We start from the raw sequence: 144,179 nt of genomic DNA, 5'->3' as shown, positions 1-144,179 counted from the left end.
AGACAACTTATGAGGGGGAAGAAGTATTCCACACACACTGTCTACAGCTGCGGTGGAACGCTGCTGACCTTGACTGAGGATACAGTAAGGCGGTGGAACACTTTGAGGATCTCCTCAGTCCCATACTGAAACCTTCTATCATGGAAGCAAAGCAGAGCATGAGAAGGAAGGGGGATTACTCTCCCATCACTGGTTGCAAAGTCACTAATGTGGTTAAACAACTACACAGTGGCAGGGCCCCTAGGATGGATCAGATTTGCCTTGAGTTCCTGAAAGTTCTTAATCTTGTAGGGCTGTCCTGACTGACATGTCTCTGCAAAGTTGCATTGAGGTCTGGAGCACTGGCAGACTGGGGTGGTGGGGTGGTGGTGGTTTCCTTGTTTAAAAAGATTTAGGAGGAACAAAGCAGTTTTTAAGAGGAACAATGAAGTTTTTAAGAGGAGCAATGGAACACTGGACCAGCTCTTTATCCTCTCAAGGATATTCAAGGGTGAATGGGAGTTTGCCCAGCCAGTCTACATGTGTTTTGTGGACTTGGAGAAGGCATTCGACTCTGTCCCTCGGGGTGTCCTGTGGGAGGTGCTACTGGAGTATGGGGTGTCTGGCCCATTGCTACGGGCCATTCGATCCCTATACAACCGTTGCAAGAGCTTGGTTCGCATTGCCGGCAATAAGTCGGATTCGTTCCCGGTGGGTGATGGGCTCCGCCAGGGCTGCCCTTTGTCACCGATTCTGTTCATAATTTTTATGGACAGGATTTCTAGGCCGGAGGCAGCTGACGGGTATCGGCAGGCCAAGCGGAATGCGGCTCGGGCAGTGGCTGAAGCAAAAACTCGGGTGTGGGATGAGTTCGGAGAGGCCATGGAAAAAGACTTTCGGACTGCCTCGAAGAGATTCTGGCAAACCGTCAGGCGTCTCAGGAGGGGAAAGCGGTGCTCTACCTGCACTGTGTATAGTGCTGGCGGAGCGCTGCTGACGTCGACTGAGAAAATTGTCAGGCGGTGGAAGGAATACTTCGAGGACCTCGTTATTCCCACTGACACGTCTTCCGAGGAGGAAGCAGAGTCTGGGGATGAGGGGAACGACCCGCCAATTTCTGGGGGTGAGGTCACTGAGGCAGTTAAACAACTCCTTGGTGGCAGAGCCCCTGGTGTTGATGAGGTCCGCCCCGAGTTCCTGAAGGCTCTGGACGTTGTAGGGTTGTCCTGGTTGACACGCCTCTGCAATGTTGCATGGAGATCAGGGGCAGTACCTGTGGACTGGCAGACCGGGGTGGTGGTCCCCATCTTTAAGAAGGGGGACCGGAGGGTGTGTTCCAACTACAGGGGGATCACATTCCTCAGCCTCCCTGGGAAAGTCTATGCCAGGGTGCTGGAAAGGAGAGTTCGTCCGCTAGTCGAACCTCGGATACAGGAGGAACAATGCGGTTTTCGTCCTGGTCGCGGAACACTGGACCAGCTCTTTATCCTCTCGAGGATACTTGAGGGTGCATGGGAGTTTGCCCAACCAGTCTACATGTGTTTTGTGGACTTGCAGAAGGCATTCGACCGTGTCCCTCGGAGTGTCCTGTGGGAGGTGTTGCGGGAGTATGGGGTGTCTGGCCCATTGCTACGGGCCATTCGATCCCTATACAACCGTTGCAAGAGCTTGGTTCGCATTGCCGGCAATAAGTCGGACTCGTTCCCGGTGGGTGATTGGCTCTGCCAGGGCTGCCCTTTGTCTCTGGTTCTGTTCATAATTTTTATGGACAGGATTTCTAGGCGCAGCCAACTGGCGGAGGGCTTTCGCTTTGGTGGCCTCAGAATCTCATCTCTGATTTTTGCAGATGATGTGGTTCTGTTGGCTTCATCGGGTGAAGGCCTCCAGCTCGCACTGGAACGGTTCGCAGCCGAGTGTGAAGCAGCGGGAATGAGGATCAGCACCTCCAAATCTGAGGCCATGGTTTCTCAGCTGGAAAAGGGTGGAGTGCCCACTCCAGGTCGGGGATGAGTTCCTGCCCCAAGTGGAGGAGTTCAAGTATCTCGGGGTCTTGTTCACGAGTGATGGGAGAAGGGAGCCGGAGATCGACAGATGGATTGGGGCTGCAGCTGCAGTAATGCAGACGCTGCACCGGTCCGTCGTGGTGAAGAGGGAGCTGAGTGTAAAAGCGAAGCTCTCAATTTACCGATCTATGTCCCTACCCTCACCTATGGCCACGAGCTGTGGATAGTGACCGAAAGAACGAGATCGCGGATACAAGCGGCGGAAATGAGCTTCCTCCGAAGGTTGGCTGGCCTCTCCCTTAGAGATAGGGTGAGAAGTTCAGCCATCCGGGAGGGGCTCAGAGTAGAGCTGCTGTTCCTCCACATTGAAAGGAGCCAGCTGAGGTGGTTCGAGTATCTGACAAGGATGCCTCCTGGGCGCCTCCTGGGTTGGTGTTCCGGGCATGTCCCACCGGGAGGAGGCCCCGGGGCAGACCCAGGACACTCTGGAGAGATTATATCTCTCGGCTGGCCTGGGAATGCCTTGGTGTTCCCCCGGATAAGCTGGAGGAGGTGGCTGGGGAGAGGGAGGTCTGGGCTTCTCTGCTTTGGCTGCTGCCCCCGCGACCCGGCCCCGGATAAAGCGGATGAAGATGGATGGATGGATGGATGGATGGGTGGCATCATAATGCCATAGTTGATGCCAATAAGATGGTTCCCATAATGAAACTAGCCTAGACTTTAAATTAAAGTCATCTGATCTTATCTTAAACTTATCTACAACAAGGTATAAGACCTGTTGTTGCAAATTCAATGCCAGGCCTGGAATGGGCCTAAAAAAAGTGGCCCTGGTATTGTTGATCCAGGTGACAAACCATGATTGTTGATCCAGGTGACAAACCGTGATTATTTAAAAACCAAACAAACAAACGGACAAAAAAAAGACAAAAATTATATTGACCCATCAGCCCAGATTACCAGTCCAACACTGGTTCATGCATTATCACCGTGGTATTTAAATCAGTTTTCTACTTAGAAAATAGGATGTTCTTATCACCTTATCTAAATAATTAGAACAATCTGACACTTAATTTAGGCACACCAGTAGAAACAACACATACTTGGTGAAAGACATTTTCTCATTGTTCCACTTTCTGAAGACAGTTCCCAGTTTGGGAACTATTCATTCTGATGATATTTCTACATCATTCGGAATGAAGCTGCTGAAAGAGAAGAGATCGTGTCTGAGACTGATTGATGTATCCCCTTTTTCAGGGTTTAACATTGTCTATGCTATTGTACTCAATGGATATAACCCCCCCCCCCCCCCCCCAATAATTATGAAATGTGAGTGAAGTACTGCAGCTCATCCCACCCACAAGGGAAAGGAAAAATAAAAATGTATCATTACTTTATCTTAGGACCACCATTATCATGAGATGTATTTATTTAAAACATTGTGACTAAATATTATGAGTGGGTAATGACTATTTATTACAAAAGAACATATTCTGTGTGTAGAGTACATTACACTTTAAGTTGCAAGTATTCAGATGACGTGTGAAGTGTATTTACATGTCAATCTATTATGTAAATATAAACAAAATATTATGTCAAAAATGACAAAGAACATTTTCAGTTTTTAAAATAAGCTTTATTTGAATTTTAAAGATTCATTTGAAGTCATATTTCCGGGATTTACAGCTTAGAGTTTGCATGGATAGCGATGAAGGGGTCCTCATCTTTGCCACTGATCGAGAAGGTGGCACGGCCATCACTACCAACACTGACCTGCTTCCCAGTGCATCTGCTTCCTTCCTTCTGACCAGAAATGACATCACAGTAGGTGCCACCAGGCAAGCCTGTGTTCAGGGTGACATTCAGGTCCCTGAAAGCGAAAATAAAGTCGTAAGAGTGCCATAATTAAACTTCATTGCCTTCTTGTATTTATTCTGCTTTCAAGACAAAAAAATAAAATAAAGCAATATAATACCACCTGGGCAAAGGAAGGCATTACATATCTGGTAAAAAAAAAAAAAGAAAGAAAGAAAAGAAAACATAAATAAAAAGGGATGCAGTTCATTTTTCTCATTCTCTGTTGAGAGAGTTTTACTGACTCAGCAGTCCAATCTGCTACCAAAATAATACAGTGCTGGTGTGGAGTAACAGCAAAAGTGTATGTTAGATTTGTATTGTTGATTGTCATTTATGCTTAGAAATATTTACTTATATATGCTTAGAGTTTTGTAATTAGTTGTAGATTGGTAGAGGTTTTGATCCTTGATAGTCTGCAAACTTTGTGTGTATTAGACAGCACTTTGGGAGCATGAGAGGTCATACCGTGTCTTATTGTTTTATGGTAGGATTAACGTAGTTGCGTCTGTTCTAGTCTAAGTGCTCTTTGTTTAGATGAACTGCAGGACTTCCTCACCGTGTTATCTAGGATGAACCATCTAGGGTGAGGGGGAGGCTACCCTCTTCCTGACCAAGGATGTTTGACCCTTTGATCAGCAGTCCACACACACACACACACACACACACACACACACACACACACACACACACACACACACACACACACACACAGGCAAGGTACTCTTTGTGTGTATGTAGACGTCATATGTTAATGAACTTATGCATATTCATGTAACCTCAATAAAAGAACAGTGGTACGGGAGAACGGACGAGAGCAACTGGGGTCAAGCGAAGGGACGGCGCTCTGTCCGGTCTCTCCCGTGCACGAGTAACATGAAGAACTTTGCCTATTTGTGTCTTGCTTAGCAGTGTAATTATATTGTCTTCAACGTTCCAGCGGATGGGTTCAAGCTACAAACCTATCAGTGTACTTTAAAGACATTTCATTTCCAGATGTCTTTTGTGGATAATATGATAATTCTATAGATCCTATAATAATAATTATATAATAACTAAAAATTATATAATAATACTTATTATTAATATTATTATTATTATTATTATTATTGTAGTAGTAGTGTAGTAGTTGTTGTAGTAGTTTTTATTTATTTTTATATATAATTAATAGTGCTCTTTATGAAACAGAGTTCCATTTCTAATAAAATAAATAAAGGCTTGAAAAACTACAGACATTTTTTAACTAAGCTTTTTTAAATTACACACACACAAACAAAGAGAACATAATCCTTACCAGTCCTCATTGTTAAAAACGATGAAACCACGGTTACCACGCCCAAAGGCAACCTGGTTGCCCTGGTTGTCCCACCAGTTGGAGTGAGGCTGTCCATTGACCACATTACGGAAAGTGACCATGTTACTAAATAGGAGAAAGGACAAATTACAATCATAATACATGATATCTACAGTTTTGATGGTCTAGCTGACAAAGCAGAACAATGTGAATTTGCATAAGGTCAGTGTGCTTTCTCCTGAGTTCTGTGGACTTACGTGATCTGACGCCATCTATGCTCACAAACCCATCCATTCCCACAGGTCTGGTCAGAGTTGATAGTAACAGGCTTGGTTGACCCATCACCATTGCTGGGGGGTCCAATCCAGTCATTCTTATCCTATTATACAAGCATTAATGAACGCATTCAACAAAAAAGCATCTAATACACACTAGATATTGCATTATACTTGTGAACATACTTGTCCGTTTACAATGTTGCGGTCCCACCGATAGCTAGACATGACCCTGGTTACACCGTAAGGGTGGGCAAGCATGTAAGCAACAGCCATCTTGTAGAGCCTGGGGTCCCAGAATGTAAGGATGGATGCACCGCCAGCACCATGGCCTCTTTGGTTATCATGGTTGTCAGTGAAGACAAGAGCATTCCCGTTAGCCATGAAACCCCATCCTTCTCCCCAGTTCCTAAACACAGCAAAGAAAAAAAGAAATGTATTTTATTATATATATATTTTTAAATTATAGCTGATCATTACAAAGTCTTTGTTCAGACCAGTACTTAAGATAGAGTTTGCACTGGTTACTCTAACTACACTCCTGTAAAATTCTCATTCTCAAAAAGTCAACATATGATGGATGTGAAATTGACTTTGACAACCAATTTGTCGGACCCTGCACCTTTATAGTAGTTTTTATCTGTTTGTTTTTCCTTTACAAAGAGTATTGTTAACAATGACATATCTCTGTTATATCTTTAAAGAAATCTTTTATATTAAATTGTGTAATATTTTCCTTAGATATACCAGTAGAAACAACACATACTTAGTGTAGGAAAGCTTCTGGTTGTTCCACTTTCTGAAGACCTCTCCCATTTTGGCACCATATTTAAACTCAGTCACTCTTCCAAGGCCGACGTACTCATTAGCTGTAATGGGCTCACCTCCCAGATCAATAACCTAGAGTGAAAAGCGCGAAATTCATACCCCAGGAAGCTGATTCAGTTCAAAATGTATATCATCCATAATCTGTAAATTAGAAAGGGTTTAAATAAATAAAATCGCTTTGCTTCTCTTTCTTTCTGTCATTACCCTAATCTTCATTTTGTATACCATTATGTGCTTTTGTTTTCTTGCCAAATAGTAGTTACTTTAATGTTCTCCTTGAATGTTTGTATTTGTAAATGCTTCTCTTCCATCCTGTTTGATGGCTGCTCTAGATACAGTTTGTCCAGAAAAACTGACCTCCTGATAGATGAAAGGTCTGGCGCCACCGGGGAACCACTGGGTGTTAAGGTTGTTCAGACGACCATAGACAGCACTCAGATCACCAGGCCACATGTGCTTGCAGGCATCCACTCTGAATCCAGCCACACCCATGTTAATCAGCTTGTTCATGAACTCGGCCACTTTGCCCCTAACATAGTCTTTCTCCAGGGCAAGATCCAGCAGACCCACCAGACGGCAGTCACGTACCTACAGCAGTTCATATTTATTCAGATTGTGGAGCTAAGAAGCAAGACATTGTACACTGTGCTGGAATTGATATGTTTCTACTATAGTATTCTCAATTAGAACGTTTAGCGAAATCAATGTAGTCATTCTAAAAGAAAGATGAGAAGGTAGAGACAAATGTCTCTTCTCTAACTAAAGATGACTTTTTTTTCCAACTTTGCCTGTTTTGAAAATTTAGTTCAAATTAGGAAATTCAATGAACAACAAGGAATATGCTCTGGTTGTGTTTAGCATCTGAAAGTATAGACTATATTATTAGAATATTTGGTAATAGAAAAATCAAGTATAAAATATATGCTTTAAAATTTCGCAATTTATTTGATCTTAATAAGATTTGCTATTTCAAAACAGCATGTTTAATAAACTAAAGCTTCAGTCTTCCTGGTGTTGTTTACTCCCTTTTTCTAAAAAAAAAACCAAAAAGTCAGTAATGACTAAAATTAAAATGCTATCATAACCGTATGTGTATTTTAAGGCTTATCTTACAAATACATTTTTAAAAATGTATCATTTTTTTCATGCTATTGTTTTCCTTGGTCTTGTCATGTGAAAAGTCAGACAACAGGGATATTATTTGCTGTTTATATAATTACATAGACAACAAAAAATTTGGATCCCCTACAATGGTCAGGTCCTACTCGTTTATATAATTATTATTATTTTTGTAAGGTGATTGCCAAGCAATGTGATGGCATCATAATAATCATAAATTATTATATTCATGTTTTTATTGACACAATTAAGATGCTAAATTGTTCATTTTAGCCTGTTAAAGGTAACTGCTAGACAACATAATTACGTCTAAAAAATTGTCTAAAAAATTAAATTAAAGAAATTAAAGAAAATTTCAAGAGTTTAAGATGTATCAGTGTATATAATTTACTTCCTCCTCTCCTGATTCTGTAGGTAGACTTTGCCAACAGTCAAAAAAGGAATTTGGTGTAAAACAGCCAGAAAGGTCAAAATAATAGAAATCAGTATGAAGAGCTTAAGTCAATGTTTAAATGAGTAAACTTTTAAAATAAAGTTTGACTTGTCTGTGTGACATTTCTTACCTGATATATATCACCATAGTTCTCAATTTCACCACTCCCAGTCTTGCATTTATTGTCATTGAAGTCCAAGTTAGAATACGGGACACTGGGGAAGTCTTCTTTGCCAGCATCAAACCAGCTTCCACATGAAGAGTGGGTTCCTGCTCCGCCACCAGATCCACACATGTGGTTGATAACAGCATCCACATAGATGTTAACCTGTTAGTTAACATAACTAGGTCAGTTTTATTCATTTTCTTTGCATGGTCATTTCAAATCATGCTAATTCGTTAAATTGTTGATCTTCATGAATTTATTCTAGCCCACCAGGTACTGTGTCTATAATGTTGTTCTAAAATTCTCATAGAAGGAATCTGGTATTAACTTGTTGTCAAATGACGTCTGTCAAATGAAGAAGTCTGAAATACCTAACATTAAATGTCAACTGTAATTTAGTTTACCCCAACATTGTTGCAGCGGGAGATCATGTCTTTCAGTTCTGCCTCACTGCCAGATCTTGAGCAGAGTTTGTAGCTGATTGGCTGGTATCTCTGCCACCAGGGCCTGAAGGGATTGTTCACCAGAATGTGTTCATTTGGAGGAGAGATCTGAGGAGCGCAAAGGAGAAAAAAAAACAACAAGTGTTGTTGTTATTTGGCGCTACAGTCAGGACTTCCTTGCAAAAAAAAAAAATTCTCAGTGCTAGTGAGTCAAAACATTAGTAAAAGATAGTTTAGACGTCATTCTAATGAGAAAGTAAAAAGCATAGTTTGATAATATTGATAATAGTTTTGATAATAATAGCAAAAATAAACACACACAGACACATAACACACACGTGTCTGTGTATGAAACAGGAAAAGAAAGGATTGTCCAATGTGTCCCTTAATGCTCAGCTATACAGACCTGAACTCCGCCAAAGCCTTTGGGACCCAAGAAGCGTTCACACTCTTGAGCAATGTCAGCCCAACGCCATTCAAACAGGTGGACGATGGCAGTCCTTCCATTCTTAAATTGGGGGTTGTGCTGGGCAAGGCCAAGCCCGAACAGAGCCACCAAGACGAACAACTTCATGCTTTTGATCGATGAGAAAACCAAAAGCAGTCACACTCTGCCGCAGTGTTTTCAAAGTATCTATACTCACTTTTTCCTCTGCTGAACCAATGAGAGAATGGCATATATCATTGGGTGTGGAAACCAAACAGGTGCATTTTTATCACACTTTCTTGCTTTTGTAAAACAAGCAAAAAGGGGGAAAATCCTTGAGGCAAGATTAGAAAGGCAAACATAAGGTACATAATATCCAACCATCCACCCATTTTTTTCCACTTATCTAAGTCAGGGTCAGAGGAGGTGCTGGAGCCTGTAGAGTGGGGGGCAGAGTATGTCATGAACATGTCACAAGTCTGTCACAGACAGACAAACATTAATGATCACATTCACATATGGTCATTTTAGAACTGCCAGTTAACCTACCCCCATCGTCATATTATGACATTGCTCAGCACGAACTTAATCATGCCTCAAAAGAAACACTTTTTTCTTTGCTTTATCTTGTGTTGTTATTGTTTTTATTTTGGTTTTCTTGTTCATGTATGTGTGTGTGTGTATGTGTGTGTCTTGTGATAGCAGTCATTTGTGGGAAAGTGAATCACTCTGAGCACTATTTACTCTGGGGTTTAAAAGTGGAAAAGTAAACAGGGATAATAGCGCCACTGTCCTTGAAAATTCGATAGATATGTTTAGCTGTGTTCAGCAGGAAAAATAGCAGACTGTGTTTTGCTCACATCCCCTTTTAAAAGGAATGAAAATGTATGAATTTTACTATGAAAATTAGAAGAGTACTTTGCTTTTCTCAAAAAATTAAGAAAAATATAATATTTAAAGATGAATATTACTCAGTAGTTGTGATGTTTTATCAAAAAATACTTTGATGCCATCTGTAAAACAGTCAGATTAAATGTAGATGAGGTAAGGTAGCAGTACCATTTTTAAGTAGATACTTCAAACATTTATGCATATATACGCTATTGTAAAACTTAGTGCAAAAATAGTTTTTGGTTATTTTTTTTTAGTATTTGTTCACCCAGTTCAGTAACCATGCTGCATACGGAAATCGAATTTTACTTACAAATCTGGAATCTTGGGATGAAGCAAAAAAAAAGCACAGAAAGGGTTTTTTGGTAATAAAACACTATGACTGTCCTTGACAGTTTGATATTATTAGTATTTAGCAGGAAAATTAATGTGGAGTCACGTTTGAGATCAAGCAAATAAAAAGCAGTGTGTGTGTGTGTGTGTGTGTGTGTGTGTGTGTGTGTGTGTGCGTGCGTGTGCGTGTGTGTGTGTGTGTGTTGATTTCCAAATGTGACTAACGTGCACTTCAAATATAGCCACAGCATTATAGCCCATTAAAGATTTTTTTTAACCACTTATTCTAGCTCAAGTGATTTTGTGAGATTTATCTTGCATTTGCTAAAATATGGTGACAAAGAAATTGTATTTTTAAAACTTCGATTTTTCTTCACTCAGGTCAATAACCAGATGTCATATCCACAAATTTAATTTTGGTTTTCAATCTGGAATCTCTTTCGGGATCAAGCAAATAAAAAGCGCAGAAAGGTGTGTGGAAAGGTGAATGGAAAATGCAGATTGGTAGAATTGCCTAGATATACAGTAAGATTTCCACAGTAACAAAGTGTTTTACAAACTCAACAGTCTTATCTGAAGGAGTTACCAATAGAGTGTGGTTTCTTTGGGAGTAACAGCAAAACTGCAGTTTGTGGCATTTGCAGATGTCTTTTTTGCATTATATAGTAGCAATAATAATAAAATACAGTTAATAGTGCTCTTTGTGAAACAGTTTTCACTTTCTGAGTAATGAAAAACTAAATGCTTAAAAATATAGATGTTTTTCTTTTTACACTTTTTCATAATTGTAGAATAAGTTTGATTTGGAAATTGTTTGTCTTTTTGGTAGATTATCTGCATATCAACTATATTTTGATATATTCTCAAACAGTCTTCTTCTAAGACATTTAAGCAATTGCTTTATTTAGATGGGTGAAATTATTTTTATTGTAAAGCAGTAAAATATTCGGAAGCAGTCAGACACAAAGTCCTTAGAGAAGAAAATCCTTATCAGTCATCAATGTTAAAAATTATAAAACCACCTTTTCCTCATCCAAAGGTTGCTCTGGTTGTTCCATCAGTTGGAATGAGGCTGTCCATTAACTACATTACATAAAATGTTAGACAGGGGGATAGGACAAATTGCAAACATAACACATGATATCTGTAGCTTTAATAATTCAGCTGACACATGAAGAACTCTGATTTTAATTTGGATAAAATCAGCATGTTTTCTCTTGATTTCTGAGGACAGCATCTATGCTCATGAAAATCATTTTAAAAAATCGTTAATATCATTAAATGGCAGCTGTAATTTAGTTTACCCCAACGTTTTTACATCAGGTGATCACGTCTTTCAGTTCTGTCTCACTGCCAGAGCCTGAGCAGAGCTTGTAGCTGATTGGCTGGTATCTCTGCCACCAGGGCCTGGAGGGATTGTTCACCAGAATGTGTTCATTTGGAGGAGAGATCTGAGGAGCACACAGGGAAAAATAAATACTGATTCTACTATTAGGGGGAAATCAAGTTAGTTTACAGAATTTACTATAAAAAGTGCTTTGGGCTTTTCGTTTTAAAAGTTTGGAAATGGTAACCTTGGCTATGTGACTTAATATTGTCCTTAAGGTATAAGTTTTTACTTAAAGACAAAGAATGTTTTTAAAGACTTTTAAATACTTTTTCTCTTGTGACAGTCAGCATTTTTTTAAATAGAAGTCAGTATTAGTGAGTCAAAACATTAGTAAAAGTGAAAAGAGTTAGTATACTTATAGTTAAACATAATTTCTTAGAATACTGAATGAGCAGTGTGATTAGATTTACATATTAAGTAAGTCCTGTAAATGTCATGCCAGAGGCAACACTGCCAGCATCTCCAATGGTAGGTTGCATTTTATTTTCTTATTTATATATACTTAGACACTGACGATGCAAATATTATTTAAATCTGCGAACAACAAATTAAAAATTACTATAAAATCACTTGACTCACCTTTTTCTACCCATCCTTGAGTCATCACACTGGGCTTCTCTGAGAAGTCAGAAATTTAGCAAGCATAACCTTTATCCATTAAAATGTATTTTATGTATAAACAATAAATATATTTTAGCATTAACAATAGCCAGCATACTGATGGATTAACTATTAGAGAAACAATTAACAGACACAAACACATAACATACACATTTATGTGTGTGACAAAGGAAATGAATTTTTAAAAGCTTCTTTTTCAGTCGCTTCAATATGCCATATACACAAATTAAATTTTGATTACCAATCTGGAATCTCTTTCTGGATCAAGAAAGTAAAAAGCCCAGATAGGTATAGGTTGTATTTGTGTGTGTGTGTGTGTGTGTGTGTGTTGTGGCAGATATTTGTGGGAAACAAATCACACTGTGCACTATTTACTTTGAGTTTAAAACGTGGAAAAGTAAACATCTGAGTAATAGCTTCACTGTCCTTGACAATTTAGTAAACTTATTTAGCTGTGTTCAAATAGCAGGTTGCATTATGTTCACATCTTCTTTTTATATAAAATCTAACTGTATGGATTAAAATAGAAGAGTGTCTTATATTTCTCACACACAAAAAATATATAATATTAAAGAGGAATTTTGTGACCGTACTTTAAAGGTGCAGCTTGGAACTTAAGTCTCTGTATCCACAATATAAATTATTATTTTCAATAGTTTTCATGTTTTATCAGAAAACACTTTCATGCCATCTGTAAAATAGTCACATTAGACAAAGATGAGGCATGTCAGCCCTGACATGAAGATGGAGGCTTGAATGGAGCATGAGTGATGTGTGGGGGAGAGGTGGTTTGCAGGAAGGCAACTGCATGGAAGAATGACAGATGTGCAGTGAGATTTAAAGTATGCCAGGTGAAGGCTGATTGGCCTGAAGAAGGCCAATGATTGGACTAGACCCATGATGTCACAATCAGCTTGACAGCATGGGAAAGTGGAAGTGATGCCAACACTTGGGAAGTAGACAGATGAGTGACTACAGATCTCCCTTATTAACCTTACACATAAGCTTATGCACAGGAAGTTACATGGTGTGTAATAGTGTCACTTTCGCTAAAATGTGATAGAGTTATTTAGTTGTGTCTAGCAGGAAAATAGCAGGTTGTAATTTTCTCACAACCCAGTGTCTGAATTTATGTCTGATAATTAGTACAGTGGCCGTGTTTCCAGCTTCCTAACTATAAATTTAAAATATTGTTGTATGTAAACTTTTTCGTTTCTCGCAAAGAAAAAATGAAAAAATTTAAATGTAAACCGCGAATAAATGGTGATCACACTTTAAGGGTTCAGACTAATAGCACTGTCAATAGTACTAACAATACTTTCATCCCTGAGGCAATATAGGCTACTAAAAATCTCAGATGAGTTTGGACTCGTGGACTCGACTTTGTCGGGCCACAGTAAAGTTATGGATAGAGTGCTGAATCTCCTTGATCAAATAATATGAGCAGGTCAAAAATTATGAAAAAAAAAAAATATATATATATATATAAAAATAATCTTCATTTGAATTTTAAAGATTTATTTGAAGAAATAATGGATTTACAGCTTAGAATCAGCATGAATAGCGATGAGGGGGTCCTCATCTTTGCTGCTTATCCAGAAGTGGGCACGGCCATCACTGCCTTCAGTGACCTGCTTCCCAGTGCATCTGCTTCCTTCCTTCTGACCAGAAATGATGTCACAGTAGGTGCCACCAGGCATGCCTGTGTTCAGGATGACATCCAGATCCCTGAGATGAAAAATAAAGATCAACCACATGTTAAAGCCACAACACTGCCACAATTAAACTGCAATCCCATCTTATTTTTAATTCTGTTTGCTACAAACGTAAAGCATTAAAATAACATGTTGGCAAACAAAGGCAATACTTATTTGGCAAGAAAAATAAAAAGAGAGAGAGATACAGTTATTAGCTCTATTTTGATATGTGCCTGCTTCTAAGATATTTAAGCAACTGCTTTATTTAGATTGGTGAAGTTATTTTTATTGTAAAACAATATTGTATTCGGCAGCAAACACACACAAACAAGGAGAACATAACCCTTACCAGTCCTCATTGTTAAAAACGATGAAACCACGATTACCACATTACGGAAAATGACCATGTTATTAAATAGAAGATAGGACAAATTACAGTCATAAAACTTGCTGTTCACAGTTTGTATGATCCAGATGACAAAGCAGAACTTTATGATTTTAATTTGGATAAGGTCAGTGTGCTTTACAAAACATGGGTTTGTATTTATGGAAGGGGGTGTTACGGCCCTAGCAGGACCTACTCCTGAAGTTGCATGTGTGGGCGTGTCCTATCGTCTCTCCTGCTACCTTTTTCTTTTGAACAGCTGACTCCCATCAGCATTTAAAGGTATTTACGGCCAGAGAAGGATGAGCTCTGGTGCCACAGAGCCATGTTGGAGGTTGCAGCTAGTGAGCTGTGTGTGTGTGTGTGTGTTTGGTGGTTTCAGGTAGTGAGCTGTATTTTGTGATTGTTTGCTCCTCGGTAGAGAGGAATTTGTTTGGTTACTAATCTCTTTTTGACGTACTTTTCAGTTTACTGACCAATGCTTGAGTTTTGTTTTGTTTCTTTAAATGATGATGGTAGCTTGTCCGTCTCTTTATTTGAGTTATTAATAGAAGCTTTAATAAAACTCTGTAATTTAACCATTTTGCCTCTCTGTCTCTTTTATCTGACCCAGACACTTTTTGTTATTTTCCCTAATCGCCTGGACCGTTTTGAGGGGAACGTAACAATGACATATTGTACACATCATATACAATACTTGATTTACGCACACTAGTAGAAATAACACATACTTAGTGTAGGAAATCTTCTCGTTGTTCCACTTTCTGAAGACAGTTCCCAGTTTGGCAACATATTTACACTCAGTCACTCTTCCAAGGCCGACGTACTCATTAGCTGTAATGGGCTCACCTATCAATAACCTAGAATGAAAAGATCAAAATTCCTACCATAAAAAGCTGATTCACTACTACATTCGTACCATCCAGTGGCTGTAAACTAGGAAGGTTTTAAATAAATCAAATCACTTTCCTGTTTGATGCTGTAGTGTATATATGCTGTTGAATTTCATGTGTTTCAGAAAGAAATAACATGATGCTAAAGTATGTCTAGGTGACATCTGTTACTGAAACTTTCTTTACTGTTTTGTTTGTTGCATACCTTAATCTTCAATATGGTAAATGCAAAATGGCCTGTATTTGTATAGCGCTTTACTAGTCCCTAAGGACCCCAAAGCGCTTTACACATCCAGTCATCCACCCATTCACACACTGGTGATGGCAGCTACATTGTAGCCACAGCCACCCTGGGGCGCACTGACAGAGGCGAGGTTGCCGGACACTGGCGCCACCGGGCCCTCTGACCACCGCCAGTAGGCAACGGGTGAAGTGTCTTGCCTAAGGACACAAAGACCGAGACTGTTCAAGTCGGGGCTCGAACCGGCAACCTTCCGATTACAAGGTGAACTCCCAACTCTTGAGCCACGATCGCCCCAATATTTTATACTATTATGTACTTTTGTTTGGCTTTGTTGCTTTAATGTTCACATATTCTCCCTGAATGTTTGAAAGCCTACCTCCTGATAGATGAAAGGTCTGGCGCCACCGGGAACCACTGGGTGTTAAGGTTGTTCAGACGACCATAGACAGCACTCAGATCACCAGGCCACATGTGTTTGCAGGCATCCACTCTGAATCCAGCCACACCCATGTTAATCAGCTTATTCATGTTCTTGGCCACTTTGCCCCTAACATAGTCTTTCTCCAGGGCAAGATCCAGCAGACGGCAGCAGACCCACGTACCTGCACATATAATACAGGTTGAGATATTATCCATAGAATTTTTACTTTGTTTTTGTTAAAGTTTCAAAAAAAAAAAAAAATTAGACATTGCTGAAAAGTTTAACCACCAGAGACACATATCTGGAGTCACTCTAAATGGATATATTTCCAAGAAAAATGAAAACAATAAATGTTGAAGGAAATATCTGTTATCCAGCTAAAAATACATTCCTTTACTTCCCCATGTTTAGAAAGATTGTAGAAACTATAGACTATGCAATACCGTAGTATTAGAGGGATAGAACAGTTATGGTAAAACATTTTACATAAATGTAAAATATTTTAGTACCTACAAAAAATGAAGATTTCTCATATTTAAAGAGGAATTCCTCAGGTACCACAAGGTTAAGTCCTGGACCCTAAACTGTTACTTTGTCATTTTTATTTATTTATCTATTTGATTACACAAATTCATGGTTCATTGGTCATGAATTCATTGGTGATGAATTTTGACAAAATGATAGTCAAGGATTTGTAATATTTGGTAACAGAGAAAAGATAAAGTCAAAAATCTTGATTAGTGATGTACTAGAGTATATTAAAGTTTATGGGCTATTGCAGTGTTGCATGAAACTAAAGATATCTCACTGCCTACTTTGTGGTAGTATAATGAAACGCATACACAACGCACAATAATCCAGTTTATGTGATTCCAAAGTGTGGGCTAAGGCCCCCTGGTGGGCCATTAAGATACTACAGGAACAGTAATAGAAATTCAGTTTGAAATTACTCACTCCCAGTCAAACGTTTGGACACACCTTCTCATTTAATGGATTTTCTTTATTTTTACTACTTTCTACATTGTAGATACTGAGGAAAACAAATTTATGAAGCAATGTATATGGAATTATGTAGCAAAGAAAAAAACTGATAAATAACTCCAAATATGTCTTATATTTTAGATTCCTGCAAGTAGACACCCTTTGCTTTGTTGATAGCACTGCAAACCCATCTCTCAATGAGCTTCATGATGTAGTCACCTGAAATGGTTTTCACTTCACATGTGTGCCTTGTCAGGGTTCATTTGTGCAATTTCTTGTCTTTTTAATGGAGTTGGGACCAGTTGTGTTGTGCAGAAATCAGGTTGATACACAGCTGACAACCCTATTTGACAATTGTTAGAATTCATACTATGGCAAGATGCCAATCAGCAAAGTAAAGAGAAATGACAGTCCACCATTACTTTAAGAACTGCCAGAACATCCTGCAGTGGCATGCCATCCCATCCGGTTTGCATTTAGTTGGACCATCATTTATTTTTCAACAGGACAATGACCCCAAACACGCCTCCAGGTTGTGTAAGGGCTATCTGACTCAGAAGGAATTTGATGGAGGCTGGGTTACTCCGGGTAGAGTGCCCACTCCGGGTCAGGAATGAGACCCTGCCCCAAGTGGAGGAGTTTAAGTATCTCGGGGTCTTGTTCACTCAATATAAAGATTGATGGCTCCGGCTATGAATTTCAGACAGATCAGGCCTTAACTTAACAAAAAAGTTATTAATAGTTCTTGTCATCTTTTCTCATTACCCACAGCTACATCCACTTCTGTTGGGCCTAGGCTACTCACTAGGGCTGGGTATCATCGCTGATTTCTATAATCCATTCGATTCGGATTCACAAGGTCCTGATTCGATTCGATTCAGTTTTGCCTCAGACAGTCAGAAATGTTATAATTCTGATCATTTATCATGTACTGATACATGTGAGACTTCATTTTCATTTTCATTTTCCTGGCCTGGCTTTTTATAGCAGATAACCTTAAAAATATTCTCCAATATAAAGTTTAAATTTCTTCAGTATTGAATAGCAGAAATTAGGCCTGTCCGAGGTCATTTAACCTCCTAAGACCCGAACTCTTCCACGGCATGCATTTTTAATTTCTCTTTGATATTTGGTCACATTGGGACCCGATGAATGTAAAAACAAAGAATTACCAGATTTTTTTTAACCTTATTTTTGTTTCTAAGAAAAATGAGAGCCACATATGAGGATATTTGTTTACAATTTTGATAGAACAGTAGCAGTATAATGTCCTCGTAAGTGGATATCAGGCCCTTCTACAGCAAAATTGAGTATTTTAGTCTAAATAACCCAAAATGTGATGTCCATATATGTGGACGCCAGGTCCTAGGAGGTTAAGTAAAAAAAAAAAGAAAAAGAAAAAAGACAACGGGCGATAGCGCTGCAAACAACGGTAGACTGGTGGGTAATAAGCAAATGATTAATGCAGAAACAGAGATGTCAGACAGGAAACTGTTCTTGAAGTACACACACACACACACACACAGAGCAGTGCATGAAGTGTGATTTTTATCGTGGTGGAAGCAAAACAGCAAAAGTAAGGGAATTCCTGAGGACATTTATCAAATGTGAAGCGTAGTTTGCTCCTTCTTTTGCTGCTGGTTCAGTGAATTTTGGTTGGAGAGAGACAAGAGCTGCTCAGAATCTAGGGCAAAAAAGACGTTAACACAGCGTGGAATTTATGTACATGGGAGATTGTTGGTCATATCAACAGGTTATATTGATTATACTGTTGAGGGACTTAACACGAAACTTTGTAAAGTTTGAAGTGATAACCCTGGGCATGTCACTTAATCTGAGGTCCATGTGCGAGCTACAAAGTTGTGTTTAAAGATACAAATTGTTATTATTATTTTATTTTTTCATGTGATAATGCATATGTTTTAAGACAAAATATGTCAATAGCAACAAGCAAGCCAAACATTAAAAAAGTGACTGAAAGCAAACTAAGAAAATGAAATTGTTTGTAGTGTGATGTGGGATTTGAAACTGTAGCCTTTCAAGTTATTCCCATGAATCATGTCACATTGCCAACATTATATACTTGTTATATATATGTTTTATTGTTTTATCTTAAAGCATTGTCAGCATATATTGCCTGCATTATTCTCCTTAGCAGAAGCTACATAAGACATTCAGCTAAACATACCTGAACACCACCAAAGCCTTTAGGACCCAAGAAACGATGCAAGCAATGTCAACCCAACGCTATTCAAACAGGTGGACAATGGATGTCCTTCCATACTTAAAGAGAGGGTTGTGTTGGGCAAGGAGAAGCCCAAACAGAGCCACTAGCATGAACAACTTCATGCTCTCAATCAATGAGAAAACAAAAGACAGGCACACTCTGCCAGTTTGGTGTACAATATTTATATGTAGTTTTTCTTCTGACAGGTCAATGAGAGACTGACATGTATCAGTGTGGAAACCAAACAGGTGCACTTTAATCACAGTTTTGTGCTTTTTCTTTTTATCAAACAAGCAAAACGGAGGAAAAGAATTCTTGAGACATGGTAGAAACACAGAAACATAAGGTTCACATCATTTCTTAATCATAAAAACACACTCAAATGTGCCATAATGATTGCAATGTGTTGCAATAAATTCAAATTTATTTGCAATACAGTAAAAACATAAGACTTGTGTGGTGTTCAAGCCTGTTGCAGCCATTTTCAGTGTTTATCAAAAGAATAATTGTAATGTTTGTCATTGTTTCAACCTCAGATTCCTTGCTTTTGAGTCATTTTCTAGGAGCAACATATGAATTTATATAACACTTTTACTGTTTGGGTCCACTCATGGTTAACAAAAGTACTGACCTTCTGTGTCACTTTACTCTGTCTTTGACCAGATTTAACTCTGTGTGTGTCTGAGAGGTAGTGAGGGGGAATGAAGTTCAGTTTAGAGTCTTTAGCAGCAAGCAGGGGAGAACTATGGATGTCAAAACAATGTGAAATTGATTGGCCTTCTTGCCCAAGGAATGAGGCGCTCTGCATGGCTGTTTTATGGCACAGTTATTCCCGTGCAGGACTTCACCATCAATCTCCAGAACCACAAACTTTGCTTGGTTCTTTTTAGGAACACCGTCTGCAGGTTTCCCAGTATAAACCTGAATGTTCCAGGCAGAACTTGTCCTGGGATCACATGTTGCCCATATCTTTATGCTATATTTAGACTGCTTGCTTGGGATATACTATCTGAACGGACAGAATCTCTTAAGGCAACTAGGTGCTCATCCATTGATCACTGCCAATTTGGCTTGTTGGCAATGGCATTGTCTTGTATTACAGTTGTTAAAGCGAATCACCTGTAACAACATTAACATTTCTGGAGTGAAACGATGGCCCACAAAATCAGCTGACCAGACTGCATCCCATGAACTGATTTGGTAAATCCATTTCTGGAACTGTACACACCACTTAAATCAAAAGACTCATATATGCTTTGATGTCTTTCTCAGTTAGCTCCTTCCAATTGTCTTTGTAAGTCTCCCCTCCAAGTGGGTCAAGTTTACCACTATGGTTTTGATTGACTCAGTCAACAACAGTTCAAAGCAGGATTTGATGTCATCAGTCCAGGACAGGGAACATTTTGTAGGCCCCATGATCATCCTGATAATAGTTTCAGCTGAAAGCCTACCTAGATTCTCAGGTGGGTATAGGTTTCCATGCTTTGACTAGAATTCAAGAGCAGCCTCAGATTGGCTCTTCATCACTGGATTCCTCTTCATCAGTCATATCTTGGTCTGGATTATTTTCTATGCCATCTTGAGCTTCTGACACTTCCTCATCTCGTCCAGTTTCCTGGCCTCTCTCCTCTTCATCAGAGTGGTGATCAAATACATAATCAAGAGGCACACTTAGGGTATATTGACCTGCTATTATGCTGCCACACAGTGGCCTGTGAGCAAGGCCTCAAAAAAGCATAATACACAAAAGCTACAAGAAAAGTTTAAATTCACTGAAACAATGTTGCAGCTGTCTGTGAGAACTGCCAACACATACATATATACTAACATCAACTGATTTAAGGTTAAAGTATCATAGAAGGAAGAGAATCATCATCAAAAACACACGTTTTGTACACATTTGCACATCTAGTGACTGTATTAGATTCAGCTGCAGAAGAGAGCAGTGAGTGTGTATCCATAAAGTTTAGCCCCTAAATCCAAATAAAATGTGTGTACCTATTACACAGCAGGTGCTTTTCATTAAAAAAAAAAGGAAGTTAGGCATTATTGTGTGTTAAAGCTTTTGTAAATAAGGCATGCTTCTCTTTTCCTCATCGCACCTGCTTACTGTCTGACCCAGCTCCTGGCCTTTCTGCCCCCACCTGCAGAGAGTGTGTCAAACAGACATCTGAGTTTCGTTCTGGGTCACTCCTCCCGATGAGACTGTGGGTCACAGGCATGTAAAAATGAAAAGGCCCTGGCATGTGTGTGGTGTAAACGCACCCTAATAACTCATTTTGCTGACACATAAGGACTTGAGTATGAAGATCAAATTTTTCAGTGCATATTTTAGTTCTCATACTGTGATGACCTTTGTTTGTGTTTTTCTGGTATTAGCCAAAACTGCAGTAATTGCAGAGAAATTGAATGGATTTGTTATACTATTAATCTTATTGAGCTGCACCTCTGTGAATCATTAAATATAAAATATAGGAATGTCTTTATATGTGTGGTGAGGTAAAGCTGTTTGTTTCTAGCCAAAGTAAGAGCTCTTTGTTTCTCTTAATTAATTAATTTAATACCTTTCAAATTAGTTTGTTTATTGATTTATTTATTTTCAGCTGTTGGGGTCAAAATTAAAACCAGCCACTTGAGGGCAGTAAAAAGAAAAATGTCACACAACAGTTTGAAAACAGATGTATGACCAGATGAAACACCAGTCTTAACCAGCTCCTGGGTTTGACTGTTTAGTTTCTAATTTTTAAAATATTTTCACAGGCTTGACTGTCCCCTTGTATGTCTCTTGTTTAGTATTGTAGCTCTTTAGCTTCAGCTTTAGTCTTCAGGTTCGATAAAAACATGGGTTTACTGTGCCAGTAATCTTCATCCTTTTGTTGTTGGATATGTTATCATAAAAATAACAATTAAAGCCACATTTTCTTTGAATTACTACCATGTGGTTGTACCTTATACTCAGAGGGAGGAGATTTCAGAGGGCCGGTTAAGGCCCAAAGTCACTCACATTTTCCCATGAGCCCCCAAAATTCCATCAAGACCAAAATACTTTTCCTGTATAGACAACACAGGACATACCTCTGGAGAGGATGAAGGGTTTGGTGGACAAAGCTTTCTTTCAGTGCTCAAGCTGAGAAACCAGGTGAAGGGAGAGAAGTTGGTCATTTGATTCCCACCCTTGGTTTTGTCATGGGAAAGTGGAAGAAATGAACGGTGTTGCCAAGACTTAGACAAAGAAAGAGGGAGGGAATGGTGTCAACAGGTTACGTGAGAAAGGGAAAAAGAGAGCGATAAGTGAAAGGTAGTTGCGTGGTCTTGAAATCAACGATAAATGAACAAAGAAAGAGGAGTGAGAGTGTATGAGACAGTGAAGGGGCTGCCGCTGCGGTTCGGGGCAAATGAGGAAAAATGCAGAGGGGGTGAGTGGAAAAAGAGAAGGGAAGCTTAAAGCACAAAAAAGTTGAGGAAAGGGTAAGATGTATTTGCCTCATCTTCTTACACTTCAAGTTTCTCTTTTAGCTAGACAGCTCAGTTTAACAGCCATGGCGTTGGTAAATGCATACCACATAGCTTATTGGTTGAAATAGTCCACTCCACTGATTCAAATAATTCTGCGAAATTACATTTAAAACAAAACTTGTGGGCAGCATTCGATGATGTTAGAAGCATAAAAAACTCCACCATGCTGGATGAAGAGGTGTCAGATGACATTTTAACCACATTTATGGCACAGTAATCTGATTCAAGATTCAAGATTCAAAGCGTTTATTGCCATGTGTACAAGTATTTCTCTGTACAATGAAATTCTTTCTCTGATGTCCACACGCAGATGCTGGTTAATATGTTGTTACATCCCCACGAGGAGTGTGTGTGGGGACTGGTAACAAATAGGTCCAGAACGGAATGAAAGGAAAACAGAGACAGAGATATTTAGTAAATAAAATAGTTTTTATTATAGATAATCTTAACATAAAGAGCCAGCAACGGCGTTTTTCCAATAACACTAGAAAAAGAAAAAACAACAAAGAACACAACAACCAAACAAAAAACTCCACACCACGAGGAGGCACTTCCAGGGGCCCACAGGTCCACCCTGTCACTAGCAGCAGCTAGCTTTACTGCTGCTGAGTCCCACAAGCCCACACTACTCACATGAAGCAGCTCCCCACTGCTTCCACAACTCCACACCATAGGACCTCTTCCGACATCTAGGACATAATATGTAGACACCAGAGAAAACCACCCTCTCTCATCCAGTTCATCCTTAGCTTATATGACCTCAGAGAAGTTATTGCTGACTGGGCCCAGGTGGTAAATGAGGCCAATGAACAGCATTGTGTTCCCTGTGTCCTGGGGAGAGAGAAGAGTGAGAGAGAGACACAGGGGTGGAGCAAGGGAGGAGGAGGTGGAGAGAGACCACACCCCCACAAGGGAATTTCAAGAAGAGGCCCTAGCCTCTTCAAGAAGAGGCCCTAACATATGTACCAATAGATAAGTATTCTGATGGAAAGCATCTACGGGCCATGCCTTACTGTACATGGTTTCTTAATTATCCACCAATGCCTTCATGTGTTACAACAAGCGTTTCTGCTCTGACAAGATATATGTCACCGCATTGTCCCGCATTATCGCTTAAATTTTTTCAGTAAATGAAATGTAGGTGTCCTCAACTAGAAGTGCACATTCCATTAAGGAAAAAGCCCTATAAATTAAAAAATCCCCATGTTCTTCCAATGGAAACTTTCAGTCTAGTATCCTTTTTTCCCCATGATGATATGTTGTGCAGATGTTGAGAAAATCTCTTTCCATCAAAGAATAACAGCAGCGACGGAAGTCCCCCAGGAGAGATTCACGTACTAAAACTTGCTAAAATGCACAGACACCCAAACACGTCAGCACCTTAATGTGAGTGTGCATACAAGCACAAAACGTATTTCTTTATGTTTCAGAACATTGTGCCAACATAACATAAGATTTCAAGGTTGAACTAATGATTCTTTTAAAGCATTCTTTCGCCATTGTTGTGGAAAAAAACAACGGGGACAATGCTTCAGACCAAGTTTTACAAATTTACCAGAGAGTTCATCAAATTGAAACAGTGAGGAGTGACTGACTTTTTAGCAATTTCAGCCACATGTTGGGTCTTACATTTCCCATAACAACCACCAGCATCCTGTCTTCAGATCCTCCCTGCCCCCTGCCTGTATGTTCATGTCCTTTAAACACAACACCTCCAATGTGTCTCCATGCTGCCAGTTAACTCTTACATAACTGTATTAGGGTTTCAGTTAATATATAATATACATTTTATATTAGAGAGGAAATGTTATTTTACTCTAGATGCACAAAGGACAAACTGTTTTCACACAGTGAGTAGTGCTCTTCTTCATATATAATTAATTAACACTTATTTGTTTTATGCATAGATTAGGAAGATTGGTTAAACACAGCAATCATGGTGAAGTGAGTTCAGATCTCACGTATGCCATGGTTTTGCATTTATCCCTCCACCTTTGTCCAATGTGGCCAAACTGACTCCTTTAAAACTTCAAAAAAATCGCATATATGAGACAGCTATTCATGAAAAGCTTCTCAGTGGTATGCTATGCAATGCATGCCTTTAAGTGAATTTTAATAGAACTTAATCTTCTCGAGCTGCCGGTGACTGGAAAGTTCACCATAAAAATTACAGATGGAGTCAATTTTAGGATCCTCTTTTCCAGTAGTCAGCGGGAAATCAGAGCTTTGCTTTCATGCTCATAAGCTGAGCAACAGTTTTACTGAGAAGAAAATTCCTGAGCTTCCCTTTAGTCACTTTGTTGAAATGTTTGTAGTTTACCCTCAATAGACATTTGTTACCTTTTATACTACAATAACAGGGAATTTAGGTGTGCAAACTTTCAGTTCCATGGTTTTTGGGAAACACTTGAATGCTCGTTTGCCTTCATTTCTGTGATTTTTATTTTTTTCGTCTGGTATTTAATGACATCTTAAGAAATGCAATACAACACTGTGATGAAACAAGGTTTTTGATTTTATGAACAATTTATCAGGGAAAGATACAGAGAGTATTTTATATGAATTTACCCTTAAGATACATCAGTATTGGTAAAACTCCAGGAATTCTAAGAGCTGCAGGAATCCCTTTGAGTGTTTTCCACTCTTGGCTAACATTCAAGCTTTTCCATGATGTCACTGCAGGCTTCAAGACATAGAGAGGATCCTTTGTTTTCTAAAGATCTGCTCTCCTAAAGCAAGAAGAGAAAAATATGTGAGGAGGCTTAGTGGGGGAGTAGAAAAGGCAAGCATCTATCAAAGAACATAGTATCACACTTTCATTTTTTTTTCTTTTTTTATCTGACCTGTGCTGAATAAATCCTCAAATATCTCTTCGTTCTTTCACTGTTGGTTATCTGTTTATTTGTTTTTTGCCAGTTTAATTTTATCAGACAGCCGAATTGATTTAAATTAGGTTGAGAGCAAAGTGGCACTGCTGTGATATTTGCAAACATTTAGGTGAATGGAAATAAAAGGTGCTGGCAACTAGGAAGCACCTCTAAATGCTCACCACGTGATGAACACCTTTGCAACAATGTGTGGGACAGATGTCCGTCTGTGGCACGGGACGTGGATTAGAGCACTGCAATGATCTTTTTTAAACACTTCAATCCTTTCCCTCAAGAAAAAATAGTAACAAGTCTTAAAAGGAAAAGATGCTGTGCTGTAGGTCTCAGGCACATATTTACAGAGGAATAATCACAGGCTGTGTTGCTGGCATGAAGCTGGCTGTAAATCTCAACCCGATCTAATGCTAATGAGGTTTTGTATAAAGACACTGAGCACCGGTTATTTGTTATGTACAGCCTTTAATTGTTTTCAGTTGTAAACTTTGGATCCGGGTTTACAAGATCTGTCCAAGTTCCTGTCTTCACCTGGCTGCTTTTGTACACACTGCCATAACAGTAGCAAAGTATTACCTCTGTGCAAGCACTGGCATAGATAGACTGACTGTGGAGTGGGAGATTGCAGGTAGATGGTGTGGGTCTGATGTTTCACAAAGGTATCGCTTTCAAACATCACACAGGAACAGAGAGATAGATAGCTAGCATTTTCATTATTTCCCCTCTTAGATCCAGATTAACCCATGTGTTAACTGAGTATTCTTCAAAAGTGACTATATAACCCTTTACTTCACACAGAACACCCCCGGATATTTTCAAAGTGTAAATACTTGTAACTCATAATTAATGGCCTATGTGGGGAATATCTTCAGATATTAATCTTCCCTACACTGCACCGCCTTTAGTCGTCTGTGCTCTGAACACATGGTGTATTAATCAAATAATGCCCTCCTTTTCAGAGAGAGGAGGTTGATAGAAAGAGGGTGGAGTATTAAAGTGATAAAGCACATCGTTGCTTCATATTGTAATGTCGTCAAACACTGTTTGAATGAGTATGGTACACTTAAAACTGCAAGTGAATAAATGTATGTGCTTCCGCAAAGAACAAAGTTTAATCAGTATGAAAATTCAATGAACATCTTTTCATGGCCTTGGCAATCACTGACTCTCAACTCAACTGAACACCAGCGGGAAGTTTTGGAAGGATGTCAGCTCTCTCCACCACCATAATCAAAACCTTAAAAATATGGGAATGTACCTTAGAAGAATGGTGAAGAACTGCATAGCAATGGGAATTTATGACAAGAAAAATTGAAGCTGTTCTGTTTTTTAAGACACTAAATTTAGCTTTTTTTATTTTCGTATGTTATATCTTTAATTGATCATCCTGCTTGTATTTTAAAGTGAAAACCCAATGACTTTCTCTTGGGTGTTTAAGTGGAGTTTGTTAAGTTAAAGAAAGGTAATTATAAGGCAACTACTTGTTTAAAACTGCTTGTGGACCAGTTTTCAATCATTTAAATGTATTAAGGTATGCATTTAAATACGCTCTATCCTGAATTTCCTATCATTCAGTGTTAGCCACATATACAGCTTTTCAAATTTGAGGATCATTTGATGCTTCTGGTAAATTCATTATAAACTGAGGAAATACTATAGTTTTTTTCTTCTGCCACACAAAGTATTATAAAACCCGTTGGACTTCGTAAAAACAAAACAAAACATAATTACAAGGCTGAAAACAAGGCTATTTTTCTCAAACAAGTTTGAAGAAAGTTAACAATTTAGGCACTAACAGTGTGTGCATGTACTGGTTCACAAGAGTTTGGGTACTAAGTTTGTACTTAGGACCACTTGTCATTGTTTGCTTATACTGATTTGCTTTTCTTGCTTTTCTCTTCATACATGTTTGGAGTCATAGAGAAGTACTTTACAAGATAAACTACAGTTCAGAGAAATCCCCCAAAAACACAAGTTTAACTTTGAGTCTCAGAAACATCACAATCTTGCAACTCCCACAATTTTTGTTACTTCTAACATGTTACCTGGTTGCTACCTTATTGTTAATACATGCTTTCTAATCCCCTTTTTCTGTTTTCAACATGGATTTCTCTTTCTCTTTTTTCTAAAAACTGGGACAAATATCTTTCCACACAGAGCCATCATAAAGTTGGCCCAGGTACTATTCTGGTATGAGAATAGCTATAGACACAGAGGTTGTGTAGATCATTCAGGAAGTTAATTTTGGAGAACTTCCATGAGGCGTTCTGGAAAGATTCACCACCAGTCAAATCAAATTAGAAGCTCCAGATTTGTGAGTGTTTGCAGCTGAATGAGATTCACCCCGTATGACTTGTCTCTTGGTGTGCATTTACAGTCTTTTCTCAGCTTAGAACAGTTTCAGTAAAAGGAGATCATCATGTCTGAGTGTACTTAGAAGTTTCTAACACTAGGGGTCTGTCTTAGGATTTGCTGAATGAGAGCGAAATTGCTCAGTAAACAAACCCACAATTAGAACACCCCTTGGTTCCAAATTAAGCTCACCTCATCAAGCACTGGCAGGGCAAGTAGCTAATCTAGCACCCATGACTCCATCAGTGCAGCTTGGAAGTGGGAAGCAGATTTAATGACTCTTTAAACTTACAATGGAGACTTACATTGAGATTATCCCTTTTCTCTCTTCTCTCTCCTTGCTCTGTTTCTGTTGTTTGTTTGTTTTTTGCCAGCTTATATTTTGAAAAACGGTGCAAACATGTATTAAGGAAATATAGAGGCTACTAAAAAAAGAAAATAAATAACAAGAAAAATTCTAAAGATTAGTGGGAATGTATTTGATCAGGACTGACACCTGATCTATATACACTTTTCAGCTACACTTCACTTTGTTTCAAAATGAAATACTGAACTATATTTACTTTGTAATTTACAATTCACTTTAATATTTCCCATACAAAAGATAAAATATGTACTATAAATTATGTGAGCAAAGGCTTTGGAATTCTGCAGGTCAAATTTTCATTATTTTCACTGATTTGGTTTATGACCCAAGCAGATAAATCAATTCCATCATCATCAGCTGTACATTGTTGCTTGGAGCTAAAAGCAAATGATATCAGGCTAAACTAGGCCTTAACACCAGCAGCCTCATTTGACGTTGGTAAATATGGAGCTGCTCAAAGCTAACCGCTGTAGACTTTTAGTCTTATTAGAGCATCCAGGATATAGAGAGTATAAGTGACATTTGACCTGCTGACACTATTATGGAAACTGAATTTGAAGACTGCACATTTATAGCTGCACCTAATTTCATGACTACGAACCAATATTTAACAAAACATTTCACCCAAAAAATTTAAATCCAACCTTTTGATACTGTAGAGAAGATAAATGGAGTTATAACTAAGTTTTGTGTGGTGGTAAATTGCGAACACTGCTGGCCCAAAATGCTGAATTTCACAATGCTTTTCTTTAAACCTACAAAGCATACTTCTTCCACCACAGCAATTCTCATGTCAAAGATTAAAAGCACCAGAATTAATGCTGGCACAATCAAAGCCTCGTGAATACGTCAATAGGTCAAGCCAAAACACAAAACTTTACAGAACCTTTTTATGAGAGAGCTCATTTCGCGCTGAGGTTGTTGTGCAAAACTTCACAGTCACTTATCAATTTTCAACTCATCATAACTTCCGTGTTGTTAGAAGCGCAATAAAACATTGCAATAAAAGTGGTCTGTCAGTTAGTTGTATTTGCTGCTTTATTGAGTGTGATCAAGCTTCAGCCAAATGTCTGGAGCCAAACTTAAGCCCGGACGATTATTAAGTGTATGTGTAGCACACATCTAGAGCTTGTCAAACAAAACCACCCAATATAAGGAAATGTGGGTGACAGCAACTTCTGTTAAACAGCTGCAGCTATAAGACACTGATGTGACATCAAGTTTTCAATTTTACTGACAATATGAGGGGCTGAAGAGTCCACTTGTCACATTTTTCAAAGCAGTAAGAGCTTTCTATGAAACCATTTTTTCCTTGCTGACAAACAGAACATTACTTCTTCAATATGTCCTATATATAAAAGCAGAAGATTCTTTGTATGTACATCACTTTTTTGTGTGTGCAAGTGCTCTTTTCCGTCATTTCAATCTCTTAGAAAGCCCTCAATCTTCGAATCTTATTTTAGCTTTTTCTCCTCGCAAACTTTTCTTAGAGACTGAACAAAGTGCCCACATTTCTCACCCACTTACACCTAAACAGGAACTTTGAAAGTATAGCCTGTAACTTTGTGTGTATATGTATGTGTGTCACGTGTGCATCTCCCTCCGCAAATGTAGTAGCACATGGGTGTGCGTTTGCTTCATAGTTTACGCGTATATGTGATTTTCTATGTTATATTTGTTCCAAAGTATCAATTTGGTGAGCAGGGCTTGACTTGGTGGCCAGTAATAAGCTTCTATTCCCGTTCTGCCTGTGCAGTGGTGTTCACCACAGGCAACTATGTGGCTAGCCGCCCATGGCACCACAAGGGGAGCCATGGATTTGACTGGTATGAGTCAACTGCAACTCTCAGACACAGGGCCACAAAGGGGTGCATCAGGTTGTCAAGCTTCAAAGCAAATTTTGGTTTTAAGTGGAGGTGGTTTTAAGTTAAAGACATATCTTTCACAAACTTTAATGTCATAATATGACGTTACTGAACAGAGATCCATGGGGTTCATAGAGGGCAAGTCTAGTGTAATATCATCCTTGATTAGATCAGACACTGAATAAGCTGGGAATTTAGATTTTGTTTTTCAAAGCTTCTTTAGAGTAAGTAATATATTTAAGTGGTGAGGGAAACATAGCCAGAAAGATAAGTAATGTAGATAGGAGTATTGGGAGGCTATGCATATGGCAAAGAGAGAGGTGTCAGAGACAAAGGCTTATAGTGAGTCGTATGTGAGGCTGGACGTTAAAAACTTGTATCTATTGGCTAGGGAGAGAGATTGAGCTTGAACTTTTGTGCAGCAAGTTAGAGTGATTAAGAATTGAGATGGAAATGTGCTAATGTGTGAAGAAAGTGCGTTGAGAAGGTGGAAAGAGTACATTGAGGAGCTAATAAATAAAGAAAATGAGAGAGATGACAGTTAGTGAGTCAGGAAGCACAGAGAACTAATAAGAGGAAGAAGGGAACTGTCCAGATGACCTGTGGAGGTATGGAAATGTCTATAAGAGGGCAGTGAATGTTTTAAAGGTATTGTTTAATACAGTCTTGGAGAGTGAGAGGAGGCCTGAAGAATGAAGAAGTGTAGTGGTACCGATTTTTAAGAACACCCTTGTTCTTAAAAATCGGTACCACTACACTTCTTCATTGTGCAGAGTTGAAGTAACTACTGGGAGATGAAGTTGATGAGCCATACCACAAAGATATGGAAAATAGCTGTTGAAACTATATTAGGAAAAGAGGTGATAATCAATGAGCAGCAGTATGATTTCATGGAGAGAAAGAGCACTACAGGTGCACAAAAGAGATGAAAAAGAGAGTGTAGTCAGGGTAGAGTGGGTGGAGATGAGTGTCAGGGGTGATTTGTGACAGAAGGATAGGAACAAGAGTCAAAATAGAAGCTTTATAAGATTGTAGTAATATCGAATATGATGTGTGGTTTGGAGATGGTGATGCTGAAAAAATATCAGAGGCAGAAGTGGAGGTGGCAGAGCTGAAGATGTTAAGGTTTTTTTTTACTTGGAGTAGCCAGAATGGACAGGATTAGAAATGAGTACAACAGAGGGACAGCTCAGGTTGGCGTTTTGGAGACAATGTTGAAGAGCCAAGGCTGAGATAGTTTGAACATGTGCAGAGTAGGGATAGTGGATACACTGGACAAAAGATGTTGAATATGCAGCTGCCAGGCAGGAGGAAATGTATACGATCACAGAGATGATTCATAGATGTAGTGAAAGGGAACGTTGCAGGGGGCTGGTGTGACAGGGGAAGATGCTGGGTGTAGGGTGAGATAGAGGCTGATGATTTGTTGTGGCAACCCATTAAAGGGACCAGCCAAAAGAATAAGATGAACCAAGTATGTTTTCCTTGCTGAAAAACAGAACATTATTTCTTCGATATGTCCTATATATGAAAGCAGAGGATTCCTTTGTATGCACATGCATGTTACTGAGCTTTGACTGTCTGAAGATAGATTGAAAGTAGTCCTGATATTGGAATATTGAACATGGTATTAGTCTTTTTATGAATAAGAGAAATATACTAACTATGACATGATCCTACCAACATGGATCATTTCTGCTGATAGTTATTGGAAGTTCCCAGTTAACCAGAGTGAGAGGAAACCTGAGGAATGAAGAAGTGTACTGATCCCAATTTTTAGGAGAGAGTATGCTGAACTGAATGACAGATTTGTTACAATAAACACATGCGGTTTACGTCAAGTCAGATACACATACATATCCTGGAGTTGTAAATGCTCACTAGAACATCAAATCCATGACCAAAAGTACTGTTAGACAAATTCACACATTATTGCAAAACTTTTTAGGATTAAAATATTGAACTAAAAAAAAAGATCCTCAAAGGAAATCTAGCATTGGTTGATAAGGTGTTCAGAGGTTCTGTCATGGGATGTTTTTTATGAGTAACAAAATGAAAAGTGATCTAATAATTCAGAAAATATCAGCATTCGTTGTTGTATTGATCAGTTGCAGAGCTGTTGCTTAAATTTTATCTGCTAATTAAACTGTGTCATGTCATCAAAATTTCTCATAACCTACAAAACTTTGGATTATGTTTTTCTTTCTCAGTTTCACCAAACTGGGTCATCACAATAGTTACAGTATATCTTCAACGTGGATCCCATCCTTGCATTTTTGTGGCCTGCATAACTGATAGGAAGTATGAAAACAGTGGAAAAATGCTACCTGAATCATAGTGGAAGAAGGCTTTGGAAACAATGACAGTCCTGTTGGGAGGAGTGATTCCACATGTGGGAGTGAGTTCTCGCTCTGGTTAAATAATTCCAGACATGTTGCTTTTCTTATCAGATTGACTTGGATTCACAGGGAGCAAGCCAGCACGTGCAGGAGTATATCAAAAAATATACAGAAGCATGAATGCTCCCATCTCACCCACCCTCTACACAGAAAGATACATCAGATATAGCATAAGAATAATCAAACAAACACCCAGCTGTTCTGTCCCTTCTGCTCAAAGTATAAGTACCTCCTCTGGAAAAGCGCTGGATCAGCATCACTCAAATATCTTCATACTGGTCTTTTATGTCATTGTATGTCCACCCAGCAGCCTTCTGCTCTTAAACCAATGAGTTGGCATTCTTAGACAGCCAGATGTTGTTGATGTGTTGAATAAAATCTTATTTGAAGTGGCTTAAAGTCAAACAGAGTTTTTGCATATAACTGAGTACATGACAGCGGTTAGTGGTAGCAACAAATCCAGTGAGAATTATGTCTAAAACCTGCAGTTTGCCTTAGCTCTGGGACAGTTTAGCATTTTTGTGCTCGTTCTGGTATTTCCACTAGCTAATTTCCAAGCACTAAACAGGAGGTAGACAAAGTTACTAAAGTATTTAGTAGTTAAATTAGAACTGGTTTAGGGCGTACGTATACAGAACCATGTGGTTTTAAGAGTTTCTGTATTAGAGTAGCTATCTGTACTGTACATCCACTATCATGGTTTGAGATTGCTCTGTACTCTTTACTCATTTTCATAAACTTATAAAATACTTATATTCAAGTTTTGCATTAATTAGTTTCAGGTTTTGTATTCTCTAGCGCATCTGAGTTTGTTATTTCTGGTTCTTATGTTAGTTCCCTTTCATGTCCAGTATGTTCCTAGTCTCATCTCTATGTCTTGTCATCAGAGATCATCCCTGTGTTTTTCGAGCTCTTCTGTCTAAGTCGCTCAGTGTGTGTGTGTGTTACTTCCTGTTTTATTTTGATAGTCTCCTGTCTCAAGCCAAGTCGAGGTAAGTCAAGTGGCTTTATTGTCATTTCAACCATGTGCAGTGGTACACTACACAGTGAAGCAAGACAGCGTTCCTCCAAGACCATGATGCTACATATAACAGACAATCAACACAGGACTACATAAAGTGCAAGAACAACAACAGCAACAGAACAATGCAGACACAAGGCAGTGCAGACACAGTGCAATAAAAAAGTATCTGTGTTATTATGCAGTTATTCAGTTTGTATTATGTCCTGTTATTGTTTAGTTTTGTATTTACCTTCTAGTTTTTATGCCTTCCTTCAGTTGTGAATTTGAGTTTAGTTCCATTTTGGTAAATCCTGCAGTCCACACCCTTTTTACCAAACACCTGCTTACATGACAATACCAAACTGTAGTACAGTATAGTTTTATTTGAGCTGCTTTGAAATAACAGTTGTTCAATTTCTGAATTATGAGAAATGAAGCTAATGCACAAGTTCAAGAAGCAAGATGTATAAATACTCACCTGCCTGCTTTCCTGGGTGTTAGGGTGCATGAAACCATCTTCCCATGCTGTCAGTCTTCATGCTGACATCATTACTCTAGTCCAATCGTCTTCTTGCCTGTATTCTTTGAGCCAATCACACTTTCTGTGTTTGAAAGAAACTTAGAACATAAATAGCCAACATTACAACAAAGAAAAACTACATTTAAATACTAACAGAGGTTAAGGCTTAGACATTATGTCCAAAACATAATCCAAATGAATGCTGGGTCTATGTGTGTAAGGAGACTGCTTTTTGTTAACTAGTTCACTGCTTTACTTGTAAAAGTGATGCCAGCATTTACTCATATATTGGCAACATCCCCATTATTGGAAACATTTAGCAATAAACGTGTAAATGTTAATTACTTAAGTTCAGTTATTTTTTTGACTGCAATTTTTTTTAAATAATATGTATAAAATAAATACTGTATCAGCAATATAGAGTTATGCTCAAGTGAAATAAAAACGAAACTTTTAATAAACTGATGGAAAACTCGTATGGTTCCTCTGCTCCCCACTCTTCCACTCCAGTTTTTAAGAATACAGAATTTTGATTGGCTTGTTAAAGAAGCTTGTGGATGGACGCACAATATTCAGCAGATTACAGGCACTGTGGAAACAGAGCTACATCCAGCTGGCAAGTTCTTTAACCCAAAACCACTATGATGGAAATCACTCAATGAATACACTGTGGGAGGTGACCGTGGAAAGTAGAAAGCTACTGCCGCTACTGCTTTTACCTTTTCCACTATAACTGTCTCTCTAAATATAATTAACAATCAGGATGGAGGAAATATATTAATAAAAAAAATATTGCTGTAAAGATGGATGACTTTGATGAAGGCTATCTTCCAAAATTACTCATCGACCAAATTTTATGGTATTTTCCTCCAGCCATGTATTGTTATAGTGCCATCAGTGGAAGATGTAGTCAGTGGAAACAAATGGCCCATTCATATTTTCAGCATTGTGGATGATATGAGTGATCTACTCTATAATCTGCTTCATTTGTTTTTCCATAATTGTAACCACAGTTGTCTCTTCGGCCCTCAGTGGAAGTATACACTGGTGAAGGCAAGGGCTTAGGCCAGTGTGGTTTGCGCTTTAGCCACTTCTTACTTTGAGGTACAGTGACATTGTATCTTGGCCACAAATTCATTCAGTGCTTCACATTTGAATCTTTTTGGTTTGATGGTGCAGCATTTAGCTATCTATGTGTATGACAAGGTTTTTTCATCAAAAAGGCCAAGAATAAAAGAACACCACTGAACTGATTCCAGAAACAGTAAGATTAGTAAAAGAAACCCGCAAAAAAAATGGGAGCATTATTTCAGCAATTTAATCCTTAATTTGCAACATTTTCCTAACACAATTATAGTTGGACAACCCTTCAAAATGTGACTAAGCAGAAAGAAATGCGGTCCAGTGTGTGCAACTTGGAAGCCAAAATCCCGATTTAAATTCTTGATACTTAAATTGCTCGTTTAGAGGTCAGATTCAAGTCTTGACTTCTGCTGTAATCCACATTTTTTGTACTTTTTTATTCATATTCAACTTCTTTTTCACATGTACTTGTGTTTTGGGTGCTCAAATGTGTACTGGCAAAGATATCAACATGACTTACATGTAAAAATAAATAAAACAGCATGTGACAATTACATTTATTAGTCATGACAATAATAATTAGGCAGTGTTTAAAGTTGCATAAAAGATAATTAAAGAGACTAGTGAGAATGCCAGCCGGAGCTGCAAATACGTAATTACAACACAAAGCTCCTTAAGAGTTACTCAATTACAAGTTTATTGTATTTCCTTTTATGTTACTCTCCATTCAGTGAATAATCTAAGCACCTGGAACCTTGATCAAATCCTGAAGTTGTTTGATAAATAAACCACATTTTGAGACAGTTTAAATGCTGTTAATTTAGCAGACAAAGCTCTATAAACTATTTCTGTGCTTTCTTCTTGTTTATTTAGACAATAAAAATTATTCAGTCATAAGAAAAAACATACGAAGCTAGGGAAAGTGTTCAGCTTTATTTGAGAACACAGCTGGAACCCCAGTTGTTACTGGTTTCATTCCCAGGATTGAGTCCTGCAATGTCAAATTCTTTTCTAAGAACTTATGAGCATGCATCCAGAAACCTGCGACTGCTAAAAACCAAGTTAAAATGAATCATCAGGATGCAGTTCAGCACACAGCTGGGTTCAGTAAATGCCTATATGTATTTGAGTGCAAGTTTTATCTTAAAAAGTTGATGGCTGGTTGGAAAAGGAGTTTCCCTAGCGTCTGATTTTATGACTGGAAACCTACGTATGTACTCACTCATTAAGATGTCAGAGGGGATATACCTGCTGCAATAAAAAGCCAGCAGGCAAGCTTAGTCACTAATCTGTGAGAAACAAACTCTAACTCCAGCATTAAGTAGTATAAGAGCAGCCTTCAGCCAAACAATAGATAGAGTAGACCTCTAACACTTGCTTTGGGCTATCATGCTGTTTTTTTTGTTGTTGTTGTTTTTGAAGGGGAGGGTCAAGTGCATAACAGAAAAGAATTGATATTTCTGGGCACTTTTGCATTTTCTTTTGGTGCTGTTTGGAATTGGCCACTTATATTTTCAGGGCTGGACCAATCTTTATCTTTCTAGGTGTAGGAATAACTGTGATGTTTAATATTAGCAATTATGCTACAGTAAACACCTTAATGCAAATATACAGAATTGGTAAATATATATACACATGTGATATGTACAACAGATTTGTAATGAATTCTAAAGAGAGCACAAATAAACTGAAAACTGTAAACAAAAACGTTACAGTGCATTGATGCTGTTTTTTTATAAATGTACCAAATACTTACTAGTATAACTTTAAAGAATGCTGAATGTTGCTGATCTGCTGTTATATGCTTTGAAAGATTTATAGTGTATTCCCAGACCCCATCCCTCTCTAAAGACTGATCTACAATTGCAGACTGTTTATGAGAATAGTCTCAATCAAAACAGCTGCTATTGTAGAAATGTCAGAGTGAAACTGAATTCTGTAAATAAAAGTTTTAAGCAAAGGATCAAAGATGACTCGGAGATTTATGTTTGATCACAACAAACAAAAGTAATGAGAAACATTCATGGCCTATGAAAACAGCGACTCTAAGTGCTCTAAATCCAAAGAGATTTATGATTTCAAGCGTCTTCGTTGCACAAGCCATGTATGCACATGTGCCAAGTTCCCAGCAATGTCATTATTTTTGGCTCTTATTTCTTTTACTTTATTTCTCTTGTCTTTTCTCATCTTTTGCAGCATCGTTTCAGTTATTTTTGAGTGTGTCATTGGTTGTAGAAGTTTAAAAAGCCAAAAGTCAGTTGTTGCTAAATGAGCTAAGCGTTCATATTTTTATTTTCTTTCCTTTGAAGTATAATAAAAAGACATGACTTAGCAGTACAGTAGGGTTTTTTCCCATTGCCAAGCTACGATTATCAGCCTCTACATTCAGTGTCAGCCAGTTCCTCTCCTCTATCACTTTTTACTGCTGTCAGCCAGAGAAAGGCCTCCAGGAGACTTTTACTCATGAAATGTGAGCCACTTCAGGCATGTTTAGATTATTGCAGACCTCTCCACTTAACTAGCCATAACACTCTGTTGACTGCTGAAAGCAGCAAAAGCATTCATCACATTTAGTTGACAAGAAACATGAAAATAGGATGGCCTCTGTAAATATCGAGTAAACTTGTAGGTTGACTTCTGCAATAACTGGATAAGTCTAGAGTGCAACCCTTTTATCATGGTTTTTCCCTTTATACAGTAGATTATGATGCACATTTAATATGAGCTGCAAAAGGGTCAGTTTTACCGTCTCAGCAACTATGACTGATATTTTGCACAGTCTGTTTGTGGTTCCCGGTGGGTGATTACATTTTTTGCATAACACAACCAGCATTGTCTTATGTAGTAAAATTTCCTACATTCACTAGATTGGTACAAAAATGCACTTACACACACATGAAAGCCAATATGTAAATGACACTGGTGTCCCACAGAGAATTCCTCTTTGCTATCAGAGAAACTGTTATTTTAGCCGTTCTTCTGTGTGGTAATCACCCAGAAATCTGAAGATTTATTTTTAAGCATCATGTTTCTTCTCACAGTACTCCTGTACATTATCACCATGCAACTACAGCATAAAATTGCAACCTCAGCGTTTCTGCAGTAGACTTTTAAAATATTATTTTCGATTTGTACAGATGTTATGATCAGTATTGCTGATCTCCTTTTTAAAAGGTTTGCAGTAAGAGACACTATTAGCCTGTAATGACTTTGCAGTTTAAAATAGGTAACTTTACAACATTGGAAACTGAAAGTACACCTTCCCACAACTTGACAATCTCCCACTAGGTGAAGCCATCTGAATGCCACATGAAATTATAACAAACATGCTCAGACAAACATACATTCCACTGAGTGGTTATGTGGTTTTCAGCGTCTAGCATGCGTCCCTCACCACCCCCATCCAGCCAAAGAGGGCTTTCTAGCTGGATAATTTGTAGCAATGAGAGGCTTGACGTTACATCGACTTAGTCTGGTAGAGAAAATCTAAGATTGCTTCGTTCTTATTGCAGGTCATGGCTTACTTATGAAGGGAACTGTGATTCAAAGCCTCCTTGTCGCTCCAGGTGAAGTAACTCTGGGTACTCACTGAAGTTCTCCATGACATTTCCAGGACAGCACAAGATGTTTCATGCCTCCAAAGTGAAATTTGACTGTATGAAAGTATGTTAGGCCCTATTTAAATTGCTTTGTCATTAGATATCTGTATGTTTATAATCAAATGAACAGTAAGAAAAAAGTAGGTCATGGGGGGTTATTAGTGAGAAGGATTCCTTGGCCACTTTGGCTAGAAGTTACAGACTAGACCACAGAGAGCTTTCATAAGAAAATAGTTCCAGAGAAAACTATAAACACTGCAATGTGTGAATTTGCTGTGCTACAAACTAAATTCCTTTCACAGCCATCGTTTGGTAGAATTTCAGTTATATATCTTCTATTAAATCTACCTGTAGCTTCACAATGGTTCCAGTAACTTATAGGCTCTACATGATGTCTTACATCTTATCTAATTTTTTTATTGACCCAAATTACCTTGTAAGTTCCATCAACCTAGTAGCTGCAAATATTTTTGTGATTAGTTAACAAAAATGTGAAATTACATCAAATAATCTACTGTATTTGACAACTTAATGTGATTCTGTAGAGGTAACAATAAAAATAAAGTGCTCTGATTTAGGATAAAATTATACATAAAATCACAATGGCATGTCAGAACACACTGCGATGCACATAGAGCAGCATGTGGAATGTAGAAATGTTTGAGTTGATTTTTGAGAAAATGTATGCCATATCAAACTGCTAATGGTCATTTTATTGCAGTGTGTCATGGAGAGAACTTTGGCCCACGCCTTGGTTTCCTCACTTCTTCAGGCTGAGAACCCGTGAAAAAGGAGTTATTTTTCAGCAGTGCAGGAGCCTTTGCAAATCACGTGTCCTGATCCTTCAGTGTGTGGGTCTAAAGTTTTATACTTTATTAGTGAAGGTGTTGACAAACTTTGTGTTACCATAACTGGTACCACCCCATTTTGCATCATTTAAAAAGCGCATCTCATATGACTGTTTTTGTGGTCTTCATTATCTGCAAACCAGTTATGTGGAAATAACATTTTCCATCTTTAGTGTATGTTAGAGATTGCCCTCCAGTGCACACTGCCAGTGTTGGTTCACCGATTTTTCCAACATTACAGAGATGGTTTGATCTGTGTCTCTAATATTCCAAGCATCTCTAATAAAAGTGATGTTAATTTTTTTGCAGTGTATTTTGCAGTCGCTGAAATGTACATTTCTTCAAAAACATCTAAAATGTGTATTTGAAATAGCTTTGATTCTTAGACTAGAACTCACTGGCTGAATATCTACTCAGAGCGGCGTCTTTCCAATCCTATCTGTTTCTGGAAAGCAGAAAGAATAATTTGAGTTTGAAACTTGAAAGTACTCTGATTAAAAGCTGCTTTTGATAGAAAAACAAAGCCACAGGGGAACATTTTCAAGACATTTTTGTTTTTATAGCTGCGTTGGGCTGAACCATGCATAGAGCAGAGACTTATTATAGAATAATTATACAATGTCATCTTGGTACACACTGGTAGCAAATGCATCAGTTGTAATAATATGGTTCCAGCTACAAAGAGGCAGCTCCAAGGCTAGGCCTTTCTGAAAATTGTAGACTGCCCAAGAAACTAGAACATATAAGGAGCAACTGGACGTCTCTCAGTACATTTTGTCGGCTGGCTGAGCCAGTCTGTTTGAAAAGCGAAGCTGAAGACATTAGTTTTGGTTGTACATGTTTTCAGTTCCAGTGGAGGGCTACACGAATTAAACCAAACATTTTGGGCTAGAGTCCCAGGAAGCAACATGAACAAGAGGTTAGAACATTCTCCACCAAACAAGTTGAAAGAAAAAAGCAAGAGGAAAAAAAGGGCCAGCCATCTGCCTGAAACAAATATGCATAGCCTAGCAGGCTGCTTTCAAATAGGTTTTCTACTGCTGAGCAAGCACAAGGTCACAAGGCTATCAAGCTGGGTTATATTAAAATACAGTTAGGTTCATACATATATATATATATATATATATATATATATATATATATATATATATATATATATATATATATATATATATATATATATATATACATATATATATATGGACACTGGAGCAAGGTTTTTTTGGGTTTCTTTTTTACCTGCTTACTTAAACAAATTCCAGTTATAGTTATATAAAGGACATGGAAATTATGTGTAGTCTCTCAGCTTTCATTTTCTACAGTATCCACATTTAAACTGGATGAAGGGTTTAGCAGTTTCACCTCCCTAACATGTGCCACCCTCTTTTTAAAGGGACCAAAAGTAAATAACTCAGAGGCTATTTCCTGGGCAGGTGTGGGCAATTCCTCCATTATGTCATTATCAATTAAGCAGATAAAAGGCCTGTAGTTAATTTGAGGTTTGGTAGTTGCATTTGGATTATTTTTCCATAAACAGACAACATGCAGTCTAAAAGGCTCCCCTTGTGAAACAAGCCATCCTTAAGCTGTAAAAACAGAAAAAGCCCATCCGAGAAATTTCTACAATAGTAAGAATGGCAAAATTTACAGATTGTTACATCCTGAGAAAGAAAAAAAGCACTGCTGAACTCAGCAACACAAAAAAAGACTAGATGTCAATGGAAGACAACAGTGGTGGATGATCGCAGAATAATTTCTATGGCGAGCCCCCTTCAACACAGCCAACCCAGTGAACAACACTCTCCATATCGATATCCAAGTCTACCATAAAGTGAAGACTGCATGAACAGAAGAGGTCGAATTAATTCTGAGGTGTTCAGAGACATACTGTCTGCTCAAATCCAGCTAAATGCTGCCAAATTGATTGGGTGGCATTTCATAATCTAGATGGACACTGACCCAAAACATACATACAAAGCAATGTTATTACTGTTCAGAACTACATCAGGTGCATGTTTGATACATACTTTTAATATTAAATTCTGTTTCATATTTCCCGGAGCTTAATGACACTGTTGATTTTTTGACTTTCAGAGAAGTCAGCAAGGCTTTTTTCTTTTTTCATAAAATATTTCAGCATCAACTAGGCAGGCATGAAAATTTAACTGAACCTTTAGGTACCTCCATAGATTTGATATTTTTTTATCGCAGTTTATTGTTTTGGTAATTGAAGGATTGCCATGGAATTTGGCACAGTAATTCCTGGGAACGTGAGGAAGAACTGGAATGATGTTACTAACCTTCCCATTTTTTAATTGTGCCTTTTAAAAGAACTACAATGGTGGTAGTGTTGGCTTAGGGAACATCTTAAATGCAATGCACATTCAAACACAGGATCCAGAAGGCCATTCCATGTATGGATAGATGAATACTTTTTTAGGATCCAGAAGACAGGGGTCAGTGTAGAGTGGACAGGTATGTGAATTACCCACAATTCCTTTTTTGCAAGAACAAAAAAGGCAGATGAGTCTGATCCAGAGGGAAAGCTCTTTGGCTGATAGGATGAAACTACTTGAAACCGAAAGAGATGATGTTGGCACAGGCAGCTTGCAAAATAACACAGACAAGCGCATTAGAGAGCCTGATTAGTGCAACCATAGACAACAAACTGGCAGAGAATAGTTGTTTGAGATGGTCTTTAAGTGCTGTTGAGTTATGATTAGATGAAAAACAGGTGCATCAGCTAAAGAGCAGAAAAACAGGTGGATCCAACAGCAGGCATAATCCAGGGTGGAACCTGCCCACTCCCACCTGAGAGGAAAGGAAAGATCAAATATATGAGCAGAGAGGGCTCTTTGCCTTGATCGATGTTAAAAAAAGGTTGAACAAGGTTTAAAAAAAGCAACCAGTCGTGAAAGACAACAAATAGATTTTTTTTTAAAATCCCATGTTTGTGGGACCTATTATCAGACCACTATTCCTGCAACCTAGAGTTTAGAAAACAAGCAAAAACACGAACATGCAAAAATGGTATGTGACCTCATTTTGAAAGGAATTTTAGTTGTGCTGCAATTGCTTTCTGCAGTTTTAATCCTAATTCCAGAAATACATTAACTAAGTTTGGTCACAACTGCAAATCCTGTGCAAAGCCATCTCTTCCCAGAACACTAAACATTCTCAGCCAATAGCTCTACTTCCTACATTGTGATAAGTAAATATTTGTGCTGACAAATATTATAAAATGTGGTTTCTTCAAGAATGGTTTCCATTGTACTGTTAAATCTGTCTGGCACACAAGAAAAAACAAATCAGGAGGGGAACTATAGTTTCCACCTGTGCTCCCATTCCTTGTTCCAGTCATCGTTTGCCATTAATTATCAGGCAGCAGGGGAAAAAAAACCCGAAAGAAAATCTAAGTGCTCTGGAGGAAACTCCTGGAGTCTGGAAAATATTCCATTTTGGCCACAGAAGCTTTTATATTAACCATTGGCCCATGCTGGAGCTATTCATACTCTTTTCACATTCTTTTGCTTTCAGGAAACGTCTAAAATAACAGCTCCACCCCACAGCTTCATTTGCATTTAGTGCCTCCACTTCTGTATCTCCTCTATCATTAATATAAGCTCTTTTCTTTCAGGTTAAAATTTAGGAAATGAGGGAATTCTCCTTATTTGCCGCTTTTTTTCTTCTTTTTTTCCATAACTCCATAAAGTACAGTCTTTAAGGATAGATGCTACTGAGACTGTCGGGCTGTAGTATCTCTAGGGCATGTACTGTCTTCTATAATTAGTTTGCACTGGGATGTAGTGATGCTCTACGTGCTGCTGTTTAGACCTCATCCAAAGCACAAGGGGCGGGCCCAGAGACAACTTTCCCAACTGGTGATTTGATGAAGGAAGGATTTTCCAGTGTCAGTATCTCAGAGCCGGTTCAGGTTCAGTGTTGCGGCGTTAGTCCAGCCTCCTCACGGTGCACAACTCTCAGGGAACGGAGTGGCTTGCGCTTTTTTCATGAAAGCCCTTTGCCACCAGTGCGAGAGCTGGGCTAAAGGGGAATCGGATCTGAAGGGCCCAGTCTGGCTGTAAGAAGCATCCTTGTACTTTCCCACATGGCGCTGTAGTATAAGCACATTTTTGTGGACTGTCGACGGGATCAAATTGTAAAGAAAGTCGCCCGTTTTCCGTATAGCTGGGGGCGCTCACCATGGAGATGCAAAGATGGACCACCAGGTGGAAAACGAAAAGGTGGCTATGGGATTCAACGCTAATCGTTACGGTCACAGTTATTTTAATTCTCCAGGCTGCCAATGTTAGAGCAGGTAAGATGCTGTTCCTATACACCTCAGTCACTGTGCCGGGTCTAGGGCATCCCTGACAGTTTGAAAGCGCCTCATGCTGGCAGGCAGCCCAGATGCCAGTAGGCTTAGTCGGTAGCTATAAACGGTCTCAGCTTTCATTTCAATTAATGCCCGGTGTCCCGGGCGCCATCACTTAAACTCACCTTAACTCAGTTTATATACATTTTTAGTTGCCAAGTAAACATTTTCAATCTCGTTGCCTGTTTTGTTATTTGTTTGTTTTTGTCAACGATATTATTTAAAAAACGTAAATACATTTATCAGAAGTATCATAAGAATTCCAAAGATTCTTCTTTTCATAAATGCTGACACCAAAATGAAGCTGTATCATGTGACTTTCCAACATATTCAAGATTTCAGAATCTTTAAGGTGGTCTTCCCGGTCACATGTGTCTGAACTTTGTATAATTATCTAAAGCTACATATAGAGAGTTATATAGTTTTGAAACGACTTTAAAGTCATCTAAAGCTATATATCATTCAAGAGCGCAAGTGCTATAGAGTTGATTCTTGGCACACATAGGCGAAGATGTCCCTTTCCTCTGAGTATGTGAGTGAGTGATGGATGCCATCCAGGTGTGGTCAGAGAGGGCTCTTAAATCCTTCTTCAGACAAAATAAACTGCAGGTTTTACGCAGAAATTTTACGCTCGACTTTAGGTAGTAATGACCAGGAGCCCACGGATAATGCTTTAAGTTTTTACAGCATAAATATGTAGCAAGAGTCCAATGCTTTAATCAAATCCACAAAATGGTTTAAATGTGGTGGAAAACTTTGGTTCTTTTGATTGAAAAGTTGTAGCCTACCATGTTTATTTCACAGTCTGACAGCTGTCAACGGAGTTTACAGTAGCACAGTATAATTTTAAACATATAGGTTTTGTGATGGGTTTTGTAAGTTTATATAATAACTGGGCACGAGACTGTGGAAATCTGGGAGGGAGACTCATATTCTGGCCTGAAGGATCACCATCTTTCCACATTATCTGGGCTCCTAGTCCAAGGAGGGGGGAAAAGAAGAGGGAGGGGAGGGAGGTGGAAAAAAGAAAGGAGTATTTTTCTTTGTTTTGAAAATACATATGTGGGTCATAAAAACGATGAAATTGAAGATCAAATGAAATCACATAGGTATTCATAGTGAACTGTGGCTTTTGCCAAGATAAATTTGTGTGTGTTTCTGAACTATGCATCTGTTTGGGTAGACTTATTTAAACACTTGTATTATTTTGATACCAGATATGTGATTATTGATCCTTTCAGATGGCGACAGAAAATAAAAATGTGTCTTAAGTGGCTATGCTAATCAGAAGATGATATATTGTAACACGTAATTTTGGCTAATTTATGCTAACTGGACAAGCCCACCACTGTCTAAATCCATCATCATTCATCATTGTTTTTTGTGTACTGTGATACACAACAAAGTGATTCAGCAGAGGGAAAATTGCAGAGAAGCAAAATGAAAAGATTATGAAAGCAAATATCTAAGTGGCACAGCTTTCGCACTGCCCATCTTCCTTCATTCTGACAGATATTTAAACTTACCATAATTGCATGATGTGCTAGCAAACATTTACAGGGTTTCCAGTGTACACTAATTGCTGCCTATGCTGCCAACTCTCAGTAGATGGCAGCGACACGAAAAAGACCGACAAGTCATCCCAAGATGCCGCTGCATGACCACAGAGCCACAAAAGACATTAAGTCAGAATGTCACAGATTAAGTTAATCACAAGTCTAAACTTAAACATCAAAATGTATTGCTCTGAGAAGTGTTGGGATGAGGAGAGTTGGACATTTTGCCAAAAAAAATGTATTTCATAGTGTTAGAGTCTGCTGGTTAAAATGCTTTAATGAATGTAACAGAGGTTTTTCATGTTACTGCACGCTTTATTGCCTGAGGAAGAATCACCAAAGTTTGTCATGTTAGTAGATCGTTAACATGGCAGATAGTATATCACAGGTCCCAGACAGCAAATAAGAAGATCTGTCATTAAAAATCATAGAGACCGACAAATTACCCCTCAGACTAGACTGTGGAGAGTCTGAAACTGCGTTGGTACCTTTAGCACGAGAGAACTGTCTTCTCTCTCTTGTGGTTTTACATCCTTATCATTAGAATATGGTTTATTTCTTTTTAGGGTGGAAAGATGGGAATCTTTTTTCAGTATACGCTATGTTGGCTCGACCTCCTTGGCAGGATGAAGCTGTGCCCACTCATTTGGGATCTTTAATGGTTTTGGGATATTGCCTGTTTTTCAGGGCTTCTGTGAAAGAATGGTTGTGGAAGGAAAGGAGCTGAAAAGTTTGGGGGAGGACAGGGGGGTGATGGGATGCTGGTGGGTGGGTCTGTGGGGGGTTCCTGGCCAATTCAGCACATCTGGAATATATGAGGCCTTGAGGTATGCAGTAATGCAGAAAGGCATTCTGAAACTCACAAAGAGACCTTTAGTCCAAGCTTGACTTTTTTCAAGAACCAGTAGCTCTGTACTTGGGACAATACTCAGAAGAGCCACAGACTGTATTGCTTTTTATGAGGCATTTTTTGTGAGGTTTAAAACCTGGCAGTCAGTTCCTCTCTTTTTTTTTTTTTTAAGTCTGTCTGTGTTTGAGTCAGAAGTCGCTCCGTCTGTTAAACAGCTTTTTGTGCAGTGTCAGCAAAAAAAAAAAAAAGCCTTAAAAAATAGATTCTTAGTAGAGCAGCTTGCCTAACACATGCTCAACAAATGAAATTCAAGAATTGTGCACTGTGGCACCAGATTATCTGGAGCAATATCAGCATAAATGCCTCGAGGAGCAGATCTGGAAAGCTTCGCGTGATCTAAAATTTCAGACCCGACCCCTGAGCATGAGCGGGTTGATTCTCCACTCAAGTTGTTATTTTTCTGGTCACGGGAGAAGTAGCTACAGGGATGGGGCCTTCTCACTTTAGTCTCGTGTATGTTTTAGTTAGGGGGGGGGGCTACAGGGAGTGGTGCCAGTATAAAAAGCCATAATGGTTTCAGCATGTCAACTTATAGCACCACCCATTAGACCTTTTCTTGGTTCCTAAAAGTGAACAGGAGCTGCTACATCAGCACTTCCTGTCTTTTTGTGCCACATGACTAAAAAAATGGAAAATGTACAGCTGAATATTTATATAATAATTCCTTCAGCATTATGTTTTTATGTTTTGAGAAAAGACACAATCTAAAGGTATGGTGAAAGGCCAATTCAAATTAGGCTGTGGTTTGCCTAAAAAAAACCCCAAAAAACCCCCCAAATGGTTGTTTTTATGAAACTTTACATTAAAGTTATTGAAATATGATGTATGTGCGATTTTGATCTTTACTTCATATGTTTTAACCAAATTTCCCTCCCATGTCATAGAGTTTAGCTGAGTAGTGTAAGTTCAATGAGGAGACTTTCGGCACTGTAAACTTCATGAAAGGCTTTTGTCTGATCCCCTTTAATAATTTTCCCACAAAGTTTTCTTGCCAGTATCAAACACATTAATCTAGGCTTTTTTCCTGGCAAGGGAGAGTTCCCTTTAAGCCTATTATCTCCCTTTCTTTAAAGTCCTTCTGGTCCCTGTGAGATTTTAAGCTGACCATTCAGACATTGTTTATCATTACTGGGCCTTTGAAGACTCATTCACTCACTCATCCTTGACTCATTCAAAAGACAAATGTGTTGTGTGATATCTGGACACAGTTGTCCTGGTTTTTATTTCTGTGGTTTCTGTAGCTGTTAAAGGAAAGTATATACTTGGTTTGTAATGGCGGTTGAACTGCGCTGAACCCAAGTTTAAAGGAGACCTATTTTGCTTATTTCAACCTATGCGCTTTTATTCATAGAGTCTACCAACTATCATTGCATGATTCACAATTTGCTTAATTTATTCAGTATCTGAAACAATCTGTTTGAGCTCCCTTATACTTCCTTAGACCAGCTCTTCTTCGTCTGATTGGTTGGCCCTTCCAAGGTGTGTTCAGCAGAAGTTTGGGGCATCTGTGCTAACAGCAAAAAACTGTGCACCTGAAATGACCATATTAGGCAAATCTGCCCAGAGTAGAAAGAAACCCGTATGAAATGGAGCTCCTGGAAGGTTGTGCTTTTGGCTCATAGGGATTACTTGCAAATACCTCATTGTAACACCCACTATAACAATACACACAAGACCGAAAATAAGCAAAAGCACGATAGTCCCCATTGAAAATTAAATATCCACTTTTAATGTTTCATTAAGATTTGGTTAAAAACATGTTTCTCGCCAATACTGCAGAACATTTGTAGCGCTCAAGTTTTAATTTGTCTCAGTAAACTAACATTTACTATGCAGAGATTATATAACATTTGGTGTGCGTCATTAAAAAAGCTAAATTATGGGAAGTGTTTGATATTTAAATTTTTGTGAAATGCTTGTATATTATTAGCAACTAAAATTTCAAACGTAGCGCTAACAAACAAAAATCAATCATAGCTTTATTATTGACTTCTTATATAAAGCCAGGCTATGTAACTTTTGAAAGAAAACGACATATTTAGGACTGAAACATTAAAGCTGTTCCACTACTTTCGGGGGTTTTGTTGTTGCTGTTATGGTATTACCAGTAGCTTGTGGTAGCTCATATTTATGTTAGCTAATATTACCTTCAAATAGCTTCTGTGTAACTGGTTGGCACCTGCATTTGAAATTTGAGCTGTCCATTACTAGCACAAGATTGATGAAGTCAGGGTGTGATGGTAAGGGTAATATTAGCTTTTTGTAGATACGACTTAAGTTTTGTGTGTCAGTCTAAAATACACTATGTAAGCCAGCCTTAAAAACACATATCGTTGTTTTAAAAGAAAGTAATGTTGCAGTATTGAATGTCTGTAAAATGACTAGACTGCATTGGTGATTGCTGATAGGCCTACACATTTCTTCCATTTACTTTCCCATGCAAGACAGCACTCATAATTATCTTTGAATGCTGACTTTTTCTTACTGTATATTTTTCAGCAAATGCAGCCTCGGGCAGATATGCATTAATCAATAAATTACGTTCTTCTGGACGTCAACCCTTCCGTATATACACAAACCTTAAAGATAGACTATTAGGCTACCTAAATCCCCTGTAATTACAGTGTAACTAATGATGTGCCTCAAGATAGGGTTTTAAGAAGAAAAACTGTTTGAGAAGGAGACATGCAAAAAAAAGACTAGGTTGGAGTAAGCGTTTGATAATTGGAGGAGAGAGAGCAAATGGGAAATAGTTTTTATAGCTGTTCTGTGCAGTTTCACCTCTGACTTTCAGATCCATTGATAGAAAAGAGCTTAGTAGTGTTAAGAAGCTTGTAAAGCTACCCCTTGCTGTGTTCTCCTTATTCCAAAGACCCTGTGATCAGCAGCAATGATTTTTATCATCCCATAGATGCTGTGGCTTTTAGCTGTGGGGGTAACCGGGGAGGTAAGGAGGGGGGCAATTATGTCTGCTGGTTCCTAACATTTTTATTGCTCCTCTGCCAAGGCAGCTCATAAAGCAACAACTGGTTGAACTGACAGGTTTGGCCAAGAAAAAGCTTGAAAAAGCAAGGGGTGTAATGAGTGTAAATGCTGATTTATCATCAAAATGCCAAGTTGGATTAGACTTTCTGTTAACTATGCTTATAGTGTACTGTAAAGTTACATGCAACATAGACACTAAAAACATAATAAAATAAAAATTAAATTAATCAATAAATCAGCTCAGCTTTCATTTTGTTCAACTGGTATTTTATTTAACTACTTATATTTACATAGCAGCAGCACTTAGTATAGGTTTAGCAATTGGCGATATGGTCATTCAGACTGAGGACTCACTTATTCACTCAACTTTTAAGAGTTGCAACTTTGTAACAGTATCTCATTTACAGGGCTTCTCATCATGGAAGTAGTTTTATTTACAACTACTAAGATTCATAACTGTACATGAAAATCTGACATAAATTTTGAGTCTTAATAAAGTAATGATTTTATTTTTTGTGGTGGCAAAAATTGTGTTTTAGTGCATTACTAATTGTTGTATAAGAAAAATTGTTGATGATTTTTATCAATTCATTGTTCTCTCTCTCTACAGCTGAACCCGTGGATGTACTGAAGGTGCTGGACTTTCAGAGCTCTCCTGAAGGAATAAGGAAAACAGCAGGCTTCTGCACAGTGCGGAGAGGATCCAAACCCGACGTAGCTTATCGAGTGGGAAAAAGGACTCAGCTCAGTGCTCCGACTAAGCAGCTTTTCCCAGGTAAACTCCTCACTTCTCAGTATTTACACTGGAACTGAAACAGTAGTACAATAGTAGGTCTTCCATAAAGCAGATAAACAAACAAACACTCCCAATTTTAAATGCTAGAGACCATAGAATGATTATAAAATGAGTCTTGAGGATTACACAAGTTGTTGAGAACTTTATTTATTGATCACATATGTTTGTGGTAGTGTGGAATATGCACTTTAATTTGACTGTTTTTACATAATTTGACCAGTTCATTTCAGATATTAGTAATGGAAATTGCCATCATATTGCATAAAAACTTAAGCACTTAAAATAGCCTTCCTGTAAGATAAGCTACAACTAACATTGTACAACAATACTAGAAACTTTGTGAGGCTTTCTAGACAACTGCTAATATATCCATTGTAAAATTATTGCAATTGAAGGCATCAGGTGATGTAAAGTGTAATGTTAATGTTAAGTAAGGTTGAGTAAGTAAGGTTGATTTAAAAAGTTTTGGTGCTTTTAGGTCAAAGACATTGTAATTCTGACTCAATTTGGGGGTGAAACGTTGCCAAATTAGCAGTTTTTAGAATTCATCCAACGTGGAAAATAAATGAATGTATTATGGAACTTCATCCAATGCTGGCATAGAGATTTTAGCTGAGAAAAAAGTGTTAGGGTGGCAGATATCGGTGAAGCTATGGTGCTTGCATGGCTGCTCAAGCCAATTGTTGTTTGGATTAAAGTATGATGATTAAGTTTTATTTTCTTGAACCACTGAATAATAAAGTTTTAAAAAAGAGTTAAAGATGATTGTATTTCACAAAAAATAACAAAGAATGATTTGATAAATGACTCATAAAATCCTTTAGTGTTAAAGTCTGTCATTTAAAATCCAGTGCAGACTTTCCAGAATCATTTTCTAGAGGATGCCAATGAATTTCAGTTTGCTCCAAGAACCCATAGGGGATGGTAATCTACAATGGTGCGTGTAAACACATGGCTAAAGTAAGCGGAGCAGCACCAGATTTTTGTTATTTGATATTTTGGTAAAACTGATAAATCTGTTACAAAAAAAACAACAAAAGCATGTCTATTGTTTTGTACACTGATCTTGTCCAACAAAGTGTCTTTCCTCAAGTTTAATTGCTGGCAGATGTGGATGCTCAGTCTGTGGTTAAGGTAGTGAAATTTAGAAGGGTTTTTCATATTGTACTGTATGTGCATTTGGAGTGTGTTGCCCTTCTGTTTTTGAGAGGCCACATTTATTTTATTAGGCTGTTTTTGAGAACTTAATCCATATTTATTTTATTAGGAAGTAGATTTTAAACAAAACTCGGCAAATCCCAATTTCAGTAATTAATTGCAGAGAACAAAACCTATTATCTACTAACAGAAGCAAATTTGCCAAATGTCAAATTTTTTGTTGATTTTTTAAGTCTGAAATATTAGAAAATCATGGTGTTCCTGTAAAACATAGGGCAACCTATGGGAGAGAGAAGACAAAATGTATTCACATGCAGGAGTGACCTATAAAAGTATGGAGAGTGATAAGGGGAAGCGGAAATGCTCAGTGTATCATAGGAAGTTCCCCAGCAGCCTGAGCTTATAGCAGCAAAACTAATATGTGTGTTCTAGTTTCCCCATCTGCAGGTTTGCTAGGCCTCTCTTGGGTCTGAGTGGCATAAATGTTGTCATCAGTTGGTGAACAGGAAGCTCTAAGCAGACATCCATGTGCCTGCCACTTTTTGTAACCATGTGGACTTGTTCAAAGAGACTTTACAATGCACCAACCTACACCCTGTCACAGGGAAGTGAAAGGAGTCAGATAGGAATGAATCTGGGCTAGGGCCACAGTGTCTGTTTCCACAATAGAGTAACTTCAATGAAGGGATCGTTCACCTGATTTAGACCTAACTATATCCTTTATCAAAAAGCAAAATTTAAACTGACTTTCAGAAGTAGAAAGGAAGTCTGTTTTTCAAACCCAAACTGGAAGCTTGGTGCAGGAGAACCATATGTTGAAGCATCTGCCTCCCAATCTACCTTTTGCAAGCTTGAGGAACCACAAGTAGAGCTGCACACTGAGACCTCTGGTATTAACAGGGAGGCAGTGAGGAGAAGCTAATCTGGAAAAAAAATATGAGATCTCTTTCTAGTCCCCCAAATTATAATATACCACTGCTGCTTGCATGGCTGCTCAAACAAATCATGCCTCCCTTTGCGGCCTGTTATTCATTTACTACTAGGGCAAAGTTTAGAAATGGTCCCCAGTTGCTTACTTACTCAAAATGGACTTCCAGCAAAGTGAGAGAAATTTATTAAGGATTCATTGCTGTGAAATGAAATGTCCCAGTCAGTGCAGTGTGTGTTACTCTTTTTGAATCTGGCTACATTTCAAAGAGCAAAAAGAAAGACTAAAATGCAGTAATTGAAGGAATTAGAAAATAAGCCTGTGTAATTTTTGGCTTAACTGGACAGCATGCTCATGTTCACTAATGGAAACTTGAGTAATATAAGTGAGCCTGAGAGGTGAGGTGTTGGAGGTGTCATGAAGTAAAGTGTCAAAATGTCCTCAGTCAGAATAATTGGACTTTTATTTGGCTAGTATTAGTTATTTTTTCATTGAACCAAACTATTATGTTCACAAAAATATGACATTTGTTTGAGTTGCTGTATTTATAGCCCTTATAAAGTTAATACGGCTGCATCACCACTACCAAGGCCTTTCAGGACATGCCAAGGTTTCGTTTAACTTCCCCAGTAAAACGGACTCGCGTCCAGTAGTCTAGACTTTGTGGGTTAATCTGAGGAGAGAAAGTTGGAGCAAAAGCAGTTCTCTCTACTAATTACAATACAATTGCCCTAGTTATAACATCAGAAGAAGGTTTGTAAGACAGGGCACAAGGTAAAAGGAAGTCTCCAGTAGCACAAATGCTTCTTAAGGGAGGACAGTTTGAAAGTTTTTAATTATTACAAGCAAAATACACACTCTGTGCCCATGAGCAAGTAAAAACGCTGACATGTTTGTTAATTTATCATGTCCTTCTGTTTATGTTCATTATATCATTGTACACAGTGAGATGGCAAAAAGAAGTGTTGATAAACACCAAACAAATGAAATAATAAAGTTCCCATAAGAGATATTTTTTATTAAACTATTAAATCTATCTTGGTTCTGCTATGTAGCTTTCATGTCTGCTGTTTTATCGTTACATTGCTCTTAATCAGAATATTGGTGTAAAACATGTTCATTTCAGCAATTTTAGGACTATATAAACTCTATATTCATCTTTACTAATGTGACAGCCCAATATTTCTCTTACGTGTTCCACCTTTAGGGGGGGTATTCCCAGAGGATTTCTCTATAGTGTTTACCATCAAGCCCAAGGCTGGCCTCCAGTCCTTCCTGCTTTCTGTGTACAACCAGCAAGGCGTGCAGCAGCTTGGAGTAGAGGTGGGCCGTTCCCCCATCTTCCAATATGAGGACCAGCATGGCAAGCCTGTCCCAGACGAGTACCCTTTGTTCCGTTCCGTCAAACTTTCTGATGGCAAGTAAGTGACGGAGCGCTTTAACACACTAGAAGAGAAAATGTAGATGAAAGACTTTTGTGTCCCCTAAATAGTACATTTTCTATGCCACGTGCAGTTATCCCATTATCTCAGCAATATCTCAAAATCTGGAGTTTGTTTGTTATGGAAATTGTGAGGTTAGCTCACAAGCAGTACATTTAGGGTAATTTTTTCTATTTTAAAAGATTCAGGTTATATTTTGTGCTAAGCAGAACCGCTCTGTTAGTATTTTCTCAGGCACTCAGTGCATACTTAACTCTTCCAGCCTGGTAAACTGACACGCAGCTCTGCACATTTATTATCATCATATGTTGTTCAGTCATTAACACCATATGGAACAACTCAGACAGTAATGGCAAATAAATTGCTGGCAACAATTTAATGACAGCCTTTCTAAATTATTTACAGCTACACTGCTATACACTGATATGCAGTAAAGGACAGGATTCTCATAGCTGTCCAATGAAGCTGAAACAAATCATTGTTAAAAGTTGCCAGCAATCTTTCATATAAATGCCAACAGAAATGCCTTGCAGCGATTTCATGAGTTGTTCTTTGTTGGTGATAAATAGTGAAAATATACAGCTCAATCAATGTGGATCCATTCATAGGACTAGTCCAACTAGTTTGAAAATACTCACATGCTCTTCTGGCAAAAACTGAAGAATACTTTCATAGTTAACAAAAAAACAACTTTTGCATGTACTTCTTAGAAATTTATGCATAGCTCTCCAGATGCCACAGGGCAAATAGCACTGTGCCAGTGCAAGCTGGTACATTGATGCCAGGCTAGCTGTTTTATCCTTCTACACATTAGACTAAGTTAAGCTAAGCTACATACGCTCATTGGCCACTTTGTTCAGTGGACCAGCTCAACTGCTTTTGAACTTCAGCTAATCCTGATAAGCTGTTGAAGTTTAAAATAAGCATAAGAATGGAGAAAAAAGGCAATTTAAGTGACTTTGAGTGTGGTTGTAGGTACCAGGTGGGCTGGTTTGAATATTTTAGCAACTGTTGATCTAGTGGTATTTCCCTATATACAATAATCTATAGGGTTTACAGAGAATGGCCTTTGATCTGATTGGAAGCAGATCAATGTGTATGCATCTTCCGATGGCTGCTTCTAGCAGGATAGTGTGTCACATCACAAAGTTCAAATAATCTCAAATGATTTCTTGAACAAGTGAATAAGTTCACTGTACTGACCTAAAGATCTTAGTCCGATAGAGCATGTTTGGGATGTAGTGAAATGTGAGATACATATGATGGATGCTGTCCTAGCAATATGGACCAAAATCTCTGTTTTCAGTACCTTGTCAAATTTGTGCCTCAAAAGAATTAAGGCAGTTTTGAAGGCAAACGGAGGTCTAAACCAGTACTAGCTTGATCTAGCTAATAAGTCCTGTGACTGTATTTACCAGTATAATCATATAGAGCTTCATATCCAACTCCAGATGTGATAGCAAATACTGGTAAGCGTTTCCACTTCCTAAACTAAATGTTAACTATTCCCTTAGCCGTGGACTGAAGCAGTTTTCCTAAAACTCAGAGGGTCATTGTTGTATTTCTGATGTCCTTCTTTGTTAAACAGATGGCATCGTGTAGCTATCAGTGTGGAGAAGAAGAGCGTTACCATCATTGTGGACTGTAAGAAAAAGGTGACAAGACCACTCGCCAGAAGTGACCATGCCATTATCAGCACAGAGGGCATCACAGTCTTTGGCACCCGAATCCTAGATGAAGAGGTCTTTGAGGTATGACGGCCATATTGAATATCTTCTCACCTGAAGTATTTTCTCTGTGTGGTTGGTGGTGTTTATGTTGTGAAATTATTTTAAAGACCGTTGTCAAATTTGGGACTAATTTGTTTTACAGCAAGCTAGGTGATAAGACAAGAGAAACTTATACCATGTGGTGTGTGAATAGCTGCAAGCCTGTTGCAGTCATATTGTTGCTTTATTGCTTTCCTAGGCTGCATCTGGGCAGAAGACTTGAATACAGTTTTTTTTAGAGTATGATCATTTTTATGGAGTTATGGGTGTACAAAGTTTGCAAAGATTCAGTGCTATACAGGTAAAAACCTGCTTACACATAATTGCAATAGGAATGTCTTACATATGTGTAATGCAGACATTCACCAATAGATTGCATTCATTAAGCCTTGAAACTATTACAGAAAACTGACCTAGATGCCAACAATTTCTCTTTTCTGTTTAAGCTTAATTGCACGCACATTGTGAGTATTATTCTCAATGATTTCCATTTAACACTGTGACAATTGTAGTTTGTAATACTTAGAGTCCAAAAGCTTTAAGGCCAGACATTTTATTTGCCTTTCATTCTGTGTGCATATATATAATAGGGAATTTTATTGGCCAGAACAACAATATTGGCTTTGTATACTTGGCAAGAGCCATAGGCAATGTTATTATGAAGGCTACTTGCACAGTGTGCTACTCAATGTGTTTTTTTTTTTCTCTCAGCACTAATTTGGATATTTAACTACAAAGGAAATAAAGGGGTCTGTTCGATGTCGACTGCCTAAACTATATTATGTTTTTTTATGAATTAATTGTGTCACAATTGATCAGTAACTGTGAGAAGCAGAATCAAAATTAAGAGGACAGTGATAAAATGGTTCTGGGAACTGGTAACTTTGTGCTCAGCAGCAGATGTGAAATAAATGATGGCATGAAACGCATTAGGCTTGCTTGGAGGCTAGCTGAATGTAGAATGCTTGCTAAGTTCGGCAGTCAGCAAAAAGTTTGCTTCTAGGTCAGAGATGCCTTTCCACAGTGAAACCACTTGAAATTGTGATGTTGCTTCTCTTCACTTATATGTTTTTTCCCCATGTCGATTTACAGCTTTATTTTTATGCATATGTCATTAACTATAATGAAATAAATTAGTTTTAGGTCATAATGAATGAATGAATTCCAAAGTGATTTCTGGTTAATATAATTAAGGTGAATAAGATTAAAGGGGATAAAGTGAAAACTTACCACAGTCATTCTTTTCTGTTTTTAAGTCTGATTTAATAGTTCTCATTTGGCTTGCGTGAGTGTTCTTTGTTTCAAAATACAATAAGCTAAATTATATTAAATTACAGAGCAATGTAGGATGCGCTCTTTGTAAAACCTAGAAAGAAGAAAATGATTCCTTGTGTTCCAAGACGTTTTTTATGATTTGCAAGGTGTTTTTGATCAGTGCATCACACAGTAAGCTCCAGCTAGAATTGTATCTTAAGCTGTAATTATTTCCACTTCAAGTGTAATAACACAAGACGTGTTGATTTTAAAATTGCTACTTGTGGGCAAGCTGCACTGTTTTTGGAAAAAATTCTTACTGGCCACAAAGTTGTTTGTTAGCATATTCTTATAGATAAAAGCCTGTTTGAAAGTATATGAAAGCCATGTGCTATGTTTAGAGTTTGCTCATTAAGTTATGCATTGGGATTCTTTGTAAATTTACAGCTGTTATAGGCATATCACAGAATACCTTGTAGGCTGCGGAAACTTTCCGGACTATCTCGATAAATGTATTGTGAAAATTTGAAACAGCTTTGCAATCAGCAGACCAGTTCTTTCATAGTCTTTTATATATCAAATGTACTCATGTTAAAAATTTGTGGAGGTACACCAAAAATGATGTTTTCACTCTAAAATGTTGAATTCATTTCAGTTGGATTTCTATCTGACTTGATTACATAGCTGGTGGAGAAGACATTGTGTTTTTTAAAAAATGCTTTCAGTCTAAGAGGTGCCTGATAACATTCATGCCTGTATACTGAATACAGAGCTATGAGTCATTCACCTTAGTGTAGCGTGACGGCTGGGAGTAAGAGTTACGCCTGACTTGCTTTGAAGTTTTAAAGGATGCCTACCAAATCCTCTAAAGCTTCAGATATAGATAAATTCATTAATTAACTTTCTCGAAGTTGCTCCACGTGTTTTAAATAGATCATTTGTTCATAAAGAAACAGAATGTAATTTGTTTCCATTTATTTAAAGTTCTATTAAGCTATGGTGTCCACGTTTTGGTCTCACACTCACAAAAAGTGGACACCATAGACTTAGTTTACTTAGTTTACCTGCAGCAAACCTTCAGATAGGTTAACAGATTTGATAATGTGCAATTCTAAGAAACAATCTTCTTAGACTGAACAGTCTTCTTCAATCTAAAATACTAATTGTGGCTGGTGAGCAAAAAAAGCTTGTGTTTATGTGTAATTACACTATGATGCTTTCTCATTCCAGTTGCTGTGAGTAGGTTACCTTACTGCAGTAGATTGCATAAGCAGGTGTCAAAGCTGGAAGCGCACCGAAGAGTGAACGCTAGGGGAAAATATGATCAGTGTGTGCTTAGTCTTGGCTAGGATTGCACAGCTGTTTAAGAGATATGCTCACTGACCGGGTCTCCAAATGCCTTTCCCCCCCTCTTTCTTCTTTGAAATAAAAGCCACAAGATATTCAAAGTAAAATCATCTCCTCTTCTTGTTTTTACGCAAATCGACTTTTCAGACTTTAAAGGATTCTTTGTTTGTGCCAGATGTCTGTCTCTGTGTTTACGTTTGTGTTGTTTTGTGCGAAAAAGTGTGAGCGTCCATGTGTGTATGTCGGAGAGAGAGAGGCGGAGATGGTTTGTGTATGTGTCTGTCATTGCTGCACAGGGACAGTGTTTCATTCCAAAACACTGTCCCTCAAGCAGGACAGTCCTTGGCAGGGGAATATAACAAGAGTCTGATGTGCTCTTAGCCTTAAAGTGAATCATTGTTTATGATTGGCTTGAGAGAAGTTGAGCGCTGTGAGTGTTTCTCATCTGCCTCAGTCATTTTCACCCTCTAATATCTGTCACAACATGTTTTGGTAAAGATTGTGTAATAGGAATGTTCGTATTTAATGTCAAGGTTGATGAGAATGTCATCAGTCACTGCTTATGTTTTTTGTTCACTGTGATTTGTAAATGAGAACATTTTTGTTCTGTAGCATTTTCCCTATAAATTAGCCCTAGTTACATATATAATTGCATATAGTTCAGTCCCACCATTTGTTACCTTTGTATTTTGAGCAAAGTAATAAAAAAGAACTGCCTGATAGAAAAGAGCAGATCAAGGAAAAAGTGACAGAGAAAGAAGTGAGGAAAGTGTGGGCAGACAGGCAAACAGATGGTTCAAATAGTTCAACAGTTTTGTGAGCTACTGGCAGGCCAAATGTTTTCATATTTGAAGGGTGCAAGACATTTGTATGCCCCCAGTGCTTGAGAAGAAACGTTATCCCTGCGCTGACCACAGTGGCTGCATTTGATGAAATACTGTAAGAAATCTGGAGAGTATTATACACTTTTCCTCCTTTGTGCTACTTGGTTAATTGTTGTACTTGTACAGTTTTGAAATTCCATTTGTGTATTGGCTCTTTCAAGATGTATTCCCTCCCCAGAGTTTGGAAAAATAGGCGTTGCATATGATCAGTATGCCAGGCTTGTTCAGAGGTATGTGTGAGAAGTTAAGTAAAGAAAATACTCGAGTGAATTACTGTGAGAAAAAATAAAATAATTATATGCAGTGTCTATTTAAAATGCTTTTTTTAATTTAAAAAGCTAAAACATCTGCAATAACACCTATGCACGATGGACATGGTGCCCTCAGAGGTTCACCTGCTGTTTTATTGAAGTTTTATTTATTTTATTCTACAAAGTAATTCCAGTGAAAAGTTTTATTGGCTCAGTGAAATATTTGGAGCACCCCAAATTTTATGTTAAGTAAGGCTAGCTGTTAGCTTACATAGTGTTTTCATAACTATGTGTTCTCTGTGTATTAATTTTCCCTCCACAAGTTAAAACTACCTGGTATACCTGTCCACAGGCAGTAACATTTAGTGCCATATTTACCTACTTAGTTGCTGTCATAGAGGAAACTATGGATCATGTCTTAGCACGCTTACAAGGTCAAGTCTTTTTGTGTAAGTGATTGAGCATATGGTGGCAAATTCCGTTTTCTTGGTCAGTCATTCTCAATCCCAAAGACAAAGAAAAATAACCTGTCGTTATATTGACTAATCAGAACAGATACCAGACTACATCACACTACATTCACATCTTTATAGGACAGGTCTTTTTCTCTGGCAATAACTCATAAATTAAGTTGAATTAAGTCTATGTTTTAGGATTGCAGTTCATTCTAGTTTTCATATTTTTAAATACTTTAAATACAAACAGATTTCTCTTAGAAACTGTGGACATCCACCTTGAATTTAATATCCTGCACAGCCTGACTCAATGTCATTTTATTTAACCAATTGCAGATATACACAGTCTGCAGGAACAAAAATCAAGGCAGTATTACAGTTAAGAGTAAAAGTCTTCACAGTCTTAAAAATATATGTGAAATGAGAATGAATAATGTCTAAAAGGATGCACAATGAAATTAAATAAATAATGAATGTTGAGACTTATGGATGAAGAAATGTGTGCTAATTATCAAATATCATCACAATCAACACCATACCTGTGTTAAAAACAACGTGCTTTATGAAAAAAGACAAGATATTATACAAAAGAGTAACAGTTTAAAACTTCAAAGCAGGGTAAAGCATTAACATAAACAATTAAAAACAAAAAAGATTTCTGAGGCAACATAAAAGGGGCACACTGATTAAAAACATTTTAAATAATGCAGCTAATATTACAACTAATTGATACAAACCCATACAATAAATCTGAGGTTTAAAAGGGACTGGAAAGAGGCCAATCTTTAGCAGGAGATAATTCAAGATGTATCTGTAGCACCAAACTTTATGGGGAAATATAGGTGGGTGTCATCTGCATAGCAAAGAAAGTCAGTTTTAAGGGCTAACATTTCTAGGAAAAGTAAATATTTCATAACAAAAAAAAGTAAGGATGGGTTTTATAGATAAGAAACAAACCGTCCGCCTGCATGTAATTTTCCATGTGCAGTTCTTTTTCCTTGTTAGCAAGGGCGACTACTTGCAGCAGATGTTAGAATTCCCTGGTCATAGACCCAAGGACATCTAAGAGTGTCTGTCTTCTGTTTTATCCCTCTTTGCTTAAAATCAAATGTGAAATGTGCACATTTAAGAAACAAAACAGCCCACATTTATTTTCCTTACTCTTGTGTAAATATTTAGTGAATTAAATGGTTTTCCTGTGCATTAAAGATAAATTTGCAGAGCTTTTCTTTGATTAGTGGCTCATCCTTTTTATGTCCTGCTCTTTGGTTAAAGTTTGCTGTGAAAGCAGGAGATGACAGTTAACATGTGTCGAGGCTGTTGTTTTACACACATGCACATTGTCCGCGGATCCATTCATTGATTTATTCTAGTGTGGCTTAGACAGATGATTCATCCCATTATGTCCATGCCAACTCTGAGGAGATCCACACCATTGCTGTGGATCATTCCTATAACTCTGAGGAAGAACTAAAAAATGCCAGAGAGCTGTGCAATGCAATACAGACACTAACATCAACAAATGCACCAAGATGAAGACAAGGAATAAATCCAGGGTGGGGTAGAGCAGGAGGGCAAGGAATGAGAAGCTGATTGTGGAATTTGGGGGTGACTGAATCACTGTCAGGCTTCATAAATGGGCCAAGTGTGTGTGGTCTTTTGAAAATCCCTGGGTGACATTTTTGGACTCGTGCATATTTTCTTGTTATAGTAAATATATTGTTGCCTTGTCCAGTGCCAAACTATGCTTAAGTGAAGGAACTGGAAAAGCATGAAATTGAAAAGTTACTGTCTACTCATAGAAGAAAGAGGAAACAGAAAGAAGTTCTGCTAAAATCAGTATGTCTGTGTTATTAACGGTTCTATCTTCTACCATTGAGTTTGGATACATTTGTAGTAAATTATAAAAAGAACAAGCAAGCAGCTAGAGTATTAGTTTGAGGGGGGACTTGTCATTGTAGCTTTTGTTGTTCCTTTCAGTCAGTGTTACAGCAGGTGCAGGTAATATCTTTCTTTCCTATTGCTTTACCAACATTTACCACCAGCACCTTCTTTCTCTAGACAGGTTATAGTCTTTACATGGAAAATCTATGTATGCATATGGAAAGATGGATTTTCAAATGAGTCATAGGCAAACATAATTATGCTAATTGTAGAATAAATGGCACATATGCCATTAACATCCTTTCATTAAGCCATATGTCAAATTTATTTACGTATGTTAGTTGTTGTTGTTTTGGTTGTTTAATAGGCTGTTGAAATATACTGGTCACATATGATGGGAGCACAGGGCGGTTAGTCTCTAATGTGTTCCAGAGATCTAAGCTTATACAGATGTTGCCTCTTGTAATTTAATGCAATGTGCATGTATGTGCTTCCTCTTTAGGGGCCACCCTGTTTGTGGCCTCTCTTCACCTTCATGCAGCACTCAGGTTATGTTCCTTGTTTGTTTGTCCACTGAATTTCTTAGTCCATGTGGATTCTGAAAAAGTCAGCTGAGGTGCCCATATGGTAGATGGGTATAGATAGAATGCTTCATATCAGTAGTAAAGCAGTTCCTGGTTTAGAAATTCCTTCGGAGACGATCATGGAAAAAGAGCCTTTGGCTGATGAAACAGTTGGGAGCGGGGATCTAATTTCCTTTTCCAAAAGCTCATGAAAAACAGACAGCCTTAGATAAGTACAGGCCTTGGTTATTTATCTGCTGTGTAAGGGGACTTGCCGTCCCTCACGGCTGAGTTGGGGGGGAACTGTACAATAGCTCTTTTTAAAAGCTTACAGACTCCCCTAAAGCCTTAATTAATAGTCAAGAGACTACTGCCTCTGGTACTGCACAACATCTGCCTTGTTGTTTTATTGTCACATTTTATTATCACTGTGCTGGTGTAAAGCTGAAGAAATAGGTGTATGCTACATGGGCGTTAACATTTGGTTTCTATTTGTAATTGTGGGGAAAAAAAGACAAGAGAAAGAAACGTTAGTGGTGTCTGCAAAGAAGACTCTCTGAAAGATTTGACATTAAATTTGTTTTTCTTTCCTTTTTTTCAATAAGCTTTATGTGATTGACAAAAACAAATGACTGAAAGAAAAGGGATTATTGATTGAAAAGGTCCAAGATGTAATCCTGCAATGGGAAATGTGAAAAGCCCAATCTTAAATGCAAACCCCATGGAACATTAATTTATTTAAATTCTCTTCTGTGCTGTTTAGAGACCTGGACAATACAGTTAAACTTAGTGGGCTGGATTCTGGATTAAATGAAGATAGATTAGGCTACTGTGCTAAGCTTTTTGTTTCCAGCTGCAGATGGGAAGTGGTCTGTTCAGCTCTTTTTCATGCCCCTGACTAGCTTCTACTCAGCAGTGTCTGAGGCTTCCTGGTATTGGAGCTATTTGCCAAACCAAACTAGAAAAAAGCTGCTTTCGCAGAAACTACACTGAACTAAATAGCACTACTGACCAACTCATATAGTATTGTGAATTAACAATCAACAGAACGTTTATGTTGAGGGATACGCAGAATAAAAAAAAAAGTCTGGTAATTGAATTTGCAGCAGGGAAACGTGCATCCTAATTCGTGACTCTGTCATCTTAAAACTTTGTTGACTTGTCTTTCGCTGAAAGTCTTCTTCTCCTCCATTTCCAGGGTGACATCCAGCAGCTGCTGATAGTGGCAGACCCCAGGGCAGCCTATGACTACTGTGAACACTACAGCCCCGACTGTGAAACCCCCAACCATCAAGACACCCCACAGGCTCAGGAACCTGAGTATGAGGTCAGTACTGGGGTAGCTTTAGAAACAGAGATCAGGTGGGAGCACTATCTCCTGCTTAACTGAAGCAAAAAAGAAAAAGAAAGCTGGGAGAGAGGAGGGGGAAGTAGGGAGGATTTTATAGAGAAGAGGCAGGCAGAGAGAAATATTTGTGGTAAGCGAAAGAATTAAGGAAACAGGAAGGGAGGAAATATGTTAGTAGTAGCAGGAATTTAGAAACAGGGTTTTATTCTTTGATGTTTTTAATAAGAGAGTCAAAGATGAGTTAAAAGGACAAAAAAGGAGACTGGGATAAATGACATTTAAATTTGTAAAATGGGAAGAACTGAAAGGCTGGGTGTAAGGTGTAATTACATACCAGGTGTCTGTGCAGTTTTGTATACTTGCCCTGGTTTAATGTAGCTCAGTTTCAGTCTCTGAGAAATAAACCAAAAATAATAATAATAATAATAATTTCAGCAATTTGTGTGGAAACTTTTTACAAACAGTCCTCCATGAATAAGAACGTACGTGCACGGGTTTCTGTGTCAACTCTAAATCTGTCATTTTCTCCACTTTGTGTTTTACTAGTGGAAACATGCTGACATATCAAAATACATGGTTTAGTTTGAAATGCAAGTTTTATTACCACTGGCTCCCAAATACCACTTGTTGTTTCTTTAGCCATATTTCTTAATTGAAATACAGTGCTTTGTGTCAGGACTTCTTTTTTTTCCATCTTCATTTTTTTGTTATTTTGCTAGTTCAAGCTGTTCTGCCGGCTGACATTTTCCTTCAGTATTTCACTAAATAACTGATGAGCTCACACTGGAAACCTTTCTTTTTTCTCTGCCACAAAGTCTGAGCCCACTTTGGAGTGGCCCCGTGATTTATCACTAACGAGTTCTGCAGGCTCTGCCCAAACTCCCAGGGAAATTTAAGCTATCCCTTCCCCAGCTAGACTTCCAGTACCTGGAAAAGTCGACTTTAGATTCTTGGTTTTTAAGGAAAAAAAATCAGGAGCTGGTTCTCTATTCAGAAATATTGGCTGTAGAGTGGGTATGGGTCTTGGAAAATGTTGCTTCATCATCAGGTTAGTTCTCGGCAGCAACACAAGGAGCTTGTCAATTCAAATAGACAGCAGGGAATGTTTTGGCTTTAAAAACCTTGTAAATCTGGTTTATTCATTGTTGGTTTCTGTACACTTATAACAAGAATGTTCTTCCTTCATTCCAGATCAGTATTTTAAAAAAAGTTATGTACTCATGCACAACTGAAAAACATTTCCTGAAAATGACAAATCACTGTTGAAAAGGATATTTTTGTGATCTTTTAGCCCAAACTGTTACATTTACCTTTGTTAGGTGAAATGATTTTGTCCTGAAGCAAGTGGTCATGAACCACATGTTACCAGCTTGGTTAAAAGAGCAAGCGGAGTGATGGAGAAGGAAGCTGGGGGGAGTGCTCTTTTTTATAAGCACCCCTTAGTATTTACGTCTTTCATCCATGCCTGTGGTGAAGGCCTTCAGCTCAGCCAAGCACTTCAACACCATAAATCTTTATAAATTATTTCTTCATTCTCTATCTCTCCCTCTCTTTCTCTCCCTCCCTATTTCCATCTAACCCTGTCCCCCCCCCTCTCTCTCTCTCTCTCTCTCTCTCTCTCTCTCGCTCTCTCTCTCTCTCTCTCTCTCTCTCGCTCTCTCTCTCTGCCATTTCAGTCAGTCTGGCCAGAACTTCTCTCTTCTGTGACCTCTCCCTCTCTGGGCCGCTGAACGGACGCCAGGCCAGCCTTGCAGCAGGCCGTGGCTCTTTTATTGTTTTTATGAGCTTAGCAGTTGTCCAGGGACTAATATTTATTCCTGCGCATAGAGTGTAGCATTAGGGGCTGGTCTGGTAACTTAATCTACTTTGCCTCTGTTTTGACAGTGTTAGGACAACTAAAAGTTTTCTTTTTTTTTCTTTTAAAGGACTACAGTGACTCATTTGCATAACACTTTGTTGGTTATGGGCAGTATCACAATAAATGCCCATTAAATGGTGATTTTAAGTATTTAAACATATAATACACATCTGCTTTCTTTGGTCTAGGGTTAGATGAGAAGAAGCTAGAAGTAGATAGAAGTCTGCTCTTTTTACTGTAAATATGAAGTTAAAGCCAAAAGATGATGAGCATAATACATTTTAAAGATAATTTAGACCATATGATTTATTGATTTGTCTTAAGTCAGCCAAGATAAAAATGTTTCCTTGTTCCTTGAGTGTTTCTCCTAAGCTAAGGCAATTTTCTCCAGGCTGCAGCTTGATATTTAATGACAAGCTTTAAGAGTGGCGCTCATCTACTCCTCTACCTCATCTTAAGGAGAATAAGATAAATTTGACTCAGTCTTGCAGAGTGTATATTATGATATTTCCTCAGGTTCAGGTCAGGGCAGGTTGAATTAATGTTTAAAATGTATATAAACAGCAACATAATGCACACATCACCATTATCACCATCTGAAGTTGATGAGCACACATTGTTCAGATAAATGCATTGTTTTCACGATGACTATTCCAATACCCCAGTGGGTGTGTGAGTGTTTTTCTTTTTATAGGAGTCAGGTTTTAAAATAGAGGAACAATGGTTTTATCCCCTGCTGCTCTATCCTGTATGCTCCCCATAATTTACCATCTTGCGGTGATTCTGTACAGCTTGAGTTTTGTCTTTTAAAGAGCCACTAATGAAAGCCGCCAGCAATTGTTGGCATTCAAATTAAGCGGCAGAAGCAGATACATTTTCACTGGCATTGCATTAACCTATTAACCTCCTGTCAGCAGCAAACAGGAATTTTAATTGTTGTTTGCTTGCTTATGTTCAGGAGGGTCTCTCAGAGGAAGGGGAAGGATAAAGGAATGTTCCATTCATCCATGTGCTAAAGGATTTCATTTCCTCATATGGATGTAAAATCTCCCCTAACATCAACCAGCCATTGCTATTTTTAAAATAGCAAGAAGCTATATATTTAATGTTTTGTGTGGTTTAAGTTTGGATTTTAACCAGTTTTGAGAAGCATGAACGCTTACTTGCCATGTAAATGAAGTACATTGTCTGTAAATGAAGACATCGTGCTGCTTTATTTACATGATCGCACCAACTAATTGATTGTGGATGCCTCTTCTTTTTCCTTTTTTTTTTTTTTTTTTTTTTAACAGTACCCTACCTATGATGTCTATGACTACAGTGAGGGTGAGATAACCACTGACCCTTCCCCTACTGAAGCAGCCAAAACTCAGGTAAAACTTGACAAGCAGTTATTATGGGTGTCACCAAGAACGACATATATGTATGGTTTCCTTTTTTCCCTTATTTTTAGTTTTTCATCGTCTCATTTTTGCCCTCTCTGTCTCTGTTGGTTGTATTTCTTGGCTACATTTCTTTTATTGGAGCAATTGTTAGTTGCTTTTATTGCTCATTATGATACATATTCTGGATATACTTAATTCTGTAGCAATAATTTTCACATGTCTATTACAATCATAATTATAAAATTAGCTCTCTTTGTGTTTCTTTGTTTGAGAAAGGGTGTGCTAGAGGCAGATGAAGACATCTACATCACCAAGATTGGTGATAATTACTGTATTTTACCCGTTACAAACCTTCCCTGTGTTGTTCTTGCTCCAATTTCAGACAAATGTGGGTGGAGACTATTATACAGGTGAGTATGACTACACCGTAGTGGATGGAAGTCAACCTGAGAATCCCACTGATACTGCAGGACAAGGCGAGGTAACTTTTTAAAACTGCTTATTTTTAAAACCCTGAGATTTTAAAAATGTTTGATAACTAAGCTATGGGAAAATGTCCTGAGGTCTATATCTTATAAAATTACTTTAATTCTATAACCATGTTTGATCACCATCAGGAGGTACAGGCACAGTGAAAGTTATTTCTGGATACACACATGTCAAATATGGTCATTCCACACAATATGATGCTAGTTATGCAAAATGTTTATTGTGCTGTACTTTTTGCTTTTAAGAGCAATCAGCAGGTTTTAACGAGGAACCTTGGAAAGATTACCATAGATTGTGGTGAAGAGCTATTAGAAACTTCTGGGAACTATCACAGATTTCTACGTAAACTTGTTTGTGACTGTACATAATTAGTGGTTGGTTGATAATCTCATTAGGATATTAAATTTAGTGTTACCTTAAATTTTGGTTTTATTAAATTAGATCAATTTCATAACCATGAAAGTGTTTGTTAAAATAAGCCCTGCAGGATAAACGTCCTCTGAATGTAGAAAATTATCTGTGTGTCATTGATTTGAAATTTAACATCTGGATTCCAGTTTTGTTTCAATTCCTGGTAAATGGGTTTAAAATGAAATGCTAGTAAAACCGTAAGGCATCACTGGCAACAAGACAGATTTTTATGATCATCTTTGGAGGTCACAATCCAACACGGCATCATTAACATCAAACAGCCTACTCCACTACTTGATTTCCATGAGAAACAGCCTCCATCAAACAGAGTTTGAATAAAGACAAAAGCAGGAAAAGTTTGTCATTTAATGAACTGTAACCAATGGAAAATCACTACACAGGCACATCCCCTATATTTCTTCCATAGTCTGAATTTGGCAGATCCTGTTTTAATTTGTGCTAAACCATCACACAAAACACAAGATAATGAGGAACATTTGGGGGTTCAACCAAAACAATATGATACTGTTCTCTGGCAGCCAAATGATCGCTGATTGCTTTGTGTGTACCTTAAGATAGACAATGCAGCTTCAATTAGCTCAGGACTCGGGTTAATTTAAAATGATGGGATGGTGGAGTATCCGAGGGAAAAAAAAATATTTTGTAGGAATGCATGCCTAAATACTGAGGACAGCAGTGTAGTCGACAGACAATGCTAAAGTACAAAAGCGTATTGGTGGAAACTCCTGTGCTTATGAGATGCTTGGATATTTTCCCATTGTGTTTGACTGTGACTGACATCAGTGCAGTGCTTCAGTTTCTGCGCTTACATTACTTTTTACTGTTTTAGTCCTGAGTTATTCTTCATCGGATCACAGTTCTTCAAAATATTTGTATATACGCATTTGCATTATTATTATTAATTGGATTAAATTATTGTTTTTGTTGTCTAAATTACCCCCTTTTTTGTTTTGTTGTTTTGTTGTTTCAGCTTTTAGTTTGAATCATATTGTGCCTATGTGATTGGTTTTTAAAAAAAATATATCAGTTTGAAATTACTCCAGCTGTTTTGCAAGGAATAAATAATTGCTATATTGATGATATATAATGTAAAATATTGGTATATTGATGTGATTACAGATGTTAATCTTAGTAACATTGCTTACTAACAATACACATGTGGATTTGTACATTTAGCTGTACCAAATTAGACATGTGTGTAGAACTAACTAGAAAATTAGTTGCCATATAGTACTTTTGCTCAAACAGAGTGCTTATTACTGTTTTGACTTTGTAAAACACATGAATAATTGTCATTGGTCCCATGGTTTCATTTCACTAACCAAACCTTGTTGTTCCTTCTGTTTGCATTGCCTTGAATGATCCCAGGCGTACGTAGAGGAAATAGTGGATGATTACATCACTGGTGTGGAACAGGTCGGGGTAGATCCCACTACTGGTGTGGAAACTGCTGCCCCAGTGGACACCCAGGAGAAGGTGGATCCAGGGACTGACGTGTATGAGTTTAAGGAATACGACCTGAATGCATATGGCGACAAAGAGTTTACAGAGAAGCAATATAATTATGAAAGCTATGATGAATTCGACTACAACGCCAAGCCTACATCTGTACCACATGAGGAACATGTTGGCCCTGGTGCTCCAGCTGAAACAGATATCAAAGAGAGCAGTGTAAGTGCTGGACTGCTTAGGAGTCATGCTGAGAGGGATGGGGGTCGGGCATGGAGGGGGTAGAGGTGGTGTTCAGGAATGTGGAAGGATGGAGAACATGTTGATAGCATTTGTTTGATGGAGTATTCTCGGTGCCCTTTGTGTTTGTTGTTTCTAATGTTAGCTTGGATCGTTCTGCCTACTCAGGGACAAAACTTAAATACACAAGTAGAGCACAAACACACACCTTGTCTTTTACACATAAGCAGATGTTGACCTTCTATGACCTCTTGAACTCAGTGACCTTGAATGTTTACCAAAGATGCTTTACACTAGTTGTCACACCAATTTTGATTTTAGATCATCCTGTGTAGTCAGTCAAAATCTACAAATATGTCTTTTCTTCATTAAATCCGTCTAGATCAAACTATAAAGCCAGACAGAAATTGCTGACCTAGTGTCTATTGTTACTTGTTTCCAGCCCTGTACTTTGCCTCAGGATTCTCAGTATCAGGAAGTGACACAGGCTCTGTCTGGATCTTGGCTTGGGATCTGTCTCCTTAGGTTCAGTCTTAACTGCTCAGTTTTTGCTTTCCACTGCACAGTCTCAGCCTTTCTCTATGACTTTCTCATTAAGTACTGGTTTCCTCTTTAGGTTGAACTGTACAATCTTGTGGGTTTTGGAAACACTGTGGTTGTTTCTTTGTGAATTCTTCTCATGTTAAGTCATTGTATGGATAGTGTCAGTTAACGACCTCTACATTCATGCTCAGTAGGGTCTTTTTGGGCAGTTCCTGGCTTTTGGGATAACTAATAAGTAGTAGTCAGACCATATCCTAAATTATAGCTTTTTGCAAAATGACATTTGATATTTTTTTTCCAGTAGAAAAAAACACCTTTTTTTGCCTTGAAAAAATATGCAGGACACTAGTCATCATTTTGGTAAAGTTTTACTTTTTATGGGCAATTTTGTCACTATTTTAAGTATAGGAGGCTTCAGGCAAGACATCTGCTGTTCATTGATATCACAATTTGCATTTTTGTTCTTTAAACCACTGATGGTCTGTCTTTAGAAACAAAAAGTCAAGCTTTTGTTTCTATTTTGTAAAGAAATTCACCTGGTATGTCCTATGTCTTTAGGTGCATGGAGGTCAAAGGTACCTGGGAGAAAAAGGAGAGAAGGGCGAACCTGCTGTCATAGAGCCCGTAAGTGAAAAGTCTTTCTCATCTTTCTCTTATTGAGAATAAACCTTTCCATTAAAGGTTCAAGTTAAATAAATAGGTACATACTAACTGAGTAAAATATTTAAGAAACAAACATATTGCTAAGAATAATTTAATTGTAGAGATCCTAATACTCTAATACTCTACACTGGTCTGTGTCTGGTACACTATATTTTCTTTGTTATTCTAACCAACATATTTTTCAGACAAGTAGCACATTTTCATAATTATTCTCAGCCTACTTTCATATCTATTCACTATGTTACTTGCACGCAGTGATTTATATGTCACAATCAAATTATTTTGCATATTTTTTTAATTGTTTTAGAGGAATTTCATCAGATCACAAACATCTTTCAGACTTGATTTACTCTTGTCTGTGCCTTAATTTACTTCAGTGCAAAGTAACTTTAGCTGTTTGATTTTACTTAGGGCAGTGGCAGCCATGGGTAGCTTGCCTTCTGGAGAGATTTACATATAGGCTGTATATACAACCACAGTCACATAAAGAAGTCCCTCAACCTATACAGTTTAAACAGGCTAAACAGTGTCCAAAATAGCAGCAGTAGTTAACATCTCTCTTCCCATACTGTTTGTACCACCACAGGCTCCCATTCAAGTATTTTGACCACACACACACATTTAGAAGTATCAGATAACTAGAGCACTGGTCATTTAGCTATGAGTAAGATCCTCAACATCAAACAAGCATGTCTCCTATTTTTTGCTTCACTCTCCATTGCCTGTGGGCAACAACTTACAGGATGCCCTATAATGCTACTGCATCCACTTTTTCCTTTTTCAGGGAATGCTTGTAGAAGGACCCCCAGGAGCCCCTGGCCCAGCAGTGAGTATCACGTTCTCCCACACTCCTGTCTGGCTTCCACAGATGGAGAACAGCTAAAGAAGGAAAAAATGTCTTTATGGAAAGAGCGTCAGTCCTGATCGCCAGTGAAGCTTGAGCTGGGAGAGACTGTCAGAATGTGTACTTGTGCATGAATGTGTGTATGTCTGTGTCTGTGAAATGCAAGGGGAGGAAGGGGGTATGAGGCTGTTTCATTTTGAGGCTTATGTCTTTCAAACCAGTGTCTTTGCTTCTGTCTTTGTTGGCTTATACATATAAAGCGTTGGATAGACTGACTGTGGTGGGAATGCTGGTTAGCAGTAGCTTGGATAAAATGCTAAGTGTATCCACGTCTGGTTTCAGGGTGTTACTGGTAACCCAGGATTGCAAGGTTCCCCAGGTCCACCAGGAGACCCTGGTCAGAGGGTGAGTGAAGGTTGCAATAATTGTACAACTAATTAAAGATGTATTTGAAAAGCTTTTGTTTTCTCCTTGTTATAAAACCTTAAAATACACTTGTTGTTAAATTAAAGATAACATATCTGCACCTTTGACTAGTTATTTACAGAGACGTTGTTATAAAAATATTTAAATTTATTACTTTATTTATGTTACATTGTGAAAATATGGTAATCTAAGCTCTAGATAGCCATTAATTCTTCATGCGGGATAATTGGGTTCAGTACAATAAAAAATGTCCCTGTGTTTGTTATCCTTCTCTGTTCTTCTCTACTGGAAAGCTGTGGAGCATAGTTTCAGTGCCATGGAATGAATAATACCACTGGACACAGCTTGCTACTGCGGCAGTAGGAGGGATTAGTGAGGAGTGGTGCAGGGAAATGAGATGCCCATAAACTGTCAATATAGCAACAAAGAAAGGTTCTGAGAAGTAGGCCTGGTATGCTTAAGGATTGGTGAGAAATGCAAGGAATTGGCTGTAAAATATGTAGAAGCATAAATTATCCCCAAACATTTCTTTTCTCAGCCACGTGGCTCATTTATTTGATTGATTGGCTGCAACATAATAAGTGTCTGTCCCCTCCAGAAAGCTGGAGCTCAGCTTGCATTTTTCCAAATGTGATGAATGCTCTGCAGCCCCCCTTTCATCTGCCTTTTAGCACATCTACTCTCTCACTAGAGATTAACCATATAATTGTCAACATAAAAATACACCAACACGCCTCCGTCAGTATGGCCAGTACAAAAAGGCCTTTTGTTCCATTGACTAACAGTGATCAAAAATATTTTGTTAGTCCAGAAGTCCTGTCCCCCTCCCTTAACAACCCCATGAGAAACGGTCTTGCTTAAGATTGACAGGGGCATTAAAAGTGACTTGTTTCTTAAGTCTGGTGGTTTTCCGTTGCGTAGGATCTGCCTGCACTCAGCGTTTGATCTGCTCATTTTTTTCATGATCCACCTCCCTAATTTCCACTGAAACATTTTCCCAGCCATATAGGACTTTCATTAACACTAGAGGCCACTATGCTTACAATAATGGTAATGGATGAAGCATATTCACAGGAACTGAGAAAATGCAGATCAGAGCACGGGGAACACATGGCATCAATTTAAGTAGTCTGAGATTGTCGTGCATGACTAGACTGCAAAGTCGATGCTGGTTTCCTGAGAAGCAGGAGATACTATTTAGGCTTGATCTTATTTTAGATTATTTCTTTGTTTTGTTTTTCTTTCATCAAAAATATGTAAAAAATTGACACTTCTGTTCATACTGTTATCTTTTATGCCGATTTTTTTTTTTTTACATATTGTGTTTACAATACAGAAAAATTTGGCACAGATGCTGACAAATCTTAATCAAATTTGTAGTGACAATAGTAGTGATTTTGCAAGCTTACACCATAACTTTCCATGCTTGTCGGTGGCATCTGAATATAGCAAGGTAGGAGTATTACAATGCAAAGCTGAAGTGTGCATGTTGGTGCCTAAGCTGAAGCAGACAGTATGTGGATATGAAAGAGATGGAGCTAAAGGCTGACCAAACTCAGTCTTAAATTAACAATGTCAGTTTGGCCAATGGCATTAAAAGAATCTATCCCTTTCAAATTATGTATTTCCTCAGATTCTACCCGTTGGCCACAAATATTCTTTCTCTCTTGGGGTGAACTTTAAAATTAGCAAAACACTCTCCATTTTTCATTCAATGAAGAAATTTTAAATCCCTCTAATTTAATGAGCCTTATTCCTCTCAAGGCCACGACTGTGGATATTTAGTCTTGGTAAAGTCAGTGATAATAATAAATAAATACTTTAGTTGTGGTTGAATTAATCTTAGTAGGATTAGTCAATTTTTGTTTTCAGAATAAAGAACAACAATACAGAAAGAAGACTTTGGCTTTGAAGTGATTGTTGGAGATAAACAGGGGTTTACTGTGAACAGAGATTTCTTTAGTTTCTGCCTTGTAATTATTGCAGATGTTATTTATTAGGAGTTTTCTCTTATTATTATTATTTGGACTTTGCTGCAGCCCCTTCAGGATATGGGATTAACTTTGGGATAAGTAAAGTACTGCATATCTTATCTTAACCACATATTAATTATTCATAACAATGTTACATGCTTGCTTACAAGTTAACTGAAGCACTGGCTGATTTGAATTCAATAATTTGGGGGGTGTTAGTTAACTGGACTCCTGTATATTAAAATCTTTTGAATTACAGTTTTGCAGTTAATTGGTATTCTGTTACTTTAGCTTGATTGTTGATTTCTCCTCTCTCGTGTGGTTCTCCAGGGCTCTCCTGGGCGTCCTGGTATTCCTGGTTCAGATGGTGTTCCTGGGCCTCCAGGGACGATTCTGATGCTTCCAGTAAGTCTTCCTGCTTTCAGAGCTGGTCATATTGCACTCCTTTCATCTCAGGCACTAGCCTGTGAACTTGCTACATTTAGTAAGTTTACCTCATTGCATCAACAGTAGGCCAAAGGATTGCAGCCTTATTTTCTTTGGGTTACAAATCACCTACCTTGTAAATGTCAGCCAGTGCAATGGAGTAGAACCAGTGACTGAGGCCATAAAGGCTAGGTGACAGATATTTGACTGTGGTGTGTGTAAGACGCTTTACCAGAACACAGTGCAGATTTGAACACACTCACCGGGGATGACCATTGGACGTGTCACACTGTAAAAACAACATAAGTCAGTTTGTTTTTAATCATGTTGCTTTCTTCCTTTTGTGGCTAACAGTTCCGCGCAGGTGGTGAAGCACACAAAGGACCTGTGATTACAGCCCAGGAAGCTCAGGCTCAAGCCATTCTGTCTCAGGCTAGGGTGAGTATCATTGGTAAATATGAGCCCAGAGTTACTAAAATTAACTTGAAAAAAATATTTAGAAGGAAAGGAAAAGCTTATGATCTGTGACATACTGCACCATCTAGCCAACATGATGGAGACAAAGTTATAGCAAACTTTGCCGCGGCTGCCACTGCTTCTTGGCTAGTAGTGATTTTTGATGATGTCACTGCTGATAGAAGTAGTAAGATGAATACTGAAATGTACAGGGCTAAAGCCTCTGCACACCACATATGACCCAACGTATCCTGCAAAAGCAGTCCAAGAGTTTCTCTAAGCAAAGAAATGAAATATTTTTCATTTACTAAGTCAGTCACCTGATCTCAGCACAATAGAGCATCATTCATTGTTACTAAAAAGAGAATTGGAGGCAGAAAGACCCATAAACAAGGAGCAGCTGCAGTGAAGACCTAGCAGAGTTGCAGAGTATCTCAAGGGTGAAGTATTTAGTGATCTCCGTGCCGTCTAGACTTTACTGACTTGCTTCACTGATTCTAGAGTTTGGACTTGAATGAAGGATTTTCATTCAACAATTAAAAACAATCCTTGTATTTATAATAATTTTATTATGTTTAGTTATTTTTGAGCATCTGAAAATAGGGCACTATGTATAAAAATGGCTGTAATAGCTAAATAGTTAGTCCAATAATTTTGTTAAATGTGAAAGTCTGCACTCCAATCACACCTTGATTGGTTGATATTGTGAACGAAGTAGCTTATAGGTGTATGTATGGGTCAACTGGAAGGGCACTGACTGTTGTGGCAAACGGTACGTTTTCAAGGATGACAGAAGTAGGTTACATAGAACTGATACAGTAACGTCATGTAGACCATGAAAATGACCATTAAATAACAGAAATTATAGTAAAAAATACCAGAAGGAATCATTATTCATAAATCCTGAACTCCAAGATATGGACCTGTGTCATGTTTGGTAGTATATAAATCCAGCACAGATGTTCACACCCACTCAGGGATCCAGACAACCATAACACTGTTGAAAAACAGGTTGAACACATGGAGTTCATTAAGTATTGCACAAATACTATATATTAACACATTCTGTGGAGTTGGAGGGCTACCAACACTGGAGTTTAGTAATGTCTAGAAAGCACTTGTCACCTTTCTATATTTGTCTATTATGCCAAAGGTTTGGTCTGATGGAGGAAATAAACAAAAAGGCCCAGAATGTTCTGAGCATGAATTATTTTCACAAATTTTAATTATTCAGGGCCGATTCTTAACCCTCTCAGGCTCAAATTAAGTTTTTTGTTGCTAATGCACAACCAAGTCCTGCAGTGGTACTTCTGAGTAAAAAAAAACCTCATAAAATATGTATGTGGGGTAATCAGGTTGTTCGTTTTTAACTCATTCACTGCCAGCCATTGGCAGTGAATGAGTTAAACCCATTGACTCATTCACTGCAATTGACGGCTATAGACGTCAATGGCAGTGAATGAGTTAACTGTTGCAAATCGGCAACGTCTGCCTTGAGAAGGTTAAAGGTGAAGTGCTCTTCAGTGCTTCTGTATTTAGTTGTTTTCCTGAAAATACACATAAGTTAACAAATTTCATGATTCAGTCTTGGTATAGCATACTAGTATAGCTAGCATTCTTTAAATTAGCAATTTATTTCATTCAGTAGTCACACTGCAAATAAACTCCAGACATCATTTTTGGCAGTACAATGCTGTGGTCAACCATGAGCCGAGTGGCAAACCGTGAACAAGAACAAAGTAAAGTTTGTACTCTGTAAGGTTCCATGTCCGACAGAGGCTAAAAGAAAGAGTTCTTATTAGTGTTTTCTTTAATAGTTGCAGAACTGTTATGGTGCCAAGATAAATTCACGCTTTAGTACAGGTATTTTTTTTTGCATGCAAAGCCGATTCAATATAAATATTTGAAACAAAGCACTTCAAGCTCTTCTAGATAGATAAATAGACAAATGTGGATGCAAGAGTGCCTCTGCAGTTGGTGACAAGCTGTTTATAGGTTGCTTCTGTCTGATCCACAGCTGACAATGAGAGGTCCTCCAGGGCCAGTGGGCATGGCAGGAAGATCTGGGCCTGTGGTAAGTGCTGTTTAACACACATTTGCACATTTTAAGCTTGAGAAATACAGTCAATAATTTGAACTTCTTATTGTCTACCATTCTCCTTAAATCCTTTATTGCTTCCTTCCACACTCGCCAATAATGTATCGACTCACTCATACCCACACACTACCACCAGTTTTGATTTAATTTCATCGATCTTTATCCATTTTAAATGATTGCAAATGACTTGCTTGTGATTTTTTTTTTGTCTTGGTTGTGTCTTGGAAACGACCAGTGCTGTCATCCAGATGTTACATTTTGTGTGTTTACATCCACATTAGTTTCCATTCCAACCGGGATTATACTGATTTCCCAGTGAAATAATGAAATGACAAAATGTCTGGCATCACTGAAGATGTGTTCATTCACTAAAACAATCTTGGTGTGTGTTTTTGTATCTGTATTTTTTATTTTTCATTCTAAATAGGGTGGACCTGGTGCTCCTGGACTTAAAGGTGACAGTGGTGATACTGGGCCACAGGTAGGGTGAAAATGCTTTGTTATATTATCTTTTCTTTAATTTTGTTATTGCTTGATTGAAATATTTATATATCTTTTCCATAGGGACCCAGAGGTCTACAAGGCCCAACTGGTCCACCAGGAAAATCAGGAAAAAGGGTAAGAGTACTTTCCCTAAGGTCTTAGGTCTCTATACTGTCAAGTTTTTAATGGTTAATCTTCTCCAGAACAATGTTGCATTATAATAGAAGAATATGTTTAAATTCCTCATATTTAATAAAATATGAACAGCACATACAGTTTCCAGAGAGAAAAGTCTGTTTCGTTTCAGGCATGGCTCCATTTCAAATAATTCAGCTGCACCCAATAATTGTCTGTTTAAACTAAAAGTTGTGTTTATTTAAGCATGAAGTAGTTAAAAAATTTAAAGCATCATCACTTTGTTTATTTTCAGCAAATATCTGCAGTAACTGAATATTTTTCGAATAAGATTTCTGTAGAACTTTACGTGATATCTGCATGTTCTCCAGGGTCGAAATGGAGCTGACGGTGCACGAGGAATGCCAGGAGAAGCGGGAGGCAAGGTAAACTGGCTATGTTTGAAGCATTGTTTGGGCTTCGCTGTGTCTTCAAAGTGATACCTGTCATACTGATTGATACGCCTTACCAATTCTTGCCGTGCCTTTTCAGGGCGATCGAGGTTTTGATGGTCTCCCTGGTCTTCCCGGAGAGAAGGGACATAGAGTAAGTATCAAAGGAGCAAATCTGTCTCTTGTTAAATGCATAAAGTCAGAGGACAGACATCACAGAAGACTTATATCTGACTCCAAAAATAAAAATCCCAGAGTCCCAAAGTCATCTTTAGGCCCAAACACTTATTGCCCTTGAACGACGCATCGGTGCTGATTTGTCATTTAACGGCCACTCCATCCAAGTCATGTGCACCCCAGTGCTGACAGACATAACTTCTGAACCAGTGGAACTCATTAGGGCGTTTGACCCAGTTATGAAAGATGGGGTTAACTCAAAAACCACTTGGGCTGAGTTTAACCGGTCCTGGTGGTAGATGAAGACTGCTGATTTTAGTGTTTGTGTAACATGGGCTATATGGAGAGCCCAGAAAGAAAGGACAAAGATCACAGAGAGGTATTTCTAGACAGGGTTTCATGTCTTATCCTATACTAAGTAATTACAAGGCCAATCCCTTAACAGTATATAAATAGTGCAAACCATATAGGTCCATGCCAGTTGTGGTAACCGTGCTTACTGTAGATTAAAGGCAGCTTTGTTGCTGATTTTTTTTTTTTTAACAGCATTTTCTGTGTTTTCTCAATTTTTGGCTCGTGTTACGCCTTTTTAATTAAAGGATTGTTTCTTTTTTTTTTCTTAGTTACAGAGATTCTTTCTTGACCCTAACATCCTAATGTTTTTTGATATCTCTCTTCTGTGATTGTTTTCCCCAGGGAGACCAGGGCTCGACAGGTCCTCCAGGACCCCCAGGAGAAGATGGCCCAAGAGTAAGACTCTAGCACTTTATTCAAAATCTAGCTAGTCATGTTGACATTTTTCTTCAAAATTACATAACATCTGTTAATAATCTACTATTTTCTTTTCTGACAAAAGGGTGAAGATGGCCAGGTTGGACAGAGAGGTGTGGCCGGAGAGATGGTAAGTGCATTTATTAGCTGTCAAAACAAGATTAAACCACCATGTCAAACATCAGAATTTGCTGAAAATATAACCATGTGCTCAATTTTCATACTAACACAGGTCTCATTCATCAACTTTCTTCTTTTCTTTTCTTGTTTAACTGATATAAACCTATAGCTCTGCAATCCTCTCTTTACTCCAGCTATAATGACGTTCCTCTCTGGGAAGGACCATTACCATTGTATTCTCGACCTTGCCATGGCAGAAAGGCTTTACATAACAGATCAGAAAATAGAACCATGAATGTGTTTTTCAGTCATTACTTTCCAGAAACTGACATATTCTGCCCAGTGCTCTTCAAATGGAGCATAGAGTTGCAATAGAAATAGTTTGCTCCCTGGTATACCCAAAAATAGCACAATCTTTTTAAAGGGCCAGTTGTGCAGAATTTCATCATCCACTGTCAATAGATGAAAGACTAAGTGCGCTCATTCTAAGTGTATAATTTTAGGCTTTTGACATGAGAAATTGCTCTCATGCGTATTCTGTGCAGTAGTTTTCATAGATGACCACATGAGGTCAGCATTTCACATGTGTGGGAAGTCATAGAACATTGATGCCATAATTTAGGCATTTAATCTGCACAGATACACTGGAAATGCAAAAGCAAACAAATAAACAATCAGTATAAGAACTTTGTGTTTATGCATTAGTTTATACAGTTTTCTTCAGTTTATATTTGTCTTAAAATACAGGGTCCTAGAGGTTTGCTTGGCCCCAGAGGGTCTTCTGGCCCCGCAGGACAGCGTGTAAGTATAGTAAATCCTCATCACTTAATCTCCAAACTGTTTATCGTGTCCTATTTCTTCTTAAACAACATCAAAAACTGATCTCTTTAGGGTCTTCCTGGTCTTGATGGGCAACCTGGTCCTAAAGGAAATATGGTAAGAAATGTTTTCTTCATATTAAAGATCAATGAATATGTACAGAACCAACTAAGCAGTTTGAGGTTTTTTTTCTTTTTCTGCTGTATAACATGTCATTGGCTTTTAACCCCTGTTTACTCTAACAGGAATCAGGCCCTTTTAGTCATCAGATAATAGTTAAATCATGCTCCTCAGAGTTTCTGCCGTACTTTCTGCGCACTCAAGGGTTTAAATGGAAAAGTCTGTATGTCAATGGTCCCATCATGGATTTATCTTCCTGTAGGGTCTCAGTGGGATGTGTGAGTGAGGTTTGCAGATCAATGGTCAAGACAGTGAAACAAGCCCACATACTGTCTGTGGTCACTGAGTCAGCAAGGCAAAGAAACAACCAGCTGAAGAGGAGTATAGAACAATAGGCATTCAGTGTGTTTCTCATTAACGTCTTAAAGTTGGTGTTGAGCTCAACATTCCAAAAAACAAGAAACCTAAAATTACCACTACGATAGGACTTCCAGGAGGGTTTCTAAACAATTATGGCACACACAAAATTCTCCACCATATGGGGGTTTTTAGAGCACCTTTTACCGGAGGAACATAAGAACAGTGGGTGAATCTATTTAAATGCACTGTCAGGGAACCTGGAACACTGTGAATAGAGCCTCTTTATTTTGTTTGTTGTAACAGCTGGAGTAGATTTCACATGGGTCTCTTCTTTTGTTTTTTATGTATTTGCGTTGTGACATACTGAATCCCAACAGAAATGCCAAACAACTCATCACCATTCCGATTAGTTTTATACCTCATCACTTTCTCCATTTCGTACTTTGAGTGAATCAGATTGTTGTTTGACTGTTTTCAGTATGAAGTATCCAATTTCCCCTGGACTAGTTATTCTTCCATTGATAGTCGTGCGTAACAAAGCATACAGTTGGGAAAAAAATGCATTCATTGCGATCACTGGAGATATTTGCAACTTCATTTTTGTTTTCTTTCTTAAATGCAGGGTCCACAAGGAGAGGCAGGGCCTCCTGGGCAACAGGGTATGCCTGGTCCAAATGTAAGTTTTTTTCTTTGCTTTCTTGTTTTCTGTATCTGTCTCTTTATTTAAAACTTTACTGATCAGTCAGTCTCTCTGACTGCTTCTCCAACTGTCTCCTTTTCTCTCTCTCATCCTCCTTTTGCTCCCTTCCTTTTAATGCTCTATCCTCTCTCTGCCATATCCACTGTGCAGCAGGGAACCCGATGACCTCAAATGATCAGTTGCACCTCTGCTTTTTCAATCAAAAGTCCATAGATGTGTTTTTTTCTTTTCCTTCCTCTCGCTTCTCCCTCTATGACGTTCATTTCTTTAGCTGCTGTAATTCTGACAGAAAACTCACACTGAGGAAGAGTGAAAGATTTCCAATAACACTGTTTTGTTATTTCCACAAAAAAGAGCATCTCTTGTGTCCAGTTAAGATTGGACATGTTGTACTCATTTGACAGAACTTAACCTAATTACAATGTCCAGTTGGTGAAAAATATTCCATTATTGAGTCATATTTAATACAAAACAGTGCTCTCGGTATTTTATCCAGGGCTAAATGGCCATTGCCAGGTAAGATTTGCAGTCCTGCTGACACTTGCAGCCTGAACAGGATGACGTCATTCTCTTGGAAAGTATTAGTAGGAACCTGTCCTGATGGTATACAGGTTGAATAAATAACTCTTTCTTTTTAGTTAATACCTGGCTAAAGTCAAACTGATGCCTTCCAGTGAAAGCATTGGCCCCTTGAAAAATAACACAGCTTGCTTCTAAGAAAAACTGCTATTAACATTTTATTCTTTGCTGGTTGAATTGTCAAGAAGTCTCCAAGAAGTGTGGCTTTAAAATCACTGCAGAAAATAATAAACCATTTATAGAGCTGAATAAATAGATCTGAACTTGTTGGAAAAGGTAAAATGATTGGAATAATGAAAGGGGAAAAAAGAAAATCTGTTACAACCAAGCAAGTGACGCATAGCACACCATAAAATAGGGTATATGTTTCCCCAAATGGACATATCAGGTGTTTGTTTTTATTCAAAATGAATCACTTCTTTTCCCACATCATTTAAGCCTTCTTAAATATGATCTGCATTACCTTTCAGGGTCTCATTGGTCCTCAAGGTCCAATCGGGCCTCCTGGTGAAAAAGTAAGTAAAGCCAGTTCCCTCTTAGTCCTCCCCCACAACTGCAAATGTTTCAGTCAGGACCTCTTAAGTGATTTTGCAGACATACTGCTGAGCTATAGGCCTTACTCGCCTCTCTAAAAGTAGCTATCTGTGTGTCTGTATCTCCCCCTCTATCTGCTTCTCTTTCTATCTGTTTCCTTTCTCTTTGTAGGGACCTCAAGGGAAGCAAGGTCTGCATGGCCTAGCTGGTGCCGATGGCCCTCCTGTGAGTAACACATCTGATTACTTTTTCATTTTTTCTGTCATCTTGACAAAATCCTAAAGACCAACTGTTGAAAATCTCTAAACATCCTTCCGTAGGGTCACCCAGGAAAAGAGGGTCCTCCAGGCGAGAAAGGAGCAGCTGTAAGTATGATGCAAGTTGGTGCTAATTTAGTGTTACAGAGAAGTGTCTCATTACAGCTGTTCCTAAAATGTATCAAAAGTAGCACAACAAAGGAAGGGAGGTCTGGCAGTCTTGTCAGATGCAGTTTAGTCTGCATAGTGCGCCTCAAGGTTAAATGTAGGCAGGCAATTCAGATGCTATCCGTAAATTGCCTCTGAAAATACCAGACCCACACATAGTGGCTTGTGATTAGTCACTTTGTTCTGTGTTACAAACCACAGTAAGCTGGCATTAACATACTCAGAGTTTTTATTGAGTGAGTAAAGAGGTTTTACAGTATTATTTCATGGATTTTTAAACACTAAATACTCTCATTTTAGATAGCATGATAAAAACTGAATAAAAGACTGAATAAAAGATACAGTATTACTATTCTTTATAAGTATTAATAATAGTGTAATATGTTAATAATACGGTATTATCAGTGTTAATATTGAAATTGTGCTATTATATGCAATTTGCAGTTTAACTTGTGAAATGTCTTTTCTTTCCTATCCTGTCAAATTAGCATTGTTAGCTTTTATTTATTAACCTAAATATCTACAGAGTTACAGAATTTTCTCATTTTTTCCTGTTTTATTTCTTTAAATCGTTAGGGTCATCCAGGTCCTATGGGATCTATCGGCTACCCTGGGCCTCGCGGTGTGAAAGTATGTGCCATTGCAGACATACAATACCACTCTGCCATGAAAAGTTTCCCTAAAGTTTTCCCTAAACTTCTTTTTTTTTTTTCACTTTTTTCAGGGCGCTGAGGGAATTAGAGGCCTTAAAGGTGACAAAGGAGAAAAGGTAAACACTGCTCCAGCCTCTTTTTTTACCCACCCTTGTTGACAGATGTCATTCTTTTGAAAATGGACCCATCAGAGTAGTAATTTCTTCCCAAATGAGGCTTTCTTCGAATCCAGCAAGTGGAAAAACTCTTAAAGGCCCATCACACTGGCAGTTAAACCCTCGTGCCACTGAGCTGTAATGGAGTGTGGAACATTAAACTAGAATGAGGCTGCTTTGTAGAGCGGTCTCAGTGCAGATGGATCTGTTTCCATTCTTTCCTGAGATTGCATTGGTTGAACTTATCCCATTGCTCGCTCTGTGTAAGTTTTAGGGTCTTTTGTCAGATTATTAAATCCCATTTTCCCATCACTTTAAAATTCATAGCATGTTCTTAGAAAATCATCTACTTTCATGCTTCTGCCTTAATAAAATCCAGTGGCATAGCTCTTCTTACCCATGCAAAGTTACGATTTGACTTAGTTGTGATTTATTAGTATTTGGTTTAGTGGTTTCATGCATCGTGATATCTCTGAATACTGACATCAGTAGCGGAAGCAAAGAATAAAAACGACAAAATATTGAAAACTGCTTTCTCAAGTTGAACCACCAGGTGTCAGCAAAATAACTTCAAAACTCCCTGTGTCAATGCTTCATTTAAACGACCACTAGATGTCACTATAAATCTTTCTTATAGAGTCCTGACACTCTTCAACATGTAACTTTCATACACAAAGCCTTTTGTGGTAAACTGTCACTGTGATTTTGTCACTTAAATAACAATACAGCTAAGTGGGTTTTTTTTCCACTATACATATCTTAGCTACTTATAGCTAACATAGCTTAGCTGTCATATGATATATTATATTTGATCAATTTTGTATCTTAAACTCTTAGTTTTAAACATGAGTGCTTGGCGTCTTTTGTCTTTAGGGAGAAGATGGATTTCCAGGATTTAAAGGTGACATGGGGCTCAAAGGTGACAAGGTAAACCATCATCTCCAAAATGACAGCTGAGGTTTGCAGTTACAGAGTCTGACAGGACAATTAAAAAACATTTTTTACTTTTGTTTTGGCTGTCTTTAGGGTGAAAATGGCGTACTAGGGCTCAGAGGAGAGGATGGCCCTGAGGGTCCTAAGGGAAAGTCAGGACCGACTGGGGAGTCTGGCCCTATGGGGTCAGCTGGAGAGAAGGTAAGGAGCCAATACCTACAGGAACTAAAATATAAAATCTCAGATTCCTGTTTAATGTTTTTTGTTGTGCTGAAGTTGAAGTTCATCTATAACTGTGTAAGATAAAGTTGTGCGAGTGCAATTTTATAACTTTTCATTATAACACATATTACATAAATACTTTATTATCCAGTCTTCAGACTTTATTACTTTGCAGCCACCTGTCTTCAGCACTAGAACAGTCCTATCCATGAACTTTCTTCATGGAGCTGTCATCTTTCTTACGTCATACTTTAGTCTAACACACTCTTATTGACATAACAAGTAAATAACACTATAACTATAACAAGATTTACATCACAGTTGTGTATCCTAAAGTAGGTGGGCACTCTTTCATACTAGCCATATTCTAATGAAAAATACAGTAATAAACTTGATCAAGAGCTTATCTGTAAATATTAAAAAGTTATCTTTACCTCCTAGGACCTGGCGTCCACATATGTGGACATCACATTTTCTGTTATTTAGACCAAAATACTCAAGGGCCTGATATCCACTTACGAGGACATTATACTGCTACTGTTATATTGAAATTTGAAACAAATATCCTCATATGTGGCTCTCATTTTTCTTAGAAACAAAAATCAGGTTAAACATTTTTTTTAAAAGCATGTGGGATAGTTGCATCAGATTCTGTGTAAATCTTAATGACCATACGCCATCCGAGATGACCAGATTGGACCAAAGTGAATTCACAATTAGCAGAAAAGCCTCTGCATGGATCATGTCAGTTTCATAAATGTGGGATTGAAAACCTTCACATGCCAGAAATAAAATTTTATATTTTACAATGCTTCTGTGAATTTCAATGAAGTTTACAGGTCTGACTGCCAGTGTTTGTAAATGTCAATTGATTCCCTTTATGTTGTTTTTTCTTCTTTTTTTTAGGGAAAACTTGGAGTTCCTGGATTGCCTGGTTACCCTGGAAGACAAGGGCCAAAGGTGTGTGACATAGATTTTCCCTTTTTATCCAATACTGAAGATAATTTCCAGCTTTTGGTGTTCAGTGTCTTGGTCAAGGGCAGTGTAGATGGTTGACAACACAGCATGACTGTCACTGTGTTTACTCACTATTCAGCTTCAGTATCAAGCTGTTTGTATGTGTGTATCTGTGCACAGGCTCCATGTGTTTACATATATGAATGTACAGAAATCTATATTGATTTTCTCTATGACTTCACAACATTTTGTTGGCTGATCAGCACTGACCCATATCTAAACCTCTTACCACGTGCCTTTCAAAAACCTGATGACTCACACATTCATAAACACAAATCCAAGCAGACACCTACTGTACACTCTCCAGGCCTCTTTTAGAAGCCGTAACTGGCACGGTCACCTGCTGTAGTCATCAGCTGTCCGCCCTCCTTAAAATCCAGGAATACTCCAACAGCTGACCATTGTGCCACGGCATCACTATCACAATGTGCTGCTGCAGCTGGTTCCTCTCTGCTGCTGTCAGCACTGACACCCTCGCACTGATACGATGGGTCAGATACAACTTGTCTTAGAGCATCCATTTAGGAACTGCTCTGTTAATGTCAGCAAAATGTGAGCTGTGGATATTCCTGAAATTGAGTAAGCTACAAAATACATTTGAAATTTCTAAACTGTATATTTCGGTAATTTGTATTTACTTTTTTAAATCATTTACTGTCTATGCTAACTAGAATGGAGCTTTTCAAGATTTGACATTTTACAATTGTGTAATAGACAGAGTACAGTAAAGGTTATTCAGTGCTAGTAATCATAGCAAAACCAACAAATATAGTCCTCAAAGGATAATAAAGACATCCTGACTTTTCAAATACATAGACTAAATATTTTTAAATAATTTTTTAATATATATTTGTCTGGAACCCAACTGTCCTTTTTGGACTTCCATAGTTCCCAAAAAGTAAATTCTGTTCCCAAAATAGATCATGTGCTGTATGAGACAGAACCTGCTCGTCCCATGTTTCCATTGCAAAGTATCAACAGTGTTATAAAATGTCAAATCGTCCTCAGGAGTATGTTCAGGGTCAAAGTCTTGGCCCATTAACAGCCTTTATCCCCCTCAATCAGCCTGTGCATGAATCCCTCCAATGGCTGTGTTTTTGGCTGCTGCACCCCATCACTCTCTGTTAACAGCTTTCCCACACTGTTAATTCTGGATGCCATTTGCAAGAGCTTCAGTAGTCTTATCTCCATGGTGCAAGTCGTGCTTGTCCAGTACCAGCTCTCCTTTCAGTTTACCATAACTGCACCTCTGTGAAAAACAAATTAAGCACCATAGATGTCCCTTTCCTGCTGTCTCCACAATGTTGAGCTGTTTACTTCTTGCGTTTCTGCCCACGCTGCCCTGTTGTGGCGCCCTTGCCCATACTGCACAGAATTATTCCTTGTATACATATGCATGTGTGCAATAATGAGCACTATGGATACCGCATAGTGCATCATACTGTGCATCAGAGAGCGTTTTAAACTCAACACACCCATACATGCCCGTGACCTTGGAGCACAGCTGGGTCAGAGAAATGTTTAACTTAAATTGGTTGAACGTATAATTATGCTGCCTAATTCTGCATGAAGGGAAGCTATATTGGTAAGCTGCTTGGTACTCCTGTTAATTCATCCAACAGTGATTACACTCCTAGTATTTGTTTGACTGGCACCATTCTCATTATCAGACAGCACAGCCTGCAAAAGTCCACTAACTAAATTGCTGATGGGTAACAAAGAGAATCCACCGTTTCCGTTTTCTTTGTCTTTATTTACTCACACTGCCAGTTTTATCTTCCTCCTCACTAGACACTTTGCTAACAACCTAACAACACCTTTGTCTGTCTGTCTGTGTGTCAGAAAGTGTCAAAGTGACCGGGTTCTTTTGATGCCTTAAAAAGAAGGTTCATTTTTCTAAGGGGATGACAAACTATAAACTGCACACCCACTGATATGAATCGGCTGGCAAGTTAGTCTTTTATGTGGAAGGACTGTACAGTTTCTTATTAATTAGCCCTGTTCAGTAAAGTGCAAAAGGACTGCTGCTACTTCTTCTATAGTCTCACTGACATTGTTACAGGGCAGAGTGTTATTTTATGCTCTCGAATATGTGAATGTATTTCTCCTTTTGCTCACTCAGTCCTTCTCTCTGACTTTTTTTCTCTACTTGCCCTGCAGGGCTCCAATGGCTTTCCTGGATTCCCTGGGGCAAACGGCGAGAAAGGAACAAGGGTGAGGAAAAAAAAAAATTAAATACATGCATACAGAGTCACTCAGCTTTCCTAGTGATCAAGGGGCATCTTACATCTTAAAAGGACACACATACGATTAAACTTTGACACTGCTAGCCTGGATATGGTAGAAAACAAATAAATAGATCTGCCTACTCTACTGTGTGTGTTAAAAAAATCCCAACTTGATTCCAATACATTCAAATTAACTCTGAAATTTGTACAAAAATATGTACATGACCATCGGCTTCCAAAACAATCAATCTGCTGCTGTAAGAGCCTTCTGATATTGACTTGATGCATGCTCAATCATCCAGGTGAGTGAATCCCAAAATGTTTATTCTGTTCATCTGGACATCTGGCCATCCAACTGACTTCTTCAGTCTCAGGTGACTGCAGGTTTCCCCAACCTTATAAACAGTACATTTGCACAATAACTGAACCTAGCCTACCAAAGGGTCTGATTTTGACTCTTATAGCAATTTACTTTCTTTTAGCCACAGGATCAGTGAGGACTGTCATCCTATTTTATAACAAAGCTGTTGGAATGTCTTTGAGGTCAAGGCTCAGTGCAGGCTTTCAACACTAACTCTGTCGCGCTACAAAGGCCGTACCCAGAAGACTGCTGTAAAGATGTACTGTAGGTCTTCATGGAGGACTGACAACTATATTCAGCTGTGTGAATGAAACTAGTGAGTGTTTGAGCCAAAGGGATGAGAGTGAGGGTTTCAGAATGAAGCTGGTTATTATTGACAAGAGAAACTGCGCTCATACAGACATTGAGAAGCAGACATGCTCGGCCCCAGCATGCTAGAACCGACAGCTAGTTCAAACTGTCGAGTGTCTATGGGTAACCACTTACAGCATCAATTTGTTTATTTATTTTTGTCCTAAAGTGCTGTTTCCCTGACTCAAACTCCTGGAACAGTTGCTTCTGTCTGATGATGGCTCAGCTAAAACTTCCCAAACAGGATATTAAGAAGTATTAAATTAGGTGATGCATGGTTTTTGTCCTAAATCAAAACTTTTGTTTTTCTGTTTTCAGGGAATTGCTGGCAAATCTGGCCCTAGAGGGCAACGTGGCCCAACGGTAGGCAATTCATCTGTCTGCCAGCTCAGCCTGAGCTCTCCACATAAATGATGTATTGTGTTTAAATGAAAATCTCATCCTTTAAAGGGCTGTCTATGGGGTTTATGTGTTTTTTGTTTTCTGAAAAAGATATGCAGTAGGTAGAGAATTTTAGAGAGGGGCAGGGATGGCAATTGCCCTTAAATAAAATTATTCTTAGGATTTGCTTCTTATTGTTTTACGCTTTCTAAAACTGAACTTATTATTTCTGTAAATATATTTAATGAATTTAGGGTCCACGCGGTGGCCGTGGTGCTAGAGGACCAACAGGAAAGCCGGGTGCTAAGGTAAGTGCCCATTTCAGGTTTTTAAAGGCAGTTTGCCTGATATAAAATATCTCTTTATGTTTATGTTTTTGTATGGAGCATGATTAAAATCAGTAGTTTGGTACAGCTGCTATGTGAAATACATGTTACTGTGCTCACGTATTATACATAAGTTATTATACATAGTACTGTATGTGTGTCTGTTGAAAGTCTTACATAAATATAGAGCTACCTAAATATAAAATTATAGTGTATCAACATTATAAAACATAGTTCCCCTTTGGTAAATAAATGTGCATGCATGCACACCTTGACTTGATGTGTAACCTCAGTATCAATGATTTGCATGAATTTGATTCATATTTCACACTACTTGTGTTGATGAAGTTCACAAAATTGCTCTGTACCCTGTCTATCTCCTCAGGGCAACTCAGGCAATGATGGACCTCCCGGCCTGCCAGGGGAGCGGGTTAGTATTAGATTTTGTTTGATCAGCCACTCTTGTTTTGCACACAGACTCTGTGACACCAAAAGTATATCAGGTGGATTGAACTTAAACTTGAACTCAGAGTAAATTGTAACTTTTTGTAATTTCAGTGAAGCGCTTAGATTTTAAATCCTTCGGCTAGTTAATTTTAAATGAGCAACCTTATACTTATTTGTGTAACTTAATTTGTGTCACAAAAAGCCAGCAAATTCATAATGAACGAGGCAGTGCTATTTATTTCTTAACAGCAACAGTGAAACAGCTAGGTTTCTCAGTGTGAATCTAATTATATTCCATTTACATGTTGTGGTTGTCATTCGCTATTCTGACTGCTTGATTTATTTTCTTTTCATTTCAGGGACCTCAAGGACCACAGGGACCTGTCGGTTTCCCTGGACCCAAAGGACCTAATGTAAGTAGCTGCTGTCAAGCTGTCAGTGAGCTGGCACCATCCACAACCATGTTGATGCTTTTCATGCAAGCTTTTCAAATATTAATACACACCTGATATCTTGATTCTTATGAACTATCCACCTGTTCAACTCCAGGGCCCACCAGGGAAAGACGGGCTACCTGGTCATCCTGGACAGCGGGGAGAAACGGTTAGTGGGTAGTTTTGTACATTAACACCTTGTGTTGTGATGTTGTGAAGTCACGTATTGCGTCTTTCAGCCTCTCAAATAGCTACAGTTAGTGTATTTCAATGATGTTGAAGTAAAGATTGGGGTCTTTTTACTTTTAATGAATACTTTTTTAAATGTTTTTTTACAAAAGGTAAACAAGTAACATCGCTAGGAGTAGCAGAAATAGGATATTGGCATGACAACGAGCTGATTAAGTGCAGCATCTGTAATGCTGAAGTCCACTCATTATCTTTTCTTGCTTCTTTAGTGGTATACAGTCCTATGTTGTCTAATTGGTTTTGTGTTTACATCTCCATAATTTGCTGTATTATGAGAGTCAGCACCTCTGATATTTTTAAGCATTACATTTTGTATGCATAAGGACTTCTTCTGCTTCTGAAGAAAGAACAACCAAACTTGGATCTTGTTTACTGCACAGGTTTTACAGGCACTTCATACTGAAAAAGCAAGTGACTGTCTATGTGTGTTTTTTTTAGCCTTCACTGAATAGTACTTTAAGTATTACTATGCAAGCACTTTTACAGTGGTATTAAAAAGGTTTGAAAAAGTCAAGATTTAACTTGCTTATACCTGCAGGTGCCAGATTTAGGGTGTGAGAAATATTTTGTCAGCTTAACTATACATTACAGTGTAGTGTAGTTAAAACTGACTTTCTTTATGACCTAATGTTTACCTATTGTACAACACAAAGATGTCAGTAAATCAAATATTAAAATTTGTCCAGTAATATCTTTGATATCTCTGACATCTTCCTCAGGGCTTCCAAGGGAAGACTGGACCTCCGGGGCCTGGAGGAGTGGTTGGACCACAGGTAGATATTCAGCGAATGTCATCATTACCTCCTCTGTTGTGCACATATATTCTGTGTCTCTAGTTTAGGAGTTATGGATTACAGAAATCTAGGTATATATCAGTAATAATAGCTTATCCTAAAAATAGTAATTAGAATGCATTAGATGGTGTTGCTGATCATCAATTTGGAGTTACTATGAAGACCCTGGAATTATAGGAATTATATTTTACATACATTTTATAGTTGATTAACCTTAATGTGTTGTGTTTGTCCTTGAAAGGGACCAACTGGAGAGACAGGACCAAGTGGAGAGCGAGGACACCCTGGCTCTCCTGGTCCACCTGGTGAACAAGGTCTACCTGGAGCTGCTGGAAAAGAGGGTGGAAAGGTAAATGACCATGCATTCAAATTCAAATAAATATAGGTCAAAACTTCTTTGATTATACAGAAAGCCTTGTTAAACAGTGCATCTGTCTACTTTAGTGTTATTTAAAATTATTGTTCTTTTAGCAACTTACAGAATTCATTTTTGTTCTTAACATGCTTTTTTCACCCCAGTTTAACAGCTTTGTAACCGACATATATTGGTATAATAGTGTGTAGGTAAACTGAAATACACTGATAAAACTATTTAACAACCACATGTTTCTTTTTTTGGGGTGGGGGGGTTGTTCAATATCCAGTCTGTGCTAGTCTTAATTATTCTTTGGATAGCTCTATGTTTACTGGCCTACATTTTCTTTTTTTGCCATTACATTTTAATCACTTGCTATTGTTCCCGCATAATTACGTATAATTTTAGCTGTTATCACGAGATCAATCTTTTTTTTTCTGTCATTCTCACAGATTGAGCTCTTCTTTGTTTTCACATAAAGGAACTCTGCCTTTCATGATTACCCAATGTCAGTTAACTGACTTATTCTCTTTCCCTCTGTAGGGTGATCCAGGTCTTCAGGGTCCTAGCGGCAAGCCAGGACCTGCTGGCCTGAGAGGTTTCCAAGGTGCAAGAGGTCTTCCAGGGGCCATGGTAACACAGAGACCTCCCACAGATTAATACATTAACGCAAACATACTTAACATGTCCACATGAAACTGTGCCATCCCACATCCTGAGCATCCACCCAGCTGAATTTAGCTCCAAACTCCAATTACCAGGCTAACAACCTGCTGTTAAACCAAATGTCACACTTGGCAGTGGACCTGACTGAACGTTACAGAATGGGCTTTCATAGAACTGAGAGGATTCAGTAATACACAGATTGATATATTTTATCATTACTGGTGTCAGCAATTTTAAAAATATGTTTTGTTTTTTTCCAATGTGGCTATGACATAAAGAATGTCCCTCTAATCAGCACTATGCTGCATGTCGTAGGCATGAATTTCCTCATTTAGAATTGCACTAGTGGAGCTTATAAGGAATTCGTGTTTAGTTTTCTATCGAAGAATGAGTCAGATCCCTTTGATTCTGATTCAAACCCACAACTTACTGACTGCATCTCATGCACTCTAGCCTTCTGCATAACCTGAATTAATTCTCAATAAGAGTGGGTGTGAGTGAGAAAAAGTTCAAGGTCAGGGAGGATGCTGACTGAGGATCAACTTGAGGAACTGTGGTTGAAGCTCATTTCAAGGCTGACCATTAAGAGAGCGCATGACAGCACTGCTCAGACTTATTGCAGCCGTTATGTTTGTCCCATGTGTGCTAAGGAATGGCTTTCCTTTTATAACGAGAGTACACATATACTGTGTGAAAAAAAAACTCACACAACCTCCCACTCTGTCAAAGTGATTTCATCCACACACAGAAACAGACACACATGGATATGTGCACTTCTTGTATTAGTGAAAATAAAAGCATAAATCTTCAATTCAGTTCAGTTTTATTTATATAGTGTTAAACCACATCAACAGTTGCCTCAAGGCACTTTATATTGTAAGGTAAAGATCCTACAATAATACACAGAAAACAGAGAAAACCCCAGCAATCATATGACCCCCTATTAGTAAGCATCAGTGGGAAGAAAAAACTCCCTTTTAACAGGAAGAAACCTCCGGAAGAACCAGGCTCAGGGAGGGGCGGCATTATCCGCGACTGGTTGGAAGTGAGGGGAGGAAGACAGGAGAAAGGCATGCTGTGGAAGAGAGCCAGAGATTAATAATAACTAATAATTAAATGCAGAGAGGTGTATAAATGCATAGTGAGTCAAAAAGGTGACTGAAGAAGAAACACCCAGTGCATCATGGGAATCCCCCAGCAACCTACACCTATTAGAGCACATAAGGAAGGATTCAGGGTTACCTGATCCAACGCTAACTATATGATTTATCAAAAAGGAAAGTTTGAAGCCTAATATTAAAAATAGAGAGGGTGTCTGTCTCTTGAATCCTAAATGGAAGCTGGTTTCACAGAAGAGGGGCCTGAAAGCTGAAAGCTTTGCCTCCCATTATACTTTTAAATACTCTAGGAACCCCAAGTAAGACTGCAGTCTGAAAGTGTAGTGCTCTAATGGGGTGATGCGGTACTATAAAGTCATTAAGATGGGGCCTGATTATTCAAAACCTTTTATTTGAGGAGCAGGATTTTAAATTTGATTCTGGATTTAATAGGGAGCCAGTTAAGGGAAGCCAATATAGGAGAAATATGCTCTCTCTTTCTAGTCCCTGTCAGTACTCCTGCCACAGATAAACTCAAGGCTTTTCAGGAAGTTTTTTTTTTTTTTTAGGACATCCTAATAATAATGAATTACAGCAGTCCAGCCTAGAAGTAATAAATGCATGAACTAGTTTTTCAGCGTCATTCTGAGACATGACATATCATTTCTCAATATTGTACAATATGGAAAAAAGCAATCCTACATATTTATTTAATATGCACATTGAAGGACATATTCTTATCAAAAACGACTCCAAAGTTCCTCACAATGTTACAAGATTCAAAGATAATGCCAGCCAGAGTAAGCATCTGGTTAGATGCCATATTTGTAAGACTTTTTGGACAGAGTACAATAACCTCAATTTTATCTGAATTTAGAAACATAAAATTAGAGGTAATCCAGGTCTTTATGTCTGTAAGAAATTCCAAGTTTACCTAATTGGTGTGTGTTATCTGGCTTAATAGGAAGATAAAGTTGTGTGTCACCTGCATAGTAGGGAAAAATTATGCTATACCTTCTGATGCCTAAGAGAAGCATGTTAAATGTAAACACAATTGGTTCTAGCACATAACCCTGTGGAACTCCAAAATTAACCTCAGCGTGTAAAGAGGACTCTCCATTTATATGAATAAATTGGAGCCTATTAGATAGATATGATTCAAACCACTGCAGTGCAGTACCTTTAATACCTACAGGATGCTCTAATGCTCTAAAATGTTATGGTCAACAATGCTGAATGGTGCACTGAGGTCTAGCAGGACAAGCACTGAGATGTGTCCACTGTAGGAGGCCATAAAAAGATCATATGTAACCTTCACATACTGTTTTACAGCTAGTTTTTCAAGAATTTTTGAGATAAAAGGAAGGTTGGAGACTGGCCTATAATTACCTAAGACAGCTGGGTGAAGCGATAGCTGTTTAAGTAACGGTTTAAGTATTGCCAGCTTGAAGGCCTCTGGTACATTAGAGATAGGTTGATCATTTTTAAGACTGAAACATTCGTTATTGGTAGGACCTCTTTGAAATGACTGAAATTAACTCAGAAAGATCAGTTTGAGAAAAAGAGTTTAAATCTTTTTCCTTTTGCAGAGTAAGTGTAGACAGACACACACCACACACACGCACACACATACAAATATACATATTGCCACTGAGCACACACAGTTTATTTTTCTTTTTTTATGGGCATAGAGACACACACACACACACACACACACACACTCTTCATCACATCGCTCAGTCTTAAAGAAAGGCATAGTGACGATATATGAGCCAATAAATAACTTTTTGTCTGTCCAGCAAAGAAAGATCCTTCCAGTCTTCTAATGCACTGTGGTGAAATGTGGAAGTGGAGAGCCTGCTTGGCAGCCTCTGCACCCCCTGGCTCTGTTGAAGCTTGTAAATTAGTTATTATAATGAAAGTCTTTACAGCCTCTGGTGAACTGTGTTTTCCATAAGCAGTCTCAGCCTCCTGGCGCTGTGATTAAGCACAGGATTTGACATTCAAGGACCAAGATCTTGAAGAGATGACAAAATGCCAGAGATAAATGGACTATACCTGAACTTGTAGCCCACCTTGGCCTCGTTTTTTTTTTTTTTCTCTTTTTCATTTTCTCTGATGCTTCTTGAAATTATTCCTGTTATATTAATAATGTAAATATGCCTACAGAAGAAGCTGTATCACGAATTATTAACTAAGAGATACATTTTCTCTGGTGGAGAACTGAACTTAAGTAAAAGTTTCGTGCTATAATGAATTAATTTAATCAGTTCCTTTTTTTAGCATGGATTTCAGGCAAATCTCCTCACTAACTGTTACTCCTTCCAAATAATCATTAACAGGATGTAAATTACCACCAGGCTGAAAATGCCCTTTCTGATTGAAGTTTCATACCACTTTTACTGAGTGTCATTAAGTTTTGTTTTTTCACGGGTATTCATTTGCTTTATTAAAGCTTTTTGAAAGAAAACCTTTAAAAGACTCTAAAATTGAGGATTAAAAACATGCACAATTAGCCAAAACTGGCTACTATTTGGTAGTCAATTCAATCAAAGCATCCCATAACTAAAATGTACAAACAGATACTGAATTAGTAAATAGTTGTTTCATCCTTACTTGATTATTTATGATTCAATTTTTCTCCTAATTGCCAGTTATGCTATGATTTTCTAGAGCCAAGCCCTCCTTATGTGCGTGCTCATACACAGTTCAAGCATGCGTATCTACTTACATGCATACATCCACACAGTAATGTTCAGAGGCCCATTTGACAGCTGTGATTACTGCTCTTTGAATAGCATTGAGTGGCAGCCTGCAGTGAGTGAGATCTAACCCTCTCCTGTCCTCTGCTTTCAGGGTCCAGGTGGCTTAAAGGGAGGAGAAGGGCCTCAGGGTCCCCCTGGCCCCATCGTAAGTAGCCTGTTACTATGGTTACCTCATCTCTCTTGCTACAGAGATTGCAGCGAAAAGTAGCTGGTGCTATTGGAGAATGGAGTCACACATGCTGTGCACAGCTCCGTACTTTGGTCATCCAGCAGCACGTGCTATATAAGCTGCAGTGTGGAGGGTGGTAGAACCAAGTGGGGTGGTACGATCGAATTCTGTGACATCATTGCTTAAATGATGAAGTACATATTCAATATGAATTCAATTCAATATTCAGGGCCAAATGGCATTTTTAATTTCTGTTTTCTTTGTTTAGTTTATTTTATGGCTAAGAAAGAAGTAAAGCTACTTCTTTTGTCATAAACTGGATGGTAAAAAGTCTCTGTCCTAAGTTACGCTATAGAGTATATATGTCTTTGCTAATGCTGTTCTTTCTTCTCACTGCATTTCACGCCTCAGACTGGTGTTTATTGTTCAGTATAAAAATAATAATTTTTTAAATTTATGTAGCATATAAATCTCTGTACCACAATTTGAGAAAAAAAACTCTGCTTGATTTATAGTGTTTTGTCCAACACCTTTGCTTGAATAATGATCTAACCATTGCCTAATTGCTTAATCGAACAGCAATTCATCCCTGTTACTCGATTGGTCACAAATGTCTCCCTCTAATACTTATTCGTTGCTATAGCAACTGCCGTTGCACAGTTTTCACTCAAATGACAATTCCAAGAAAAGAAACAAAGTTTATCTTTCTGTAATGAACTCATTTTTTTTCATTCAGCATCGATCACAGTAAAGAATCATATACACTATAGCAGGAATGTCATCGCACTTGCTCATACATACTTTGTGGCCCTGAAAAGAAGCAAAATTGGGTGGGTAATCTAAAAAAAAAGTAGGGCACTTTTACTCTGCCTTTGTCTCTAAGCCCCTCAGTTTGCAATATATGCAATGAAAAGCCTCAGGAGCTCCAGCGGTGATTTTGTACAGAAAGCTGACTGACAGGCTGCTTTGAACTGGCTGACATTTTGTTCAAGCGTTAAACGTGGGCTCCCGATAATTGCCCCTGCTCACCAGCGACAGAGCAACACCAGATTAGATGACAGCGGATATGCAGAGCACTGATGAAAAGATGATGAAAGTGAGAAGAGGGGCGTTCTCTGAAGGAGTGAAACCATTTCCACAGCGAAATGAGATAGTTTTCTTAAATTGGCTTGAAAGCAAGCCATTGGATGGAAACGTGTGATAGAGTGTTTTGGTAGATTTCAAAAAAACTCCTTAAAAGGAGTCCAGTGTGCAATGCCCACGCACACAAGAGATGTGATATTTTCCTTCATCGATTTCCTGCCAGAGTTTGAGCTGCTGTTGTTCTGTGGGAACGTGTGTGAGTTCCGTGTGTGCGTTTCTTTTCTCGTCTGTGTGTTTGAAAGAGACTGATCAGGAAAGAATAGCACAGGAAAAAAAGAAAGGATGAATGCGACAAGTCACAAACTTTACGAGAAAAACATGGGTGAAATGAAAGGGCGGGAAATGGACTGAAAAAGTATAAAGTTATTTGAGTCAAAGGAATGTGTGTGTGCTTGTTTGTGCATGTGTGTCATCGTGGCCAAGTTGGCAGGCTGTGGATGACAGTTTGGAGCTTGGAGTGTGTCACCAGCAATGTCTATCATGAAACGGGCCAGGCATATGAGTGCCAGGTGGCATCTCACATCAGCAGCTGAATCAGAGTGTGTGTTTTTCGTGTGAATCAGTCCGAAGCTTTGGCCTGTACACATGCACATTTAATTTTATTTGAAAGCGGCTCTACCCAGACCTTCCCTGGGTAAGGGAATGCCAAAAAGACCTCGTGATCAACAATGTAGTGGCAGTTCATGTGATTTGGGGTACCTACACAGTGATGAGCACCCACCTGGGAATAGTGAAGAGCAGGGTAATAAGGCATGCTGATGTGGGGAAAATGGTGAGACCTTCCAAAAGGCCTTGGCTGGGGAAAGCAGCTCCGGCCTATTAAATAGATAAGAGTGTTCATCAGTGGCTCCCTTCATAGGTAAGCTTTGAGGCTGTCAGCAGGGTCAGTGTAATTTTAGAATGGTTATCAGTTAATGGCTATATTTCTAGCATGTCACAGCTTATAGTAATGCTGCGGTTAGTTACTGTGGTTAGTACTTCTAACAATGAAATAAAAACTTAAATATTTGCACCAGACTGCAAATGCTACCATCGTCTTGAGGGAAAACTTAGTTGTTGTATGTGCACAGATAATAGGCTTTTATGTTTGTGATGTTTTTCATTCAAATCTTCTTCACATTATCGTGACAATATTCTCCAGGAATCCTATTCCTTCAAAATTTCTTTAAAGTAAACTAACAGGCTAGAGCTAATCCAGTTAAAAAAAAAACATGGCGTTTAAATGTCTTGACTCTTTTTTTGTCATTTGTGGGTCTCGTAATAGGGACAGAAAGCGACAATAATATAACCGGCAACTGTGAAATGGCTGTAACGTAATCTGACAGAGGAGTCCAGCAGGCTGAGATTGTTATTCTAAGTGTCTGAGATTGCTTTTTGACATTATCCTGTCATGCACGTCATGCATGTCATGCATGTCGCATATACTGATGCCACGTCAACAAAATAGCTTTAGCTAATAATATTATCTCTACTCTGTCTACAAAGGGTCTCTTTATTCTTAGAACCAAATGTGTTTTTGTTGGAGTTTTTTTATTTTACTTTTTTCGCCTGTTTGACAGGTAGTAATCATTTCAGTCAAAAGGGTCATAGTGGTCTACTAGTCCCAGGGTTGTCAGATAGGAATGTTTCCATCCATTTGTCCATCCACAAGTAGACACAAGTGAAAACCTTAAAATATATTGGGAATCAGTATATTGCCAACCACGCACAAACATGAACTGTGATTTAACATTTTTAATATCTATCTATCTCACATAACACACGTAAGATTTCTTTTTGCTCTCTAACTCTATAACAGAACTCTAACTGTCTTATTTAGACAGCTCTCTCAAACTATCACTCGGGTTTATACCATTGTCTTTCTATAGCAATTAGCCTCTTACAATATTTCTGATTCCTGACTCTGAAGGAGTCCCTTACATTCTGCTTTTAGAGAACAGTCTAAACATGTCTTATATGCAGCCAATCCAGTCAAAAGTATTGTGTTTTTTGCTTAATAAGAGACAGATTTCAAGTATTGCTCTCTTTGATACTTTAGACATGAAAATGTGCCTTGAAGTTTAAAATACCAGAATTTTCTTTCTAGGCAGACTTTCAAATCAATTTACCCTTTTAAGCTTAAGTCTGGACAAAACACACTTGCTTTTTGCTCAACTGTTTCTTAGCTTTACTGTAGCAAATTGCATTTTTGAGTAAGACAGCAGTGACTGATGAGTGTTTGTTTACAGGGTTCTCCTGGAGAGAGAGGTCCTGCTGGCTCCGGAGGTCCCATTGGTCCCACAGGACGCAATGGTCCTCAAGGACCACCTGGCCCTGCTGGAGAAAAAGGGGGTCCTGTGAGTTTTTTTCTCAATTTTACTTGGTGAAATACCTATTTAAGTTCAATATATCAAGATTTTACAATATTGTGCAAATTATGTTTTAGGGAGAGAAAGGTCCCATGGGTCCTGCTGGCCGTGATGGCATTCAAGGTCCTATTGGTCTTCCTGGTCCAGCTGGTCCACAGGGTCCTCCTGGTGAAGATGGTGACAAGGTGGAGCAAAGTTTTAATACCTTAAAACCTAGAGTTGATTGATCTTTATATTTGCTACAGGGAGTTATAATGTTTTGTTTGTTAAAAACAAAAGCTTTTAAGTTCTTGGTTAAAGATAAAAACAGAGAAATGAAAAAAAAAACTATCATTTTATAACCTCAAAGAGAGCTGTCAGCTTCAACTATGAACTCCTCTTTATTCTAAAGTATTCTTGTATCAATGTGAGGCCAGCTGTCCGACAGCTAAAACTTGGCCAAAAGTGGGTCATGCAGCAGGGCAATGATGCCAAGCACAGCAGAAAATCTCCACAGAATGGCTGAAAAAGGGAAAAAATCAAATTGTTACAGTGGCACAGTCAAAGTCCAGACCTCAGCCTGAAATGTAACCTTAAGAAAACTGTGCATAAATGAATGCTCACAAAAATCAGTGAACTGAAGCAAGTTTGTAAAGAAAACAGAGACACAGTTCCTCCAAAACAATGTGAGAGACTGATAAAGTCATACAGAAAATGAATATTTGAAGTTATTCCTGCTAAAGGTGCTACAAGCTATTAAATCTGTTCACAGGACTATATTTATTCATTTATTTATTTTTTTTAACTATACTTAACCACAAGCTTGTTATGACAGCAATTACTCCCGATAGAATCTTACATTAAGTAAACAAAATAAGCACACACTAACGGCTTTAGAAATCTTCTTAAATGCAAATAGACAAACAAATCCATGTACTGAAATAGCCAGTTGTTTACACATCCTGTGTACCCTGAGGCCAGCAAATCCCACATCCACACTTGATACACTGAACCAGAAATTTGCATTTTTACATTTGTAACCATGACACCCTCTTCAATCCCAGTCACGTCTTCTGCCACAGCATTTTGTCAATCATAGAGCCAATGGGGTTAGACAGGGAGCCAATCAATTAATTACAAACACTCACCCAAGGTCTTTGTGGGCCAATCAAATTAGATTCTCTTGAGAAATATTTACTGCCTAATCATGGTAAAGGTGACACTTTAAGATATTAGACTTTGACTAAACATGGAGGAGAGAGATTTGAGCTCTGCTTTGTCTGTATGTGCTTGTTACACTGCAGGGAGAAGTTGGTGGACCTGGACAGAAAGGAAGTAAAGGAGACAAGGGTGAACTTGTGAGTCTTTTTCTTTCCCTCTCGCTCTCTTTTAATGAAGTTTTATGTCACAGATTCATTCAAATCAGTGAGTTTTATTACAATTCATGTTAAATAACCAAAGATGCTGATTTCACCACTGAATTGAGTAGAACAAAAGGAATAGATTGCTAGAAAATGTTTCTTATTTTGCCCTAAAAAGTCTGCAGCATATAAAATACTAGCTGAAGTGCTGCTATGTTTACAAAATGGTTACTTAGTTTGTAATAAGAATTGCAGCGTGTTCTGTCCTCATCTTAAACGCTTGTATTTTTTCAGTTGACTTTTGTTTGTCCTCACACGCATCACGTCAAATACATTCCAGATTGAATTAGATTTTTCAAATGTCATTATTCCAGGTAGACAGTGTGTGATGGAGATCAGGTTTAGCAGGCAACTGCCCTATATTTCATTGCTCGATTCAGATGGCGTGTCTATCATGTACATCTTAATAATCAGCTTCCTCCTGTTTGTAGGGTCCACCAGGCCCAACTGGTCTCCAGGGTGTAGTTGGAGCTCCTGGTCCAGCTGTGAGTATCTCATCCTCTGACCATCTAATGTCAAAGTTTATTCTCTGAAGTATTTTCATACACCGATAAGAATGTAATCCTAAAACATTAAAAGTTACACGAATACCCATTTATACTGTACTAAAATCCACTCCGAATATTGCTTTCTGTTTTCACAAAACTTTCCAACCTTTATTTCACCTTTCGTGAATTTTTAAAGACTTTCTTACCATCATTTGTGATGCCTACAGAAGTAAGTGCTGTCTTCTTAATGTCATCTCTTCATTACCATACTGGCTTCTGGGTAAGAACGGTGAAATGGGAAATCAGATTTTAAAAACATTTTTTTTCAAAACAAGCCCCCATGAAGACAGGGAGGGTGTAATAAGACCAAAAGGCTGCCGGCTGAAACTTGTTATCTCCAGACCTGCAGTCCAATAATGACGTGCCATTGAATCGTGTCTCGTTTTGAAGGACGACACCTTTTTATTGATTCATCATCAGCAACACTCTGATATGAGCAAAAGTTACTCTATGCAGGTTTTTGCTTAACCATTTCTTGCCGATTGTATGATAATCAGTTAAATGGGTTGTTTAAGTGTTTAGATATATTTAAAAACTGGACACTTGAGTCATAATTGTGCTTGCTTGGAGACCCTTGGTTTAATAAACAATATTTCATTTCCCAGATGGACAGAAATTAACAACTGTTCAGGCAGGTCAGGGCCATATTATGCAAGCACTATTATTTTTTTTACTCTTGCCTCTGCAGTCCAAAAACCTTTGGCTGCAGTCCCTGTTCATTTTAATATTCCCCATCCTTTTATCATTGTAATGCTGCACAAATTTCCTTTTAATTACAACTTTTAGTCCTGTATTAGAATCGGGGTACCAAAAGGACTTTTTCATAAAAGACAGCTTTTATCCCCCATCAATTAAAATGCAATTACAAATTTGGTATTTGTTATCCTGGAAACTCATGCAAAGCATTACGCTTGTGACCTTGCGTTTACAAAACAGGCTTGCACACAGCAATAATGTGCCAGTCAGTGCACCAGTCATTTCCTTATATTGAGTTATATTTTGCAGGGAGGCCCCCGCGAACTGTCTGAACACTGGGGCCAGTTGAATTCAGCAACAAAAGAGAAACTGTTTATTGAAACAGGGCTAAAAAGGAGATCAAAACGCGAGGTTTCGGGTAAAAGGGATGAGTGCCTCAGTACATATGGTGGTTTAGAGTTGAAGTATGTTAATGGGTCCACAACTTGATTGACCTTTGATTTATGCGATGTTTTAAAGTGTGAAGGAGCAGATAGTAGTTGGAGAGGATATAATGTGTGGGTTTGTTGGGATTATGCAGTAAGTACACATTGTGAAAGAGGGAGTAGGCCCTTTGCAAACTGGTGTCGGAACTGGAATCAGGTAAAGGGTTACACTGGGGAAAATGGGGAAACGTAAGGACAAGGGTCAGAGAAAGTGTTAAAACTCGAAAGAGATTATAGTCCATCTAAGAATACTTTGACTATGTGACTGGGCAACTGGCGGCGTAAAAAATGTTTGTATTTAGTTTTGGGTGTGGAGACTGTGGGAACTGACCCGAAGGGGTTAATTAAAATTAACTTTATTGAAAAGGCTAATCGCGTAAATCTCGTAGAGCCAGTTAGAGAAGAAAAGGAAATACAAATGATTAACAACCCAATAAACGCTGTTGTAAATTGTATAGGAAAAAGGGGGGGTTTGTGGGATGTTCGGGGATTAGTGTTGTATTTTTATCCCAAATAACACTGATCCAGATGGCTCGGTGACGCGAGCCTTGGAGGGGCTAAAGAGTCTCTCTAGGACCATGCATGACCAGTCGGGAATTGACAACCCGCTGGAGAGCTGGATGACCTAAGTGTTCGGAAAGTGGAAGGGGCTTGCTCTGTCAATTATGTTGTCTCTATCTGTATTGGTGGGTATTTTGGTGACCTGTGGTTGTTGTCTGATTCATTGTGCCCGAAAGGTTGGTAGAGAAGGTGATTGTAAAGGCAGTGGACCCTGGGGCGGTGGCCCCTATGTCCATGACCTAGCTGAGAATACTGCCTTGTACGGTGCAGAACATCCTCTACTCTTCCATCTCATTAACACAACAGGGAAAGTCCTGTTTCTACAATAGCTGATGGCCCAAGGGCAACTAACAGCTCATTGCTGTAAATTATCAGGCCTTAACAACCATTCTAGCACAAATCCAGCATCTGCAGGGCTCTGTGGGGGCTAGAATAGACCTAGTGAGACGGATTGCCATGAGCAGGTAGTGCTCCCGAGCTGCATAACAAATTATTTAACAGTTGTTTGTCCTGGTGAGTCAGTCTGCTCATGTGTATTCATATCTTCATAACTGAGTCCTGACTCGTGCTGTGTAGTTTTAACATCGTCTGCTCTGTTTTTATTATTGCATGTCTGAATGCTGTTATCACTTGTGGCTACACTATGTACCCCACTTTTCAATCCTGGAAAAATGCTTGTGTATGCTGGCAAAATGAACGATCCAATTTCCTTCTCTGCTAAGGCTTAACAAGATTTACAGCAGCTCAGTCACTGGTGCTGTTGTCTTCAAGATGCAACTGAGGTCAAGCATTCGTAATGAAACAGTCTATGGCAAAGCAGTATTGATCTTCATCAGGATGTGGTGAACATCCTGTCCTACAAATGTGCTCTTGTTTAGCAGCGGCTTATAAGAAGACAAAAAAATGAAGTTGACAAGAGCAATCTTGGAAATGTCACTTTTGAGAGGACAACACATTTTTAAGATATGAAAAAGCTTATTTCTAACATAATGTAAGGAAAACAAAAACCCCACAAGAGCCACTTAGATTTATTTCATGAACAATCTAAACATAAATTTTGCGAGATCCATTTCAGGTATGTCATAAATTACACCTCCCCGAGCATGCGTTTGGTGCCTGCAGATCTAAGCACAACCACAAGTAACTATGCTGAATCATATCTCATTCAATTGCACCAGCTACACTTTTTACATTTAAACAGATCCATGCAAAAATTAGTACGGAGTCTTAAAAATATAAATGCTCTCAGCTAGCAGTTTTAGAGCACGTAATTATGCACCGACTTGTGCTGATTAAAGTCCTACCAAAGCATTTTTCTAATTAGGACTTCAGTGTGAACTGAAAATTTCAAGTTGTTTCTGACTGAGATCTTTAATTCAGAGAGCAGAGAGCAGTATGTAAGTTATGCTAAACATACTGTTACAGTTCATAGTTAGCTTTTGCATTTCTTTTCATAAATTACACTTCAAATAAAACTTTATTTATATACTAATTAATTAAGACTAGATGAAGGTCAATCCAAGGTAAAAGATGGACAGTACTTAAAGTGTCTCTGCAGACCTTTTTTATTTTTACAGCCCAGTTTTTCTGTTTAACTGGAAGGAAAAGTGGAGAGTTTCAACATAATATAGTATTCAGTAAAGGTTTATACTTGTTTTTATACTTGTATTAAGTACAATTGTACCCAAAAATTGCCATTTGTTTCATTGCTTATGATGAATTGACATAAGAAATTCACCAGTGTTGGACTGTTTTCACGTGACACAAGAAGTAAGCTTCATACTTAGATGGTGAGCTGTTATTGCGTTTTCTATCTGTTTTGGCAGGTCCGGATAGTTTCTTCCAGCAAAAGCCTCTATTGCTCTGATTCAAGGGCACGGATGGTGCCAACACATATACGGAGGTTGCAGGCTGTGCATGCAGTGTTACAATGAATAACAAATTATGTAGCAGTTGAGGTCAAGCACTCGACATAGAGACACAATTCTTTTCTAGTCTCCCCAAGGAGATGTTCAAACAGTTAGATTTGTGACTTTTTTTTTCTTGAAGTCACTTTAACTTTAGTCCACCTCCTTGTAATCACCTAATATTTCCTTCTAAACTGTTCTGCATTCAGTACCATAGCCTGAAGCGTCCTACATGTCCCAGGGCTCAGTAAGAGCTCCTCAAGCACTTTCAAGTGCTGACATGCGTTTGAACTGAAAACTCCCAGTCTGTCAGCACTTCACTCTTTCCCCACAGTCTCTTATTTCCATCCTCCGTAGCTCTGTGCACCTCTGGCTTCAGAGATGAAGTCAGCATCTTTCACATACGCTGTTTACCATAACCCTTTGGCTATACTGTACTCCATCCTGCATTCCCTGATGAGAAGCTTTGGTAGGATGGCTGCTCCCCTGGTAGACGAGCAGCACAATGTATCAGTGTTTAGAACTGTTGTCTCTCTCTGGTCCATTCCTGTCGCAAGTTTAATTTTCCTCCTCACACAGTCCTCTGAAAAACCAAACAATCAAACTTCCACATGTTGGTTGACTGTGCATTTTAAATAGTCTGTGAGTGAAGTGAGATAGACCGTTGACCTGTCATGGGTGCATTCTAATCACTCCAAGAACCCTGGGGAACAATATGTTGGTTCTCAGCATTGATGGATTGATAAAACTGCAGTAAAATGTCCTTCAAAAAACCATTCAAGTACTGTAACTGTCCATCCTAATCTGTGATTGAATGTGCGTATCGACCCACCATCTCCCGTCTGAGCTTGGATATACTCTGTAACCATGAAATTGATTAGAAGAATGAGAAAAAAATCCCAGTTAATGATTGTAGAATTGCACTTGGTCAGTGGGAGTGAGAGTAAAGGTGTTTGCATGTCTTGCACTTTAACCTCTAACAGGGCAGTGATGGTGAAGCTGGACCGAGAGGACAGCAGGGTATGTTTGGCCAGAAAGGAGATGAAGGACCAAGAGGATTCCCAGGTTTACCCGGACCCATTGGACTGCAGGTATTCCCAAAATCTGAGGAAATCTGAAACTTTTATATCTATATTTTGACTGTCTAACTCTCGTTCTCTAAACGCATGACAACCAGGTCACGTTGAACAGTGCCTCATAGGTATGTTCATTTCTTTCCCTTGTCAAAGCCATCCAGAGCAGAATGACTTCTTCCACACCCCTAAAACCGACAACATTTCATCTCTCCTTACATCATTTACATTACATCAAAACAAAGCATAATTTATTAATGCAGCCTTGACTCCTAATAGCACTTTGTATTGCTCCTGGGCAAATAATGCTTTTTCCCCTTCAAGGACTTTTCTTAGCATAGACTGTGCTAAAAAATCCATCACCATTGTGAACATTTTTGCATTTGGCATTTTGCCGCAACATTAGTGGTGGAGGAGAGACTGCCATTGGTTTTTCCACTCAGGCTACATTATTATCATGCAGTAAACCGCTCCCCTCTAGTACTCTCAGGTCTAAGTAAGAGACCAGCTGCTGTGGTATTTGACCAAGTATTTAAATCAATGTACGGTAAATCCATTTATCTTTTGCAGATGTTTTTTTAATGGGCATATTACAGTAAAGATAAAATATTTGGTCCTTAGAAGATTCAGAAAAAAAGGACAGCAATTTGCTTTCAATGAGAATGTCAGGGGTGTTGTAGGACTTAGACCAGGGGGTTAAACATAAGGCCCGGGGACAGATGCAGCCCAGCAAACACACCGGTCCAGCTAATTGGACAGTATGGATGTTTTTTGCAGTGGGTTCATAGAGAAAAAAAGACAATTTTCACTTATTGACTGTAAACTTTATATTTTATAATTATGGGACACAGTGAACAATGAACTACCAGAACTTTTGTTATGTAGTGTCACTGGTCTGGCCCGCTTAAGATGAAAGTAGCCAAAATGTGGCTCACAATGTAAAATGAGTTTGAATTGACACACTTCTTGTTTTGCATATATAACAAGTGACCTTACAAATTACTGGTGTGTCTGAAAATTGCTTTATAAAACTGGACTGGCATATTAAATATACTTATATATGACAGTAATATTTTAGGGCTTTTGTCAATAAGTAACCTTCATTTTTGGTTCCACCTCCATGCACGTTTACCTATGTCTACTTCTATTTTAAATTTAAAGCACAACCAACAAATTGCACCATTATTTGGTTTGATATGATCAGAAGTGATTAATGTTAGCTCAATTTATTTGGATATTGCACATGTGGATAGTTTAGTTTAGGCTAATTTGGTTTATTCAGAAGGTTAGCATTAAGGTTACCTTATCTTCTTAGTGGAAAACTTCAAGGGAACCATCAAGCTAGTTATAACTAAACATCGCGAGAAAAACATAACAAACCTGATCATTTTGAAGGCATTCGTCTCCAAGCATGCACTTCTTATTTATTAAATTACCAACAGCAAGTCTCACAAATAGCACCACGGTTATAAGCCCTTATAGCAAAATAGCAGGTAAAAATATCAGCATGTCACCTATAAAACATCATACAAATATGAAATAGTATAGTAATCAAGGATATAGTAATCCTTCACTATTGGTTGTTGTGCATTAAATTCTTTTTTTTTTAAAAACTTGTTCTTGTTAGTGTTGTAGCTGTAGATGAAGCCAAAGCTGTTTGTCGCTGAGGCAAAAGAGCCCTAATTACATTTGACCATAACAAGTAAACTTAAAAGTGAAGAAGTTTTTCCCATACATAACTGAGAGTTTGTAAGATCAAGAGTGTTCATGTTACTGTTGCACTGCTCTATTCAGTCCTCCCTTACTCAGAACTCCACAGAGTCAAAGGAAGAGCGAAGGGGTCAAGCGTTCGCTCATTTAACCCAGTGAACCGAAGTTTTGGGAACTTGCTTTGGTGGCAAAGAATAAAGAAACGGCACACTTTAGAATATCTCAAAGTCAATTATCCAAGGACTCACCGAGGATGAAATTAGAGCAAAACCCTGCTGGTCAATAGGGCCAGATAACGTTGTTATTAAGTGCAATTGGCTTTTAATTGGGCATAATGCACTCGATCTCAACTCTTTTAATTATGTTTGGCTAAGCTGCCCTTCAATAGATGGCAGCAGCTGCTGCGAGCTCAGCTCTTCAATGCAATTATCTGTAGCATTAATGATTTTTGACTATGGGGAATGAATGGCTCCAGTCTGAAAGCCCTCCATCATTTGGGGCCATGTTTGCCGTGGAATATTGGAGTCCTCACTGAGCGCAAGAAATCTTCAGATTAAGAGGTTAAGATGGGAACATAGAGGAGAGTAAATATCAGATTTGATTATACCAGAGTGTGCTCATAGCTCAGGGCTAGTGTGGAAAATAAAAGGAAATGGCAGTCATAAGTAAATATTTATTGATTACATGTGTTTGAATGATGCTTGTTAATTCAATCCGGGCACCTATTTTGATATCAGTTCGAATATACAGTTTAGAAACAAGCCTGAAAGTCCGATATTGATCGACGCCTGTCACTTCAAAGCATTAGACATGGAATTGTTTGATGCTTGATTTATTTTCCCATTAGTACAACTCTTGTGCTTTATTACCATGTCTAAATCCCAGTCACGCTCTGTAATAAATAAGCCTTTCCTGTCATTACAAAGGTACAGTAAATCAACAAAATGGACTGAAACTACACGTATGTTTTTGCAGTGATCGATATGCATGTCATTTTCATTTTAGAGTAACTTATCATTACCGCTGCTTTCCACCCATCTTATGGTTATGCATGCTCCATCACCGGAGTTAAACCAACACAACACATAATATCCATAATTATGCCAATACACAATAAGCTACAACAGCAAGTGAGAGCTTCTTCATTTCTGTTAAAGATCCTCCTTCCCAAGGTGTATTCATACTGTTTCAGTCAAGCATGATTGAATCCCAGAGCTGGATAATACGCATCGCCTCGGCTGTCCCCTTTGTTTCCACTTTCCTGTGGACGTAGATGGATGGCGTTTCCACCCTGCAATTTACACAGGCTGATTATACCCAAGCCTCCAATACCCTTTAATTACAATAGGTGTCCTTTTTGACTAATTGTGTGTTTACTCGCTGGGGTTTTGCTTGTATTAATGCATTCTCCATTGCGTTGCACACTACAACCCCACTATTCAATACACATCATCTGAAAGTACCTGTTAATGAGCAGCAAAATTGTATGTGTCTTTACATTAGTGGATTTTCGAATGTACAGTTTTGTCTCGAGTGCTGCCTCGCATGACCTTTTCTCTGAGTTTTGAAAAATTTGTCTGCTTTCCAGGGTTTGCCCGGCCCTCCTGGTGAGAAGGGAGAGAATGGAGACGTCGGACCAATGGTGAGTGCAGCTCTCTTTCGTATTGTTTTCACGAATAAGCCAGTGAAGTGAGAAATTGTGCTGATTGTTTAGAAGTTCTGGCTTGGAGCTGAGTCTGGCGGCTCCACCAGCTGCATAGCATATGTAAAAGAACTGAACATAAGCATTCCAAATATTTAAATTTGCGTGTGGTCTGTTTCTGTGCACTGTGTTTTGCATCGTGTTTTATCATGTATTATTTGTTCACTCTTTTAAGAGTCAGAACAAACAAGCTTTTGCATGAAGGGCTGTTTTAATCTCACACCAGCACTTACACACGATAAACACAGATGCAGAGCAGCTTAGTTTTTTCTCTCCCTGTCTGTGTCTGACACTGACAAGGCACAATAAAAAATGTGGTAAACTACAACAGTGGGTCTGACATGTCTGTTGATGTTGTTGCTACTGCATCTGCAAGTAAGACAGCAGCTATGACAATGCTATTATTAAAGTTACATCCTATAAAAGAAGAAAACAATGTGTTAGAGTGAAGAAGTGATCGCTGAAGGGGGCCGTTTATCCTTATTTTGAACTCCATATTTTTTATGTTAATTCTCCGAGAGTAGCTTTTACCTCAGTGCTGCCTCTCACTTCATACTCTTTTTGAAACAACGCGTTTTAATGCCCTTCTCTTGGGACACTCTTTCTTTCTTCTGATTGGTTGCCTCTCACCAACAAAAGGTTTGAACAGCAGTCGTATGCCCCAAGTTTACCTAATAAAGGACATACGCTCTCTCCTCGCCTTTTGACAGGGTCCACCTGGTCCTCCTGGCCCCAGAGGTCCTCAGGGTTCCGGTGGAGCCAGTGTAAGTTGATATTTGTTTTCTTTGTCCTCCATTAGGCTTCAGTTACAGTTAGCTTTTTTAAAAATTACAGCTTGTTAAACAATTTCTTTTCATAAGATTCTTGTACTCACTGCTGTCTCTGTGATTTATCTGCAGGGTGCACAAGGTCCTCCTGGGAGTATTGGTACAATGGGAGGTGTGGGTGAAAAGGTAAGAACCAAATATTGCTCATATCTTTTTCAGCTCCTAGAAATAAAATTCTATCTTTTTCTTTGGTAAGTTTTGCCTGAAATTATGTTCGTTATATTTGCCGTTTCTCTTTCCACTTCTCAAGGACACTGCTATTAAAACACAAACTGAAAAAACACTGAGTTGTCAGTTGATACGCTAATTAGCTGATAAAGCTGGACTGTTTGATGTCAGTGTGATAATAAACTTTTCACAAACTAATTCACATATCACTGTGACATCACAGGGAGAAACCGGCGAGGCTGGCAACCCAGGACCACCTGGGGAGCCTGGTATCGGAGTAAGTGCTCTTTCTTGTTTCAATCTAGACAGCGTTTTTAACATCAAAGCCATGAGAACTGACTACTTATACACATCTAAACAGAGATTGCCACACAGTCTAGCACTCTGCGTTCTTGTGCAACTGGGACTGTTTTAACAATCAACCTATAAATATTGCTTAGCACAGCTAATTAAGTTGTGTAATTAGATGACACTTCAGCTGTCAGCTGTTCTACGGTCCCTCTAAGTATTTTTTACCTCTGATTAATCTAGTTCAATGTGTAGATATGCTAGCAACCTGAGGGCTTTTAAGCAGATAATTAGCTCAGCCGTATTTGCTACGCTCCACCCTTGATTGTGTCATTCATCTACCATCACATGCTAGGCTGCAATAAGGGTAAAATTCTGAATATCTTATGTTCTGTGACAAAAGTATGACATTTGTTGATTACATTTTTATGGCGATTTCATTTACATAATATGCATAAAATGTGTTCTATGATGCAGCACCTTGTGTTTGCCCGCAAACAAGGTCTCAGCTTTCCTTTCTTACGGTATAAAAAAGGAAAAGTTTTCACAGTAGTCATCCCGAACATCTTAGATCAGAGCTTTGCCATCAATCCAGACTAAGCCACTGCTTCTGTAAAGCAAGGGACACCTCACCTTGAGTCTGTCAGGATGTATTGACTTATCCGGTTGCTGCCTCGCTTCTGTGTACAGTGACAGATAGACTCCAGCGCTGCACGTCACAATGAGGTCAACTTTAAAGATGCCATGCTGGCATTTGCTCCAGCATTGCTCAGCTCTAGTGGACCAGTTAATGATTCTGGGCTTGTAATTATGCTTCAACTGCTGCTCTGAGTCATAGCCAATGCTTAAAGATTGCTATTACTACAGTCAGACACTATGCTGGACTAATTTGCTTTATCATCTGCTGGATAAAATAGAAATTTTCATTTGAAATAGATGCTCAAAGTTCAGTCAGTTGGGCTTTTTTTCAGTTTTCTCCTCTTCTGGGCAGTTTTGTGAAAGTTTTGATGGTAGTTGGAGTGACAGCTTTAATAACATGTTTGACTTGTTCCATATTTAGTATCCTATTGTCAAAGTAGTATGGATGGCTCTTATGTGGTCTTCATGGTGACAAGACATTGATTTATATTTCCTTAGGGCCCGAAAGGAGAGACGGGTGAGAAGGGAGAAACTGGGCCCCCAGGAGCTGCTGGACCCGCCGGTGCACGTGGACCCCCTGGAGATGATGGTCCCAAGGGTAACCCTGTATGTCAGCTGCACAAAAACACATACACACATCCATGACTGATGCACTATTAGAGCTGCCAGCGACAGCGTCATTGTGTCATATTTCTCAGTCGAGCTTTCTTCTGCCACAGCTGTTGTTGACACAATGTCAAATATGTGAAGCAAGCTCACTTTTTTCAATGCCTCGATGTGTCTGCAGGGTCCTGTCGGCTTCCCAGGAGACCCTGGCCCCCCTGGTGAGCCTGGTGCTGCTGTAAGTGCTGCATTTATCCCTCAATCAGTGGCTTCATGTTTGCAGTATCACAGAATTTGATGTATATGCATCATAATAATTATGGTTATGAGTTAGTGGATTTTAATGATTGTCAGTTAACTCGAAAACAAAGAAAATATGATCAGTTTTTCAGTATTATAACTTTACCTTTTCTTTTTATCTGTGAAAATTCTTTTTGATATTATAATATTGTGTCTCAGGACTATAATTGATTAATGGTGTTTTGTCTGCCTCATTTGTGTATTTTGTTTAGGGTCTGGATGGTTTGCCTGGAGACAGAGGAGATGATGGAGAGGCTGGGCAGCCAGTAAGTCCAACATTATCATATTACTGTAAATGTGAGAGAACGGAGCAGGATTTACTCTTTCATTAGTTAGTCGCAGTCTTTCTTAGAGTTTAACATTAAAAATAACAGTAATGGAAAAATGAAGATAAAATTTCTAATAGTGTCTATTACAAACAATTTCAATTTACTTCTGCTGTAATATATACAGTTTACAATGAGGAAGCTCTAGTAATAACACAGTGAAGTGAGTGTAAAAGAGACCAAAAAACTGTTTCATATCCATCCTTTAAAACTGGGTATCTCTTTTTACAGATGTAGAGATATCTCATTATGTAACATCACCCTCCATTTTTATGAAGTGGAGTTAAGTGTTCTGTCTATTCTACTTTAGGGCCCTCCAGGTCCATCTGGTGAAGCTGGAGTACCAGGACCTCCTGGCAAAAGGGTGAGTACATTTCAAAAATGATGCATGCGATGATACTTTGATTCGAGGCACAGCATTCTTAACATGCTTAGTGCTACTTTACTATCCACGGCACGGTGATACATATTTATGATCACATACTCGGGTCTTTAATTGATCCATGGTTTCACAGGAAATTTGTTCCGTTAGTTAAATCCTAGAGTAACCAGTAATTTCCATGAGCAGTCATACTGCAGGACAGTATTGGCGTATTGTGAATTTGACTGGCAGCAAGAGTGAAAGAGTAGGACTGCTGCTGCTGCTAATGTCAGTAAATGAACTTGTCACTATAATTTCAGGCACTCTGCACCCTTTCATTCACACCAGAATTCAGCTGAGATTATTTCATTTCACTTGGGCTGCTTTTTTTATGATGCCTTTCAATTACGGTAATAATGTTTTACAATTATCAATAAAGCATGTTGTTAATGTACCATATTAAAAGCTGCCACAGTGTGACAAGAGAGAAGGACACTTTCATATTTCAAGTTCTTCGGGGTTTTTTGTTTGGTTTTTTGCCAGCAGTGTGGTGCCAGTGAATATGCCCAATCAAGCACCGATTCCACACATTTCCAATTCAATTTTATTTATAAAGCACCAAATCACAAGGTACTTTATATTTTAAGGTACAGACCCTATAATGATACAGAAAAAACGCCAAAACTCATATGATAGAGGATTTGGCATAAAAATATTGTGGCACCACAAAATTGACTCCCTCAAAGCTGTAACAACTGACCTCAGTGCCTACGAGATGGGCTGTAGGACAAAATATACCAATGATTAGGAGATAGCACTTGCTTTTATGGAAATTTCCAGAGTGTTTCATAGTAATGTTACATAATATTTGTTAGGTGGTTCTGAAAAAGGCACCAAGTCAGGACTAATTGAATGCCAGCATCACCACTGGCACAGATTAGTGGCAGAAAAAAGTATATTTATATCTACAGCTAAGGACCTCGAGGAATAACTTTTGCTTTAAAATGAGCAGTCTGATATTGTCACAGGGGAGAAACATATCTCAGTGCCATTTTTCTGTACTCTTTTTTTGAGCAGTATTTTGACTGCAGGAATTGTGATTAAAAAGCTCTGATATGGCTTAAACACATTCATTTCTCAGTCCTATCAGCAACAAAGGGCTTGTGTGGAGATACCCTGTGGGTTCTTGGACAGAAAAATGATCACTGGATAGATATTGCAGCATTATCTGAGATTGAGGGTTCCAAAAACTATATCTACCTGTGGTGGTGGTGCTTTACTGCTAGAAATGTTATTCGTTAGGCATCAGGCGCAGTAGTTTGGATGTTTTAGATGCGATTCTGTGTCTTGGGATAAAATGGATGCGCGTGCATTTTAAAAACGTTGGCCTGGTAAACATTTTATATCCAGAGAATTTGTATTCAAAGGGGTAGTTTGGTGGTGGCAGAGGCTGGAGAACAAATTAGACCCCAGTTGCATGTCCATATTAATAGACTTAGCGATATGATTTTTCATCCTTCTCCAAGGTAATTCTGCGTTAGTTTCTTGCCCAATATCTCCTCGAAATTGACTCAGGTTCGGTGCTCATTGATGCATGTGGCTGCTTGCCTACATTAGCACACATACGCACGGGTGCACACACACACATGGCCGCATCCACACAGTCAGACACACATTCACTAATGCACATACTCAGTTGCCAGTGCTTGTAACCTACATTGAGGACTGGTGGCTTTTGTTTGGTCTATTTGATTATGGGTTGTAATGGCAAATGTCAGCCCACTTACAAGGTTTTGACCAGAGGCTGTTTGGTGAAAATGCTGATGCATTTTTATCTCAGTATGTTTGGAATGTAGGACAATTTTCTTGCAATGATGTTGCCTGGTCCTGCGTAACTCAAGGTCAGAGCATGCTTCAGATAAATAATTAGTATGTATATGAAACTGCTGTGTGTTTTGCAAATGTTGGATCATTTTACTTTTAGGGACAAAGTCAGTTGGTGTGTGCTTTTTAGCAGGTCTTACAATGATTTGTTTTCCAAGTATGTGCTTACAAAATCCTCATATTGTTTAAACTTTGTTTTTCCCAGGGACCCGCTGGACCAGCAGGTCAGGCAGGCAGACAAGGAGAAAAGGGATCTAAGGTAAGTTAGAGAAAGTAGGATTTTGTAAATTATAATCGTGTTTTGAACGGTGTTAATATATACTGTTTAATTTTTTTAAAAGTTTGGGTAATTATAACTATATTACAGCATTTAACCTAACTTATGAATATAATAAACGTGTTGATCCTATGAAGTATGAAAGCTATTTCTCTTACTGATGAACAAAGATTTGTCATCTTAATCTTCACCTTCAGCTTATATAGTGATTTTCAACTTTTTTGAGTACAGTAATTTGATTATGTTAATATGTCAAAATGTTAGCATGATTTCAGTTGATTTCACTAAAAAAGGCTAAAAAAATCCATTGTTCACGACCACATGGCAGATAGACAAATCTACTGAATAGCTACTGAACATAGTGGACCATTTAAAGAGTAAGATATTTCAGTCAGAATTTGGCAGAGACCAAAAACAGCCAAGGGATTTGCTAGTAAAAAAAGGACTCCACATGAGTAATAAGGCTGCTCCAAAACTGCTGGATGTGTCATAAGCAACTGTGAGCCAACAAGATTGTCACAACTCCTTAATGTCTTTCTTTGCATGTTGAAATAAAATGCCAAATTTTTAAAATATTTGCAAAAATGTTTTCCAGCAAAAAGAAATGTCTAGAAATTCTGGAAAGAACAAGCTACATCCATTCAAAGCTTTTGCTCTAACATTTTCTTCAGCTGAATTGCACACAAATAGACAAATTAATAGCAACAACTTATTTCTGAGACTGTCAACAGATTTGATTGTTTTGTTAAAGTACACAATTTTCTGCACAATCAAAGATAATGATTGAAAGAGTTTAAAAATCATTGAACGTTTTAAATTGTGTTGGGGTTTTTTTTGTACACAAATCACACGGTTTAAAGAATTGCACAAACAGAAAACATGACAAATATCACTTCTTTTGTATTTTTGTCAGTCTCCATCTCTGACTTATTTTCAACACACGCACACACTCACAGACGGACATATGGACAAAGTGCACATTCTATCCACACTGAGGTAAAGGATTACACTTGATTTGACGGAGACAAGCCAAAGCCTGCGTGGTGATCCTTGAGTGTCAAATCCAGGCCTAATTAGTTGTCAGAACAATCTAATCCGCTCCGCCTATCATCCTAGTCAATATGACATCTCTGGAACTTCAATACATAAAAACCTGTCGTTCCTGCTCAGAGACAGCAGATGTGACCTGGTAACATTTGGTCTGTTTTGACGTCGCAAATCCTCAAATCCCTCCACTCTAAGCTTTTGCAGCAGAGAACATTCAGAATATCGAAATGTATGACTTTGAGATACAGGATTAGTTTAATTATCAAGTTGGACAGAGGTCATATAGTGTTGGTACCACAGGATTTTGCCTGTTAGAGCAGGGCGATATGACCAAAAATATTTATCACAATATACTTTTGAAAAGTTGCGATAACGATATAACTGACGATATAATTGACACTAGACAAAATACTTTACAACTTCTCAACTTTATTAGTGCAAAAAAACAAAACATCAATGTATTTTCACTTTAACAAGCAGCTTTTTTAAGTGCATTAAAGTTATATAAAAAATTAACAGTGCAAATGCAAATTCCTTGTTGACAGTTTAACGAAAAGGCATTTCCAGTGGAAATTGGCCGACATATCCTCAGCATAACCATGTATAAAATCCACAAAACTTAAAAAGAGGTTATACACACAATACGGTAATATTATGTTGAAGCACAGTACGTATCACTCCGCGAGGCGCCTGCCTACGATAGCCGTAATGCTCCGACAATCCATCAAGCGGTGTGGCTTCGTAGCTTAGCAAAGACATACTGAAACATTTGACAGATTTTCAAGCGCCGTGTACCACATAAAATCGTTTCGAGGTCAGTAAACACAACCAGAATTCATACATAAGGCACATGGGATTATAAGGGGCACTGTCGATTTTCAGAAAAATCAAAGGATTGATTTTAAGTGTGCCGTATTTTCCAAAAAACACGGTAATAACGACGACCTGCTAGCATGCTCTACCAAAAATAGTGCTTTGTTGTGTATCTGACGGATGAAAGCTAAACCAGTTCCACACCACTGAAGTTGCAGCATTTTTACAAACCAATTCTGGTTCATCCGTTTCATTCAACGATCCACTTTCGCTCTTCTCATTCTGCGTCGCCGCCATGTGCGTATGTAAACAAAGGCACTGCGCATGCGTGTTTTACCCATATTCTATCGCGATATTTCATTTTCCTATCGTTGCCCAACATTACACCGGTATTACCGTGAACGGTATGATATAGCCTATTGCCTGTATTGCAAAGCAAAGGTCCCTGCAAAGTTTTGACAATTGCCAGAATAAATATGTGGGTTCTTGTTTTGTTTGGATCTGCTACCCATGGCTGTATATAAGTGTGCATAATATCCAAAGACCATCTGTTTTATACATTTGATGAGAAAGTTAAATACAGTTAACATGGATTTGTTTGTTTTCTTTTTCTTTCTTTTTTTTGCCTACAGAATCAGAATCAGAATCAGAATACTTTATTGATCCCTGGGGGAAATTATTTTTTGTTACAGTGCTCCAGAAGTTTGCTTTTCAAACGGTACACTACTCGTGAATGACTTATGAAGATGATGATAAGGACTGATGTTACTTTGTTTTACAGGGAGAAGCTGGAGCAGAAGGACCTGTTGGGAAAACTGGACCTGTGGGACCCCAAGGTCCCCCTGGAAAGTCTGGTGCTGAGGGTCTTCGTGGAATCCCTGGCCCTGTTGTGAGTGGATCTTTGATAATCACATTTTCTGCACCATTATACATTTTATAAGCAAGTATTACTGGCAAATCTCCTAATAATTGTTTTATTTAATTATAAAAAATACTATTTTTTCTTATTTTCAGGGTGAGCAAGGACTCTCTGGTGCTTCCGGTCAAGATGGCCCTCCTGGTCCTATTGTAAGACATTTCCTTGCACCGCCCCCATATAATACTTTAATATCTGGAATATGAACTGCTTTCTAGTCATAATATTTATAAATCAGCCATTTTCAACAGGATTGTTATGACACAATAAAGTTTTTGGTGTGATCGTTAGTTTTGTAGCTCTGCAAAGAAGATACTGAATAGTAAACACAAATGCAGAGACCAGTGTCGGCTGTCATTGTAAGACAGTGTGAATTCATTTCACACTGACAGTTAGACTTGACAACCTGATTCTCTCTCCACAGGGACCACCTGGACTTCCTGGTATGAAAGGTGACTCTGGATACAAGGGAGAGAAGGCAAGACATTATTACGATGCTAATCTCAAATTGCTTTATTTTATATTTCTTGTGTCTGCTTATGCACCTTATCTGAAGCTCCCGAAGTAAGCAAATATCTCGGCCTGTCTCTTTGTTCACACTCCCAGTGAGAAGAAGAAAGGCTCTGATTTGTGAGGAGTCTTTCACACAGTGATTTAATGCAGTGAATGAATATGTATAAGCCCAATAATATCATCTTCGTAATGGTCATTGGTTTAATGCCAGCATGCAGTAGTCAGAAGCAGATGGTCATAACATTGCTCACCAGCAGGTGCTGAGACAGACCACCATTGTTAAATATGATGACTGCAATAAACACACTAATTATTTATATGCAGAAATAAGACAGCGTTAAGGCCATCTTGCCAGTCATTGTGAACAAACTCACATATGAATTAGCATATTTACTTTTCTTGTTGGTCGTAAATGTACAAACATTAAAATATTGCCGATATGAAAATGATGTAACATAATTAGTAAAAATATCTTCTTTTTGAATTGATTTCGTGCCCCTTTAATATATTTTGATTTGGCTTCTTCTTCTGGCTCTAGGGTCACCCAGGTCTAATTGGTCTAATTGGACCTCCTGGTGAACCTGGAGAGAAGGGAGACAGAGGTCTTCCTGGACCCCAGGGAACTGCAGGTGGCAAGGGAGAGTCTGTAAGTATCCCATAGAGTCATTATATTAGCTTATACAGTAAATGTGAAGCCTGTTAAGTTACACTGAACATCAGTTTGTTTGTGTTCTAATAATTATTCTTGTACTGCCACTTTGTTGCAAATAATCAATAATGAAAATGGGTTATCTGTCACTGCCTTTACTGCAAGACATTTTGAGTTGAATAGATACGACTTCATATCTTATTTTACACATCTATTCACTGCATGTTGATTGACATCATTTATTTTAAATTTTCAGGGCATTAATGGTCAATCGGGTCCTCTTGGCCCTCCTGGTCCTCCTGGAATTTCTGTAAGTTACAAATCTTGCCGAACAAACATGTTTTCCATCTTTGATTCAGTGTTGTTCACCTGTTAATATTGCCTTAATTCCCTTCAGGGCCCTCAAGGACAAAAGGGCGCAAAAGGATCAACTGTAAGTTGTAATCTTTCTTCTGCATTGTTTTTAAAAGAAGAGGCTTCCTTTAAATAAAATAAATCAATGATGACTTTTGTTTTCAGGGTTCAACTGGTCAGAAGGGAGACCCTGGATTGATTGGGCCACCCGGACCACCTGTGAGTTTATTGTCATTAAATTATACATTGTACATAATGCTCATTAACATTACATTACATTAACAATAAAGACTGTTACTAAACAGTTTTTCACAAACTAAAATTAGTGAGTTGCTGGTTTAGTAAATTATGGGGATTAATCAGCAAATATTTTTCTAGTCTATTAATTACTGTGGTAATTTCTAAATAAAACATGATGGCATGGTTCCGGCTCCTTAATTGTAATTATTATTGTGAATGAAGTACTTTGGTTTTGAACAGTTGCCCACAGGTCATTTCTTCACCTTGTGATTTGTGAACTTTTTAGACTTTTGTACTGTTAGACAGAAAAGTGTAGTTTACAAAAATTCCACTTGACCTTTAACCTCTGTGCTGCAGGGTCCACCTGCTGATGTCATCCAGCCCCTGCCTATCCAGCAGTCTTCCCGAAAGACCAGAAGGCAAGCTGAGATGCAGGAAGATGAGCCACTGGCAGACTACGGCGTTGATGGCGTGGAGGGAATGGAGGATGTTTTTGGATCTCTCAACAACCTCAAACAGGACATTGAGCGCATGAAGTTCCCAATGGGCACCCAAGATAACCCAGCCAGGACCTGCAATGACCTGCATCTTAGCCAGCCTGATTTCCCAGATGGTAAAATTGAGATTTTAACATTTAGTTATATATTATAAGTGACTTATAGTAGAAAAAAATGTGTATTTCTACATAGTTAAGCAGTCTTTTTCAAGCTGTTCATCATACCACCTCCTTATGTATGTCCCTGTTTCTCTCTTAGGTGAATACTGGATTGATCCAAACCAGGGCTGTATAGGAGACACCATCAAAGTGTTCTGTAACTTCACAGCAGGTGGAGAAACCTGCATCTACCCAGACAAGAAATCCACAGGGGCAAGTGACATTGACACCTGATTATATACAGTTGAAGCCAACATATTATCCTTTTCTCGCAGTCAATCAACAATTGATCTGCTTTATTATAATAATAATAATCATAATATAATTACATAGCCCTGTTCAGTAGGGTATTGACAAAGATTAGTGCTATTTGCAGTTATATGTTAAATGTCTGTTTACAGCAGTGGCAATACTAGCACTTTACTAGTTTGGTAATTCATTTAATTAATGTGTGATATTTATTGCAGGCTAGAATATCTAACTGGCCTAAGGAGTCTCCAGGTTCATGGTTCAGTGAATTTAAGCGTGGCAAAATCGTGAGTCAACCCGCACAGCTCTTATTTTCTTTTCTATTACCTCCCAGTAGACATTCACATCCTTTTCAGATAAGTTTTTCAATTTTGCTCCTCTATCATATTGTCTTGCTAACAGTTACTCTTTCCCACCAACATCTCTCCTTTCTTCCCCTGTTATACATCTCCCTCTCATATGCTTTGCATTTTACCTTTCCTCAATTTCCTTTTGTTCCTCCACTTGTTTCCTGTTACTTCATTTTTTCATTCCTGTCTCATACTATTTTTCAGCTTCACTCACCTCACTCCATCTCTCATTACCATAATTATATTTCTTCTTTCCAACTTTTACCACATCCTTTCTCCCTCTCTCAGATTTTTTCATTCTCTCCATGTTTCCCCAGTTAAGCTACGTTGATGCAGCAGACAACGCCATCAACCCAGTGCAGATGACCTTCCTGAAGCTGCTAAGCTCCTCAGCTCGGCAGAACTTCACCTACATTTGCCATCAGTCTGTGGCCTGGCACGATATAGATGCTGACAGCTATGACAAGGCACTGCGCTTCCTGGGCTCCAACGACGAGGAAATGTCTTATGACAATAATCCCTTCATCAGGCCGCTGATGGACGGCTGCTCGGTAAACACTAATTTTCTAACTTTCAGTTTGTAATTAAACTTTTTTTCTAAATCCCATGAAATCCTATTAATCCTCACAAATATGTAGACTGCTGTAGAGAAATCTTAAGTAATTTTTATCCTGGGGAGAATAGAGTAAGAGTGAGATCAAGTGCAAGGTTAATAGACTCAATGAGGGCATTTAAAAGTAGATACATGCTATAACTGGATCAGTTAGCACTGATCTTTAACTAAAACGAGAGCCTGTTTCAAAATGGTGATCAGTTTAACTGGATCCAATGAATTAATTCTTAGTGAAACACATTTTGCTGTGTGTATAGGAGGTCTACGGAGTGTCAGAGGCTACAGCATACATTGATTAACAAATTTATTAGACCACTGTCACAGAAACAGAAAAACACAACTATTTTACAAATCTGTCAAAAACTAAAGATCAGAGAGTTCACAGCGTACCGTTTTTATAGCATAACTTTCAACCACCAAAACAGATTAATAAACTTTAACTCGGCATCTTGATCAAAACGTAAACATAAAAATTGATTTCTGTAATTACTGATATTGTTAATTTGGGACATAAACTTTACATTGGGTTAAATTTGGTAAGCACTGTATAAATATGTATTAGACTAAAAGGCAAATGTCACTTTAGGTTTCACTGGATGTAATCGATACTATAATTATAGAATTCAGTACGTGGGCACGAATTTTTGTAATATTACATGTAATGTGTTAGCTATTACAATTTAAACTATATTTTTTCCACTATTTTGGAGTTGCATTAATTTAATAAGGTTTTTATCAGGTAGCTTGAAGACTAGTTTGTTGATGTTGTTTTTTTTTTTTTTTTTTTTTTCGCAATGTTTGACTAATAAACTAATTAGCTATGAAATTATTATTTGTTGTTTGTTATTTAATCAGTCAGTTGTTTCAGGAGTATCGTGTGCCAAAACCATCTATATTTTAAATAATGTTATATTATTTAGTACCTTGCGCTAACATTCAATTCAATAAAACTTTATTGATCCTGAAGGTTGACCATGAAGGAAATTGGGTTAACATGGTTAGTTTACTTTACTTGAACCACCTTAACAAAATATCTGCCTCCCTGTGCGCCCTTTTGTGTTTGTAGGCGAAGCAGGGCTATTCAAAGACGGTGTTGGAGATCAACACTCCCCGCATCGACCAGTTGCCCATCATTGACGTCATGCTGAATGACTTTGGGAAATCCAACCAGAGGTTTGGCTTTGAGGTCGGACCTGTGTGTTTCCTTGGCTAGACACACCCCTGCTCCCCGCTGAAGGACAGGGTCAGAGGGTATATATTAACACCCACATGCTGAGATCTGACAACCTTCATCTTCTCTCCCCGCGAAGCGAAAGCCTGTCTTTTCTTTTGTTGCCAAGAAGATCCACTCCAACAAGGAGAAGAAGAGTCCCCCAGGCCCTGTCATGAAAGCGCTGACCAGGGGAAACTGCTCCTCGCCCTTGTAGGGCCAGAATCACATGACTTTAACTTACTAATGGGAATGACATCAGGAAAAGGACATTTGATGCCATGGTGGACGGTGGCACACTTACAGCAGCAGAGAGAGGCTCCACTCCCCCTAAGCCCAATCCTCCCTCGTCCTTCCCCTACAACCACGCCTCCCTCTCTCGATGCTCCCGGTGCTGCTCTGAATACAACCACAGATGTGCTTTTGTGCAGAATCACAAAACACTCAAGGTGCTACAAATTTTTTTTTGATTAAACTGTAATTATTATTATTATTATTTGTACAATACTGTTCCTTTATGAATCCACTCTAAAAACCTGCATGTGCCCCGCCTCTGAAATTTTCAATAAATATTTGGTAAACAGCATTAGAATAAAACCTATTTAATGTCTGTTAAGAACAAATCTGATGAGAATTATTTTTTATTTTATATTTGACAAGAGCAATTTGTAAGTATGACGTAATCTTTTTGTAAATAACACAACTTTCGGAACTTTTATGTGATTAAAAAGAAACTGGAACACCCAACACAAACACCATTTTTTATTTTTTTTGTTTATTAAAACTCAGTTTGGAAACCAAGCCATTAAAAACAATTAAACGGGAATATAAATATTACAAAAAATGGCTTATTCTTTAAGACAGAATTTATTCCGTTAGATGCCTCTGTTACAAATGTGGACACATTTGGCTCTTCAGCCTTGTTTATAATCAAGTTTGAATACTTGATTGTGGTTTCTAACTTTTACGAAGAAATAATTCCAAGAAAAGCCTTGTTCATGTTTTCTTTGTAACAATGGACAAAATGTTTTCATGTGCCTTGAATTGTTCATTTAAAAATATTAAAACTGGATTCTCAAAAATGTCTGTGTTGCTATTTGGGTGAAGAAATAAGTAGCGATCTTGTTGTGATTCTGCGCTGCCTTCTACATACTACCTTAACTTGGCCATTATAATTTAAGATTAGTGAGGATTAGTGGTTCCAAGAGTTTGGGTTCATGTGATTGATTCTGCCGAGCCCAGGCACTGTGATCTCTTCCAGCTTTTCTCTCTGACTCAGATTTGACTTTGATCAAGATCTGTTTGCCTCTCCACATCGTTAGCTTAAAGCTATGATAGCAAAGACTTCAGAACCGCTTTGAAACCTGTGTAATAGCAGTATGTTTACAACCTATGTACAACTGAAATAAATGTCTGGTGCTTTGCCAAATTCATGTTGCAATCATTTGGATCCACTTACAGATAAAACGTCATTTATAGAAAAATGAATTTATTAATTAATCCAACCAGTGTGTGTTGCTAAAATCCACGATTTTGCAGTGCATAAAATCGGAGATCTTGTCAACATTGAATGACAGTAGTTTCCTAACTGTACCACTGGCATCTATAGTAAATACTGAGGAAATGTTAAACACCAAAACGTTACAATACTTACCTAAAAAACAACATGCATTATCAAAAAATGGGAAAAAGAGAAAGCACATCTACGACCAAAGCTACATGTTTTGTCCAACAACATGCTGAGTCAAACCTTTAACCTCTTAAAACGGGCAGCAGATATGTTTTGAGAGTTTGATATTTCAGTTTCTCATTTTTACTGTAAAATAAAACGCTCACAGAGATCACAAGGCTGCAATTTACAGCACAACCCGCATAATGTAGACATAATAATAGCTGAGGACTGCGTGCTGCTAAAGTGTCTACAACAAATGCAAATTGGCGATAATTATCTTTTCTTCCCAGGGAGTTTGTCATTTTAGCAGTGGTGAGTATGAAAGAACAGATTACATTTATGATAATGAAGCACCTAAACCATTGAATACGTTTCACAAAACCAATGTGACAGACCAAATATGACTTCCTATCTCACAGAAAACAGGAACAACAACACAAATGTGGTATGTTGTGCAGCTTCCCAAGTGGAAGGGTTTGTTACTAAAAGCGGTGCAGGTTAAGGTTGTGAAGTTACAGCACAGTAAAGAGGCAAAAACAGAATGATCTCATTTGTGATTCCAATTGTTTTCATTGGGCTGTTTTTTATTATTATTATTATTATTCACTTTATGACAGACTTTGGCACAACACATGTCCCTATTTATTTAAACGGCGTCTAAATGTTGCTTCTGCTAAAGTATATGCAAGCCATGTCAGCCATTTTTCCCTCTAAAGTAATTGGACACACTGACAAAAGACATTTTTATTTTTAAGTGTGATTAAAATTCCTTTGTAGTCAGTGACAGCCTGAAGTCTGGGACTGATGAATATTGCCAAATGCTGAGTTTCTTCTTTTAAGAAGCTTTGCCAGGCCCTTACAGCAGCTGCCTTCAATTACTGCTTGTTTGTAGACATTTCTGCCTTCAACTTTATCTTCAGTAAGGAAAAAAAATATATACTCAACTGGGTTAGAGTCAGTGGGGTTTGCCATTTCATTTCTTTTCCTTGTCTTTCTTTTCCTCTTTGATTGCTTTCACTGTTTTCTGCCAGTTCCCATCTGTCCTGTACTGCAGCATTTGATTGAACAGAAAATATGCTATGAACTCCACCATGTATTGTTGACGTAGCTATTTCTAAAATTTCTCTCTGTAAAATCATTGGGGGGAGGGGGTCCGCCTAATCACAGCCTTCTTCCCTCGCATTGTCACCTTTCTGAACCTCATATTGAGAAGTCTAATGAACAGCTACCAAATGCAACAATTTAAATCAACTCAGAACCATTCGCCTCTGTAATTTTTCATGAAATAGTGAGGGAACCAGCTACACCTGGAACTGAAGCTACTTATCAGTCGTTTTTCCAATTACCTTTGAGCGTGTGAAAATGAAGGGACCTTGTAAAAAGTGGCAGTAATTTCTGCACTTCAGTCACGTCTTGACTGCTTCATTCCAAGTTCATTCTCAGAGACAAAAGTATGAAAAGAAGAAAGGTGAAAGGAGTTAGGGTTAGGAAAAAATACTTAGTTGATCAGCTCGTTGAGATTTTACTCTTTAATCAGTCATGTGGAGAATAAAGAATCTAAAATCCACTTATTTTTTCTTAGTACACAAACTTCTGTCCCACAATATTGTTTTCAAAGTATTGTTTTTAACCATACAGAAAAGCTACAACACTTTTTAGAGGCCTGTTTTCGTTCTGCTGTGTGAATCATCAAATCTGTTTACAGAGCTTTCTGTGTACTTCTCAAATCTGAATGGCAAGTGGAAGCGCATATGGTGATGAGTCATCACCAAGTTTGTTTTCCTGACAATTTCACTTAGCTAATCATTTCACATTTTTTAAAAAACAATATAGGGTCACCTATTTTCCATTTTTAAACATATTTTCCTGTGAACTTCAAATGTCCAGTCAGAAAACTGTAGGCTGTTGCTGGGGTATGTGGGCTACTTAATCCCCCTGCCAAAGCCAGCTAGTCACAGCCAATCTGTTAGGATACCTACAGTGTAACGGTCAACATGCTGAAAACGTTCTGTCCAAACTCCAGAGCTGCTGTGGCCCTACGGTCATATTTGAAGAGGGAGAATGATGGAAGTGAATAAAGGAAAGGGATGTGTTGTCTATTCTGAGGAAGTGTTAAATTTTCCACCCACTATTCTTGTACATCCTCTCAGCCCATTTAATCCTTTCCAGGGTCATGAACAGCTGGACCTTATCACAGCATGAATTAAGCCTGAGGACAAGAAAAATTCTGCTCTGTCTGAGGACTAACACAGTGAGACACGCAGTCACATTTGAGGCAATTGACAAGTCAGAATCTCTGATTCACCTTAATTGTCTGGTTTAAAAAGAGAGTGAACAGCTCCAACAGACACAGATGCAAAAAACAAAAGAGTACACTCTGAGCCACATCAACACACTTATTATTGTTGCTGGTATATTTACTAACACAGTATACAGCAGTGATGGTAACCTTAGTGTGCTTCAGTAATTCAATACAAGTAGTTTATTCTAGTGTATAGATTTAGTTTTCCCCAACACTTTCATTTCCTAAAATACTGAATGTTTAAATCCAGAATCACTTAAAATCACTTACTTTAATTAATGAGTTTGATACTATTTCAAGAAATCATCTAAGATCATCTATACATCTGAAACTACTCTAGCTAGAAGACAGCTGTCTAAGTATTAGGTTAGTTACAGGACGAGTTGATTTCTCTCCATTAAATGATTTAATGATACTGGTGATTTTCACATGTGGGACAATAAAATTATGATCTTATAAATACGACAATTTAGTGAAGTACTGTATTTAATTGATAAATATCACAAATAAACACTGAAGACAGCTATCAGTGACAGACAAGAGTAGCTACATATCATCCTGCTGCAACTCCTTACCAAAGATCCAACTGCTTTAGCAGAAAAACTAAGTTGTACTAAAAAAGATACTCTGTGTAAAAGTTTAGAAGGAAAAGGGAAAAACAAAAAATAACAAGTGTGGACTTCACTGAATAAAGGGAGATAAAGCTGACTTGCTTAAAGTAGCTCACTCTGTGTAATTTTCAGCTTTTTGGAGCAGGAACACTAGAAAAGCCTGTATCGACTGGTATCTCTTTTATAGCAAGATAATTGCTTGTTTTCTCTGTTGATATTTTCTTGAAAGGCAGAATTCCTAAAGAAAATAAATCTGCTGTGGTAATAGCATTAGCATTTTCAGTAGTCTATGGATTTCCCCCTCCTACTTCTGTATATACTCTGAGACAATTCTGAAAGTCTATTTGAAGTGAAAAAGATACCCTGGGCTCATCAAATGTCAAAAGCAATTTGAACTGAATTGAGCCACAAAGTAAGCAGCAGCCACTGTTAATGCTGGAGAGAAACTCATCAGAAATGCAGGTCAGGACTTACAAAACCCCTTTGTTCAAGTGTGCCAAGAAACTTCTGTCTATTTCTCCTGTCAGAGACACTTGAGTATTCCCTGTTCAAACAGTTTGACTAGGAAACACTCCAACAATACTGTGCTTCATTGCCCAACCCATCAACTCATTCCAACCTCCTGCTGACTGGTGATCTGAAAAGGGCCTGGAGACTCCCCTACTCCTCACATCTGCAGTTTATAGTGGCCGCTCTTACATCAGTATTTACTGGAGCACCCAGGAAAAAAAACTGTAAAGCCAATCACCGCATGCTTTTGTGAAACCAAAAGTGTGTCTCAACACTTCTAGCATAAGATAACTTGGTACTGGCATAAATTTGCATTTGAGACCTTGTGTCTCTTTCAAACTGTCTATATTCCTTAAAAAGGAGGAAACACCAGTTGGCATGCAAAACTTGAAGTCTTCTTAGAAGGTTGAAGGTGACTCCTGCTGTCAAGGACATGCGCTTGTTGCAGACTGTGAACGGCTTCTGGGGGAAGTCTTGAGCGGCATTCAAAGAACACAGAAGATATGGCACAAGTCAAATATTATCTGAGCGAAATGTTTTTAGTATACTAGATGCAAAATAATTGCTATTATCTGTCTGGACGTTTTCAAATTGAAGGTGGGCCTCCTGATGGTGGTGGGAGTGTTGAAAGAAATGCATGAGGCAAAGATACTGCATGAGGGAGAAGCTCGTGAGTTAAAGCTACTGTGTTCTTATCGTATGTTGATCATGAATTTGTCACTCTAACGTACATAGTCAGGCTGTTACAGTTGCAACACAACTGTAACATATAGCACTTTGAACATATGAAGTCATTTAATTAGTTTAAACATATACCAAAGCAATGGGGAACTGCTTAACACATGCACGCCAAGGAAAAGGTTGCTGGTACTCTCATTGGTCCTCTGATTGTCATGAAATTGATGAACCCATATAGTTGTGTAGCAGCCACAAACTAATTTCTTTAAATGCTGAAGAACATAGTACATGGTTTAGCAAATATGGAGAAAGAACAGGCAAGATGATAAATGATAAATGAAAGCAGCCTGAAGGCCTATAAAAGAAAATATAAACATAGCCTATTTAAGTCTAACTTCAAAACAGCAAATGTCTGAAGGTTTAAAGTTTAATAAACTTGACTTGACTTGACTTGACTTATTTACGCCAATGCGCTCTTCCACTTCTCAATTTAGGGGAATCAGCTTGAGCACAGAAGCCAAAGGAAAAAACACCCCAACTGTGTGAAGTAGTCATGCCTGTGAACTCTATTTGTGTGCATAAAGAATGCCCAAAGCATTATTTAATGGATTAATTGAAAAACAATGTGTCATGTGAAGGCATGTGAGAGACAAAGAGAGAGAGAGATGTCATGATAGTACTGTGTCAAAATATAGTACTGTGTCATAACATTACATATTTGAAGTTAATAGTATACACGCACACGCACACACATACATACATATATATATATTTCAAATCTGCATATTCACTATGAATCCACTGTTTGTTAATTTTATCTTGTGCTTTTATTTTATTGTTCTTATTCTGCCATTGTTTTACTAAGTGTTTTATCCTATTGTAAAGTGTCCTTGGGTGACTTGAAAGGTGCTCATAAATAAAATTTATTATTATTATTATTATTATTATTATTATTATTGTATAGTACCATATCACCCTATTAGAGCACTTCGCTCTCACACTGCAGGCCTACTTGTTGTTCCTAGAGTTTTTGTTCCTAGAGTTCCTAGAGTAGAATGGGAGGCAGAGCCTTCAGTTTTCAGGCCCCTCTTCTGTGGAACCAGCTTCCAGTTTGGATTCGAGAGACAGACACTATCTCTACTTTTAAGATTAAAACTTAAAACTCTCCTTTTTGCTAAAGCATATAGTTAGGACTGGACCAGGTGACCCTGAATCCTCCCTTAGTTGTGCTGCAATAGACTAGGCTGCCGGGGGATTCCCATGATGCATGGAGGTTTTCATTTCCAGTCACCTTTCTCTCTCACTATGTGTTAATAAACCCTTCTGCATTGAATCGTACCTGTTATTAATCTCTGTCTCTCTTCCACAGCATGTCTTTATCCTGTTTTCCTTCTCTCATCCAGCAGATGGCCCCGCCCCTTCCTGAGCCTGGTTCTGCCTGAGGTTTCTTCCTGTTAAAAGGGGTTTTTTCCTTCCCACTGATGCCAAAGTACTTGCTCATAGGGGGTCATATGATTGTTGGTTTTCCTCTGTATCTATTATTGTAGGATTTAGTGTACAATATAAAGCGCCTTGAGATGACTGTTGTTGTGATTTGGTTCTATATAAATAAAATTGAATAAAATTAAATTATAGTATATATATATATATATATATATATATATATATATATATATATATATATATATATATATATATATATATAGTGCTAGTTAATGGGCGTAAATGGGCTTCCATACAACGGCCTCAAATTGATGATCAAGTTGGGTAGTAAAACAATAGCTTTATTCTATATCGATCTGACGCTTAAAGCAGCTATCAGTGCTTTTTCAGATCTTGTTTGCTCCGTGATTTTTTTTTAGTAAACAGGGTCTAGCCTTCAGTATGTTTCTCTGCTGCTCTCATAGTACCGTCTGGCGCGCCTTCTCTCTGCAGTGACAAAAACGCAGCAGCAGCAGCAGCTCTGATCTCTGCCTTCTTATTTTCTGTTAAATACTGCCAGCTGCAACTTTTGTCACCTCACAGCTGCCGGTGGTTCCTTCTCACACACGAGCTCATTAAAAGTCAAGAGAGACGTTTGGATGATGTCATATCCGTGAACAAGGATCCCTTTGACCAAACCGCAGCTCGGCTTTTCGCAGCTTGCGTGCCCACAAACTTTTTTCCTCCTTGCAGTGACGAGGTTTCTCCCCGCTGTCCATATGGCATGCGTAACGGGGAGCAGTGGATGGATGTGCCCCCCTCTTCTACGGGAAGCCGTTGTTACCAGAGCGTAGTGGACGTGGTGGCCTGAGCACTCAAACAAAAACTTGCGTGATTTTTTTTTTCTTCTTCTTCTTGTGGGCGCGGAGGAGGTGGAGGAGGGAAACGTTGTAGCAGCCGACAGAATGTGGTCGCTGTCCGTGGTCCTGAATCCGCTGCTGTTTCTGCTGCTGTTCGGATACTGCCCTACGGTGGTGAGTTTCCAACACAACTGCCTCTCGTATTTCTACCAGGAACAGCACAATAAACTTGGGCATGAGCTTGTACTGTCATGTAATGCTGAGTTCAAGTGATTAGAGGTGTATTTAACGTGTTTACTGAAAACACAATAACATAAAGAAATTGTCAGTTTTCTGCCATAATTGCGTGTTTGGCTGGTTCTTTGCTATTGTTAGCATACACATACATACCATACACGCTCCAGCACTGGCAGGGGATTTACATTTACACACAGACCTAATGTGTGGACAAAATACAATTTTATTTTTAAAAACAAAAGATATTCCAAGTGGTGGCAGAAGTAGAACCACCCTCATAGCACTTTGTTTATTGCTTACATTAACAATAGAGTATTGATATCGATCCTGGAATATTGCCAGGCTTATAACTCACTTTTAAGGGAGAGTTCCGTCTTTGTTGAAAAAAATGGTGCTGTGTCTAAACTCATATTTTGCTGGTGGCGTTTTTCTGTAACAATCACACTTAATCTAAATGTATTCATCAAATGGTCATGCAGTCATTTAAGGACATAGTCGGGTTTGGGAGTATTGTAACAAATTAGGAGGAGCAGCTTGCAGACCAGCAAGCCAGTTGGACAAGAACAATGGTCGATTAGGTTCATCCCACCCATGCAGAGTACAGTCCCCTTGCCAATGTCTTGATTGCAAAGCAGTGCCCTCACATAACACCTTGCCACGATTGAGAGTGGTGTACAGAAATAATGATGCTTTAAAAAAAACAGGAAATTTTGTTGCACAGGAAATACTCAAAATTACCTTCTTATCAGTAATAATGAAAAAGAAAAGTCTAAATGCCCCAAACAAAAGTGGAAGCAGCTGTCTGAATTATTTAATGAAAGAAAAAATTCTTTGTGCAGAGTTCCTCATAAAAAAAAGCCTAATTGGAGAGTGCATCTGGCTTGGCTGAGCAACAGAATCATTTTAATATGAGGAAATGTGAGAGTGAGAAGAGTGGAAAGGATGTGCATCACTCAAGAGATAGGAGGAAGACCATTTTAACAGATTAGTCAAACTAGCTTCTTTTCAGGGGCCTTTCAAAGCAAAATAAGGAGACGAAGAGCTGAGGGTGTTTTTTTTCTGACTCTTTTATCCCATTCAGCTATGATATACAGAGAGAGAGACAGTCATGGTTAACTATGCTATTTGGAATCTCTAATAATTTTCAGGCTGTGGCAATGTATCTCACATGAACTCAAGATATTCCATTGCACTTGTTTCATGTTCCTACTGATGCTTTTCACTGTGGTTTTGTTTTTTCATGAAATGCACACTGACCATACCAGGAAGAAGAAAATATTGTGGGTTATGAGATCATATCAGGGCCAACGTAGCATCAGAACACAGGCACAATTCACAGGGTTTAATTCCTAAATCACAAACTTTACAAATAACCAGTAGCAAATGTTAAAGGGAAACATTATTAAAAAATGTTAAAGGGAAAGATTTTGCTGATGAGTGAGGATGCAAATTTTACAAACAGAAATTGTGATGGAATGTAAACTGCAAAGGGAGATAATAGACCGCCTTATCGATTATTTCTTAAACAGCATGACTTTGCATGGTAGTAACAGATTACAGACTGACAAAAAGCGGCCTCTCTGTAGGTGAAAATGATGAGTCAAAGTCTGAGCTTTCTCCTTAGTGTGACGTTTTCGCCTGCTCAGAGGGGACATGATCTTTCATGGATGATTCAAAATGCTCTTTAAACTGCTTAGGATGACAGGCAGGGATGGGAAAAGGAATGGATGCCTGCACTTTAAAAACAGGGCACTTCACCTTTTAGCCATACACTTCAGAGTCTGGTGGAGTTCACATGTTTCACATGTTGTTCTCCATCCAGCTGTAGTTTTTGAATGTAAAAACAAAATCCAAAAACAATCGGCCGTCTGCCAAAGAGGCAGAAAAATTTCCTTTTCACAATCGAGGGTTGCCAGTATTTGGCTGCCAGTCCTGTGTTAATTTCCCATGCAGAGAATAAACAGCAAATATGGATCCCTTGTTTGTGTCTGATAACTATCAACTTTTCCTGCACTTCAGAAGAGTTTGATCAAAGTTTGGAGTAAAAGCTACTTTTTTTTTACTGTGCACACTCCAACTTTAGTTGACGGTTTTAAATTTCTGCTTCGGCTTATGATGCATAACATTATGTTCTTTGAGCCTTATATGCCAGCACCGTGGAACATATTGACTGTAATAAAGAGCAGGATGAGCTCCCACAAATCAGGTTTATCTGTGTCGTTCAGCAGGACTTTCAGTTAGAGCACTGGAAGGCCTAGTAAGGAGAAACGGAGGAATTTCAGCTCTCGGGTTATTCATCAAGGCCAGGAAACACTATTTATTGTTGAAGAGGAAATTCGCTGGAGACCATACACAGTGAGCAGAGGAATATCTTACAGCAAAAGCACTTTGTTCTTTCAAAGCAGCGACTTTTTCTAAGTCAGTGGAATTGGTTGGTGTTGCAGCTTTGGGGCAGAAGGCAGAAGAATGGATGACCTATAATAAACAAAATTACAAAACATAACAGCTGTGTGCTGCGATGTCAGAGTCATGACATCAACTGCACGTCTGTAGAAATGTGTGCTGTGTATTTATGGCTGCATGTGTCTCTCTGTGCAGACCATCAGGCCAAAGGAAGGGTGGCAGGTGTACAGCTCGGCTCAGGATGCAGATGGGCGTTGCATCTGCACAGTGGTGGCTCCTGAACAGAATCTCTGCTCCAGAGATGCCAAAGGCAGGCAGCTCCGCCAGCTCTTGGAGAAGGTGCATTCAACACAGACACACACGCTTCTGTATAAGTGACAATGCACGCACATGCTCATTCTTCACCGTATGTGTTTGCTTTAACAAAAGAGCACACTTGAATTCAAAGACATATGGCATCAATTTAAATTATTATTCATGCTTCTTTGCTGCCCTAATCCTTTGAGAGATTGCACCAGCCAGGTCCATAACCCTGTTTTCCACTTCTGCATATATAGCATGGATGACATCAGTTGAATGACTACTTGGGAAGATGAGAGCACATTCCATCCCACCTTAATAGAACTCGAGCATCCCTTTATTGTGTATCAAATCAATCAAGGATATTTTTAAGGTTTCAGATTTTAGAAGGCTTTAAGTATTTGACCAGGATTGTTATCTGTAAAAAAAAAAGTAAAATTAAATTGTTATCACTTATTTTTTCCTTTACATCTGCTACCATAGACATTTTTTGTAAAAGTGTGGATTTGGTCTTGATTACCTGAAATGATTTTTGGAACACGACAGCCATCATTGTGAATTGAAGTGGAAATCTCGAATGTAATTCCAAATGTTATTTTTGCCCCATGCCTGTCACGATTTAAATGCATTATCTACAAGCGAAAAAATAGCACAGCCCTAGAATCACTTTCCTCAATGACTATGTCACATGAGAAAACATGGCTGTAGCCTACATTTTAATGTTGTATGCCAAAGGGTGTTCTCTGTCATTCACTGGGCCCTCTGACACTAATGTACTAAGCTGCCTCAGGCCATCAGTGAGGCCATTTCAGGATTCCTCTACCAGAGCCAGACAAGTATGCAGAACACAACACACAAGCCCCGCGCCGCTTTACCGGGGTTGTGCACCAGTACTGTTGGTTCATTATAAGTTGAGTTAAAGAGAAGAAAGAAGGGAAGCTATCTCTTCCTCCTTCACATTCCCCATAAATGTAGCTTTTGTTCAACCACAAAGACACACTGTAAGGTTTCTACATTAAGTGTTTGCTCCTAATATGTCATTAAAATTCATCAGATTCAGTAGTTTGTCTATGACATTTGAAAAACACTTGAATTAAATCTGTCAAAATGGAACCTAAATTTAAAACTGATGAAAAACTGCTATGTGATAGTACTGTGCCTCTGAAAAAAATATCATCTGAAGCTCTACTCAGCTGAATTGTTAAAAGACAATCACTTTGGAGGTCAAAATGTTGATTTGTTCTTTGGGAAGTTAGAGCATGGCATCCTACCGAAAGGCTGAACATGGGGGACATTTTAATCTTGTGGTGGACGGAAAAATCAATGCAGCGCTGTTTCATTCTTTTCAAAAGGTGCAGAACATGTCACAGTCAATCGAGGTGCTGAACCTGCGGACGCAGAGGGACTTTCAGTATATCATGAGAATGGAGAGCCAGATCAAAGGACTGCGGTCAAAGTTCCGGCAGATCGAAGCGGATAGGAAGACGCTCGTCAACAAAAACTTTCAGGTATATTTTTGTTTGATGTTTAACTTTGTGAGAAACATCACAGGGAAGCCTGGGAAGGGACCTCTTCCAAGAATACCTGAGTTGCATCTGAATTAATCAACTTTCATTCCTGATAAGATCAATACAGGTCCACCACTGACCAGCCAAGGGCAACCCTATCATAAAAGCAAGACTAAATCTGAAGGCGGCTCCCAGGATGGATACAGAAAGATAACAAATATCTTAACGGCAGCATTATAAATAAACATTTATCCATTTATTTGGCATGTAAAACCGCTCTTTTTGGAGCCTTGATTGAGAAAAACAGTTGGAATGAGCAGAACTGTGGTGAGTTAATGTCTTCCTTGCCACCACTATAATTCAAAACTTTGCACCCACCTGTTGTTAATACATACCAGGATACATACCATACTAGGATTTTGTTTCCATAAAGATAAAGATTCTGGAGAAACTGATTGTAAAGAGTACTAAATCTGTCTTCACAGTGACAGGATTTCCATTAAATTATTAGTAGTAGCAATATCCATTAGTGGAATTTGTTTGGTTCCGGCTAGAGCGTGTCCCTGCTTCTATATTTGTTTAAGTTCCCTCACAACAGAAAGTTTGATATGGGCAAACATTCTTGTAAATATTAGATTTGTATTCCTCATTGTTGTGATTTTTTTTAAATTATTATTATGCTGTTTTTCCTGGACTCAACAATAAGAAGTGAATCTGCATTTTGTGTAAAACAAAACAGTAAGTATTGATACAAAACAATAAGAAAAAAACAATAAGAAGATGGTATTGCTGTACTTATGTGCTGAAAAACTGAGAGATTTGTTGAGACTAGTATTTCTAAAGTCCAAATACCTGTTCTGTTACTTATCTGTTGCAGGAGCTAAAGGGAAAGATGGAATCCTTGCAGCCGCTGATTCCAGTCCTGGAGCAGTACAAGACAGATGCCAAGCTCATCTCACAGTTCAAAGAGGAGATCAGAAACCTGTCTGGTGTGTTGATGGGCATTCAGGAGGAGATGGGGGCCTATGACTATGAGGAGTTGCAACAAAGGGTCCTAAACCTGGAAAATAGGCTTCGGAACTGTATGAGTAAACTCAGTAAGTCCAGCGATGGGGATAAAAAAAAGGCATTCGTGCGCAGTGAGATCGGATTATACAGTGGCAAAGGGATCATGGGCACGTTTCTTGCAGCTACTAGGAGGCTGGCATTTTAGATCCAAAGCAGTGGACAGACAAGAACTGCTACTGGGGGCTAACAAACCCCAAAGTGAAAGAACATTCTCCCAAGCTAAAGATGAATGTGAAGCTTTGTACTCTGATTTTAAGTGAAAAAATTCAACTCAGGCTCACTTAAAGTGATGATTGATCATTTTAACTTATAAATTCCTTCTTGTGTCTTGTTTGCCATTCGCACTTATAGAAAATTTGTGGTTACATTGCTCCACCCATTGAGGTTTGATTCATCTAATAAGATCAGTTCTGCCCCCAGAGCAGCTTTGCCTTTGATAAAGGTTTGAATAACTAAAGCTCCAATTTGCCAACTGCCAGGTTATCAACAGTGATGGCTCCTGTCAAAGTGTCAACATAAATAGCTAACAGGGGAATGCTAATAGGACGTGGCTGGAAATCTGTTGGAGCCGGAGATGATTGCTTAAGCATTCATTGTGCGTGAGCTTTGATTGATTGGGTAAAATAGCACTTCAATACTTAACAGGAAACTTCAAAGCTTGTGTGCAAGTGATAGCCTACTGTCATTTGGCACCATTAAAGCCTGGCAAGATCATTTAAGTGTAATCCAAGTACTCTGAGCATTAAAACATATGGGTAAGTGTTCTCCCAGATTAGACACATTATAAGTTGTTGTTCTGTGGCACATTTCTTCTTATTCAGTCTACTTTATATCTTTAATAGCTGACAAAAGTACAGCTGTGTCCAGATGCTGCACACAAGCTGTCCAGAACCCACTTAGCAGTCCAGCACTTGGAGATAAATTCCAGTCATATAACATATGTGACCACAGCTGTATGGTGTGTTTTCAGCATGTGGCAAGCTTATGAAGATTACTGGACCACTGACGGTGAAAACTTCGGGCACCAGATTCGGAGCTTGGATGACCGACCCACAGGCGTCTCCCAAAAACAACAGGGTGAGTTTATATGCATCTCTTTGGGTTGTAAGTCTTTGAAACAACACTGAGCAGTTTAATAATTTATATGTGGCGGCTTCCCTCCTTTTGTTCAAAGGGGAGAGATGTTGAAATACAGCATCGCACCTACTAAAAGCTTTCTGCACACTTGACTGCTGAGTTCAGACATTAAACTTAATGTTGCTTGTGCTCCTGCTTGATATACAGTAGCTGAAGCTGTTTATATGGTTGCTTTTCATCCAGCAGAAGTGGAAAATGTTGCACTTTGTTCACTACTGCTGTTCAAGACTGCAGAGACTGTCATGACTAGACACATTAATTGCTAATCTTACACATTAAAAGACAGAAATATTCAAAACAAAAGTACACAAAAAACTACATGTCAGTGTTTTACCCCTGACACTAAAAGATTAGAGTTACTGAGAAAAGGGGAGGACAGACTTTTGGAATTCCCATACTTAACAATCAGTGTTTGTCTCAAAATGCATTTTGTGTGTCCTTGTCAAATGTGTTGAAGTGTAAAAACTTAGCAAAGTCAGTTTTGAACATACGAAAAACTGCAGAGGTGGACAGTTTCCCGTAGTGTAAATGCATGCAAAATAAAATAAAATGTCATTTCATTCATCCATAACATCGCAAACCAGCTTTTTAGTATCACTAAAAAAAAGTGAAGCAAAAAAATTTCTTTTAGAAGTATACTTTTCATACTGAAAAAAGATTAAAAAGTAAAAGTGCTGCAAGGCTCTTACAAATATCCTAAACAGGTGTAGGGCGATATGGCTCAAAAAAATAAAGAAAATTTGTATGTAAGTAAAAATATTTTTAAGAAGTCAGCAAGGACAAGCTATATATATCGACTCAAAAGTCTTCATCATTTTTCTAGCTAGCTGCCTTCTTCTTTGCCTTTTTCTGACGCTTGTCATGCATTTTCCTATTTAGCATATCTATTAAGACAACAGCATGAAGCACTTTGAACTGCTACAGATACAGACTGGCCTATTCAACAAAGCACTGCTCATGTGACTAGATTACAAAATTTTCATTGGGTGCTTGCAGTCACACTTCCTTGGTTCTGGTTTGACCTTATTAGTGTATCATCGACCATCTGGCTAATAAAAAATTACTGGCCATGGCTGCTTTCTATCTTTCCTTTCATAGAGTTCATGTGTTCTGTGATTTCTTTATTTTGCTAAAAAATTTATTTCTATCACAATTTTAAATACAAACCACTGACCAATTACAATTCATTATCATCTCTATGTTTTTTTCCCCCCAGGTGTGGTACATGGACAGCTACACCAACAACAAGATAGTAAAAGAGTTTAAGTCCATCACTGATTTTGTCGCAGGAGTTGAATCCAGAACCTACAATCTGCCTTTCAAATGGGCTGGAACAAACCACGTAGTATACAACGGCTCTTTGTACTACAACAAAATGCAGAGCAACATCATCGTGAGGTACAGCTTTGAGACAGGTCGCGTGGTCACGCAGAGGGCTTTGGAGTCGGCAGGCTTCCACAATGTGTACCCCTACACCTGGGGAGGCTTCTCAGACATCGACCTGATGGCAGACGAGCTGGGACTGTGGGCCGTGTATGCAACCAACCAAAATGCTGGCAACATTGTTATCAGCCAGCTGAATCCAGACACGCTCCAGATCATCAACACATGGAACACAGAATATTCAAAGAGGAATGCCGGAGAGTCTTTTATGATCTGCGGGACTCTATACATTACTAATTCCCACCTGACCGGAGCCAAGGTGTACTATGCCTACTCCACTAAAACCTCCACTTATGAGTATACAGACATACCCTTTCATAACCAGTATTTCCACATGTCTATGTTGGACTACAATGCCAGGGACCGTGCTCTCTACGGCTGGAACAATGGCCACCAGGTCCTGTTTAACGTTACACTTTTCCACATCATTAAAACTGAGGATGACTCTTAGAGGCGGGGAGCGTACTGTACGCATAAAAGATTAAAATATGGAAATTTAAAGGTTGTGCCTGAATGTCAAAATAAATGTTATTTATTTATTAAATTATTAAATTCTCCTAATAAGCTTTGCCTTTTTTCTTGCATTTATTTACTGACATGAAGCTGTTTACCTGTTTTTTCAGAGTTAATTGAGTAAGATATTGTCTAATTGAAAATGTCACACTGCCTATAAAATAAATGACAGCACAAAATGAACCAATTCAGTGCATTATGAAGCATCCTGAAAACATTTTGGATTTAATAATGGCACTTGAAACTCTGAAACACTTAACAATGAACTTAAAGTAATTTCTCATGCCCTTTTCACTCTGAAATGAAAGCTTTTCCAAAATGAAGTCTTCATATTTATAATGGTTTTCTCCGTTCAGTATTACATTTATTCAGGCCCTCTAATTTATTCATTTTTGAGTTCTGTGTTCGTTAATTGTTCGTTTTGTTTCCATTCTTTCTTTGCCATTTATTCATCATGATCTGCTAATTTATTCCTGCTTTTCACTGCCTGCATTTCGCTTTCAGTTGGTCTTTGTACTTTTACTTTAAAACTTTTGCACTTGACTTTGTTCAAGACAACGAGAAATGTGGTGAACCATAATGCACCTGTACAGTTAATGTTGGCTTTTTTTTTTTGCTAATACTGGCTTTTTTGTGTCTATGAAAATCCTCAGACATTCAGGTCTTATGACATCTACATCGTACTAAGTCAAAGTACTTAACGCAACCCAAAGTCTAGTTGCCTTTAACTTAGTACTCTGAGACAGCAGCTTTTTTGTAACTTCAGCAACAGTTTGTATGCCTTATTCAGTGCAGTATATTCTGTGAGCCCGATGGTAACAGCTCTCATGCATGAATGCTTGTTGTCGTAAAAGCATTCTTACTGTAACTGTTTGTGTATTTTGCATTTGCAAAACGCTCCATTCTCCTCTCTGACTATGTTAATGGTAAATAGTAAATGGCCTGTATTTGTATAGCGCTTTACTAGTCCCTGGTAAAGAACCATTTATACAGAAGTAGAAAACTTTAACAAGGATTCATGTGTGTAAATAAGAAGTTATACATAACCCAAATAAAGTATTGTTTTCATTAAGTCATAGTTCTGTGCATTTCCTTTTCTGCTGTAAGGGTTTGATTGTTTCTTCTTTATTCCCTGCACCACTGTACTCATTTAAAATCACTGTATTCTTGATAAGAGCTTTGTAACTTTACTGTTACTTGAATACTTCATAAGCAACAGGGCAACATGTTTGAGCTGTAAATATCACTTTGTACTTGGTGACAACAGCTTGCAAAAGCTTCACGGTCTGAATTGTATCCGGACTTTAGTGGTTCTATAAACTGAAAAACTCCCATTTTTCATGAGTGACATCCATGTGTTGTATACTATGTTATGTTAGACCTTTGTGCAATACTATATGTCTGATCACTTTAGCTGTCAACAAAATCATAGTATGGTATGTCTGTGTCTATAAAGAATATAGTTTAATGTTCACAGTGGACTTTCTTGGGAGTTATTAAAGAAGAAATAAAACTAAATAAATACAAATATCTGTGGCTTTTCAGAGCTATTTTCATCTTCAAAAAGATATTGAGATTTATTTATTTATTTATTTATTTTAATGAGCATTTGCTGTGTTTTTTTAACTAAGAAGATTCAAACAAGGAAAGTACAGACAGCTGACAAGCAGAGAATATGCATAACACTTGATTTTTGCTCCTCCCCATTTGCTTTCAGCAACAGTCATGCAGGTCATCAGAGAACTGGCTGCACCTGAGAGGGGTGAGAGGCTAAGTGTACAAAGCCTGCTTTTTCAGCTCCTCTGTCAGTTAGCTGCAGCTTCCCCTTGCTTGTGGTTTGTTTTTTGTTTTGTTTTTGCATCCTGTTGAAGATTCAGATAAGAGAAAAAACACAGTAAAGGTTTGTGGATGTAAGAAGAGGATGGTAGGGATAGGATGAGATGTAGGAAAATGATCTGCTGTGAGGCCTCCTAGGGGGAGAAAAAGAAGAAAAAGCAGAAGAATGCTTACCATCTTATATAACATGCATTACTGCTAGCCAACACTTTCACACCTCACTACATGTTTGTGTTAAATATACAGACAGGCAATCAAACTTTAAGTGTGAATGCTTCTTGTGGTTTTTTGTTTTTAGGGTGAACTAGTCTTAAGTGGATAAGTGTGCTGATTATGATAGAACCTGTTGTTTTCTCCCTAAAATGCTGAATTTTTTTTTTTACTGACATACCTTGCCAAACAGTGGGGCAGTATAGTGGTTAACACTGTTGCCTCAAAGCAAGACTTGAGTTTGCATGTTCTCCCTGTGTCTTCAACAACCCAAAAGACATGCAGTTAATCAGGTTAGGTTAACTGGTGTTTTTAAAGTACCCATAGGATGTGTACATGCACACAAATGGTTGTCTGTATCTCTGTGTTAATGCCTCTCACTCTATGGTAGTTGGGATAGGTTCCAGCCCCCCTGTGACCTTAAACTGGCTAAATGGAAGATAATGGATGGATGGATGGATGGATGGACATTGTGAGATTGCTTTGGTATTAATGCCTCATGCAGTTCATGATGTATATATGAAAAAGATAAAAGGACACATAATTAGCGCACACAAGTTATATGCAGTGACTTTTACAGAAAGCCAAGCAAGCCAAGCACTGGTTGCCTTGCTTGCCCTGATGGAACGTCGCTGGTGCAAAGTCATAAGACAGGAAAAACCCACCCACTGCTCATAAGACCATTAAACACAGGAACCCAGGCTCCACACTACAAGTTACATTTTAAATGGCCAACCTTTCAAGAATGGAGCAACCTCTTAGCTGACATGGATAAAGACTGAAAAGTTTGTAACTCGAGGACACAGTTTTTCAAGATTCCAGAAATTCATCTTGACCAGCCAAACCAATCAAGCTGGTGCACTACTGAGACAAGTGATTTCTTATCAGAATTAATTTGTTCCAAAATAAAGATAAGGAATGTAAGATGAAGAGATTAGTAAGATGGGAACCGGATAAATATTGGGTGGTAAACAATCTCAAATGGCATTTTGTAGAGGAAAGAAACAATAAATCAAGAATAGAAGATAATTATGAAGCAAACACAATCTTCATCAAATCTTGTAAGGTTAATGACGGGGGAAGTTCATTTCCACAAGTTTAAAGACGTTTCAAAGTAAATAATGGTTTTCACGCCACAATCTTGTTTTGATGTGCGTCATATCATACGAATAATGTAACACAAGTAAGAACACTGAAAAATCTTCTACCACATTACAGCAATTACACTCTTTTACAACTTCCCTTCACACCTCGTGTGCTGCTCTTTTCACTCATACAGCACGAACACGGGCTCATTAGGGATCCTTTATGCAGTCAGGAGATATGATGCTCTGTTTGTCTTCTGCTGCCAGGGTAACATCCCTACACTACATACACATAGCACACGCAATTACAGGACGCACAGTAGCATACACTGTGAGAATACTGACCACCCACAGCCTAGATTCTGAGTGCCAAAACTCTCCCCCAGGTCAGATTAATGCAGGTCAGCCACAAAGAAGGAAGCATCCACATTGAGTTCATGTTCTCTTGAGTTATCGATCCCTTGAGTGCAATGTCAAGCAAGTTCCTGTGTGTCAGCTTATGGTTCTGTCGGTATCTCGAAGCACTGAATTCTAAATTCAGATAACTAACCTTAAGTCAGGGTCTGGTACAGCTATGTACCGCTCGTGAAGGACTCCTTCTGGCAAGAGCTCAATAAACTATCAACTCTGTCAACTTTGCCGCTGGCTAAAGTTCTTTTCTTTCTTTTATTAGTGTGCTCAGTTTAGTGAAGTATACTCACATACTCAGGTTTTGATTTTTTATTAGTTCTTTTTTTTAAGTTTAGTGCACTGTGTCCCGTGCTCCACCTTACAACTTCACCAACTAACAATCAAGGACCTTGAACTAGACTGCAGCCCTAAAAGCTGAATATTACAACAGTTACTATATATATTAGATTTATACTAAACTTTCATACCAAGAAAAATATATTTTTCTGTGATTTAAAGTTATAGCTTGAATTTAGAAGAAATGTCCCTTTTCGCTTTCATATTTTGATCCTTGAATGACGTTTAAAGAGCTACAGTCTGCAGCTGTTCTGTTCCTGAAGTAACTTTATTTATTCTTCCACGTAACCCAGCTTTTAAACCAACATTTTAGCTTTTCATGGATTAAGAACATGAAATATAACTCTGGAAGACCATGTAGGCTGATTTTATTACCATAAGTCAGAGGCAGGCAAGCTGTTTCCTCCTGATTCCGGTTGTTTTGCTAAGCTAAGCTAGCAGCTGCTTGTTGTACCTTCGTATTTGGCAAAGTGAGAGTGGTATTGATCTTCTTTCATTTCTCATGTATTTTTTCCACGCTTTTGTTTTTACTTGTCACCTCAAATGAAATTAAATTGAACATTTATGTGGGACGTTAGTGACTTAATACCTCCAGTTCAAAGCAAACAACACAAAAACACTAAAAAGGGCACGAATACAGTGTGAACACTGAGGATTATCCTCTTCCTTTATTGTGAATGTGTCGCTAGGTAACAGCTTCCTGTCAGTGATTGATTTCAACACACAGTTTACAGGAAATGAACCCCAACCAGACCAATTTATGAGACATAATGTGAAGTAGTCTGTAGATATGAATTAACAAACAGTCCAATTTTTATATATACTGAAAGCCATTACCATCAGCCGATGAGAAATGTAACTTCTGTGGTCCAACCAATCCTATTTGATGAGATTCCAGTAGGAGCCTGTGTTTACAATTATGACAGTGTAGACATTAACATCTGCTGATCAACAGTGTGAATTACTTTAGCTGTCAGCTCAGCTTTGCCAACACAAAGGATCT

General features: G+C 38.4%; 3 protein-coding genes across 5 annotated transcripts; 2 read left to right on the top strand and 1 right to left on the bottom strand.

Annotated features, from left to right (window-relative positions):
* Positions 1 to 3,593: 3,593 nt before the first annotated feature.
* Positions 3,594 to 9,006, bottom strand: LOC309694006 (alpha-amylase). The gene is made up of 9 exons (XM_082513699.1): positions 8,798 to 9,006; positions 8,353 to 8,499; positions 7,913 to 8,110; positions 6,588 to 6,818; positions 6,169 to 6,302; positions 5,589 to 5,811; positions 5,385 to 5,506; positions 5,128 to 5,253; positions 3,594 to 3,849 (listed from the first exon to the last, which is right to left on the bottom strand). Exons 1-9 carry the CDS (start codon positions 8,963 to 8,965, stop codon positions 3,660 to 3,662), a joined length of 1,539 nt encoding a protein of 512 aa, XP_082369825.1. The 5' UTR covers positions 8,966 to 9,006; the 3' UTR covers positions 3,594 to 3,659.
* Positions 9,007 to 43,157: 34,151 nt separating this feature from the next.
* On the top strand, positions 43,158 to 124,063 carry col11a1b (collagen, type XI, alpha 1b). 2 transcript variants are annotated; one of them, XM_082512109.1, is made up of 67 exons: positions 43,159 to 43,653; positions 49,772 to 49,936; positions 53,251 to 53,464; positions 55,074 to 55,236; positions 63,091 to 63,219; positions 66,391 to 66,471; positions 66,866 to 66,964; positions 68,773 to 69,075; positions 70,195 to 70,260; positions 71,084 to 71,125; positions 71,486 to 71,548; positions 73,873 to 73,947; positions 74,323 to 74,406; positions 76,442 to 76,498; positions 76,950 to 77,003; positions 77,087 to 77,140; positions 77,512 to 77,565; positions 77,672 to 77,725; positions 78,445 to 78,498; positions 78,605 to 78,649; positions 79,387 to 79,440; positions 79,531 to 79,575; positions 80,561 to 80,614; positions 81,688 to 81,732; positions 81,923 to 81,976; positions 82,072 to 82,116; positions 82,753 to 82,806; positions 82,901 to 82,945; positions 83,858 to 83,911; positions 84,011 to 84,118; positions 85,046 to 85,099; positions 87,317 to 87,370; positions 88,415 to 88,459; positions 88,732 to 88,785; positions 89,189 to 89,233; positions 89,610 to 89,663; positions 89,800 to 89,853; positions 90,653 to 90,706; positions 90,969 to 91,076; positions 91,626 to 91,715; positions 95,702 to 95,755; positions 99,151 to 99,258; positions 99,348 to 99,455; positions 100,554 to 100,607; positions 101,102 to 101,155; positions 105,851 to 105,958; positions 109,239 to 109,292; positions 110,063 to 110,116; positions 110,252 to 110,305; positions 110,571 to 110,624; positions 111,773 to 111,880; positions 112,062 to 112,115; positions 112,390 to 112,443; positions 112,814 to 112,867; positions 114,954 to 115,007; positions 117,667 to 117,774; positions 117,900 to 117,953; positions 118,226 to 118,279; positions 118,853 to 118,960; positions 119,220 to 119,273; positions 119,361 to 119,396; positions 119,483 to 119,536; positions 119,915 to 120,170; positions 120,313 to 120,425; positions 120,680 to 120,748; positions 121,129 to 121,362; positions 122,491 to 124,063. In XM_082512109.1, exons 1-67 carry the CDS (start codon positions 43,539 to 43,541, stop codon positions 122,635 to 122,637), a joined length of 5,454 nt encoding a protein of 1,817 aa, XP_082368235.1. In that variant the 5' UTR covers positions 43,159 to 43,538; the 3' UTR covers positions 122,638 to 124,063. The 2 variants fall into 2 exon arrangements, with proteins under 2 accessions (XP_082368236.1, XP_082368235.1); XM_082512110.1 differs by lacking the exon at positions 66,391 to 66,471 and having other exon boundaries at positions 43,158 to 43,653.
* Positions 124,064 to 130,373: 6,310 nt separating this feature from the next.
* On the top strand, positions 130,374 to 140,715 carry LOC309694323 (noelin-3). 2 transcript variants are annotated; one of them, XM_082514326.1, is made up of 6 exons: positions 130,374 to 130,863; positions 133,525 to 133,668; positions 134,982 to 135,137; positions 136,015 to 136,234; positions 137,176 to 137,282; positions 138,559 to 140,715. In XM_082514326.1, the coding sequence occupies exons 1-6, from the start codon at positions 130,795 to 130,797 to the stop codon at positions 139,234 to 139,236; spliced, it is 1,374 nt and encodes a 457-aa protein (XP_082370452.1). In that variant the 5' UTR covers positions 130,374 to 130,794; the 3' UTR covers positions 139,237 to 140,715. The 2 variants fall into 2 exon arrangements, with proteins under 2 accessions (XP_082370452.1, XP_082370453.1); XM_082514327.1 differs by lacking the exon at positions 130,374 to 130,863 and adding an exon at positions 133,190 to 133,281.
* Positions 140,716 to 144,179: the final 3,464 nt, after the last annotated feature.

The sequence above is a fragment of the Aulonocara stuartgranti genome, assembly GCF_965226115.1.
Source record: "Aulonocara stuartgranti genome assembly, chromosome: 18".
Classification (NCBI taxonomy): Eukaryota; Metazoa; Chordata; class Actinopteri; order Cichliformes; family Cichlidae; genus Aulonocara; species Aulonocara stuartgranti.
Note: the sequence above shows the minus strand (reverse complement) of the source record. Positions and strands in the feature narration are given on the sequence as shown.

Coding starts and splice junctions, on each gene's coding strand:
- LOC309694006 (XM_082513699.1), bottom strand. CDS start 8,965: ATGAAGTTGTTCGTCTTGGTGGCTCTGTTCGGGCTTGGCCTTGCCCAG. Junction 8,111..8,352: donor CCCGCTGCAACAATGTTGGG/GTAAACTAAATT, acceptor GTTAACTAACAG/GTTAACATCTATGTGGATGC. Junction 5,812..6,168: donor CAGAAGCTTTCCTACACTAA/GTATGTGTTGTT, acceptor TGCTGTGTTTAG/GAACTGGGGAGAAGGATGGG.
- col11a1b (XM_082512109.1), top strand. CDS start 43,539: ATGGAGATGCAAAGATGGACCACCAGGTGGAAAACGAAAAGGTGGCTA. Junction 49,937..53,250: donor GACTAAGCAGCTTTTCCCAG/GTAAACTCCTCA, acceptor TTCCACCTTTAG/GGGGGGTATTCCCAGAGGAT. Junction 90,707..90,968: donor GAGGAGTGGTTGGACCACAG/GTAGATATTCAG, acceptor TGTCCTTGAAAG/GGACCAACTGGAGAGACAGG.
- LOC309694323 (XM_082514326.1), top strand. CDS start 130,795: ATGTGGTCGCTGTCCGTGGTCCTGAATCCGCTGCTGTTTCTGCTGCTG. Junction 130,864..133,524: donor TCGGATACTGCCCTACGGTG/GTGAGTTTCCAA, acceptor CTCTCTGTGCAG/ACCATCAGGCCAAAGGAAGG. Junction 133,669..134,981: donor TCCGCCAGCTCTTGGAGAAG/GTGCATTCAACA, acceptor TCTTTTCAAAAG/GTGCAGAACATGTCACAGTC.